This window comes from Centroberyx affinis, unplaced genomic scaffold (assembly GCF_046629955.1).
Source record: "Centroberyx affinis isolate AG114_WGS23_722 - 3 ecotype Tasmania unplaced genomic scaffold, CSIRO-AGI_Caff_v1 ptg003519l_1, whole genome shotgun sequence".
Lineage (NCBI taxonomy): Eukaryota > Metazoa > Chordata > Actinopteri > Beryciformes > Berycidae > Centroberyx > Centroberyx affinis.
Window position 1 is genome coordinate 133,955 of NW_027281464.1, and position 143,816 is coordinate 277,770.

General features: G+C 41.9%; 7 protein-coding genes and 1 long non-coding RNA gene across 14 annotated transcripts; 3 read left to right on the forward strand and 5 right to left on the reverse strand.

The window, feature by feature from the left end:
• Window positions 1-23,443: 23,443 nt before the first annotated feature.
• On the reverse strand, window positions 23,444-26,742 carry socs9 (suppressor of cytokine signaling 9). Its single transcript, XM_071539775.1, has 2 exons — window positions 26,666-26,742; window positions 23,444-25,565 (listed from the first exon to the last, which is right to left on the reverse strand). Exon 2 carries the CDS (start codon window positions 25,385-25,387, stop codon window positions 23,693-23,695), a length of 1,695 nt encoding a protein of 564 aa, XP_071395876.1. The 5' UTR covers window positions 25,388-25,565; window positions 26,666-26,742; the 3' UTR covers window positions 23,444-23,692.
• A 394-nt stretch (window positions 26,743-27,136) lies between these two features.
• On the reverse strand, window positions 27,137-42,560 carry LOC139661332 (protein Smaug homolog 2). Of its 2 annotated transcripts, none has more exons than XM_071539774.1 (13): window positions 41,952-42,560; window positions 40,183-40,705; window positions 39,565-40,041; window positions 39,071-39,313; window positions 38,797-38,906; window positions 38,387-38,473; window positions 37,695-37,968; window positions 37,043-37,128; window positions 36,616-36,725; window positions 36,127-36,325; window positions 35,134-35,260; window positions 31,211-31,294; window positions 27,137-30,138 (listed from the first exon to the last, which is right to left on the reverse strand). In XM_071539774.1, exons 2-13 carry the CDS (start codon window positions 40,376-40,378, stop codon window positions 30,110-30,112), a joined length of 2,022 nt encoding a protein of 673 aa, XP_071395875.1. In that variant the 5' UTR covers window positions 40,379-40,705; window positions 41,952-42,560; the 3' UTR covers window positions 27,137-30,109. The 2 variants fall into 2 exon arrangements, with proteins under 2 accessions (XP_071395875.1, XP_071395874.1); XM_071539773.1 differs by having other exon boundaries at window positions 37,043-37,134.
• Window positions 42,561-43,087: 527 nt separating this feature from the next.
• On the forward strand, window positions 43,088-45,527 carry gmfg (glia maturation factor, gamma). The gene is made up of 7 exons (XM_071539779.1): window positions 43,088-43,208; window positions 43,620-43,716; window positions 43,898-43,947; window positions 44,028-44,077; window positions 44,231-44,313; window positions 44,578-44,651; window positions 45,203-45,527. Exons 1-7 carry the CDS (start codon window positions 43,206-43,208, stop codon window positions 45,272-45,274), a joined length of 429 nt encoding a protein of 142 aa, XP_071395880.1. The 5' UTR covers window positions 43,088-43,205; the 3' UTR covers window positions 45,275-45,527.
• Window positions 45,528-45,668: 141 nt separating this feature from the next.
• paf1 (PAF1 homolog, Paf1/RNA polymerase II complex component) lies at window positions 45,669-53,145 on the reverse strand. Of its 3 annotated transcripts, XM_071539778.1 has the most exons (15): window positions 52,934-53,145; window positions 51,837-51,866; window positions 51,617-51,709; window positions 50,258-50,379; window positions 50,086-50,152; window positions 49,892-49,993; window positions 49,675-49,780; window positions 48,852-48,920; window positions 48,365-48,468; window positions 48,148-48,264; window positions 47,872-48,000; window positions 47,513-47,618; window positions 46,731-46,815; window positions 46,328-46,565; window positions 45,669-46,282 (listed from the first exon to the last, which is right to left on the reverse strand). In XM_071539778.1, exons 1-15 carry the CDS (start codon window positions 52,978-52,980, stop codon window positions 46,129-46,131), a joined length of 1,569 nt encoding a protein of 522 aa, XP_071395879.1. In that variant the 5' UTR covers window positions 52,981-53,145; the 3' UTR covers window positions 45,669-46,128. The 3 variants fall into 3 exon arrangements, with proteins under 3 accessions (XP_071395879.1, XP_071395878.1, XP_071395877.1); XM_071539777.1 differs by having other exon boundaries at window positions 45,669-46,565; XM_071539776.1 differs by having other exon boundaries at window positions 45,669-46,565; window positions 51,837-51,869.
• Window positions 53,146-53,290: 145 nt separating this feature from the next.
• Window positions 53,291-56,032, reverse strand: LOC139661342 (uncharacterized). The gene is made up of 4 exons (XR_011696589.1): window positions 55,951-56,032; window positions 55,267-55,403; window positions 54,541-54,585; window positions 53,291-54,394 (listed from the first exon to the last, which is right to left on the reverse strand). It is a non-coding gene; the product is annotated as an uncharacterized lncRNA (long non-coding RNA).
• A 194-nt stretch (window positions 56,033-56,226) lies between these two features.
• On the reverse strand, window positions 56,227-77,403 carry taok1a (TAO kinase 1a). The gene is made up of 20 exons (XM_071539771.1): window positions 76,942-77,403; window positions 73,827-74,071; window positions 72,176-72,247; window positions 71,958-72,059; window positions 71,788-71,833; window positions 71,554-71,650; window positions 71,341-71,454; window positions 71,137-71,228; window positions 70,808-70,901; window positions 70,635-70,716; window positions 70,321-70,488; window positions 69,974-70,174; window positions 69,617-69,745; window positions 68,236-68,472; window positions 68,011-68,139; window positions 67,578-67,781; window positions 63,554-63,793; window positions 62,071-62,283; window positions 61,728-61,910; window positions 56,227-60,457 (listed from the first exon to the last, which is right to left on the reverse strand). Exons 2-20 carry the CDS (start codon window positions 73,956-73,958, stop codon window positions 59,921-59,923), a joined length of 3,072 nt encoding a protein of 1,023 aa, XP_071395872.1. The 5' UTR covers window positions 73,959-74,071; window positions 76,942-77,403; the 3' UTR covers window positions 56,227-59,920.
• A 2,392-nt stretch (window positions 77,404-79,795) lies between these two features.
• On the forward strand, window positions 79,796-90,145 carry tsr1 (TSR1 ribosome maturation factor). Of its 3 annotated transcripts, XR_011696588.1 has the most exons (16): window positions 79,796-79,946; window positions 81,617-81,720; window positions 81,815-82,043; window positions 82,625-82,759; window positions 82,935-83,389; window positions 83,840-83,984; window positions 84,420-84,601; window positions 86,687-86,898; window positions 87,052-87,211; window positions 87,381-87,491; window positions 87,627-87,759; window positions 88,151-88,267; window positions 88,454-88,594; window positions 88,696-88,770; window positions 88,874-89,114; window positions 90,064-90,145. XR_011696588.1 is itself a non-coding variant. In XM_071539786.1 (15 exons), the coding sequence occupies exons 1-15, from the start codon at window positions 79,820-79,822 to the stop codon at window positions 89,050-89,052; spliced, it is 2,475 nt and encodes an 824-aa protein (XP_071395887.1). In that variant the 5' UTR covers window positions 79,796-79,819; the 3' UTR covers window positions 89,053-89,197. The 3 variants fall into 3 exon arrangements, 2 of the variants coding, with proteins under 2 accessions (XP_071395887.1, XP_071395884.1); XM_071539786.1 differs by lacking the exon at window positions 90,064-90,145 and having other exon boundaries at window positions 86,717-86,898; window positions 88,874-89,197; XM_071539783.1 differs by lacking the exon at window positions 90,064-90,145 and having other exon boundaries at window positions 88,874-89,196.
• Window positions 90,146-98,588: 8,443 nt separating this feature from the next.
• Window positions 98,589-108,862, forward strand: hic1 (hypermethylated in cancer 1). 2 transcript variants are annotated; one of them, XM_071539789.1, is made up of 2 exons: window positions 98,589-98,646; window positions 105,926-108,862. In XM_071539789.1, exon 2 carries the CDS (start codon window positions 105,943-105,945, stop codon window positions 108,160-108,162), a length of 2,220 nt encoding a protein of 739 aa, XP_071395890.1. In that variant the 5' UTR covers window positions 98,589-98,646; window positions 105,926-105,942; the 3' UTR covers window positions 108,163-108,862. The 2 variants fall into 2 exon arrangements, with proteins under 2 accessions (XP_071395890.1, XP_071395889.1); XM_071539788.1 differs by lacking the exon at window positions 98,589-98,646 and adding an exon at window positions 100,535-100,601.
• The last annotated feature ends 34,954 nt before the right edge of the window (window positions 108,863-143,816 follow it).

The window sequence follows — 143,816 nt, forward strand, 5'->3', positions numbered from 1 at the left end:
TATGTACATAGAAATAAATAAATAACAATAAAACAAACAAAAACAAAAACAAAAACAAAAAGTTCCAAACATTTCAAACACAATAATGATCATAACTCAGTTTTATATTTATTTACCACCTTATTTTTAAACTTTTTTTTTTATTTGCAAATTGAACTACACATTTTTAATTCAGTAATTCATTGTCACAACTATTCCACAAGTTTACCCCTTTGACAGATATACATCTATTTTTTTTTATATTTGTCCTTACCCTTGTTTTTTTTAAACAGACCTATTCCCCTAAGTTCATACTGGCTCTCTCTAATTTCAAACAACCTTTGAATACAGTTAGGAAGTAAATTAAATAAGTGCAATAAATAAGTGCATTTTGTCAACATATTGGTGCATCCAGAATTCACATCTTCTAACACAATAACAGCTGTCCACTGGCAGTAGTAGATAGACTGGTTTTTGGCTTGATATGAAAAATATGAGTCTCTATCTTGGTATTTTCTAAAATACCAAAAACAGTTCACCAACATGGCAATGTATTTTCAAATGTTATTATAGCAGTTGTAGTACTAGTTGTTTCCTTGTCCTGAATGCAGCCTATACGGACAAGGCAAAATTGTTATTCAAGGATGGATTTCAAAGGCATATGCAAAGCAAAGGCCTGCAGATACACAAATTATAACTCTGCATTAAAATTTCATCTTATCAGTCAAATTGAGTATTGGGGCGATGCTTCACAAAGTTTTTCAATTCATGTAATCAGTTTGTTGCTATCCTCTTAGAACTTTGACAATCATTCAACCACACTTGACCTCACATGGGGGAATTGGGGGACATTGCCCCGCCAACAGACCACACACACATGAAAAAATAAGATGTATAAAAAAAAAAATCATGTAAAAATGTAAAATGTATTTTTGTCACATTTGGGGGCCACAATGGGTAAAGTGTAGTCCTTGCATTTGGATGAGTAAGGGGATTGGTTTAAACAGTGTTGGGTCTGAGCATAGGTGGTGAATTCACCTGAATCCTGTATACTGTGGTGCCTCCCATGAAAATACTTACCTTTGAACTATTAATAAAATACAGTATTTATCTTGTCAAAGCTCCCTACCTAAAGAAAGCACGTGCCCATGTAGTGTACTGAGGTGGCTATTTATAACAAACATTACATATACCACATACTGTTTCACTGATTGACTTAATTACAAAGAAAATGTATTTGCACTTTCACCAAGGATAAATGCTTATCCTCTGAAAGGTGCACTATGCAAGATTTTTTTACTGGCCAACAGCACAAAATGAGTATAACATCTGTGGGTTATAGGGTTGTTGACAAAGTAGTATTAATTTTGCATCGTGATATATTACCTTCTCACTAGATGTTCCTCTCAGATCTCTGTGCGAATTAGCTCGCTTACTTGTTTTATTGTGAAAATGCCACTTTTATAGTTCTGTCCATTACAGCTTACCATAAGCTGTGCCTGACACCTGTTGATGTTCTTGTTGCAATTCTTTGATCGCTGATAGAGGTTGATAAAAGTCTTAAATGACTTATTGCCCCTTTAGCTCAAAGACCATAGCATCTTGGTTAATCCCACAGTGAGGGGTAATTTCTTATATGTACATTTACTTATTACATAGTGCTTTAGGTTATAGTATAGTTCTGTAGTGTTTTTCATGTAGGCTAGTGCACTCATATGGTGGGTTGTAAGTTCACCTGTTATCCTAACTAACTATTCACACTATAGTAGTTTACGTGTGTATCATATAATGAAATCAAAACATTTAGATAGGAGATAACATATCTGACTGGAGCAGGGTCATTATGATGAGCTCACCTTCATGGTGAGTGAATGCATTGAGAGCAAAGCACAAAACATACGTCTCACAATCCGTGTTGTTACAAAACCTCTCACTTGAGAAATATGCCTTCTTTGAAGGTGCTGCAGCATGATTGCCTTTGTACCCAGGCGTAATTGGTGCTCATTGTGAAAATAATTACGGCACCAAAGTGACAAAAAGTGCCAATTGATGGCGTTATGCAAACGCACTGTGGTTTGGAAGAGTTTTCGTGTGTGAAAGCAAACCTAAAAGGGTGGACAAACACCCCCAAAACGATCAAATAACCGACCAATCCACCTGACTACCGTGTCTTTGGACTGTGGGAGGAAATCCACACAAACATGGGGAGAACATGCAAATTCCACACAGAGAGGGCTGGGGCCAGGGATCAAACCAGAGTCCGTCTTGCTCTGAGGCAACAGTGCTACCACTGAGTCACCATGCTGCTATCCCACAAGTGTTACCTTTTTATCTGAAACAATGCATTCCCTAAGCGCTTGTAAATTGGAGCCTAACATTGGTGTACATAACCTGCATCGCATCCACTGTCAGCAAACAAAACTCAATTTAACAGGTAAGGATTCCATTGCTAGTGCTAGCCCAGTTAGCTAATAAGCTAACCAAATGCAGTTGTTTTACTCATGGGCACAAACCTGCCATCCACAGCGTCTGTGGTTCAGGACAGACATCATGGAAGAACTTAGCCTACTAATGATTCCAAGCTTCGATTACCAAACAAGAAAAACTCCCAAATGCCAGACAGATGCACTAACAAAAACTGCATAAACCCAGTCTCTGTTTTTTCTCTCTCACACATTCGCGCACTGGGCCTCTTTTCACTCTATTTGAATGAGCACAAAGTCTGAAACACAGACTATGCAGACATGTTGAGGTCACAAATTATTATGTTTCTACACCACGAATTGGATTATGTGAGAATAGCATTTCACCATTTTCACCTGTTCGTCACATGAAAATGTTATGTTTAGTCAAAACAACTTTGGAGATTTAATACTACTCACAAAAGAGGAATTTATAGCTTATATTACTGTAACACTAATTTAGAAACCTTTATTGCGGCACACCAAAATAGCTCAGGACGCCGGTTGATAACATGGGACACACTTAAGGCCTGTATTAGAGGGTGTGTAATAGCTTTTTCCTCATCTTTGAAAAAGAAAAGAATGAGCTGAAATGTATTGAACAAGACATAATTAGCCTGGAGAGACAACTATGTTTATCTAATGTAATGTAATGTATGCTAACTTGCACTGATAAAATCAAAACTATCTTACGTAGAACAAGGTGAAATGGCAAATTATTAGCCTGGCAGATTAAAAAGGATTCAGAAGACAGAACAATTCTTAAGGTTAAAAAGAAAGATGGATGCACCCTTTTCAGATTAATGATGCATTTAAATCTTATTACATTAAACTCTATACATTTATCTTACAATATGAGCTGGATAGGTGTAAATTTCTTTTAGAAAACATTTCATTACCAACTTTAACACAAAAGAATAAAGTACATTTAGAACAAGATATATCTTCAGAAGAACTCCTGTCTGCTATGGCTACACTTCAAAATGGTAAAGCTCGAGTCGAGTTCTATAGACACTCATTTATTTTTTAATTTTGGAACTCTGGAATAAATATGAAAACAGGTATATAGATCTTGCCTTTTGGCAGCTAGGAAGTCCATAGCTTTAACTTTGAAATTATCCAAACCCCCAGTAATATCCCATTGGTGGAATGAACTCTCAAACTACCTTACATTGGATAAAATGTATTACAAGAGTAAAGGCAGATCTTCAGACTTTTTAAAAATATCTCATACAAAATTTGACTTTAAGAACCACTTACAACAATGTCAGTGACAATGACGACAGCCGGATCTGAGTGCAGTAGTTTTTTGTTTGTTTGTTTGTTTGTTTGTTTATAACTTGCGGATGTGATATGTGGGAGTGGGCAGTGTGCGCTCGACCCCCATTACTCCATTGGCTAGCCCTTTACTGTTCCTCCCATGTTGTCACATGATTGTTGTATTTCATTATGTTATGCTTTCTTGTTTTGTTTGGTTTGTTTTTGTGAGGGGTGGATTGGAGATATGGGAAATGGGTTATACGTGTGTATACTCCTTGTTCTGTTTTCAAAAAGATGAAAAAAAAAAAGTTGCCGGAGACCTGTCTTCAGACCATGCTTCAGACTTTGGCCGCTTAGCCTTAAAATAAATAAATAAATAAAAGATATAATAAAATAAAAGCGCATAGGTAGAAATAGCCTACTGTTTACTTTGTATTTATTCATCAAATTCAATAAGTCAACACCCATATTAATGTTTGATGTCATAATAATAATGAAAAATCCCATAAAATGTGCTATTTTTAACTATAAACTCTGCATGTATTACACTGTGCAGAATACATACAGAACGGAGACTAAAGTGGACATCAAACATTAATATGGGTGCTGACTTACTGAATTTGACGATTAAATACAAAGTAATTGGTTTAAAACGGTTGGTTTAAAAGGTATTTCTACCTATTTTAAAATCTTGTCCTTTTATTTTGAAGGCTAAACAGCGAAACCAGAAGTCTTGTTTCTGCTAATTCGAGCTAGTCTTACGTATCGAGGCCTGGGTGCGCACACATGTGACGTATTTGGAAATAACAGCTAGAGTGGCGATTTCAGCTAAATAATGGTGTAAATGTGGTCTTTTCAAGTCAATTTGGGATCTGCTGGCTTCAAGAGACTTCTTCAAGAGACCCCACGCAGTGCTCTGTCAGTCCTAACGGGGCTAGTGTTTGCCCTGCAATCCAAGATTTCTAATGAGAACCCGCTCACTTGTTTTCAAGCTCCAGGCTCACACCTAATGATCTGTCCATGGCTCTTTCTCAATATGGATTCTTGTGTATTCTTGTGTGGTTTTACGTAATGTCTAACTGCCAAAGCAAAAGAACCCAAGGATGGAGGATGGATGAAGAGTTTACTTTCCAGCCGGGTTTGCATTGGCTGGTGAGTTGACCAAAGAGAACAAATGGGAAGCCCCAAGATTAATTGCAAGAATGAGGTCCACAGGTCTATAGTCTACAGTAAACAGCTGGGAAAATGAACACCTGTGCATCTTAATTGATCGCATGTGCAACATCAAGCACATAGTCCATCTCAAACCATAAGGAAACATCTCTGTATTGAGAGACGTATTAAGTATTGACTTGGCATGGTTTTTTATAATCATCCCTTGTTCCCTTGGGTTTTGGCAGTTGTGGTTCATATTTGTTGATAGGTAGTTTGTAACTCTTCCTTTGTGAGAGATACTTCAGATAAAAGGTGGTAGATATCCCATCCCCCAATATAGCGTTGATATCAAGTGGCCAAAACCACGGGTGAATTTTGAAGCCAATAAGGAAGTCGTGGCAGCCGGCAAATCCTCTAACGTCCGCTAGAGGCTGGCTCCAAAAAGACTCCAAACTGGCCCAACTTCATGCAAGTCAGTGGGATGACAACCCAACGTCTTGCTCAAAATATAAAGTCAATACATTTTTTAATCAAGAGGTTATGGTCTCAGTAGCTAATTTCACTTCTTCTAATGGGTGTCCTTATGGCGATTTTCAAAATAATTGTGTCATTAACAGGATATAACAGATATAAAACAGGGTTGTTTTCTTGGTGTTTGGCAGGTCGCCTGTTGAGTGATCAACAGGTTGCCAATTATGGACCAATTGTAAGCGGTGCTGCGGCTCTGCAGACCTGCGGCCTCGCTTTGGCTGTGCTGGCGCCAACAAATGTCAGCATGGCGGCAATTGTAAACCCAATCTTTAGGCTTCAAAACAGCCCTTCAGAAACCTATGGGTGACGTCACACTCACTATGTCCATCTTTTTTAACTAGTCTATGGTTGATATACCAAAATACAAGTCTACCAGGTAAGATATGTGTTGACTGACTCCACTTTTATTTCTGCCTGGTGTAGGGTACCCAACATGTACAGCAGTGTGCAATTAAATATTTCAGGTTGGGGGTCTCCCTGTGGTTGGATAGGGCGTTGTCCTGTTGTCCTCAGCAGGTAAAAGATTTCTCAGACCTGCTTGCTTTCAAAATCACATCCTTGGTCAGTATAAATTCTCAGAGGTAGACTGTAGACCCGTCTTCTCTCAACATGCCACAGAACTAGAGGACGCCAATTGCAATAGCTCCTGCACTCTTTTCCACTATTCTTCCATTTTTCTTAGCACCACAACTGTGCACTTTCTTATTCTCTCTTTTTTCAGTACTTTTAGTTGTTTTAATTACATTTTTTTTTTTTTACTTTTTTGACCCCAAAACAACACTGGTAAGCATAATGTCCTACATTAGGGCACAGCTGATCGCCTAAAGGAAAAAAACGTCTAACATTTCTGTGGCTTTTAGAAAGAAAGGCACATCAACATGCAAAATATAATGGCAATGATGAAGTCATACACTCCAAAATATAACTATTCACAAAACAATCAGTTTTCATAAAATATATATATCCCTCTGGTTTGCACATGCTGGTATGACAGGGCCCCACTTCATATTGTGCATCATCTCCTTTTTGTAATGTATTTAAAACAATTTGACTTTACCTATTTTATTTTTTGATAAAAGATGAAATCACATGCTACTAGTATAGTTCCACCCGCTAAAATGTTCATATAGAACAACAGAACATTGACAAAGCCTTTGAACCAGAGTTCAAAACATTTCTGCAGCCGTGCATTTGCCGGCTCTAGCTCAGGTTACGGCCGAAATACATGGGACACGGACGCGACGCGTCACGTAGGCGGGGCGGAGCGGGGTTTTTTACCTGCTACACAGACTCCGTCTTTGTAGCGTGTGGTTGCATGGTTTTCTGAGGAGATATCAAGTAGGATACTTTGGTTTGGTTTGGAAGTGTAGACTATATTAACTGGTATTGAATTAATTAACTAGATCGTTTTAACTACAGGATCATGGATACACATTGATTTGATTGATTTATTTTAATGTGCAATGTAAAAACACCCACAAGGTTGCTCTGCTGCGTCACATTGCCTCTGGTACAATGAGGTATTTATTTTAATCATTTTTAAACAGATTGCACTCGTTTTTTACACAGTTCTATGGAGTTTTTACCTGTTTGAGGGCCGCGTAGCCGCGCGTAGAGGGGAAAAAATAGACCAGGCGCGCAAAATTAGAGAAGAGCCGCACGATGCCCGCGCGGGGGCGCGCGGCTCCCGTGGTCCGTGTAGCAGCTTCAGTTGATTATAATGGACGCGCTCTGTTGCGGGCATTCTGCGGCAGACGTGTCGCGCCGCGTCCGTGTCCCATGTATTTCGGCCGTTAGTTTACGAATGTCATGAGGTGCAGGACCTAAATGCTAACAAGCATTGGCTGGAGTTTGCTCATCAACCAGATGCTGGGCTGCCACCACATTGTTGTTTTCTGCATGCTTTAGCAACTCTCGCTGTCTTGCCACTCAGTCTCGCCACCTGGAAAGATCTTGAACACATACAAAAACCAACAGCACTTTTGCCGTGGCTCCTGCTCCTACGCTAACAACTTGTCCATATGTTATCTACACCATCGTAGCTACAGCCAAAATTCCCTCTGCTAATACAGTAATAGCTAAATGGCTAATAGAATTTTTTTTTTACCTGGCCCTTAAAAATTAAGCCATCTGCTGTTCTGATGTCTTGCCACTCCGGTCTTTCCATTAAGTAAAGACCGTGCTGATATTTATTCTTGCAGACTTTCCAAAGATCCAATTCTTTTTTCTGGATGGCTGAAGGCAGAGGCACAGTGAGGCCAATCCTTGTGGAGCTGCATGTGCCATGCTACACTGCAGACAAAGAAGCCCATTGGAAACAGCACAATTCTCTTCTTTGATCACTTCCTGTGTGGCCGGAACATTTCCTGTCACTGGTAAAATGAATTAAAGAAAGAAGACGTGTAGCGTACGATGGGGACCAGGCGCAAACCAGACGTCATGTTCCCCAAGCATCGAAGTGGTATTCACAATATAGGCTGGTTCATTACTTAAAATGTAATTTCCCCTGATATGTTGGTTGTTCACAACACATTGATTTACTTTGACAGTATATACACTATAGGGACACGTTCAAGCCATAAGACCAAGATCAAGCGCAATGACCTTGCACCAGCGAAATGGCAATTTTGTTCGGTGTAATTGAATTTTTTCCCATCTGCGTCTGTTCAATAATTTTGTGACTGGCCATGACATTGCTTGTTCCGAAATGAGTGGGGAAGCACACTAGAGGGGAGTGTCAATATAAATTGGGTGGTACAGTGCACTTTTGGTATCAGAAATTATGCTTGCACCTCTGCCTACTTAAACTACGTCTTAGCGCATGTGCTGGCATTCTGTGCTATTTTTATGGCCTTAGTAGACAAAGACTTACTGAATGCAACATGCAACAAATTAATAGAATGTGGTTATTGTGTGAATCATTTTCTTCCGACATAAAACAGTTGACAGGGATTTCGATATCTCCAGGAATGTGATGTGAGACATCATCTACCCATGGCGGCATATTTGGTGTGTCATATATCCACACCTTGCGACTCTGCACCTGAAGGACAAGGACATAGTTGGCTTTTGGGAAGCCAAGGTGGGGATGCCAGCCCCGACCACATCCTCTAATAATTTATTCCTCCTAATCCAACCCCTTTTACCTCATGTGTCGCAGGTGCACCACCACTGCTCTAGCGCCTCTGGTCACAAAATTACCAAAAATATGTTGGTCACACTCAAGTGCACTCATACCATGAACTTGCACCTGCACCTGTGCCTGCACAGTGATTCATGAAAATAGAGCCTAGAGTGTGATTCACTTAAAATTTGATGGATGCTAGATCACTGTGCAAACGTGTGATATAGATTTTTATGATGATAACTTTAACGCATTGTATTTTGTCCTAACCATCACGCAAAATTATCTATTATTTTGATTTATTAACCTCTATGGAAAGACTTTGCTAGATTTTGCTTTGGGGCATTTGCTGTAGGGCATCTCTGCCCCACAACTGGGTCTGTGGCATGTGCTCATAAGCATCATAACCTTTAGTGCTGCCAGTGATGCCTTCTGATACTGTTAACCACCAGAATCTCCTGAATATATTTCAGGATAATGTTGGCCTCTCTGCCTCAGCATTTGCCCGTTTTAGATCATACCTATCCAATAGATTTTACATTTTAGGGTTAGGGTTAGCTGACAGTCGTAACCAGAATAACTTACAATGACTTCATTTTGTCCAACTAAATGACGGTTACTCAGAATACTCAAGTCAAGTACAGAGTCCCTCGGTTCACTGCTTGAGTTACTTTTATTCATACTGTAGATGCACCCTCTTGGCAAAATTTGTAATTACAATGTAGGTTTTCACTGTTATGCAGATGATACCCTGTTATCATACCTGTGAATCCCAAAGACACATCACAACTCTCCTGCCCTTTAAAGCATGTGCTTAAGACATAAAGTTTTACATAACAAATAATTTGTTTTTCTTGAATGCCAGTAAGAGTGAAGTCATGATTTTAGGACCCAAGCATAGAAACACCATGGCTTCATTACTGTCCTAAGTAGCTAAGGTAAAAGCCTTTCTGATTCTGACCTGTCTCTCAGTACAGGTTGAGCTAGTGTTCTGGCACAACTTCACCCAGTAGCAAGGTGCATGGAAAGGGCAGGAAAACTGAGAATCAAAGGATTCCAGTCACACTTTCAGCACTGAAAAGAACAATTTATTCATAAAACCGACACCCTGACGAAAGCCACGTGCTGAAACGTGTCAGTTTTAAGAATAAATTGTTTTCTCAGTACTGCAAGTGTGACTGGAATCCTTTGATTCTCAGTTTTCCCGTCTCAGTACACACATCAAAAGAATTTCCAAAACTGCCTCCTTTCACCTTAGAAATATAGCAAACTCAGGAACTTTCTCCCATTCCACAATTCTGAAAAGTCGATACATTCCATTACTACATTAATACTTTATTGCTGTACTCTACTTTTTGCTGTCAATGAATACTCAAAAATGTGCAATTAGTTGAAAATATGGCTGCCAGACTCCTGACTAGGACAAAGAAATGTAATCATATACTGTAAATTAAATCCTATCATCTCTCTACACTGGTTTCCTGTTAAATATCACACAGACTACAAAGTACATCCCCTAACCTATAAATCACAGCATGGCCTTGCATAGGCATAAAATGACATGCTACACTCCTACCAACCTGCTTGTACTCTAAGGTCACATAATACTGACCTATTAGTCATTCCAAGATAAAAAGAAAAAAAAAAGAAAAGAAAGAAAGCTGGTGCCAGGGCTTTTTCCCCACACAGCTCCACTTTAAACTCCCCTATTCAGCACAAAACCATCTCCTCTCCAAATATCCTGTTTCTCTTCTGTATGTTATGCTGCAGTCCTGATGTCCCCAAACTGTCTCAGTCTTTTTCTTGTTGGTCCCGGTCACGCACGCACGCACGCACGCACACACACACGCACACACACACACACACACACACACACACACACACACACACACACACACACACACACACACACTTCCACTACACTGTTGTCATTTGTTTTGTCTGGATGCTGTGTTGTGATTGTGATGCTGCCGGCATTGTGCCATATTTGTGTTAACTGCTTTTAACTTGTGTAAAATGCTCCCTCTGATAAGCTTCAGTTTGTATAGAGGCAAATGTACAGTAGTCTACTTAATGAGAAAGAAAAAAGAAACATAAGTGAAATTGTTCTGATCAGTTTTTGATAAGTGCTATTACTGCATGGTAACAACAAAATCCCATAAGTGTTTTTGTATCAAGTGACAAATCAGTAACATAATTGGGATCTAAGTTCCCAAGACAAAATTTGCAAACAGGTTAATGATATTGTGTGTTTGCCAAGTATTCTCATTTCAAAATGGAGGAACTGAACCATAACAGAATACTGTCAATACAAAACATGATTAGAGCTGGTTGAAGGCAAGACATGCCATTAAAAACTGTGTATAATGTCTTAGTGTATGTATGTGTGTATATATACAAAAATATCCCTATAAAGCCTACACAACACAAAAGCTAAAGCACTAATTAGTGAATGGGTGAGATCTGGGTTAAGATGGAGTGATTAGAATAGAGGCAGAGACAGGCAGTTCCAGTGCTGGAGGAAAGCCTGCCTTCCATGAAGTGCAGCTGAGATGATGATGAAAGGTTTGCAACCAAGTAGGGAAGTAACAGCAGAGAGAGGTCACATAGGCAAGGTGCCAGCACAAAGCACTGCCAGCTAACACAACATCGGCTACCTAACTGTTAACATGAGGAACACTCTGCAACAATTTCCCAGCCACAGTGCTGGGTGTTGGTTGACAAAGTAGAGCTGCAGCTACTGCTTATGCCATTTGCTGCAAATGCAAATGGAGTAGATTTAGGTCAATTGAATTTGTACGAGATTAAACCTGCAATAAGCAATATCAGACCTTATAACCAATCCTGAAACTAACGTGTGCTATGTGGACATTTCATTGCAACATAATGATATAAAACAATATTCACACACATGGGCCAGTTGTGTTTCTGTTTTAACCTCTTTTCTAAAGCTTGTTGTCAAATCTAGAATGAAGCTCCTCCCGGTCCATTCAGTAGCTTTCCAAGTTTTTTTTTAAACTATTGCCACCTCCCTCGCTGTCTAAAAGCAGCCCTCACCCCCTACCATTCCTGAAAAAATTCTCATAATGGCATAAATGATGAAGCGAGCTAGTAAACTTAGCAAACTTGCTACCTACCTCTTCACTTGTCATTGTGGGATATGTAACCTTCAGCAGGAGAAAGATCTGTCAAAGCACGACTGGTAACCACCAAGACTTCTACGCAGGTACCTTTAGCTTAGCTGTTAGCCTTTATGCACGGTGCTTTCCAATGTTTGTCCTTCATAGGCCACTGTAATGCAGCGGCTTTGCTGTGTGTTATTTACAAATGCATTGCGGTTTCTGTCATCCTTTAGTGGTCAGAAAATGTTACTTATTGCAGCTTTGTTGTCAAATTTACAGGTCAGAAATTTGCTCATCCAATTAGCCCAACATAATCTCATAAAATGTTGTGAAATGAGCACAAAGTCTGAAATGCAGATTACATGCTATGAACACAAATTATGTGAAGATTACGTTCGGTGTGAACCAGCCATTGTTTTTCTCTGCCATAATTTAAGTTAGCATTTCCGCCATTCAGTATGTAATCCAAAATTCCCATGGAAAATATGAATGGATTTGCAAGAAACGCCAAAAATAAAGTCTGTGCTACTTCTCATGGATATCCATTCAACACAGCCCTTATTTTTTGCATTTTTCAAAAACCAATTTATATTTTCCATAGGGATTTTGGACTACACATGGCAGAGAGGCTAATGGCATACAAAATGACTATAGGGAGGTTCATTTGGCACAGGGTGCCTTGGCCAGCTGGGCCACTCCTGGCTGTCTCCGCCTCCCGACTGGTGTTTGATCCCTGCCACGCTTGCCACAATGTTATGCCCTTTCCCAATTGGTTCCCTTCCGCCTACCACTTCATCACTTCAGTGTCACTCCAAATGAAGTCACACTTGCAGCTGTGAAGGGCTGTCTTTATTAAGGGGTAGGGTGTAAATGAACTGGTAACTGTGGGACCTCAGCGACACTATCCATTGAAACCAGTAAGCATCCATCACTATGGCTACTGATGGATGGATGCCTTCCTTGCCCAGCTGTTGTTATCAATTGCCTTGTCTTGTTAACTGTCCCTGCAAATGCATGATATCAACAAAATAACCAAAGGTTGTAAAATGAGAAGTGTTCTTTCAACTGATGCCTGCCGCTGTCCCATGAGAACCTTGTATCTCCAAAATGTTAACTCAGAACTAAGAAAAAGAAAAACAGCCTCGTTTTCAGCTTGACCACCAAGCATTTTTGAGTTTATCCAGTTAAAACACCAAAATCACTAAGATTGGCCTTACAAGACAATATATACATGTGCATAAGTCATTACTTAAGGGCCACATTGCTTCCTTTAGACACTTCTAACTTGAAAGTTGTGATGATGATGATGATGATGATGATGATGATGATGATGATGATGGTCAACCACACATACTGTGATTTTGTTTAAAGTCACTTTAAATATGAGAAAAAGGCTACAAAGTCTGGTTACCTATGTGAAATAAAAAGGTAATACTTGACAAAATCACAGTCAACAGCGAACTTACATATGAAGCTGTTTCCTCCATGTTTCTTCGGTGTTGCTCTTCTGTCGTCGTAGTGGTAGTGGCGTGTCACAAGTCAGCATCGATGCACACTGTTGGACGCTTATAGTCCACTTCTCCTCCCTGCTAATTGGTTTGGGATGCTCTTCAACATGGCACATGCTTCACAGGAACACACAAATGGAGGTGTAGTGGATAGGGTGAGGGCATAGGGAATGGATTAAGATGCTTTAGTGTGTGTCTGACCATAAGACCAATGTTTTTAATTTCCTTTTGCCCTACCCTTCTCCCAGTCCCCGTGCACCTGTCTGCTCTTGCATTTTTAACTCTGTTTCTGCCAGAAAATTCTCAGAGGCCTTTTGACAACGTCTTCCAACATTATTCCAGTGCCTCTGCTCAATACCAAGGAGCCTTTTGATCATTTTAACAGTACTTGAGTATGATTGATGCCACTGCTCCTTTTAAGAACTTAACATCAAGAACAAAATTTGTGCCATGGCTACACGAAATCACTTAGGCCATTATGAGAGAATGTAGAAAAGCCAAACACAAATACAAGGCTGATAAGCTGCAAGTTCTACAATATTATGAAGGACTTCATTCTGAAATGGCAGAAAGTGGTTAAAGATTCAAGAGTGGCTTATTTCTCTGACCTTATTTTCAAAGAACTGTCATAAATACAGTCATTTTTAGTGTTATTGATTGTTGGTAACCCCTGTTCTAGTTGTGTATTGCCCTGAAAAGTGTGAAGATTTTTTAATAAAGGTAAATATAAGACTCTAGATCTCTCCCTCTGATAGGGACCCTAGCTGTCACTGTTGATAATTCTGCTGTGATGAGCTGCTTTGAAGCCATTTCTCCTCTGGCCCTGGAGAAGACATAATGTCCTCTACATGTCTCACAAGAAGTCCTTTACCTGTTCCCTTAAGGATTCCCTAATAAGTTTCTTAAACTAAGCGTTTGATGCAGTCAGTGCGAACATTTTGCCTATAGCTCTCTGCCCACTGGTATTTTCCTTCTAGTATTAAACAGGCAATGATTGATCCTTTCCTTAAAGGGAAACTTCACCAATTTTCAACCAGCATTGTATCATTACAATATGGGTAGTATATGCAAATGAACAATGTTTAACTTGCCTCCATGTTGCCTGCACCCAGAGCTCCCCGCTCATTTGCCGGCACAAGTCTTTGGAGACTTTTGGAGATCGGCCTTAGACTACAAACTACGTTTCCGCATTTTCTGTAGTGGTGCCTTCAAGGACGGGAAAATGTGGGTCTCCCAAAACACTCCCGTCCCATGCTACGCTAGCGATAGGGAAAAGCAGACACTAAAATATCATACTACTAAATACTTTAAAATATCAGTATATTTGGAAGAAAACTAGTTTCAGAGACACAACAGAGTCTGGAAGAGGAAGCGACCACCGGACGAAGCGACGTGTCAGCCGCAGCTAAGCTAACCCTAAGATGCTAAGTTTCTCCGTGATTCATCCAGAAGAGCTGAATCTAACACAAAAAAAAAACAACTAGCTTTACAATATAATGTCAGAGCAGAGATGTGGCGCCTCTATTACAACTTATGAGGCCGAATATAGTGCTGTGGAATCAGACAAAACAGAGTGTGGAGGAGAGGGCGACCACGGGAGCTGTAACAGCATCAGCCGAACAGCTGAACACTTGTGAACGCCCAGTGATGATCGTCAGGGGGACAGACAGAAAACCCTGTGCTGCAACAAACTTCACGGTGCTTTGGTGAACCTGACTTTGTTTTCTGACAGAATATTTTATCAGACTTTGCCAACTCTGAATACAGAACAACAGCGAACAGTGACTGTGTTAACTTTACCTATAACTTGCGGCTACATCCAGCGACACCATTTAGCACTCGGTGAGTTGATCCACAGAACGTAACTGACTCCAACGCGCTGGTTTGCTTTATGATCCTTTGAAAATGGGTGAGGATGAGAAAAACATTTTGTAAATGAAAATAAGCCTCAGTAAAGAGATATAATGCTGCTTTGTCTCTGCTAACTTTGTCTTTGGTGCTACAGTGACGCGTGCAATGCATTCTGGTTGTTGTAGGATTCCCCCTTAAGTGCGATATGGGGAATCTACAGCCGTTTTCTCCGTTTTCTCTGGTCATAGGGCTCCAATTTCAAAAATAATTGCACATTTCTACTACATGGGTGACCTAGTTTTATAAATCATCATATTCACAGTAGTGAAATAGGCCTTTAATAAACACGGTTTTGACCCCTTGTCTCCTACAGACCCATCTACTGCCCTTTAAGGTTTTAAGCAGTTGTTTCAACCCAACTGGTATCTTTTATGACTCAAAATATATCTTTGAGAGATTCCAATCTGGTTTTAGAGGAATTTGTAGCACAGAGACCACTCTCCTCAGAGTTATCAATGACCCTCTTTGAGTGGGGAATGTTACATTTTTATTCTTTTAGATCTAAGTGCAGCCTTTCATACCATAGACCATCCTATTTTATTAGATCACTTGAGAAACTGGGATGATGGGCTCAGGAATGTTGATCCTCATTAGTTCCACTCCTACTTTTCCTGTAGAACATTTTCAGCCACCACAGGCAACTCATCCTCCTTCTAAACAGATCCTTCTTATGGGTTTCCACAGAATTCAGGTTTGGGTCCCATCTTATTTCTCATTTATATGCTCCCATTGGGTTTTTTTTTTAAGCGAGCGAGCATGACATTGGTATGCCAATGACACACAGCTGTATCTGCCAGTGTTGTAGGTGAGTCACCATATCTTTGTGAAATAAACTGTCATGGCCCAGTCTTCATTTAGGCATATATTGTTAACCAACCAGATAGTCAAGTACAAATTTAGGGTAACGCTGAAAAGGCATGTAGCTTATGTCTAAGGTGATCAAGTCCCAAGTTTATGTTCAAGCACAAGTCCGAGTCTGAGTTTGACTCATTAATATTCAAGTCCAAGTCGAGTCATGAGTCATCAAAATTGAGACTCAAGTTGGACTTCAGTCCGAGTCCGGGACTTGAGTACTACAACAGTGGTATTTTATGGCTGTTATATAGGCAACTACATTAATAGTCTAGCCACTGTTATGAATGCCAATAATGGTTTACTCTGGATTAATTTTCTACAACTTAATGAATCCAAATACGAAATAGACCTTTTTGGCTCACCCAACTCCATTAAATTGATTCATCATGAATTAGGTACTCTGTCTGCCAATGCAAAGCCAGTAGCACGGTTGCCACGCCAACGTGTGTTTTTCACTGCAAAGAAATTTCTCTATGGGGGCAATAAAGTCAGTCAGTAAGTAAGAAACATAATTGTAATTTTTGATTCAAATTTAAGATTTGATGAACGGGTTAAAAAAAAAGACTTCTTGCAACTAAGGAATAGTTCCAAAATTAAGCAATTTTTATCCTTCAGTGATCTGGAAAACGTCCTCAAGCTTTTATCTACTAGCAAAAAAGGCAAGATCGAATCACCCCAATTTTAGCATCTTGACAATGGTTACCTTTTAGTTTCAGAATTGATTTTCAGATAAGATGTTACTATATCACACATCTTTTAACCCCAGCCAGATTGCAGTCCGAGGTCCAATTGGGCTTTCCAGTGTCTAGATTAAAAGAAGAGGTGATTGGGTCTTTGTCATCAGGACTCCTAGTTGGAACGACCTGCCAGAAGAGACTGGCTAAATCAATATCATGTTTTGTATTACCCATTAACACTCACATTTATAGACTTGCTTTTATGTAATGATCTTTTCTTAATTGTCTTTGACCTCCATTTCATTGTTTAATTTTATGTTCTTGCCTTGCGTTTACATTTCTCTTGCTTTCCTTGTTTTAGCTTTCAATTTGATGTTTTTTTAATGCTATTTCTTTGTGGAGCGCATTGTAAGTGCTACATAAATAAAGATTATTATTATTACTATAATTATTATTGTTATTATTATTATATACTTAGTGTTTATTATGTGAACTATATAAGAAAATGCACAGGGTGCACTTTCTCCTGTCCAACTTCCCCATAGGCTTCCATGGTAAAAGTAGCAAAGTAAAATGCCACTAAAATGCACTACTAGGTTTATATGTGTTTTCACAGGGTGCTTTTCTCTTTGAAACCTCAACAAGTGGATTCCAGAGTCATAATGAAGTTGACCGCACATTACACACTATGCTCATGTTTTTTACAGTCCATCCATCCTAAAAATCGATGTATTAAAGGGACCAGCTATGTTCGCAAAAATAGCAGATTAAGAACAATTCAGTGGAAAATACTGTTCAGAACCCATCACTCCAAGCTAAGGTTGGAATAACAGGACAACGTCACAATGTTAGCTCAAATGAAACACAAGGTGTTTTTACACAATAGATTTTTCTTTAATTTGAATTTTATACACACATATCTCTAGAATTATTCATACTTACTGCAGATCTCACATGAAAATCCAAAAACTTCTTGCACATTACTGTACATTTAGCTCCAATATGCAACTTTTAACAACTGTATTACATTACCAGTATGCATGTGGATGTCTAAATCCCCCCAGTTGCTTTACAGTGATGTTCGGGGTGTTTTGGGGCATAAACCTTTTGCTGTGGATGTGGCCTGTGGTGATCTGCGTTGTGGCTATAACGGTAAGTGCAGCGAAGTCATAGCAAAAACAACAATGGTGGAAAGCAGTCAGAAACTATAGTACAGTGAAGCTAAATGCAGCAGACAAGACCGGTTCAAAAATACGGTTGAACATAAGCATTGCTTCTTTTATTACAGATTGCCTGTGTTCACCATCTCGTTCTTCAACGCCTGTGGCGGCTTTACAGATGCCAGTTATCTCAGCCTCAGCCTAGATTCCATTAGACAGCTCATCGAGATGAGTGGCAGGTGTTGGGGCGTGAACTTGACCAACTGAGGGGGAGGAGGGTGGGACTGACAACGCACTTCCTGCCTCAAGGCGAAAAGTTTCATATCGCGACTTTAACCACATTGCAGCCCAACCACTGACAAGTCTCGCATATGAAGTTGTTGTTTTTCTGTGATTGATTAATTTTTGCATCGCTCATGTCACACAGCTTTATGGATAGTTTTTTACTCCTCTATTTTCCAGTTCATGTAATTCAGAAGTCTACTCAATCAAACCCAGAAAACAGTATAACATCTGGCATGTTCAGTATACTGATGTTGGAGACAAATTTGCCAACCAAACTACTTTCAAATTCAGTAAACTGAAAAACTCTACTGATGTACAGGCACAATACGGTTCAGTAGACTTTTCAGATGGACAACAGATGGCTTCATCATCGCCCGGCTTAGAACTTTTTTTTTTTTCTTTTTTTTTTCTTGACTTCTTAAACCCTTTCTACACTGAAATTGCTCCAGTACGCTTACACAGCCAATAGAGATGTTCTCTATTTCAACAAACAATGAAACAACAAAAAATATAAACACAGCAAAATGGGTTAGCCTACCCAAACAGATTTCCTCTGTCAATACGATGACATGGATGTTTGGAGAAGATTTATTCCATTTAAAAGCCGATTTTGCAAATGTGTATACTAGATTTGAAGCCTCAGGCATCTTTGAGTTTATTTAAGGTTCCTCTTCCTTTTTAGTTTTATTTCATGGATAGCCAATAGACTTTGATGAGGACAGAGAAAAACGTTTGTAATGACTAGCTGGCTAGGTCTACACATTGTTTTTTCATTTCTATACCTTGGCTGTAACACATTTGAATGAATTGTTTTGCAACAGCATAATTAGTCACAGAGAGTCTGAGTTATGCAATTAAATTAATAATTTGTGCATTCATAAAAGTCCTTTTTGCTGACCTTTTTTTTTACCTAATGCATGCTATTTTAGCAGTAAATGATGTGAAAGTGCAGTCACTAATCATCCCTATCCAAACAAACAAAGCTAATCTAAAATCATATCTGTATTATCTGTAGCTCCATTACTGAGTCTGCCTGCCAAAATACATTATGATACAGTTTGCCACTACATTTTTAAGTCAAATAAATGCCATGTGAATTTGTAAAGCTCTGTATACAAACAGACAACATCATCCTTCCAAATCCCCTTGCTGATAAATACTGTATATTTCCAGGCCATTAGTTAATAACTGTATGGGTTATGCACATACAGTAGGCATATTGGGCTGTGTGTCACTTGCACAGCGGTTCCATCAATCTGTACACTATTCATTGGCTTGGTGGTTGCATGCCCAACACCCCATTATTCCATCAACAACCTGTCACTGCAGAGGAGAGTGAGAAGCATAGTGGCAGGAAACTCTAGCGTGAAGATATGGTGCAGAAAGAAACCGGGATAAAACAAGCAGCTGAGAATAAAGCACTGCCGCTTTTCTGTAGCAAAGGTCTTATGTGAGTTCCTACATGCCTGAGAGAATGGGATTGCATTTGGATTTTAAATAGGAGGCAAAGGAAATACTGTGTTGTCAAAAGCTTGCTTCCAGGGAAACAAACATCAAACGTAAATGTGTCACTGTGTGACAATGTAGCTCCTAGGGGGGAATTGCGGGACTTTTAAGAACTGAAACTTTAATAACTCGGGAATGACTTATTTGGTTTTGACAAGAACTACTTTGTTTGAAAAGGTATGACTCAAGATACACAAGAATGTTCCCATTCATGTTCAAGGTTGAAATTCAGCGGGATTCATTTACTGACCAAAAATAACTCAATCTCAGCTGCAGTGTCTCCTCCGCTGGAGAAATGTATTCCTCCTCTTTGGGTGGATAAGAAGAATCATGTCTAGCCATATGCATCCGGCAAGAATTTGAAATCAGTTTGATGCACCCTCCCCTGAATTAATGGCCTAGATACAGAGTGTATCTGATAGTACTTGAGCTCAGGAAGCTATATAGGTCTACATACAGAAGCAGATATCACAGCACCACAAAGAGACTCACTCGCTGTGCACCTTTTCACTCTCAAATGAGCAGAGTCTGTGCCAAAGACGAGTGCTTTCGGGCATTTGTTCGATTATGACCGACAGATTATTTGGGAAACTATTGTCCCCAGGTGTTATGAACATTTTCAAGCTTATTCTCCACCCCCATGATGTTCCATTCTAGAGATTAGGCTCAGAGGAAAATCTCTTCCCTCAATGGGAGGAAGGGAAAGAGGACCAAACAGGCACAAACACTCTAAGTATGTGTAGCCAATCAGCTTTCTGCTTTGCTTGAGCATGATGTCCCTCCGGGCCTGTTGATCCCGGCAAGGAAAAGTCCTCCTTTTTCCCCCAGCGCCTGTAATACCTGCATGATGAGTGCCACGGCGCAGCCAGCTGCAGCAGCCGCACTCAATCCAGCCACCTCAACCCACCACACACAGAGCACAGGCCTGCACAGGCAGCAGGCTGAAACACTGAAGCTCTTTACAGCCACCTACTGTGCTTCACGCAATATAGCATTCTGTGCTATGACTTGAGCACTCAGAGTACTGAGAAAATTACTTTATTATTGAAAACTTGTTCTGAAAAAGTACATTTTTATTGCATAACTATTATTGTTATACTTTTAAAAATGTATGGTTTTCTGAATATACACTACCAGTCAAAAGTGTGGACACACCTGATTGAATGTACTGTGTTTTTCATTATCTTAAAGCCATTTTGATCTAAAGGCTTAAGCTCAAATGTTTGAAATTTGTTTCTTAGATAAATATAAATAGTGAAGTTGATGCCTATGTGTGAATTTCTTTCCAAAGCCTTTGCTTTTCCATCAAGGCAAAGGTTGGCTACTTTAAAGAATCTAAAATAAAATATAGTTTTGATTTGTTTAACACTTTTTTCATCACTGCATAATTCCATTTATGTTATTTCATAGTTTTGATGTCTTTACTATTATTCTAAAATGTGGAAAATAGTAGAAAATTTTTTTGACTGCTAGTGTACCTCATAACTTAATTTTTACAGCCTACTTGTATCATCTTGACCATGGATGCCAGTTGGCTTTGGAGAGCATTGTATCACACTGTTCTGTTCTGCATTATATGGTATTTACAAGACAAAGGCAAGAGGCTAAAATCCTTTGTGTAAAGGGTTTAAAGTGTAAAGGGTTTAAACTTAACCCCACACTCAACTCCACAGTTGTGTATGAATGATTGGTCAAATGTCTTCCATCACAGAAAAATTGTTTTTATTTTATTTTTATTTTTATTTTTTTTACAGTGACTTAGTGAAGAACACGCAGGTCAAAGTACCTGCCACTGCATGTGGAATGCAGGCTTTACTGCCGTCATGGAAAGGCTCTTAAATAATATTGGCTTCATTAGTGAATGAGTGCTTGCCATGGATGATTTGCATACTGCATATCAAATCGCCCATCTCAAGGAGAAAACATACTGTAGCATCGCAATGATTCAAAAGATGATCACAGATCCATTCTCCATGCTCCCTCATTAAAACTGGGATGGTTGTCTTCTGCGATTATTACTTAGTGCACACAACAATTAGTACTGTGGTCTCTCTTTGTGTGTTTTCATTAATACAAAATGCTGTTCACACACAGCAGTAAATCACTTCACCGCATAGGTAAATTAAGCAATTAATCTTTGAATAAGTCCCAGATAACCAGTTAAATGGAGTCCTTCTAGCATGAAATGCTTTTTGCTCTCTTTGCCTTGTTTTGGAAAGTTTATGCCATATTCATTCATTTTATTTACTACGAGAGACAATTTCTATTTGAATATGCAAATGTATCTCATTTAAGAGGCTTACTTTTCAGACTTGCTCCAGATGCAGTGCCAAGACAAAATATATTATTCTACAAGTCTGTTGATTTTGGTTTAAATTTTTTAATCTGAATAAAAGGCACATTTGATCATTTCTACACAAAAGATAAAGAATGACTCAAGAAATGATGTGAAAAGTGAAACTGTTTCATTATCTACTGTCTATGAAAACTTTAAGCATTGGATACATTTTGAAGAGGAAGTGAACTCTACCTACAGACTTAACAAATGTAAGTATAATTTTTGGTAATTCTGGAAATCTACTATCTTTGAGTGTTGGTTCGTGTTGTACAATTCCCTGTCGGTATACTGGACTGAAAGCATTTCAACTATGACTTTAATTCATGTACAGTTCACATCAGTTCTCTACAATGCATCTCAATTTAGCTGAGGACCGATTTTTCTTTTCAGAACTTTTCAGAGCTTATAGATTTTTTGGCTCTGTGATTGACTTTATGTCAAGATCCTGAGAAAGCTCAAAATGATTTTCCTACTCCCACCATTCTTCATGTTAATTATGAGTGATTCATCAGTGCTAATTCGCTATGCTAATTTTGTCATTGAACTCTGCAGGAAGATTAGTGTGTAGACATCCCCCCACTGAAAGAAATGCACAGCAGGCAGCCAGGGGAAAGATGATAGCTAATTTCCTTGCTCAGGGTCTGGACATCAAATCAGTTGATGGGCAAAACAAAAAACGAAAAAGCCAGACAACACCTAACTTCTTCGCTAAAAAGCTCAAAGGTTTAGCTGTTTTACCTGTGATTGATTTAGGCTTTCATCTACTGTCTTCACAAAGGTTACATGTTTGACCATTTTCTAATTATGAATGCAATCTTTCCGTATTTTCATATCACATCATCCTTTATCCTTATTAGCACTCACATAATTAGTTGATATCCCTTTGATTAAAAAATAATAAAATACACCGATTACAGGCATTTTTTTCTTGCCATTATATTAAATTTTTACCTCATCAGAGAAACCAAGAGTGCATGGTGTGTCTTGGGATGAAACATCATCAAGAGGCCGATGTAAATATAATATTTACAAAGTATTACTGATGGCAGGAAATGGAAAGCAATGCAGATAATGAATGATACAGAATTTCAGCACAAAAGCCATCTGTTTGCTTGACAATTGTGCATCAGCTTTCCTTATCTGTTAATTGGTGTCTGTGCCTCACTTTATCTCAGAGCACTGAAAATTAATGCCAACATTCACCACTTTGTCACATGATGGAAATCTATTTTGGAGCCTGCTTTATTCTCCTTTTTTAATAAGAACAGGTAGCATATGCACCTAACTCTCTTTCCCTTTTATTCAACCCTAGGCTCAACGCTAGGATCTGATGATTAATACACCAAAAGAGCTACACTTCAACACCTCAGTAACAAACTGAAACCCTTGTCAGTGTGTGTTCCACCTTCTCAGCACCTGACTGATGAGCATCTCTATTATAATCATCTCAACTCGCACTAGGAAACCTTTCCCAATCGTCAGACAATTAAGCTGATTTTGTCACACTTGAAACACAGAGGATGTGATGACAAATCTCTGAACACCACAGGTCTATTGTTAAAATGAGTTTGTTTAATGTGTGCATAAAGAATTTTTGAGTGTGCAAGGTAACTGAATTAACATACTGTATTATCCATATAGTTTAATACAATTGTAAGACATATACAGCAGAAAAAAATAAATAAGTACAGTGCAGTGTAGATTAATATAGCCAAATGGAGTGAGGAACAAGCCAACTCATTGTTCAGTAGGGCGGGGATTTGCATCAAAAATGTGTTTTAGTAGTTTCTTTTAGTCAATACTTTTCATCAGTGATTGTTCATTCCCACCAGGTATCCATTCTCCGTACGCGCACTCTCTGTTTATAGTGGTATTCTTTCAGGTGCTTTTTCAAAGCATTTGGAATGGGAAGCATGTTGATACCGTCGTAGGTTGTGCGGCTGCTGATGACCGCTCGGCAGATGTGCTGCAGGCTGAAGGGCTGTGTGCGGTGGATGGGGTTCGACAGCAGGGGCTCGAAGAACATGCAGGAGTTGGGGTCCTTGTAATGTTCCAGCAAGCCCGTGACCGTGGGAGCGTGGAACACACTGGGGTCGTGCACGTCGAAGCTGAAATTGTGGTTCCACTGTTCAATGCGAGCATGTAGCGAGCGGCCGTAGCGCCGGAAGCTGACGGAGAAGAGGTAGTCTTCCTGGGCAGAGTCGCGGAGGAGGAAGGTTCCTTCGGGCTTTCCCTCCAACAGCGTCTCCGCCTCGTAGCGGTCCATTACGCCCCAGTAACAGGGGAGGTTAGTGATCTGCAGCAGGTCTGGAACTAAACAGTGAATGTAATCAATCTGAGTGTGAATGCGGTAGCCGTCGTGAGGTTTGTGATGCTCAGTCTGAGGGGCTATGGCTCTAGAGGGGGGCATGTTGGTCGCTGTAATCTCTGGGTCGACCACAGGGTCAGGGAGTGGATCACAGGTGGGGACAGAGGCGGCGGAGGTGGAGGAGGAGGAGGTGGAGGCTGAAGCTGAAGCTGAAGCTGAAGCCGAGGCAGAAGCCACCACCTCATCCAGAGTGTCCAGACAGCTCTGCAGCAGGAGCTGGTGCTGCTGCTGCCTTTGGAGAAGTAGCTGTTGTTGCTGATGAATAGTGGCTCTATCATCGCCTGCCAACTCATTCATACCATGAGCCAGTTTTGGGCCCAGCTTGTAGAGAGGGTTAATTTGGGCCGTCACCTCAAACGTGTGGATCTCTGCGTTAGGCGGTGGCTCAACACCTTGCTCGATGCTTATGCGCCTGCGTTCTCGCAACCGGTCGTCTACGTCCTCCACCACGGTAGCTATGGTTGAAGTCGAGGCGCTGCTCACTACCATGGTATCCAGCAGGGGAGGCTGGGTAATGGGGGCTGTGTGCTGCTTGATGAGGTACCACTTCTGAGCCAACTCCGAGCCTACAGGGAAAGGGCAGTCATCCAGCATCAGCTCACTCAGATGGATTTTGCGCCTTGAGGAGGCACAGGCAGTCGATGACTCCAGAGCCTGTGGAGTCGGTGGTGGAGCCGCACTGTGTGTCTTTATGGGGAAACACTGCCCCATGGCATCTTGGATTTTCTGTCGGAAAGTGCGGCTGCCACTTGATCCTCTGCCCTCAACATCACTGGTTGGAGGTAACTCTCCTGTGGCAGAGCTGCTAACTGTTCCCTGTCCTGGCCGAGCTGCCCGTTCTTGCCCTAATAACGAGGCAGCAACTTCCACACCCTGCCATCTCCTGTTTTCCTTTAGAGGAGAGGAGGAGGAGGAACACTGGTCCCTGGACTCTAAATCACTTAACAGCTCACCATACTCAAAGCCATCACTAACAGGCCGCTCAGCAGCTGCTTCATGGGAGGTAAGGCCTTTCTTCTTCCCCTTTCCACCTTTACGTCCGCCGCCTGTGTCTCTTCTCTCCTCCGACCGGCTCTGCCTCACCTTGGGACGGGCTCCCCGCTCTCTATCTTTCCCTCGATTCCCTGACTCCTTTGGTAATGACATGACAGTTTAATTATGTGGTGAAATAGTAACAGTTGCACGAGATGACTCCACTCCAGGGAGATGCCAACAGATGACTTGTGACTGCAGTTAGCTTTCAGCAGCAAGTCTCCCATCCAGATCCCTTGCTTGAGACGTCATTATCATGGTCCATGCATCGCTGTCACAGACTTCAGGCAATCTGCAAAACAAAATGACAGCTCCTGTTAAAGGCAGCAATTAGGGCGTTGGGATGATTCTGCCTAAAGTCATAACATGGTAAGATAGGTAAGATATTGTATTTTTTAAAGTGATAATGAGTGTCTGTAAGATGAAGTGTGATCATGCATAGGCATAGTTTAAATTCAAGGCATATTATACCAGTGACCGACAGAAAGCAGCCGGCACAGGCAGCCACAGGCCTACAGTTTGATGAAATCAAACATTAGTCTTGGTTCTGTGGCCTCTAGATCTGGGAGAAAGCTGTCCGTGTTGCCAACTTATCCTGGCTAGCATGTTAGCTTAGCTTGCAATAGCATCTTTGACGAGCTCTAGCCATCTACTTTGTTTGGTATGACTTATTTATTACAAACACAACTGACAACCGGCCAGCAGTAGCACAAGACTAATGAGCCAGCCACTTCCTAAGATGAGAAACAATAGCTGTGATGCGTTTCGCTGTGATTGCCCGAGTCCTGGATCTGAAGCGTCTAATGGACCGTCCGTGGCAAACTCGAAAAGACTTGACAGTACCTAACGTTAGCAGTAGTAGTTAGAATTGGGATCTAAAAAAGTACGGTATAACTTCAGGTCGCTATTAGCTTTCCTGTAATTCAGCTGTTCAAGTCTCAACCTTTCATCCTCCGTCTGACTTGGCAAAGTAACGTTACACACTAATCTTCGTTAACATTTAATATCAGTGATCAGACCCTGGCTCTCTGCTCTCTCCCATCAGACAAAACTCGAGAAATGGACAAACAGTGGATGGGTTACACTAGGCAGCAAGAACTTGAATGTGGTAACTTTTCCAGTGCAACTTGAACTTAATAGTTGCAAGAGTTCAGATGCTTCAAGGTAAATCCGTGCCACCTAACAGAAACACATCAAGTAGTACCAAGAGGCTAACGTCTTTAGCAAGGCAGCTGTTTTTGTTCAGTAGGCTAGCTGGCTAGCTAACTTGCTAGACACTTTTCACTCTGAAAGGCAAGGTCTAACGTTATATATATTTATATATCTGGATCGCTGGCTTTATCATATATGACACACATTCCCAACATACCTAAGCAGTTAATATCAAATTACCTGCTGAATGAGCTTCTTTTTACTCTCTTTAGCTAAACTAATAGCGTTAAGATAAAGGCGGCTAGCTAACGTTAGCTTGATAAATGAACTCCTGAAACCATGCAACCCGGAAGTGAAAAAATAATAAATAAATAAAAAATATTATTATTCAGGCAAAGTGGTCTAGAGGTCTACATGCAACTATATATTTATGTATATATATATATATTTATATCTACATGTGTAAATTTGACTTGGGCTTGTATAGATTGTATAAATGTTATGATTGTGTGTGTGTGTGTGGAGGGGGGACTTGATGAATCTATATTCTGCACTGTGAAATGGACTTTCTTTACAACTGTGAAAATGCATACCACTAACTTTTGTCTGCAAGTAAAAGGCGTGATTTATGCATAGACCGTAAAAAATGTGAGTAAGTAAACAGACAGAATGACAATCCATGAGTCAAGTAGCAAAAGAACTGAACTCCTTTATTTGGACTGTCAATCCGATGAATGCTGCAGTTTCAGACCATTCAAACATACGAGTGACAGTAAAAAAGTAGAGTGTGTAAGCATGGGATGCAAAATGTTCATTCATAAAATATTAGAAAATGTCTGGGGAGTCATTAGAATTAAATATAAATTGTACAAGACAAAGATGCAATATAGCCTACAACTGACTGCTTTATTCGTTAAGCCAGGCAGGGACATTGACAATATCTGACGGACCACTTGGTAGGAGTCTTCATATGACATAGGCTTTGTACCTCATAGTGGCTGCTTGGTGTGTGAAAATATACCCAAGGCTGAACTTATGAAGTGCATTTTCTAACCCATTTCGCGCATCACTGGAATGTAAACATGGAGTAAACATATTCCTTGGCCTGTTATTAGTGTTCAGTTATACACATAATCACATCAGTTATGGCTCAGATAAGCATTGTCATCCCCTGCTGCATCTCCATTACGCACAGGCACCTGCAGAAATCTGCTGCATCGTGCGCCATGTCACTTTCTATCTGCAATAGTATGTGTAGGAGGTCTCAAACTTCACAGAGAGGTTATGAAAAGGATAATCTGAGCCATATAACATAAGAGTATCAATATACAGTATAGTTAATAGTTTAAAATAAGATAACTGAATCTTAAAGTTGTCAACATCATTAACCCACTGAACTCTTTGCGGGCATGAATCTGATGCATTCACTAAGTCAGATCTATCCAAGAGCCTGCTCTGAAAAAATCCATGACTACAATACTATTCAGGACCATTATCCAAATCAACAGACAGAGGAAGCTGGAGCTGTGCGTTTCAGGCACCACATGAACAGTTTATCAGCACGTGACAACTAACAGTTTAATCACAAGGCCAGGAAAACTATTCTCTCTTGTCACTCCACAACCAGAAAGGCAGGCGGTACATGCCTCACACAAGTATCACTTGAGATATCTACCGAGACTCGCACAGATTCGATGGGTAAGGGGGTAGAAGGCATCTGTTGTCAAGCTCTACCCAGCCAGCTCATTTGCGAGAAGGCTTCAGTACTTTAATGTGTTACATAGTGAGACAATGGAATATTCATGACATCACATAACATGAAATGGGCATTATCCCAGAGAGATGTAAACAGTGACATTTAGGCGGTATCAACATAGAACATTAGTTGCAACATTTCTGCTCTCTAGCTTTTGGTGACACTGGGCACCATCAACCACCATGACTATTCTGTCCTCTATCTACAACAGTGCTGAATTAGTGTGGCAAAACATGCAATTATAGAAAAAAAAGCATAAGTTATCAATATCAAGGGAGAGTAAAAAATACACTTGGAAAAGATATCTGTAAATAACCATGTTTACTAGACAGACCTCCTATGGCTCTGCAGAAATAAAATGTGAATGGTTATCCCTGCCTTATGATGCAACCAAAGGTGATCCAAAAGTTAAGACCATATTACACATACATGCACCTCCGCTCTGCCACATTCAAAGACAGAGGTTGTATAAGACAGTTTTTGATTCAACACTGATACCACATGGTAATGTTAGGGTTTTTTTTGAGACTGAAACATGTTGAGACACAAATGGAAAAACTGGACATCTTCAAGCACCTTGAAAAGTATGATTCATCAAATCACCACACTGGCCATTTTGAGGAGAGGGCAGAGCGAGGGTGAGGAGGTGGGTACTGGAGCATTCATTACAAGATCGAGCTTCATTTTCCAGAGCCAATCATAAGGGGGCCAGAGGGTTGAGATGGGTTTCATTAAGTTTCCTCACCCAGCATTAAAGTGTAAATTGAAAACACTCTACCCTCCCCGCTTATATCAATTCGATATCAAATCAGCTCTTAGACAGTACAAACCTCACCAGCCCTTATTCAACCCTGTGGGGATTCCTCGGCGCAAAATGAGATTCATCATCATTTATGTACTGGGGCATAAAATATCAACAGAGACAAATTGCAGCTGGCATAAATTCTTCAAACTGCTATTGTTTAAAAAAAAAAAAAAATTATACCATTCTGTTGCATCTCTCTACAAATATCTTTCTCAAATTAACAATCACACAGCCCTTCTCTTTGGCTTTGTAGAAGTTTGAGAGTCGGACAGTCATTTCTAATGTGACTATGTGTTTGAGGGAAAATAACCAAGACAAAGGGTATGCCTGTGGTTGAATTACAAGCTGCTCCTCAATACTTTTGGTCCTCGTTTCCTGCCTCTGTCACAAAAAAAAGACATTCTCTTCTAATGCGTTTGGGAGTGTGGCAGAAAGAGAGGACATGAAGAACTAAGGAAAGACTTCTAAGCTTCAACCAACACAAGCCCTCACTAGCACTGGTTACAGAACAAGGGGTGTGGCTAGGGAAGTGTGGTTGTGTTTGTGGATCAAGCCCCGGCTACAAGCTGAGCCTCTGAGTGAGTGTATCGGTGTGTCAATTACAGCTTAGTGCCCAATTTCAAAGATTATGCATGTGTGTGGAGGGTAAAAGTGCCTTACTCCTGGTTGGGAAACTTTTGAATCTACACGTTATATGGGGCAGGAGCTGTGGCTGTCAGTGTGTTCTGGAAAGAAGCCTTGCTCCAAGGCAGGAGGAAAAGAAGAGAAACTCATAGGGCAGAACCCCTTTAAGACAGCACCAATCAACCAGTTTCCTCTCACACCGCGGCAAACTGAGCCTCTGCACATCATGTCACAGTCCTGCAGACGACATGGAGCAGTTTGCACAATTAACCTTTTCTCTCTCCTGCAATATAATAATCATCTGTATTCCATTTATAATAAACTTAGTTGTATATAATAAAGTACAAAAATATCAGAGAACATATACACAGTTTTTGTCATTTTGTAGTGACCGCTTTGCCTGGTTTTCTTAAGCATATATCTTTGTGCTGGGCGATGAGGAACTGAACAGGCCTCAACTGAAGTGAAGTGTGTTTGTCTTGCTTCTTTCCACTGCTTTTCATATTGTTGATGTTCGGTCTATTCCATCTGAGGGGGGAGATTGGAGAGAAATATGTTTCAGCGTATTTATAATCATCACAAGTACTGCACCATCCACATTTCACCCTCTGGTGCTCCGTTCATCAAAAATGCATGGAACAGCGACGCCATTCTAAGAGAATACTAGGAAAGGCCGGGCACACTAAGATGGCACAGAGCAACGGAGGCCCCAGATTCACTTGACACTTTGATGCAAATTTTGTCATCCAATTACACTAGGATACAAGTGACAAGTGTAGACGCACAGAAGTGGCTTCAATTGGTTATCTATGCCCTCACCTTGTAGAGAAGAAATTCTACATTGGATTGACTAACCAATTGTGTCTAATCCCTGTTCTCTCTCGGTCTCTCTCTTTCTGTCTGTAAGGGGAACCTGAGTGTGACCAGACTAATAATACTGTATTATTAATAGATGATATATTATTAATAACTATTACTAGTAGAATATGACTAATCAAATATGAATTAAAAATAAATCAATGGACTCTCTTGTCTTTATATCTCTCTGTTAGGATGGGGAACTTGTGTATGGGCAAATAATTTTGTATTGTTTTACTTGTCAGTGGTTGTGTTGCGCATTGTTCATTGAAAATGCAGTGACTTTCTCTTATTGTCTAGGTGCAATGCAGTCACAATAAGAACATAAACACTGTGGGGCAAAAGTAATGAAGACACAATTTTAAATAAATATAGCCTCAAGATACATAAAACAGACATTTTCAGGCCAAGTATGGACACAGAGCAATGTCTTTACATAACCTTAGATCAGTAAAGATCACCACAGCTCCAAATTTTTTTTCATTTAAATTAAAAAAAAATCACATTGAAATGAGAAGTGTTATTGAGGTCATCATCTCACATGCTCATTAGATACTTAGAGGTTTATAATTCTTTAACCAAGCTTATGTAGAAGTGTTATAGTGACTTAAAATCTATTTATTACACCAACACATTACACAGAGAATAAACCTGAACATGTGTTGTTGTGCAGTCTGTAGTTCTGTGAGGTTTGCCTGCGGGGCGTTAGCCTATTTAGTGTTGGGCTGCTGAGGACACTCACCCCCTAAGGCATGCTCTGTCATACTGAGGCACAGTGACTCCAGCGTGGGGTTGATCTCCAGGTCGGCACCTGGAACTTGGCATTCTAAGGGAAAGAGGAAAAAACAAAGTACTCAGTCCACAGAAGGAGGAAGGATTATATTACCATTGTGATTGCCCTGAAGTCATTTTTACTTGCACCACTAAAGGTTTCCAAAAGCAATTCAGTATTTTGTTTTTTACAATAGATTATGTATGAAAATTGAGGAACTCACCAATGTTCCTCTTAAATTAACAGTTTTGCTTATTAATTATACTTTATTTTAGGGAAAAATACCCAGCCTTATGCACCTTCAAGGATAACTCTTATTATTCTAATGTGAAGTTCAGATGGTTCTTTGCCCTAAGAGTAGTCTAAGAACCAGGTGATTGATACTGTGTGGATTGGTTCTGTTGTAGTAGCCACAAAAATTAACCACCCCCAACGTTAAATGAATAGGAGTCATAGGGGCAACGATGACATGTTACATTCTTGGTCAAATCACCATAAATCATCTTAAAGCGACATGTTATTTTATGTTAAATGATGATGATTTTGCCCAAAATTTGCTGATGTTTGTGTAGGTACTACCAGAGAACCAAACCATGCATACCGGTTTCAGTTGGTTTTTAGACTAATCTCAGGCCAAAGAACCATCTGAACATCACATGAAAATAACAGGAATTATCCTTTAAGTGCAAAGTAAATTAACTTGGAAACTAATCAAGATATAGAAATTATGTTCGGCATTACTCGGCATCACACTACTTTTCATCATGAAATCTTAGCCTACAAAATTTACCATCGCTGTTTACTAAGTCACTCAAAATAAATTAAGTGTCAGAAACACTTCAGTGGATTTGCATCTTTAGAGGCCTTGGCCCTAAACTAAACTACTGCTGAAATATTATGTCAGCTAATTAACCACCTGACAATCTATTTGACCAAACACAAGCGTAAGGAAACAAAATCAGATATAAATCTGTTTTTTCAAAGGTAATATTATTTACAAATTCCAAACCCATTAGGCCTATTTATTTATTAGGAATTGTAGGCCATAGAGAGGGTTTAACATTTTGCATGTGTGTGTCTCTCTCTCTCTCGCTCACAGAGAGAGAGAGAGAGAGAGAGGATATGACAGTGAGAGAGGGAGAGACAGAGTCACCTTTAGATTCACCTTTCAGCTCCAGGATTGGCTTCATGTACAGTGATAAGGCAGCCTAAACTGATTTTAATTGTGATCCTTTTTGAATATCCATGATGATGAATTCTAATCAATCAATCAATCAATCAATCAATCAATCGACACTTAATGCATCTTTGTTGAATAGAGAGGTTGCTGAAGCTCTTCCAAGTACATATGGTATGTTTGTTGGTGCCAAGCATGTTAGTTCTAGCCACTGAAACATGGTTTACTGAGAATGGTGCAATAAACAAAACAACATCCTAAGGTCTAAGGAGCACAGCAAGAATTGTACAAGCTAACAGGCAGACTGTCAGGGCAAGTAACAGTGCAGTGGCATGCAGCTCAGCTGTCCTTGTCACAGATGACATGTAGCAGCACACCGGCCACAGAGTGTAATCACCTGACGCATAATGATTTAGTGAACATTGTCCAAGGTCATAAGGCCGGTGTATTCTAATGCATTGCTTACCGTCAACAAATCCTACGAAAATAACAAAATCAGCAATGATTTTGTTTTGCCAACAAGTCTCGTCCATGTAGCCGGTGCCCAATGAAGCCATGTCCCAGCAGCCATAGAACTCCATTGTATTAAAAAAATGATTAAAAACACGTCAAAGAGCTATGCCGTTATGGGTGGAAGTGATTAAACGTTTCCAACTCCAAAGAGAGGATAAACTGTTTAGATGGCCGGCATATGACCCTGACTTTACGCCAGCACCGCAAGATCGCAGATATAGACAATGGGTCTATTCTGATATCACTTCCATATGAAAGATTGTTAAAAAATGGGAGCTTAATAGTTTTGATAATCTATGTCAGACATATGGGTTGGGTGGGCAGGACTTTCACAGGTATATACAGCTTCGTGATTATTTTTGTAAAAAGGTAAATTGTTATTTATATATTTATTGATGCTTATAACTCAGGAAGCAATAAAGGTCTTATAAGCAAGTTATACAATGGCATCACATCACTGAATAAGGACACTAAAGACTATGTGAAACAACGATGGGAAAAAGAGTTGGACATTGAAATAACTGAAGACATGTGGCTGAATGCCTGGGAAACACAGTCGGCCTCCACAAACTCCCGGACCTGGAGAGACTTCTGTTGGAAAAACTTGATTCGCTTTTTCATCACTCCTAAACAGAAGTCTAAACAAACTGGCACTCAGCTATGATGCTGGAGGGAATGTGGAGAAATTATGGTTGATCATGCTCATGTTTTCTGGTCCTGTCCGTCTATTCAGACTTTTTGGAAGGAAGTAGCAACAATCATCTCAAAAACCCTGGGTTTTAGTATCAGTACAACATTCACATCCCTCTATCTTGGACATATCCCTGACGGGTTAAGTAAAGATGATACCTACCTCCTAAAGATCTTGCTGGTAGCAAGTAAGAAGGCCATTACAAAATATTGGCTTCAGAAAAACTGCCCTACTGCTGGCCTCTTTGTCAATATTGTTAAACACCTACATCTTCTAGAACAGATGACCAACTCCATACGGCTCCAAAAAGAACTGGGAGAAAAACAGTGGGAAAAATTGTGTGTTTATTTAGCCAATGAGACAGATCTTTCATAACTATTGTATGTATCATGTGCGATATTTTATTTTAAATTAGGCAAATTTGCCTTGATTTATTGATCACCCCATGACCTCATATTTGTTTGCTTTTTTATTTTTTGTTTCTTGTTATGCTTTTTGTTTGCTGTCCTTATAATGTGAAAAATGTTCATAAATAAAAAGTAAAAAAAAAAAAAAAGAGCCATATTTCATCATCGCGATGCACTGGGCCAACCGACTTTTTCCTCAAACAACTTAATAAGCCGGCTGTAAACACGTTTGCGATCTCAGGAAAGAAGTTTCGTAGCACCGAAAATATTCCCCGGCGTAATGAAGAATTTGTTCCCATTTGAATTTGATTTGGTAATAACTACAACAGTCTGACTTTTCATGGTAACAGTTAGCAATTTTTAAAATTGAAACTATGTCTTTGTGAGCTGTATTTCAAGGTTTTTAGCTTACAATTGGAGCCAGTTACTTCCGGGTTGACACCTAAAAACGGTACATGGGAAGTCAGAAAGTAACTGGAGTAGAGCAAACGCATTGTTGATTTTTGATTTGTGAGATTTGATTTGTTGACGGTAAGCAATGCATTAAAAAACAACAGCCTTATCCTTTAAGGATTCATTTTGAGAATGAACAATTGCATTTACAGTATTTATGCTGCTTTTCCTACTGAAATGTTCATATCATATATATAGTCCTCTGTCATGGTGGTAGTCTATATAAAATCCCACATTTTGTACATCTTTGGAACCAAATTGATGCATGTTGTCCCAGCAGTATGAAGTAGCGAATACTCTGTTTATTGCAGGTTTCTTACACCATGTGCACTGATATCATCATATTTGTTTTTGCATCCTCAGGCTTCAGAATTTTCTGGCCTCCATCGCCATCAAAGTAAAATATCAAAATATCGACAGTAATTTTAGGCTCAAAATGAAAGGACTTCTAGATAAGGAACATGTAGATAACAATATGAAAACGTACACAGGAGGTCGAGGGAAATGTGAATGATGGTTGTAGCTACATGTGGGTAGAATATATATAAACATGTAAATGGGGATAGTGGTGGACAGTGGGTGTGATGTTTGAGGAGGGCTGTGTATATCCATGTTAATGAGGGATTAAAGAGGCTTTGACATCATACAGTACCTTGCTGCTGGAACAGGAGCATGGTTTGCGGGGAAGTGTGGACAGGGAGCGAGTGGGTCCGCTGCACAGAGCTGCGACTCTGACTTGGCATGCTGTTACTGCCCCCAGGGTTGGCAAACCATAGGTTCTACAAGGAAAACACAAGTTCTCATTACACAAATGCCACTCATCCTAGGGGGTTGATAATTTTTTGCTTATCTTTTCAGCTAAGTGATTAAATAGAAACTCTTCAAGCTATGATAATGAATCAATTCATATCAACGTGTGATACCTAACCCCTTGTATTGCCTTGTGTATATTGATTAAACTGCCACAACCTCCTGTTATTTTACTTGTTTTCCTTTCAGAACAAATGTTCACTAAGGAGGATCATCACTCCTTGGGCATATCATCATGTAGGTCAACACCTTAAGACACTGAATGGAGATAGCGAAGAGAAACTCTTTGCAGCACCAAAGCTAGAAATATGAACCCAGGTGCAATTATATTACTACTTCAAGCCGTCTAGTGAGTGTTTGGCAAAGAAAATGAATACCTTTGATATTTAAAAAAATTCATAAAAAATCACCACAAAGAAAAAAACAACAAGAATTTCCACATTTGACTGTAATTATCTCTCTGAACTCGTGATGTAAAATATTTTGTAAAAAACTGATCCATTTCGTCTAAGAGTCTCCCTCCACTTTTGATGCTGGATAACTGTATTACCGTATTACCATGCAATGTTTCAGAGAAAAAGTGGCCTTGCTGTGCTTGGTGTGACATTTTAATCATATGTGGTGATTCTTGTAGATTCTCAAGCTGTTTGAGTGACATTTTCAAGTACACTAGAAGCTTATGGTAGAGTTCAAACAGCACAAAATGGCCACCAAATATCTCAATAATGGAAAAACAGTAATCTGGGATTTTTAGCTGCTGTCAAGGCAAGATTAACATGCCACAACCTGGTGGTATTGTCCATTAAAATGTCTATCCAACAACAGGACTACTCACTTGTCTACCCTGGCCCGCCAGCGCAGGATTAGTGAGGGTGTGGCGTGGAGATGCTCCGCCGATCCCGCCTGGCCTCAGAAGACCCATGCGCCCGGCTGGGAGTCCCCGAGGAGCCATCTGGAACTGCCTTTGGCCCCGCCGCCCTAGTCCTCCACTCACAGAGCCTGCTGTGGGGAGGGAGTTGGACCCATACGCCCAGCTAGAGTAAGAATAGAAGGAAAAGAAAAGTACATCAGACTTATAAAGAGCAGTCAATGAGAAGGGCTAAAGAGAACTGGATGTTCAACTAGTACAGTTACTTCATATAAAATGAGGTTCATCTGAGTGAGGAAGAGAGAGTGAGAGAGAAAAGGCAAGGGAAAGAGAACAGAAGCAGGAAAAGTTAGACAGCAGGGATAAGTGGAGGGAGAGTGTTACATTCAGCCGGTGTGACATCTCCCCTGCTAAAAGAGGGAGATCAAAGGTAAGAGGGAGCCAACAGTGTCTCACCCTTTCTGTCGGTACACAGGCATGTCCAGCATAGCTTTCCGAGGGAACAGGCGGAGCAGGACCTGCTGCTTCCAGGAGACCAGCCTTTTCCTGTGAGTTTCTGAGAAAGCCTGACACAGAGGGAAAGACAGCGGCACAGAAAGGTATCAACGTTTCAAACAGCACTGCAGGCTTTCAACAGACGCTTCTGGAATTTGTGAATTTCTTTGACAAGCTTTATTTTTCATTCTAAGAAAAAACTTTAAATCCTATCCATCGGTACAATATTTTCCATGAATAAACATTCAATACATTTTCCCATAAGGTTTCTTATGTTATACTGTACTACTGACATTAGGTGCAGTTACAAGAATACACAAATGCACGCACACAAATCACTTAAATATGTTAAGTTATGTGAATGAAAAACCTGGACTCAGATTCTCACCTCATGTGTCAGACACTTCTCAATGAGCTGAAGGTAACAGCTGATATTCTCCTCATCTGGCCTTGACACCAGCAGCTGGGTGCATACTGAAACTCAGAGTGGGGTTTACATAATGGACATAGAGTAAATTACACTTTTTCCAAACCAAGTACAGTAGCCCATCCAATCAAGGTGTGGAATTATTACACTATACTGTATGTCAATATGTGGTTAGGTGGAGATGGATGTGTGAAATATCTTTCTGTGCTGCGTTTCTATGTGTTGCATATGCGGGAGGACCTAGAATCTCTATCGCTTGCTCTGCCAAATGTGGATTTGTATGGACAGAGCAGGGAAGAGGAGGGTAAATGTAGCGTGTTCTTGTGTTGTTTTTTTCCCATCAGCTTTGCTGTGTCGTGTTTGTAGTGTTTTGTTATGTTGTGTATTGTGTCTCAAGTGTGTGCCTCTGCAATTGACACAAGAGAATTTCCCACCGGGACAAATCAATTATCTATCCATGCATCTCTACCTGCCTTATAGGGACCCAAGGGGAAATCTCACGTGTAAATCTCACGTGTAAATCTCACAAGTAGAGTGCAGGATCTAAGTGTATTCAGTTTCAATCTAGAAAAAAAGAACAAAACAAAACAACAAAACACCTTCTCAGTCTCACCTTTACCCATGACACGGGTGAACTGTCCAGCAATGTCGCCGTCTGAAATGGGTGTGGCTGAAGACTCTCCATCACAGGGGGGCGGGTTGTGGGACTGGAAGCCCTCTGAGGCCAGCTCTTTATCTGCCCCTGCCTTGGGGGCTTCTGAAGGGGAGGCGGTGGGGTCCGAGGCTGTCTGCACTGCGCTGGGTGGGCTGTAGGCCTTGATGGGTGTGATGATGATCTGTTGCAGCTCCTGGAGGGCGTTACGCAGGTTCCCCCCTTCCAAAATGTCCTGCCAAAAGATGACTACATTAGTACCATATACAAGCTCTTCTCAGATAAGCCACTTTTGGGCAGCAGGGTGATGTTGTGAGCAGGGAGGCAGACGTTCAACCACAGGACCTGGATTCAAGCCACAGTGTCAGCAAGCATCTGCCCTGCTGAAATGTCCTAAAGCAAGACACTGAATCCCTGCCAGCTCCTAAGGCGCTGCTCTGTGGCTGACCCTGCTCCCTAACCTCCTTGTGGAGGAGGGAAAGCAAAATGAGAATTTCCCTATGGGGATCAATAAAGTGTCACATTGCTATTGTTATTCAGTAAATAAAAGCATGAATGAGTAAATATTCAAGGACATTTTGATCAGCATGACTAAAAATTCAACACAACACATTTTCAGTATGAGAAAAACATCTTGATTCCATCTGAATTACCTTCTCTAAAGACTTGAGCACACTCTGCCTCTCTCGCAGTTTCTGGATACTCAAGGCAATCTTATGCCGCGCCCCCTTAGTGACATTCTAAAAGGAGACAGATAGAAAATAACAAGAGGGCATGAAATGCAGGCAAGTCATTTCTCGTGGGAACACTGGCCAATTTGTACAGTTACTAAATAACAAACCTAATCACCATCTGTTTCATTAAAGCCAAGGGGCAAAGGCAAAATCGCACTATTTATATGTGTGAGTGGCTCTATATAACTGTAGGGTGCATTGCTTAATTTCATGCCTCATTGAGAGTTGATGTATCATCAGGTTTGAGGACAGTAATGTTCACAATTGATGGGGAGGGGTGGAATAATCAAAGCCCGGCCCCAGTGTATGTGAAGGGAAGGCATATAAACCTGTGACTCCAGGTGCTGCTCTGTGAGAATCATCATCTCCTCATAGGTCATCTGGGAGAAAAGTGATGCATATTTATGAAGACGGAGACTCTTCAACCATGTGGGGACATCTTGAGCAAACACACAAACACAAACACACCAAGGGACAAAAAAACAAAACATACAGTTACATTTCGGCTTATATCACCACAGCTGTTGGCAGTGCATGGCTTTTACCAAAGTAAAATACCATCTATGTGACCGCCTTTGGCTTGTGTAGGTGATGAACTCTGACCTTTCATTCCACTGCCATCCTCCTGGAAGGTGTTGCGTGTGGAACCTTGTTCTTCTGTCTGCTCACTGCCTGAGGAGGCCACACTGCTTTGGGGGGACAGGGGTGCGTGGTCTGTTGGAACGAAGGCCTGCCGGCCCCCCAGGTCGTCCTGGCTGACCCACTCAGAGCCACAAGCCTGGGGACTGTTAGGGATTAGGGACATGGACTTCTTCAGAGGGCTAGGCTGCATCTGCCCACCCAGACCTGGCAAGGGGAACAATTCAGGTAGGTAGATCGTTAGAAAATGTATAGAATACTTTGGAAAGGGAACATGGATAGTATTCTAGATTCTCAGATGAGAGATGAAGACAAATTATATTAGTACCAAAAACTACAATTAACACCTTAACAAAATGCTCATTCACATGTACAATGGTTTCACTTCTCCCAACACACTATATCCTTCCTACGTTTTCTCCACAGCTAAAAATGATAGGAAATGGGGAAATAGTTACCTGTGTTATTGCTGTTGATGGGAGAGGACATCCCGCCTGGGAACGGCATGTGTCCATTCTGGCCTGCTGGAGATGTGCTGGACGAGGGGGACTTGTCGTGCCAGGCGTGACCAGGGTCCAGGGCCTCAGCAGAGCTGGGCCATTCATCTGAGCCCTGGCGCGGGTGATACGGGCTGGATGGGGCCCGGGAGGAGGGTGCATAGCCACTGGACAGGTGCTCCTCTAGGTGGTTCAGCCACATGGCCAGAGAGGTGCGGTCGTCCAGGGTGGTGGCAGGGTGGATGAGAGCATAAGATAGCAGCTGTCTGCTCTCTTCCACAAACAGGCTGCTCTCAATAGTGTGACTCAACACCTTCTGCAGCAGCTTCATGTACTCACATTTGGCCTCGCTGTTGCGCGGCTGCAGCAGAGGCAGGTGGGACAGCAGCAGAGATACCACCTTCTCCTTTGGCTCCTGGTGCCACTGGCTGACAATAGCTGATGACAAGAGAGACAGAGATGACTTGGATCAATAATTTAACAAGTGACTGATTTTGGTAAAATACAAGGCTTTTTCAACATCAGAAAAAGACAGAACCAACAGTGTATCCAACAGATATTCAGATATCGCTCAGCTACCTGCATTGTTGGCTTCAGCTTCTAGGATGTGGATCTCTGTGCAGTCTGCCAGCCAGTGCTCAAGGCAGATGTGTAAGAAGCGAGCCTGGGTGCGGGACACCCTCTTCAGGAGGGACAACAGTGCCACCGTCTGTTCACACTCATTCCAGCCCTTGAACCAATCCGTCAAGATGCCCACCTGGTCTCGGAACATCATGGCGTGTCTCCTCGGGAAGGAGAACAGGAATGTGTGGGTGGGGAGGGGGGTACTGGAAACACTGCTTTCTCACACACAGGGTCACTCTAGCCCCGCACAGCGGGGTCGTATTTGGAACAGTCCTGGGATCCCCTCAGATTGGACCGAGGGGCCCTCACATGGTTCAGGTGCAGGAGTGACTGCAGATAGGGGTGGCGTGTGGATTACTTGGAAGAGGTCTTATGTAGTGAGGGTGGGAAAATGTGTCAATTCTAGTTGGTAGTAACACAGAAGGCAGAAAGAGGCGTTGTCTCACTCTGGCATGTCCAGGATCACATCATCCGTGTCCTATCAAATCAACAAACACGGAGGGAGAATAAGTCTTCCATTACTTTGTGTTTTGTACATTTGTTGTGTTTCTTCAATATTCAGCTGATGTCTAAATTTCAAAATCCTAGCCAACCCAATATCATGACTTAAGTACATTAAAAAATATCACACATATCTAGGCCTAGCTTTTTGAGCTTTTTCTAAATGCATCAGTCAGTGTGATACCAAGGGTAAATAAATATATCAAGTGAATATGAGTGATTTGACAGATAAGGTCCAATTCACAAAATGTGAAAGGGAATATCCATCCCTCAGAATTAACATATGTTATTCCTATGATCTTAGACAGTTTTGTTAGTATTTGTGAACATAAACTGTTCTCCCACAAAGCTGCAAACAAGAGACGCAAGAAGACTTTCTTGGATGATGGCATTGGTATTAAATGACAAATCTTTGAGCTGACAGTGAATGACAACTGTTGAAACTGACAATCAGTGGGAGACTGCCATTGTGGACATAGCAACAGTACAAGGGATAATATATTTATACAATATGAGTTTAGGGCCCAAAAAATACAGAACATTCAAACACACTGATCAGCTTTGGCAAACCTTTTGTTCAGAACAACAGTAACAAGGTAATATAACTGCATACTGGAGTCCTGGACCTTGTTGATTTCAGTTACAAATGAGCTGTCCATGTATTAGTCATTCTCGTCTCATCAAAACCTTACAGGTTTGACTTTAAACACCGTGAGATATCTCTAGGCAAATCTTGCGAAACATTTCCCGAAAATCTTAGTCACAATTGTGACTTTTAGGGTGTTGTTGTTTGTGGTAAGCATATAACATTATGCTGTATCTATTAGTTCAAAGAGATTCTTGCCAACGTTGCTCACGCTGCTTGAGTCATGTCATGGTAATAAAGGCGCAAGTCATTCACATAAAGGCAGGTGCGTAAAATACACCTTAACCAAGAGATAACAGTTGGTAAGTAACGCCAAGAGTAATGGCTAATGCATAACGCTAATGCAGAAGTTTGCATAAACATAAAAAAGGGCACTGCTGGCCAAAGCAAAAATGCTGTCATCCGTGCCCTGCATTTAGAACAGCTAATCATAATACAGAGATTATCTGCTACTGGGCAGAAGTAGAACACATATAGTCACTAACCAGCTAGCTACATGTCAAAAGCATCAATTGCCAACACCGCAAACAGTGATACACATATTAGTTATTGCTTGGAGTAACAGTAATGAACAAACCTGAGAGAGTGACGTTAAGTTCTGGTCACCAGACTGTTGTTTTTGTTATTCCTGCACGATTTAATGAATCGAATCTTGTTACACTCGGCTGCTTGCTTCAGTCTAGCATTAGGTAGCGGTTAGCTAGAGTTAGCTTGATCGGCCTAGTCAGTGATGAGGGATTCAGGATTTGTATTGTTTTTCGTTGACGATGTTGCTGCTGGTATGCCCCTTTACCCCGTTTCGTACTTCAATCTCCACGGTGCAAACAGGGTCGTCAAACCGCAAATTGTCCTCAACAACACGTTATAGGTAGTTTGATTAAGTTAAATGGCTAGCAATTTTCAATCAGCGGACTCAAAAGCTTGGTTGTTTACCTTTGTCAATTGTCACTTGTTAGCGAGCTAGGCTACAGTGCTAGTGGATAGCTAGCTCGACGGTAAGGATAGCTAAATGCTAGCGCTAGCTTCTTAGCTAGCAAGTTTGCTTATAAATGCAATAACGTTAGCTTAGCTGAGATAAGCGTCGATTTCGATCCCGTGCGTGGCATTCGATAAACATATTCCTTTACAGCGACGAGCTCCCGTGATTTCAAATATATAATGTAAAAGAATAAATGTACAAAATGTTTATTACAATACAGAAATAAAGAGAGTACGCCTGGAGAAATCTACTTCGATTTAGAGTTGACGTAAGACGTGAGCACAACGTCATACGTTGGGACGGTACGCAATGTTTTGTTCCACCCACAATTTAGAGCGTTCAGGCTATGGTTCCGCCACTGCAAAAAGAAAGGCTGGCCCACCCTGCCAAGTCAGCCAGGGAAACACTATACACTAATGCAGGCACGTGGTGGTTGAATTACTTTAATTTCAAATTATGGATCTATTCAAGGTGGACAATTAAATCTGTTGTGTCAGACTGGAATGTATAATTTTGGTCCAAATATTGTTTTATTTTTTTGTGGCTGACAATTATTGTAATTTGCAATAAAAGATATTCACACTGTTGACTACAACACATTATCTGAGTGCAGAGCAAACTTGTGAAACTAGCTGACATCAGAGGGAGTTTGCACACTAATGTCATCTTGTACTGGAGAAAAGGGGAGGCGGCACTGATGGCACTGTAGCTGTGTGTCTGCCCTCCCCTTTGCACTAAAGGAGGATCTTGACAGTCTGATAGTAGCTGTCAGCTTGTCACTAGCTGGTGTAAGGAACTTCAAGCAAGGCAGTGTCACTGAGGACAGGAAGGCAGACGCAGACCCCTTTGAGAATGGTATGAAAGTCTGTTGCAATTGCTTGAAAGATTATGCTTTTCTGTAGAAATGTACTGGATTTGATGATTTGACTCAGTTTTTTTTTATTTAGTTGGTTTCTGATTAATTTATTGAGACCCAAGTCTACCATCCCCCTCACTTTCGTCACACAGGAAACTACATTCTGCCATGCTGCAACAAAAACATTTCCTGCCCTCAATATGTCACTATATTATTTTGAATGTTTAATGCATCCATGCATGGTGGACGGAGAGCTGAACGTCTGAAATTATTTAAGCTGATGTCCCCAACCCTCTTTCTTTTTCTGTTTTGACTATTTGCAATGTAATCCACATAATTTTATTTAAATATTTTGATATTTCTTAGTCTGCCTTCTTAGTCTTTTACTGATTTTCTATTCCACGTTGCAGTCAAGCTCCCTGGTTGTGTGTGAAGTGGATGAGAGTCTGAAAGATAAACTGAGGAAGTTTAGATTTCGAAAAGAAACCAACAATGCTGCCATATTGAGTAAGTATCACATGCTGGTGGTGAATGTTAGTTACTTACATATCTCCACTCTAATTGTTCCATTTAATCCTTTTGAATAACACAGTTGTAATTTGTTCAACCAAATCCCACACTCATTCAACATGAGTGTGTCAACACAGGCAAAACCAGAAAGACCAATAATCATTCTTCTTTCTCACAGTGAAAATAGACATGGAGAGACAGCTTGTGATCCTTGAGGAGGAATATGAGGCAAGTAAACTGATTGAACTTTGTCTTTTGCAGATGTTACAGTCTGAGTTAAAAGTCACCAACAAAACTCTGTCTTTCAGGATATTTCCCTGGATGACTTGAGAGATGAACTTCCAGAGCGGCAGCCCAGATATCCTCACTGAATGTCACAAGTACATTCTTGCATAGTTTTCTTCTTAAAGTCTGCACATTTACACACAACAGTATTTAGGAATTCTGTTCTAATATGGCAACTGTGTTATCAGAACATCATTCAGTTTTATTTTCCTTGACAACAGCGCACATTCATTGTCTACAGCTACAAATACGTCCACGCTGATGGCAGAGTGTCTTATCCTCTGTGCTTCATATTCTCCAGTCCGATGGGTAAGTAATCATCCTGGCTGTCACAAGCCAAAAGCAATCTCTTTCCCCTTCATTGGACAGAAAGATTCTTGTTCGGTTTGTGGAGTAGAACGAAAAAACTTGGCTGCCAAATTAACAGGGATCTTCACTGCTCTGCTATACAGTTTATGAATATTTATAATGGTGAGAAGTGTGACATCTCTTGGATATGTCGATGTTCTTTAACCTAGTCAAATTAAGGAATCTCTGGGGGAAAAAATGAACTTTTATCACACAATTCAACAGGGTGCAAGCCTGAACAACAGATGATGTACGCAGGCAGCAAGAACCAACTGGTCCAAGCTGCAGAGCTCACAAAGGTGATTATCCCAAATACTGACCTACATTTTATAATAAGATGCAGTGGTGTGAAGTAACTAATAACAAGTATTTACTGTACTTTTTTTTTTTTTTTTTTTTGATAATATTAACACTATTTTCTAAACTTGATTACCAAATCCTTTCATTGATGCTTGACTATATTTTATTTTCTGTCTAGAGTGGTGACTACAATAGTAAATGTGCCATCTATAGTAAATCTGTCATTTAAGCAATTATGTTTGATGTGATGAAAATCTAACCATTTTTCAAATGCTGATAATTACTGAAAAATCTGTTTATGAACTACAAAATCGATATATTTCTGGGAGACTACAAAATGTTTTTTTTTATTTTTAACTGACTAGCATTAGTTCGGTAAGTTATTTATACTTTTAACTGGCTAATTTCCGATACATCTCCTACCTCCAAATTGTATTAAAAATCCACTCGAGTAATGATGGTCAAGTAAAATATTTCAGCGCACATTCCACACAAGATATCACAAGTATTCACATTTTGACTCTGATCTTCTCTGCCTTTACTTTGTGAGGTCTTTGAAACAAGAAACACTGATGACTTGTCAGAGCAGTGGCTGAAGGATCACCTGGCATTTTTCCGCTGAACATGCATCTTCCTACATCTTATAACTATCACGTTTAATTGTTTATAAAAACTAATATCTGTAATATTCCATTTCACTCGTTTTATTCATACTTATGCATCTCATTGCTATTAAATGATTTATTCACTCAAGTTTGAATGTTTTATTTTTTCAGTTTTGCCTTGGAATCTTATTAATTTTGGACAGCAAATACACAGATCACTTTCATATTGCATTACAACCAAATTCCTCTCAAATTTGGGTCTGAAGTAAACCTCATAAAATATTGACGTATTTACAGTAAAATGGCGCACAGACACTGCTGCAATGCGTGGACTGATGGTAAAATCAGCTGCTAAATTCACAGGATTATTTAGAGGTTCAGTGTGAGAAAAACATAACAAAAAAAACTTTGACCATTGACTTTTCTTACAAAACATTACCTGCATTTTATTATCAGTTTCAAAGCCATAATGCAATGACCTGTCAAAAGCTGAGAAAACAAAAACATTTTTACATGATCCTGCACTGAATATCTGACAGACAATAGTTTGCTCTTCTGATGCCGAGTAAAACAAATGTAGAGGAATGGTGTACAAATAACTACTGGTAAGTGTCAGCTAAATCTACAAACCAAAACTTTGAACAGAATTGAGTAACTGATGTCCCCAGGTGCCCAAAAACCACATGGATCTCCCTCACAAATTGCATTTATTATTTTCAACAATCAAGAGACTCCAGCCCCGGACTGAGTTAGTATTACGGACAGCAGAACATTTCCACGAGGCAGCCTGGGCTCTTTTGAAACCAGCTGACTGGAGCTAAACATACAGATAAGATAAGTGGCTTTCACCACACTGTCTGGACAGGGGACCTCATTCGCTGTCACTGGCGTCGCTGGAATCCGAGCCTTGTTCACTCCCGCTTCCGCTCTGAGCGCGGGCCTCTGAACGGTCGCTGCTGCGGTCGCTGTGTGCCGGAGAGCCGCTGCCGCTCCTCCTGCCTCCTCGGTCCCCTCCCTCGTCCTCGCTCCCGCTGCCCTCCTCCCCGCTGCTCCTGGCAGAGTTCTTGGGCTCGTTGTCGTCGTCGTCACTGTCGTCGTCGCTGCCGAAGATCTCTTCCTCGTCTCTCATCTCCCTGGTCCTCTCCTCGCCGCTCTCGCTCCCGCTGCCGCTGGGTTTCCTCCTTCGCTTTCCGACCTCCTCGTCCTCTTCTTCCTCTTCTGCCCGTTGCTCCTGGTCTTCGTCCTCCCTCTCAGATTCACTGTCGGAGTTCTCTGCCTCACTCCCGCTGCCCTTGTCTTTCTCGTCGCCTGGAAAAGACGGTAAAAACATCAGAGAAACAGCAGATGGTGAACGATTTAGTGGGCACAAGCTGACTGTTACTATGGTGCAGCAGGTAGCAAATTCAGTGCAAATTAAGTGAAGAGAAAATCCACTGGCTAGGTGCCACTGGATAAAAGAAACCGACAACTGACCAGAGTCCTGCAGGTCTTTATCCAGGTCCATGTCTTCCTCTTCATCTTCCGGCTCATGGTTCTCCAGCTGAGCCTTACGTGCTTCCTGCAGACAATAAAGGGGAATGACATCACTACACTACTACTGACTGAGGAATGAAGAAGAATCCAAGCTTACAGGTATCATTATAAAATGGATTGTTCCAGTCCTGTTCAGTTCTGATTAGCTGTCATGTTTGAAGTCATTGTAAAATACGCAAGTGCACACAGTGAGCACATAGCAATTCGTTTAAATATTAACATGCTAATCAAAAATCACCACTCATACTGGTACTTCTGTGTTGCTTTGTGATTACTTTGTTTAGCACCTGTTCAAGAATGATATTGTGTGGTGGAAGAATAACATTTAATCATTATATTTTAAATCTGATAAGATTTACTGAACCTTTGCCTTCTTTTTTAGTAAGTATGCTAAGTGTTGTGCTCAATAACATCTCTTAGCTGTCTAAACAAAAAAGAAACAAAAAACACAGCAACACTAAAACACTGTGTTGAGTGCTTTTCATAAGATGGTGGCAACACACTATTGTATTTAAAGACAAAGAATGTGAATGTTCAATAAAACTTTATTTTAATCAGTAATAAATAATAAATGAATGTTATTCTTCCACCAAACAAACCGTCTAATAATTGGTACAGAGTCCAAGCCTGATGACATGTTCAATGCAAAGACTTGAAAAATAATGTAAAAACCTTTTAAAATAATATAAAGAAAACCAGGCTCTGAGAGCAGCTAGACTCACCTGGGCTTCCAGCTCCTTCTCGTTCATGTCTCTGTGCTTACACACCAGCACAGCGTTTGTGGTGGACTGAGCTCCGGCCTTGGCTCTCCTCTTGCTCAGACGCACTCTGCAATGCACAGCACAGTGTCAGAAGCCAAGGCCAAACACAGTTTCTCATGAAAGCCCCCCATACCAGTGTGGGCGGCATTGATCTGCAGGTTTGTTTTGTACCTTAACTGGCATCAACGTTACTAAACCAAAACAAGATATATTTATGATCTAAACATATTTTCTAAGAATATTAATGTAAAAAATTGACTTTCCTCTTCTTCATAGTGAGGTGAAACAAAAAACAAGCCTCTTGTCTCCACATTAGTTACCTGGTCTCAAGCTCATTGTAGTAAACACCATCTCCATCTCTGAAGATGAAGAAGTAGTTCTCCTCATAACCCTTGCTGGCTTTGTTCTTCACATTCCAGTTGTACTCCCTGGCTATCTTGTAGTCATACCTGAAACACACAGACAACATAATGCATGTTAATAAATACTTATTGTAACTAAGGTTGACATGAACATGCAAAACAAAGTAACAGAGGTCATGATTATAATGTGCAGCAAAAAAAACATGTTTCTGCTGATGTCATAGCTTTACTTACAGCTCCTCTGGCATGTAATCCAACTCCTCCTCCACGTCTCTCTTGCGCTTGCGAAGTGTTTCCTCATTTGGCAGGAAGTAGGCCACAAACTGATTTCCTTCCTCATCCATCATACCTCTGTATTGTAGAGTAACAGACCATGTTAATCAGAGGTCATAGAAAAGATCTACTGTATATACGCACACATATCCACAAAACCGATGTTTTATCTACACACCGGATCATGGCCTGAGACATCATTTCCACTCCTGCAGGTCCCGACATGTCTTTAGGTGCAGGATCAGAGTCAAAGATGACCTGAGCACATGGGTTGATCCACATCTGGGGAAACAAGGTACAGATAAAATCAATATCCAAAACCACAATGTGCATGTAATAACTATGACTGCTCAAGAATGCTCACAAAACTAACAATACATATTTAAAAGAAAGAAATGGAGTTAACATGTAGTATGCCTTCTGTATAGTGTATTAAGACAATAAAATAAATGCTTGAATGTAAAGTAAGAGACAAATAAAAAAAAAGAGGGAAACAGAACAAAAAAACATGATGGGGGAGGGAGGGGAATAAATTAAAGAAAATGCCTGCCTTATTCATGTAGTTCTCCCACTACAGTGCTCATAGCATGCAATTTGAAATCATCACAGACTCTAAAAGCCACTAAGTGGAGTGAAATGTTATGCATGTTAAAAAGCTTGCTCACCTTGAAGTCAGGGAACACAGGCAGTACCTCCACAGGAGTAACTCTGGGTTTACTGTAGTGCTGCGCAATCTGGAGAGAAAAAAAAACATGTTTACAGCCCATAAAAGTCAAAAAGTTTTTTCCATTTATTAAACTAGGCAGGTTGAATGAATGAATGCATTCATGAATACATTCATATTTACAGCCTGGGGGAATAATTACAGAGGGAGCAGAGGGTTACAAGCATGCACACATTCACATCTGGTAGCTGCCTGTTACAAACACAGTCCTCTACAGCTGGCCACAGAGCAGCTACACAGGGGCTGGAGGTTAAGTGCCTTGTTCAAGGGCTCCTCAGCAGGAGGGGAGAGTGTGTCTCATTCTGTTCAGCAGCCCACTTCTCTAACTATTAGACTACTGCCACCTAAGCCAATTTAGTAAGGCATTAGTGTGAAAATCATAACCTTTATTTAAAAGAGAAATGATATTAAGAGCAAGTTTCTCCTGTAGGGCAGACAAAGGGAACAAAGAAGCACAGTACACAAGGAAGGCAATAGGATCTCAGGGGGAGAAACAATTCTTTACAATTGTAAAAAAAAAAAAAAAAAAATGCAATGTGCAGAAATATGTACGCATGTGCAACATACATGCAGTGACCTTTGTGACTAAAGGATTTTGCCTTTTCAGGCTGTTTTCCTTAATTAATTATTGGAGGATATATTCTATGAAGCTGTACTGAAACTGCAGGGCAAGGCTGGTAGCCTATATGGTGCATTTTAGTTTCTTGTAATAGGCAGGTTGTAAACAACAAGGATTTGGTCAGCCTGGTAATGTGCTCCCTCACCGATTTATGTGCATCCTCAAATGTCTTCTCAATGGCAGCAATCTGGCTGTCTCTGTCCTTGTAAATCTCCTCCTCTGTGAACTGCTGTTTGACAGACACACCAATTCTAACAAAAGAAGAAAGTTTGATTACTGAAAGTCACATACTTTAACGTTTAAATAACAGCAGGTAATGTAAAAGGTAGGGGCATCAAGCCTGCTAGGTCTTAGTGACTTACTTGACTTCCACTTTCTCATTGGAGACGCCATATCTGTTAAACTCTGTAGAAATATATTCTGTTTTCCTCATCCATGGGACCACCTTGGCATGCTGCTGTGATCTTCAGAAAGAGGAACAAAAGGTTCAAACTGAACGCTCCACACAATTCTTAAACAGTGGTTCAACATGATGCCGCACATTTGGTGACCTTACCTCTTAGAGCTGGATGGAGCCTGGATGTCTTCTTCCAATAGCTTTTCATCAGCCGGATCCAAGAGAACTGAAAAAATGAAAAGAGTTAAATCAACCAGCATAATCTCTGACATTGGTGGACATTTGGTCATGAAAGGATGTGGCAAGTGACTGTCCACAATTGAAGACTTACTGCTGGGATCTATGCGGTAGGTGTCTGGGTTGATGAGATCAATGGTGACCCCGAGGTCTGGCTCGGTCAGGAGCTCATGCTTGTGCTGCTTCTCTAGAGAGGTGGCTTTGTACTGTACAAACCTGTCACAACACAATAAGACATGTAGGGTTGTCAAAAGTATCAATACTTCAATAAGTATCGATACAAAAAATTTGAAACGGATACAATACTCATTTGCAACAGTATCGATACCAGCAGTGCTTTCTCTTAATGAAAAATCAAACATATTATTTCTCCGCCTCCACTAGCCATACACACACACACACATACACACACCCGGTACCGCTGCCCACAGCCCCTCCTCTCACTAGTAGCAGTCAGCTGGGTTGTTGCCTCAGTCAGCAAACAATGCTACAGAGTGGTGCCGACGAAGGGGGGTAACACGTCAAACTTAGCGAAGCACCTTAAGGACCGACAGGCCAGTCTATATAAAGAATTTCGAGAGGTTACCGAAAGCTCCCGTTTCAACATCACTGAAGCATTAAACATTTATCATAAACGTTAACGGACCCTGGACTAGCAAACCAAGCAAAGTTATCAAGTACGTTTGCCAGATGCCCGGTTTTCGACCGGACTGTCCGGTTTTCAGATGCATTGCCCGGGCCCGGTCAGAAGGCTCGACCGGACACTGAAATGTCCGATTAAAATTATTCTGTCAATAATAATCCACTAACTCTAGCCCTGCTGATTTTTCCCTATCATTGGTGGGTATCTGTTGCTTCAACAAGCTAAAAGTGTTCTGATAAGCTGATGAGCAGGGGTAATCTGCTGTGTAAGTGCAAAGTTTTGAATGAGTTTTATCGGGCTTACGTTATGGAGAACCGTGAGTCTCTGTCTGTCTGTCTATCTGTCTCGTTTGCACCGGGATTTCCCCCTGCGTTGTCGGATATTAAGGGACTAGTTTGGGTCTCTGTGTCTGTGTTTTTTTCTTAGCTGCTTACAGTCTATGCTGCAGAGGCCAGGAGGCAATATGATGTTTCACATGCTTGTGCAGTATAAGCTCACTCCCCTCATAAAAAAAGAGCAAATCATGACGGCGATCGACACCTGTCAATCAAAAATGTGTTGTTTGATCTCAGACAACTTTAAAATATTGTTTTCATGTAAAAATTATTTACAATTTTTTTGAAAATTCTCCCCCCCCCCCCTGTGGTATTGAAAATGGTATCGCATATTGATATTTTCCTGGGTGTTGTATCGAAGTTAGAAATTCTAGTATCGTGCCAACCCTAAAGAGATGTCAGGCCTTGTCCGTGTTTGCCGATGTCAATTCTAGTGACAGTGAATGGGGAGGAAAAAAGCAATGAGGGCATTCACCTGTGCTGGTCAAATGGATATGTGATGAATTTGGGGTCAAAGGGGATGTCAGGCAGGCTGTTGCAGTATTTCACTCGACAGACCACTCCTGACCTGTCACAGGAACAAACACAGCCCGAGTTAGATGGACACATTTTTACACAACTACTACTACTACTACTGCTTTTAAAGACAGTCCAAAATACATGATAACAAACTTCACATTGTTAAATTCTCTTACCTCTCTGGGACCGTCCTGTGAGAGGAGTTCCTACTGTAAAAGAAAACAGATGTATGTCATACTTCTCACCATCTCTCTTAACTTACTGCTAGAGACATATCAAAGCTACATATGTTGTTTAGGTATTGAGTCAATACTGTACTACTGTGTTTTTTCACTGTCCTCTCTGTGCAACATAAGTGAGATCCTTTTTGCAGACAATCTCTTGTACCATACTTGTCCAAGGTAAAGTCACAGGGGAGAACCACTGCTTTTTACAATTTTTAGGCTCCTAAAAACTACACCTTGCCTCTGCCCTGCAAAAATGTCTATCTTAACAAGTCATTTAGTCTCATAATAAATCTTATGATCTTATTCTTGTCTAAAAAAAAAAAAGTGGAAATTATGGATGAGATAATGGCACTACTTTCCAATGCAGTTTCACTTGTTTCAGGAATTTACTAGGTCATATCTTTGAACAGTACAGAATAAGGCAATCCACTGGTGTCAAAACAATGAACCTTGGAAAAATATTTAAAGAAGCTGATATGCATTGCAAAGATGAAAGGATCTCACCCCACTGGAAATGAGGTTTTCAGATTAAATACTAAAATAATCCAGACGTCCAAATTCTTTGAGTGACTAGCTGTAAAAATGTGACTAGAAATAATAACTCTCTCCTGTGACTCCTGTCGGTACCAACAACAGTTACCTGTGCAGTCAGTGTCACTCGTATTTCAGTGTCACTAACGTAAAGTTGCACCAACCAAATACATGTGATGAACAAATTAAAAGAGGTTATTTGATTTTCCTCGGCTTTACTTAACTAACACGATCGCCTGATAAGACCTAACGTTAACTATCTAACGTTACGAGCTGTAATGTTAGGTTAGGTTAGCACTTCAGTTTAACCATTAGCATTAGGTAGCTAACTTAGCCTTGAGCTTGCTTGTTGTCGTTAGGTTTCCTCGTAGATACAGTTAGCTAGGCACCGACAATGAACAATCGTATAAATTAATGACCTGTGGGTGCGTTAACATTAGCTAACAAACCTTAGTACAATCTGTTTTATGTAGAAAGCTAACTAACTTGTGGAAAGCTTAATTTTTTTTTTTTACCTGTGGCCGTCTTCTCGCTGAGCTTGTGTCTGAATAGTTGGAGCCATGTTCAACACAAATCGCTCACAACTCGCAGCACAGTTTCTTATTTGTACAGTTGATCAACAAAATCACCCCTGATGAAAACGATCGCCTAAATAAAACCACAACATATAAAGTACACTCTCCGCCACACTGTGCACTTTTGTTTTTCCGTCCGACTAGCTGGTGACCCCGGTCTTGATTTGCAGTTCAGTCTCCCGATGAGGTTTAACTTTATAGTGAGCGCCCCCTGCTGCCCCGGTATGGGAGGTGGAGACACTGGACGCCATTCCCTTCAGTGCAGCTTCTAGTTTATTTAAGCAAAAACGTGCACTTTCAAAAATACTTGCATTTATTCAGCATGACAATGAATACAAAAAAACAGCATACACATAGTTCCTCTCAGATACAAAAGCAGCCCGATACTATCCGTTTGTTTTGTTTAAAAGCAGTTTAACTCGTGGGGAGCAAGCACAAACACACCTAAGTCTGGGCAGGCCACCATTCCCACTGCTTCCCAAGGTGTTACATCTTTTTAGTATAGGTTAACTATTATTTCTGGCTAGAACAGTGCCATATTGCATTGACAGAGTAGTTTTATCATAGGGTACACTCTCCTCAGTATTATTCGCTGATCTCTAGACAGTATTATTCTATGCTGTGATCAACAAAATAATAAATTATATTTTTTCAGATGGCCATCCCTGGCCACAGTGTATCTATGTCAGGGTTTTGTGTGTGAAAAAGGTTGTAAACTCCTGACCAATCCCATACACTTCCATGTAAACCCAAGAACATGACTCCCCCAAACCCCAACATTCAAAATTGGCTCCTTGTTAAAGCAAACATTCACCAAAAAAAAATCTGTTTGATAATTGGTTAGAACATTCATAAGCCTAACTAATAACAAATTTACTGCAATTCGATTTCAAAACAAAACAAAACACAAATGTAGCTGCAAGCTGCAACAATTGCGGTTGCACAGAATGACAAAACGATGAAAATGCCGTCTATGTGCAAATCTTACAACTGAGTTCAAAAAAATAAAACGATGCATTGAACCCATCCTTTGCTACCCAAGCATTTTCTGTCAAACTCATCTTGCTTCACCAGTATCTGAGTGAAAGATAAGTGTTTAATGTTACATGGTTGGGTGTGATACACTTATCATTCATTAAGAACCTCCTCCTAAGTTGCTCCTTCACTGGTACTGCAAATCTCCACCCACCTATCATTAAACGTGGGCCTACAGTTAGTTATGTTGAGAAGGACCATGCACTACAGTGTGCTAGGCAGTCAGTGCAAAGGAAAAATAGCTACTGCTTTTCATCATCATTAGACACATAACTCCAATAACCATCTATGGAGAGTCCTTTCTGTGGAGTCCAGAGTCTTCTTCTGTCTCAGGTCTGCATCTGTCTTTGTATGCTGGTGTCGACTCTGTTGGGAGAGACAAGAGATTAGGCCCTACACATACACACGCATCTTATATTTTGACACAGAATTATATAATCTCAATTTGCTTTTTAGTATTATGCTCAGGAAAACTACCCAAACGTACACCAGGGTCAAGACAAAGCTCTCACCTGCTCAACATGTATAGCATCTGACCAGGATCATCTGCAAATACCCTGCAACATCAAAAGATTGGTTACAATGGTTACAAAACAAAAACACACACGTTGACCCATGGACCATGTTCACAAAGCATTTCAGCTCAGAGTGCAATAAGCCCACAAAGTATCAAATTAAGTCTTGTTTGTCCATTTGTAATTTGTAAATCTGACAATCTATTTTAAAACAGAGAATACACAGATTCAATTATGGACATTTCCCATTAGGCCTTGTGTGTATTTCCCCAAATCCTTCCTCCCATCAGTTCAGGACACAGGGCCTAAGGACACTGAAGGCCCCAAGTTTGAGCCTTAAATGAATAAAATGGCATCTAGAATGATACAGTTTCACAGTAATATTTACCTTCAAGATTCAACAACTTAAATGTAGACAATTTCTATTTCAATACATATTGAAGCAATTCAACATTTAATCTTATTGAAAACACTTAACAGGATGTTAAACAGCACGAGTCAACATCAAGTGATGTCTCATGTTAAGATGCTAAGATGGAGATGATGTCCTAATTTCCACCTCATCTCATCCTGCCTTCCCTTCTCCCACTACTTCCAGGTTACCTCCTGGTGAGAGAGGAGTGTTTGTGAGGGAGCAGAGGAACAGACCAGATGAGGGAAGTTTGGGGTATGCACCCCAGCCACTGCATGGATTATTTGGAGAACCCAGAGAACGTCTCTTACCCATCTCCCCAGTGGTAGAACGCCCGGTCCTGGTAGAATATACACAGAAACAGCCACACACTTATTGTCTCGACCCAGAAGATGACAAACAGGAACCATAGTGATGAGAGTAGGACTTCACACAACATGCTGGAGTTCTGTGGACAGTATAGCAGAATGGAAAGGAGAATAAATCACATCTGACCACTGTGCGACATCAGTAGCTACAGAGATCATATTACTTCTACGTCAAACGTTTAAAACGACAGTATTTTAGGACGTACCGATTCAGTGGCTGTTAGAAGTTAGAAAACGGGCTAACGTTAGCTGGTGCTACAATAATAGTTAGTAGCTAGCAAATGAAGGTCCAAACAGTTCTATCATATTAGCTAACGTTAACTGTGCTAAACTATATAGCTAGCTAGTTAACTTCACCAACTCCGACGTTACGCTTGATCAGACACAGTGGTGTTGGTCAATGATTTGGTCAAAATATTTATTGTTCTAACGTTAGCTAAGTTAGCTAGCTTGGCAAAACTAACGTGAAGTCAGCTAAGCTCGAGCTGGAAATCGCTGTTGTAGCTAATCGTTTTCTACAGTCTGATGTTACCTTGACATATTGGTCTATAGCACTTTATCATGCACCGTTAATGCAGCCTTTATGCCGCACATCTTTAAATTCATGTTGTAAAGCCATTTACTCACTCAAGTCAAAGACTTCTGAGACGGCATTCCTCTTATCAAGCTAGCCAAACATTCACTTTTGTTTACAACGGTCTCACGTTTCACGTTGCATGTGTTTCCGGTTTGGGACCAGTTTGAGCAGCGGTTCCCAAACTGGGGTCCAGGGACCTCCAGGAGGTGTTAAGACGGGTTTCAGGGGTCCCCGGCAAAATCAGGAAGTTAACTTATTTCGACCTTAATACATCCATGATTTCGGAAAAAAAAACGACAGGGCAAGTTATACTAAAATTACTTTATTACAGCTGATTTCTGTTCAATATCCCTCTGCCAACACAATAGTAATTATAATACAAACAAAATAGTACATTTGATCCTAGTTGTTTTTTTTTATTCTTCTGTTTTATGAATCTTTTTACACAATTTAAATCCACTTTTAGTACTTTTCCATCTCTTATGTAGTATCTTCATAATCTCTCAGACATTCAATAACATGTTTCACCATCTATACATTTTAATACAGGTTATATGAGTTGTAGTGGTAATGTTGTGCCAAAGAAGAATACTGACATCTTCAAAGAAATGCAATCTCTCTTTTCATAATTTGCCTGTCACCGCTTCATCTTTTCAAGCCTCTTTATATTGGCCACTAGACCAGAACCAACTGGTTTATATGTTTCATACATTTCGTGCCATTGGCCCAACGATAGGTATAATCATGGAGATGAAACAATGCAGTGGTGTCTGGGCTTGGCAACTCAGGTATGGCACAGTGTTTGACCAGAGGAAAGATCTCCATTTTCTGTTGCCGTCTCTCATTCAGTATCCCATATGCTTTCAGTCAGTAGGACAAAATTTGACATCAATGTTTAAGTAAAAAATAAAATAAAATCCAGGTTGGTGGAGAGGTCTTATGAATGACAATTATCAACAACAATATCAGACTCCCTCACACAGAACATTGACATAAAAGTGAACAAAAAGTGTGCATAAAACTTAAGGTTGGCATTATATAAGTGAGGTTTGATTGGCCTGACATTCAAACTATTGGCCTTGGCTTTGACTTAAGGTAAGATCCCAATAATCTTAAATACATTCCCACTTTTCTTTTTTCTTTTTTTTTTACTGAATATTAATAAATCAGAAAAGACTTGAATACAACCTGCTGTGTTACAGTAGCTGGAGCTTTTCACTTGGTGTTAAAAAGAAAACAAAGAAGGAAAGTGTTTGAGAGTTTTGGGACAAAACCTACGGTATGTAACATGATATAATGCATGCTTTCTAAAGTAGGGCAGGGTATATACAAGTGGAAAATAAAAATCCCACCTATTGAAGAAAGGATCCCAGCATTTGTGTGCCCTTAAATCTGATAAGAATTTATCACAGCATGACATTCAAAAAGAGCCAACATTTAAATGGTTATAAATCTAGTGGCTGTGAATGAGATTGGAATGGGGAGAAATGATCAACAAATAAGCAGAGGAACAATCGAGTCTGTAATGATAATTCTCACAAATGGCCAGTTGACAAAATGAGTGGCATTTAAAGAAAATGACAGCAAATGCATGCACATGAAGCATTTTGAGTCTGTGTACACAAACCATAAGCTTTTTTTTTTTTCCAGACAACTCAACACCATTTCTGCTTTGAGAGCGCAAGGTTTTCTAATATCAGTGTAGTCCGTCAGTTAAATAATGTTAGTTTTAGAAATTCTTTTCTTGTAATGCAAGTTTAGTTTTTAAATGTTTTATCTCATAAAAATATGCACAATATGAACATTGAACTCCAGCTTAGTGATTCGTGGGAGGATATATCGTAATCATCTCTGGATCGTTTTCCTTATAGGCCTATTAAATGTTTAAGTGTTTCAAATTCTCTTGAAAGCCCACTTGAAAGAAAGAAAAAAAAAGAACAGGAGAAAGAAATGGTTCAGGGAAGTTTTCTGGTCTGTAACAGGAGGAGAAACTGCTAGGGGTATCAAAGGACTACTTAAGTGCTTTTGCCACATTTATTCATTTTGAAATCTGCTGTTCTTACCGTGTCCGCCTTTTCCATGTTATATTTACATGCTACAAAGCCATAATGAGAACATGTGCTTGATTCACTCACCATTGTTCTTAGGTACTGATGAGATGGTTTAACATTGATTACTTAGCACCTTTTGTGTTCATAGTGTTGCTCAACTGGGCCCCAACATATTTTTAAACAGTGTTGTAGCTTTCTGTTCTCATATTCTTAGTATTGCCAAGCCTGCTGTCATGGTCAAGACAATTACCTTAAACAAACAGCCTGCACATTATGGTCTCTCTTCAGTTTAGTCAATTTCTTTGATGGAAATTATGGTCAAAACAGGGAAGAAAAAAAAGCTAAAAAAGCTTTATATACCCATCATAAAATGCCTGCAGCATCCTCACATCCTGTAATCTACTGATTCACAATTATGCATAAAAGACATATAAGAGATACCAACTACAGCTATGTTTCCAGGACACAGTAAAAGCTGCAAGAAAGTAAAAGCTGCAAGGAAGCAAAAGCAAACAAAAAATAATCAAATGGAGATTCTCTGTTTGGATACATATCGGTTGCCTCATATTAGGCCTTGTCTGCGCTTGGGAAATTGTTCCTAAAAATCACAACACACGTTAGCTAGACTATTTCTTGACCATTTCCTCCACTCAACTACATACCAACAAAACACTCATCCTCCAGGTGCTTTGCTCAAAAAAAAAAAAAAAAGTAAAATATTCATTTTAACATTATACATATTTAGCTGTATAAAGTGCTTTGAAAAGGCAGCAGTTTTAAAAGGCACTAATAAAATCAACAGATTAATTCTAGGGTCCTTTTTAAAGGCAAAGGAGTCTACTCTTTCCTCACAATTCATGTGGCGTTACACATTGACATTCTCCTTAAAGCAGCTGTTCCCAAGTTCACCTCCAGAGTACCACCACTCTAAATCTGTTTGTCAGACCTATAAATATAGTTACTGATATGAGCAAATAACGTTCTATTTTTCACAATTTATAAGACTTCATAACACCAACATTACTGCATACATACATACAGTGAATATAACAAATTTGAGAAAAGACTTTGGGACCTTTTATGTCAACTAAAAATACCAGTGTATAACATTAAAATTTAAAGTTAAGAAAACAATAAACTAAAAATACACTGGCATTTATCTCAAATGCTGATTTGAGATTTAAAACATTAAAATATAAACATCTGACTGAGACTTAATTCTATTATCAAAGGTTAAAAAGGCACAATATTAGAGTTGTAGCATAACTATTAAGCCTGAAACAGTTAAGATTAGTTTATTTGGCTCTGGATTTGTAAAGTCTCATTTTGGCTGATGACCAGGAAACCAAGTGAAATATAACTACTGAAAAAAGAAGGCATCTAATTTATCACGATGACCATTACAGCAGGCTGGCATCAGAACAGCAAAGCATCTTCCGTTAGAACTGCTGGGTTTTTAACCACCATGTGAGACTAGGCCAGTGTATAAATGAATATGAATCGGGGGGTTTCCTAAACAAAATTAGCTTACTGTGATTGCTTGACACTACATAAGGACATAGTTAACACATGTCAAAGGCTTTTTAACAGTGTTTCATGTGCAAAATGAGAGCAATGGCTGTGAAATAGCACAAAATATATATTTATAAAAATGATTTCCATAGGAGAGCTGTAAATAAAAAAAGGTGGGAGTATTACGTGTTGATACTCAAATTATTTATGTAACAACAAATTAAAGGATCTGTATGTGTGCTGATAAACTGCTGTGAGGAGGGGCCGTGCCTCTTCCAGCCCTTTTGACCTGAGCAACATTTATTTCATCACACATCCACATCTGTACATGGGAGAAACGGAGGGGAAATGTAGCAGAGAGAGAGAGTTGTAGAGCTCAGCTAATACTCTGTCCCGCTGTGTGTACTGGATTCTACATCCCCATGCTCAGACTCTGACTCCAGGGCTGATAGGGGATCTATGTGTAGGAAAGGTGCGACCCGTTTGATATTTGAGAGGTGACACTGGTACTCCTGCTCATGCTCTGCTCACTGCGCCCTCCTGAGGGTGTCCTCCTCATTGCCTGGGGGCTGTTCTGCACACCTCCGCTGCTTCGGGAGAGGTTTCCTGCTGATGGATGACCCCATGGCTGGGGACCTCCACCTCCCTGCATGCCTTGCCCCCAGCCTTGCTGCATAGGTGCCCCGCCCTGACTGGAGTGATAGTGGTGATGGCCGCCTTGGTGGCTCGCCCCTGCACCTGAACCACCGCTGCCCCAGTGTGGCCCTTGAGAGCCCCCAGACTGGTGCTGTTGTTGATGGTGACTCCAACTTCCTGGAGCCCCTGGAAAGCTATTGCTGAGGGCTTCTGGGGAGAGGTTAGACAGCACCATGTTGCTGAAGCCCAGGCGCATGCTCTCCGAGTCAAAAGCCTCAATCTCTCGGGCTTGACGCTCCAGCAGGCTCCGGATTCGCTCCAAGCGTTCGTTCTGCAGGGACAACATCTCCTCCTCAATCTAGAAACAGAAATAAACAGAGTAAATGTCAGGGTTCATGTACATTTTCAAAATCTATACAATACTTTTAAAAAGGCGGAGGGGGGCACACAAAGCAACTAAATAATTTACGATGAACTACAGTTTTTCAATAATCTACAGGTTTGACAACTGCTAGCAAATAATGTGGTTGGTGAGCAAGTTTAGTTGTTGGCTATAGAAACATTTTTCCTAAAATCTGTATGCGGAATGCATTTAAAATTTCATGTTAACAAGGGGCTGCCATCCACTCTTCTCTGACGAAAATTGTTCCCTGTATATTCCATGCCAAAGAAGAATGAATGATGTAGACCTTTAATGTCAGTGTTAGATGTAATAAATGACTGTAGGACAAAGAGGACAGGTGAAGGCTTATGAGACATAATTGGCTATTTATAATTAATGATTTCTTATGTTATATTTATTCCAAGCCTATGGCGATAAGTTTTTCAAAGGAGACCAAGAACCACAAAAGCCACAATATTAGGGACAGAGCAGAAAATGGTTCATGCTTGCAGTCAACAATGAATTCAGCTCTGCTGCATCCTTTTAAGGTATATCTGAGCAAGACCCAAAGGATATCAAAGCCTTTCACTTAGACCCAAAATGAGCTGGGGAATTAGGGGATATTCAGTACACTTAGGATCAATGCTTTCACACATATCAACAGAGGCTGGGGCATTACTTATTTACACAAACTGTTATCAGGGCCACCACCATCCAAACACTCTCAAATAATGGACTGTAGGCAAGAGAGATAATGGCAGTGAGCTGCCACAACGTACATTTCAGGGCAGAGCTACTGAACATCGCCTCTCAAAAAGCACAAGCACCGTCTCCTGTCTAACGTGAATCTCCAATATCAGGCAGTCCTGCTAGTCCCATGAATTTGTTAATATTTGGATACATCTTGTAACTGACAGTAACTGACAGGATCATTTCTAGAGACGATGATTTTCTAGATTTACATGAACAACATTTGACATTTGTCAAATTTAACTGTATATCTCATAAAACAGGTAAACTTCAAGGTGCCCCCTTCATTCTCTTTAAATGGATCAGAGAAAATATAGCAAGACTGAATGTTTGCTCAATCTTCTTGCCAATATTCAAACAACTCTTAAGAACATTTTGCCCTACCTCAATAGGCCACTGTGCAGGTTCAGAATTTGAAATTACAATGAAAGCATGTTATACTATGCTGAGCAGAGCGATGTAAATCTCTACATGTAAATAATTTATAGAGGAGAACCTTCTGTTCCAGTAGGGCCCTCCTGAGAGACACCCTCTGCTCCAGGTCCTTCCTCTCACGGTCATGCTGGGCATCTGTCTGCATCTTGATCTTGCTCTGGTAGGCGTTGAGAAGCTCCAGCTCCTGCTGTAGCTGCATGCGTAGAACCTGGCACTGGGCCTCCTGAGCCTCATCCAGACGCAGCTGAGGACAGAGGAGCAGGGGCCAAGAGGTCAACACCATACGCAATCATAACTGGGTAGGACACATCCTCTTAAGTTAGCTAATTTTAATGTAGTCTGGCACCTTCATGTCTGTACGTCACAACTCTGAGTTTCTGCATTCCTGAGATTCCCAGACTTACCGCCTGAGTGGAGAGCATCTCATTGATGGAGTGATCATACTGCTCTGCCAAGATGGCGAGTTTGCGGTGCTGCTCCTGCTTCAGACGCTTCAGGACAGCCTTGTGGTCTGACTTTGGTGTGCTCTCCAGCAGATGGTTCCTCAGGGCCTTGTACTGCCGGGTCTGGATCTTACAGGTGTCCTGGAACTGCTTCTTGATCTGTAGCTCTTTGGACTGCCATATGGTGGGGTGTGGGGGAGAAAATGTAGCATGACAAATTTCTTCACATTTAAAAGCAAACATAATTTTCTGATAACCAGTATAACTGCCTATATATCCAGTGCAGATCCAAACACTCTCAAATAATGGACTGTAGGCATGAGAGATAATAGCAGCAAGCTCTCAAAAAGCACAAGCACCGTCTCCTGTCTAATGTGAATCTCCAATATCAGGCAGTCCTGCTAGTCCCATGAATTTGTTAATATTTGGATACATATTGTAACTGACAGTAACTGACAGGATCATTTCTAGAGATGATGATTTTCTAGATTTACATGAACATTTGACATTTGTCAAATTGAACTGTATATCTCATAAAACAGGTCAACTTGCCCCCTTCATTCTCTTTAAATGGATCAGAGAAAATATAGCCTATGAATGTTTGCTCAATCTTCTTGCCAATATTCAAACAACTCTTAAAATGTAGCATGACAAATTTCTTCACATTTAAAAGCAAACATAATTTTCTGATAACCAGTATAACTGCCTATATATCCAGTGCAGCTCCAAAAGTATTCAGACAGCAACAGATTGTTTTAATGTTTTGGCTCAAAACTCTTGAATGTGCAAAAACACAACTTGTAAACATAATACTATTCAAGTCAACAATTACATTTTAACTTAACTGGAATTTGAAGTATTTTTTAACTGGAATTTGAAGTCTTTTTGTCTGACTTTTTTATCATTACATTTGTCAACATGTCCATTTTATCTTTACCACTGAGCAATCTTGCTTCTGAATGGCTACCCAATATTAGCTTGCTAGTTGCTAGTCTACCATACTGGCATGCTAATAAGCCATGCTAGTCATTTTTGGCTTGATGTTACAAAAAAACAGTAAAACTCATTTAAAAGAAAGAAAAAAGGTCAGTCACACATACTTTCCAGTCTTGTATTGCACAAACTGGCAAACTACTAACTGCATTGTACTGCACATGGAATTGAAAGTGTTTTTATCTATTGGCCTAGAGACTATAGTAGGTATGTTAATAGGTCTGCTACACAAATTCTGAATTTGCTAATTGCACAAATGCCATAGCTGCCCAAGGCTGCATTTCACTATTATAAAAAAAAATTATATCAGGAAAATGTCATTGTCGGCTGAGAGTTACGACTCCTGACTACTAGCCTACATCTTAAAATGTATGTACATGCACACACATGCCCACAAGTATTCAGTTGCGCATTCAGTGCTAGTCATCAGAAAGTTAAGATGGGTTCTCACCTTGAGGCTCTTGGGCTGCTGGCGAACCTCCATGACGTGTTTGCGTCTGAGTTCCCTCTCCCTCCTCTTGTTGTACTCCTGCTGGTTGGTGAGCTCGGTCTGGTGCTGCAGGCGGATCAGCTCGGCCCTCATCTTTTGGATGGTGTTGAGCTGGCGGAACTCCAGCTCCTGCATGGACTCATGGTGTCGCAAAAGCATGGCATGTTCCAAGTCCTTCTGGGTCTGACGCTTGTTTAGCTCCTAATTAAGCACACACACACACAGGGACAAAGACGAGATTGTAATAAACCAAAAATAATACAGGATCTTAATCTTAAGGGAGGAATGCCAGTTTGGGAATTAAATGAGAACTATGAATATAATTTTTGGACAAAGAGCAGAACATAACATACTCCTATTACAGTCAGTAAATTATTAAGGAAATGGTGTGAAATTGGTTCTTTTTTGCAGATTCTAGTCACAAAATAAATGTTCAGCAAAAGTAGATACGGTCTACCTCAGCTATGAATATACATTTTTAATAGATGTTAAATAGCGGTTGTTGTGGTCAGTCCCTTTAGGTTATTCAGTATTGAGACAAAGTAATTTCAAGCTGAATATAGTCACGTTTGGTCACATACCTTATACTTATTAGAGGTCACCTGAATAAGGATTTCAACGTCTGATACCAATTTTTAGGATTAAAAACAAGCCGATTAACTGGCCATTTAAAAAGAAAAATAAAGGTAAGACGCACTCCAATTACAGGAAATCCAGTTACGATGCCTGGCTTGCTCCAATATTAAACAGGTTGCTGTGACATGTAAACATCTTCATCAACCCGCCATCTGCATAGTGCTTTTGTTTGTGACATTCTATCTGACAGAGTGTATGATAGTTGCATGGTCGCTCTGGGTTCATTAGTGGCATGGTTGCTGGTACATTGACTCTTTAGAATGTTATGGAAATCAATGATTATCCATTTTATGATTAAAACAGAAGTTATACATCATATGATAGTATACAAATAGTAGCCGGAGGGAGTACTGACACACTGTTCTCTGCTCTTGGTATAATTGTTTGCTGATACAAATCGGTTTCTGATCTGCTGAGCGGGCCGTTCCAAGCCAGCAGTGTCAGCAGTCCCATTAGCTTATTGCTGTTGAAATCAATAGCGAGTTTAGAAATTATTGAGCAATGTTGGGATTTAGGGATAAGCCCAAGCGTAGGTACAGGGTAGTGTTGCAGACTTTAGCTGTATTTGGCATGGAGAGCGGGTGTGGAGGGGGGTTCTGGGACGCCGCTGTTGAGACTGAAATCACTGTTGAGCCTTCTGGAGGGTCATGGGCCGAATTCAACGAAACATCTGTGATGGGAGGTGTCTAATTGATAACCCCAGTGACCCACACTCACACACTCAACCCTGTAACATTTAGATTAGCTGGCTGGTGAATGGGCTGCCTGTCTGATGGTCTGTAAATTTATGACAACACAGCCTGATGTCCTCTATAGCTACCTTTTGTGGGTTAGTACATCATTCTTTTGACTTATGAATTGGGCTTCTGTATGAATGCTCATCCTCGATTATGGCACAAAGGATTGCAACATCAAGTCCTGTGTATTGGTCAATGCTAACAGTCAGCATTGCAAGATGAAATTCTTCCAAAATATTCTCTAGGCCCCCAAAGTGACACGTCAGACCATCTTGGTGAATAGCCATTCCAAGAGCATGCTGTGTCCTCTCTGTGATCTTGGTTGTCATGACAGCTGGAGACACTCACTAAAAGGTCGAGGCTTTTACGCAGAAGGTCCGGGGATTTTATACATACCAATTGTTGATTAAAATAAACTTCTAGTCATAGTTTTGGACCAGCAAAACTGCGCCAGGAGGACCCAACAGTCTGTATATATACATACATATATATATCAAACCATGACTTCAAGTGGAGTAGTACCAGAGGGAATACTATTTTAAAAAGATGATTTAAGTAAATACAGAAATATGCCCAAAATAATATAATTATGACTGAGAAGCTATAATTAGTAATACATTTACTAGAATGTCGACAGAATAATTGCAATTTGGTCTGACTTCTTAATAAATGTCATGTCACCAAAATAAATACAGAGCATCTTAGTGTTTGTACAGTAGCCAGCTTGACTTCTTCAAGGTATCCTTTCCATGCAGAACCGACACTGTAAACGCATCCCAAGCAAATACTGGGAAAAAGCTCCAATGAACAGCAACAGTAAACACTATTTCTTATTAATCACCAAACAGCGTAACTGGCCATAATCTGTGTCAACATCCTGCAGTTTCTGAATGTTTGTGGAAGCCTTTATTGGCCAAATCGATAAATTGGCCAACACCTATGTCTGCCTTTGTAAAATTTAAGACCATCAAGAAGACCAGACTTTGTTGATATCTTCCTTTGAGATACTCTGCAGAGTCTTAACTGCAGCCTGTTACATCCAACTGGAATTTCAGAGGTATAATGAATTCAGCCCTATAGAGGGTAATACATATATCCAATCCAATCCAAATTTATTTATAAAGCACATTTAAAAACAACAACAGTTGACCAAAGTGCTGTACAATCAAAATAGCAAAAACCATAAACCAAAGACCAGTTTAAAAGACAAAAGGACAATAAAATAATAAAAGTAATAAGACCATAAGAAAAAGAAAGGCAACTCTCATACTGAGTTAAAAGCCAAGGAATAAAAATGTGTTTTGAGACGGGATTTAAAAACGGGCAGTGTAGGGGCCAGCCTAACATGCAGAGGCAACTTGTTCCATAGTTTGGGGGCTACAATTGCAAAGGCGCAATCTCCCCTGTGCTTCAACCTAGACCTTGGGACAACCAGAAGCAACTGGTCAGCGGACCTGAGTGACCTTAATGGGACGTGTGGTTGTAAAAGGTCAGAGAGATAGGTTGGAGCTAGCCCATTTAATGATTTGTAGGCAAACAATAAAATCTTAAAATCAATCCTAAAATGTACAGGGAGCCAGTGGAGGGAGGCCAGTACGGGGGGAAATGTGCTCTCGCTTGCGTGTTCCTGTTAAAAGACGAGCTGCAGCATTCTGGACCAACTGCAAGCGTGAGAGGGAGGCCTGGCTAACATAAAGGGCATTAAGTCGGGAGACTCGGGACGAGATGAAAGCATGTATAACCCTTTCAAAATCACTAAACGATAAAAAAGACTTGACCTTATATAAGAGCCTCAGCTGGAAAAAGCTAGATTTTATCATTGAGTTTATCTGTTTGTCCAATTTAAAATCACTGTCCATTATCACACCCAGATTTTTTACAGTGGGTTTTACATATGGTTCCAGGGAGCACAGGTCCATATGAGAGGTGTCACAGGCACCACTGGGTCCAAATATCAGGACTTCAGTTTTACTCTCATTGAAGTTTAAAAAGTTTAAGGCCATCCAAGCTTTGATGTCCTTGAGACAGTCCAACAATGGTTTTAAAGAGTTTGCATCTTTCCGTTTCAAAGGCAGGTACATTTGTGTGTCATCTGTATAACAGTGGAACGAGATGCCATATTTTATAAGAATGGATCCTAAGGGGAGCATATAAAGGGAAAAAAGGATTGGCCTGAGAATAGAACCCTGAGGGACTCTGCAAGGAGAGGCACTGAGGAGGATACAGAGTCACCAAGGCTGACAGAAAATATATGACGATATATGTCTAACTCTAGCCTCCAGGCCTTGAGCTCATGTACACACCAAAACACATTGCCCTCTAATCACCATTCCTGAAGTCATGCAGGGACAGGTTAATTTGTTCCAATACTTATGCCCTACAGAAACTGAGGGGACTTGATAGAAAACCAAGCATCAATTTTCAAACATGTTTTAACATGTAGCCAAAGAAATGGTAAGAATCAATAACTGACAGTCTATGCTGTGGCCTGAGATACAGTTCTGATCAGAAATATAAGATTTCACGAGTTTCCAGTAAAAAGAAAACAAAAACTACTGGCAAAATACTTTGCCACAAACAGCATAGCAGACTGTGGAGGAGAGAGAGCTTACCTCGCGCACTAAGTCTTGTTCAATGTTGTGGCGAGCAATCAGGATCCTCCTTTTGAACCTGCGGCACTCCAGTTCTAGGTACTGCCTCTGTCTGCGCATCAGGTTGGCCTCCTCCTCTGCCTGGAAGTGCTGGAAGTTCTCCTTCTGCTTGGACAGCCACTCCTGCTTCTCCTTCTTAGGTGTTGACTGATTTTCATTCAACTCCTAAAGGGAGGACAAAAAGGGGGGGGGGGGGGGGGCATTAGAAGAATTTACTTCTTAATACTGATAGATGCCTATTTGCTAATAGGGAGTAAAATGACAAGCATAGTTATAACATTGTGATATCAACTGATGTTATAAGACAATGAAACCACAAAATCCAAAATATGTCACTGTCAAAATACTTTTGGAGCTTGCTGTATGGAGCAAGAATGAAACTGAATCCTCCTACCTCTTTGAGTTGTTCCTTACGAAGTTTGTACTCCCGTTTCTGTGATTCTAAGAAGCTGTTGAGCTCTTTCTTCTGCTGGCTCTGGATGTGCTGTTGAAACTTCTTTTCATCATTGGTAAACGTTTTTGCCTGATGGAGAAAAGCACATTGTAAATCAGCGTGCTCTAGGCGAAATAGTAGCCTCTAAGTCTTAAGTGAACATAAATAAGTAAGGTGAAAACATACATCTTTGTCCATGGATGCCAGGTGCTTCTTGATGAGTTTCTCCATCTCCTGGGCAAAGCTATTCCTCTGGTTCTCCAGCTCCTTGTCCAGGCGGAGTCTGTGCTCATCCATCTCAGCCTTCAACTTGTTTTCCAGAGCCATCAGCTGTTTCTGGTGCTGCCGCCGCATGCGCTTGTAGCCTGACATCTGCTCCCGTAACTCAGAATCCTGCTCATGCTCCTTCATCTGGCGGGTGACCTGGCAAATGCAACACACAGATTCTCATTATACTGCTGCTGGGTGAGTGTGGGGGGGGGGGCTAATAGACGAGTCTCGTTGAGCATGTTTACATGGACTGCAATATTCCGATATTAACCCGATTAAGACAATACTCTGAATAAGACACTGCCATGTAAACAGCATTTTCTGATTACCTTAACCTGAATAAGGTCATAGTCGAAGTAAGCAATAGTCGAATTAAGACGTGGAGTATTCTGATCTTAGTCGCATTATTGAAGTGCATTGTAGACATGTATACACCTTAATTGCACTATGACGTCCTATCGGAGTTTTTGCAGCATTTTGCGACACGTACGGCAATCCAACTACTTGACAACACATGCTCTAGCTTCCAGCGAGTGTTGCGCAACTTGTTTACAGAAGAAAAGATGACTGCCACTGGTAAAAAGAAGTCCCAACATTTTGTCCCTACCACGGTAGAAACATGACAGAAAGGGTTTCAGGTTAAATTACGGAGGGAAACTCCGTAATTTAACGTAGGACGTAGGGACGTAATGTGGGCGTGCGTCTTCAGTCATTAATCAAACTATTTTCTGTAGCATGTAAACGGGAATATGAATGGAATATTCTATAAACAAGTCATGTAAACACCTTAATCGAAATATTGTCTTATTTAGAATAAGGTCAATAGTCGGATTATTGCAGTCCATGTAAACGTAGTCAGTGTATGCCAAAAGACAGGAGAGAAGTTTTTGGTTACATTTTAGGCATTTCACTGGCTTATCCAGAGCAATTTCCAGAGCTTACAATGACTGCAACAGTAGAATAAGCTTCAATTCCTAGCTCACCAACTATAAGCAACAAATTGTAAGGATCAGAGCCATTGTGCCCAGACAACATTTCTGTGACCATAGTATGCATCTTTTGGGAGAGAGGTAGAAAGGATTTTTTAGATAATTATCTCCACCTGTATAAATGCTTCAAGCTGGACCTTGTCATGGCATCAGCGCCACATTTTGATTCACTGATCTTAAGGGCAATATGTCAATAGAAAATAGTGCCTACTGACTTTTACAAAAATACTGATGTGGAAGATTTCCAGGAGAAGCACAAGCAGGTCCCTTATTCAAATGATCTGTTTGTACAATAACTGTGGTCTTACCAGAGAGGCTGTGCGTATAGTGGCAAAGTGTTCGCGGTTGCGCTTTGGCCGTGGAGTGTGTGCAGGGGGAGACTGTGGCTCAGTTGGCCGGGTGTGAGGTTCAGAGTCTTCAGGGTATGTCTCTTCCTCCTGAGGGTATGCAAAAAATGCATAGCAAAACATGTTAACAGCAGAACAAAATACTGCACAGGAATCAGACAAACCAGTGGCTTATATTGTATAATGAATTAATCTAATGCATCATATTTTAAAAACAGAGAATAATGTATTTCAAATACCCTATAATAATAAAATATAATCTTATAAGTCATGGCTGCAGAGCAGACTGGAACCTCAACTCCTTCCAACGTAACTCACCGGTTTGAGGTGTATGACAGAGCTGTTGGACATGACCGTGTGGTCTCCCTCCATGTCCAGCTCACTCTTGTCGTCGCCAGCATCCGTTAGACTGTTGACAGAGCTGCTCTGGGAGCTGGCGCTGATTGACATACTAGGGATGGACTGGTTGCTTCCCACGCTGTTCACTGTGCCTGTCCTGCCCACACTGTGCTCGGGCTCCTGGGGACAACACACGGCAGGAACAAGGTGAAAACAATGCCATACTTTTGCACAGAACTAATGCACAACCTCAACAAACAGGAGAAGACATGGAGATGGAGAAAGAGAGGGGAGCAAGATAGCAGCAGCTGAAACAAATGACAGACCTCCTCCTCATCTTGTGCCTCGGTTGTGGGGCCATTGTGGGCCTCCTGAAACAGGATCTTCTTCATTTTGCGATACTGCAGATTGTCCAGCTCCCGCACTGCATCCTTAGTTCGCAAGATCAGGTCCATTAGAACAGATTCTGGTCGCTCACGCTGTACAAATGCATGCTGGAAGAGGGAGACAGAAAAGATCACAACCAATCACAAACAATCCAAAATTCTGATAAATCCTTGACTAAAAGTATTAATATCTGTTCTTTGGTTAGATCCAAAAGTAATATATGTTTGCCACCGTCAACCTTTTTAATTCTTACCTTTAACAGCTCCTCTGAGTTGGGTCTGTCTTGGGGAAATTTCTGAAGGCAAGAATCTACAAAGTTTCGGAAATAATCCGTCCTAAAATGTGGAAATAGGGTAGAAATTTTTAGGTATTTTAAGGAAACCATTTTATTTACAATACACAACCCCTTTAAAATTTACAACTCACCATTCACTAGACTGTAGTGTTGGGCTCTCATTCTGCGCTATATGGTATAAGGCACTCATCGCATTCATGTTGAACAGTGGAGGCTTCCTCTCAGCTGTAAACCAAGTGGCAAGTCACATGGGAGTCAGATTTACTTGCAATGTTCAAAAGAACAGTGAAATTGAAGAGGAAGGAAGAGCATCAATAAATGTCACTGACTAAATTAGTGAACACAAATCAAATTCTTGGATCCTGGCCATGAGACATTGTCAAACAAGATGTCTGAATATAAGCAGTGAAACAACAGACAGGCTAGATCTGAGACAGGCCATATGGAACAGTGAACTTACCTAATTCGATGCAGGTTATTCCCAAAGACCAAATGTCCACTTTTCCATCATACTGACCCTCGTCCATAGCCAATATCACTTCTGGGGCCATCCTAAGAAAACAAACATATTTAGCACAATAACACAGATGCAAGGCGCTATTAAAATAAATATTTGTAAAAATGCAACAAGAGGGAACATTAATATACAAATTTTGCAACATACCAATATGGCGTCCCCACAAAGGAGTTGGCAGGAGAGGCAATGGAGGCAGAACCAAAATCTGCCAGTTTCACCTGCCCTGGCTCTGTCAGCAAGACATTGCCCGCCTTGATATCTCTGTTGAACACATAGCGGAAGAGATTCACTTAGTGGTCACATTGCCTGAGGGTGTAAGTACTTGATGCCCAGCATGCTCCCAAACACTAACACACTCACCGGTGAATCATGTTGTGGGAGTGAAGATAAGCTAACCCTTGAAGAGCACCGTGGGTAATTGCAGCAATTTCCACTTCTTGTAGAGGTTTTTTGTGAACTGGAAGGGACACATTCACCAAGCAGATTGCAAAAGCATTGCAAATCATGAGGATGTCACAAGGACAAACTTCAAAAGAGACTACTTGCTTTGAATTAGTCACAATGATCATAAGTTCAAAAAGAATTTCAACTCACCTTCCAACAAATCTGAGGCGGAGCCTAGACAATACTCCATCACCAGCTACAACGGAAAAGGACATTGTTTGTGAATTTGTTTTATCTCCTCTTTATCAATCAATCAATGGCACTACATTGTTGTCATACAGTATCACCATCACCATTGACGCTCTCATGTATAATCTTACCCAGGCAGTGTGCTCTCGCAGATAACATCCTTTGTACTCTATGCTGTTTGGGTGTTGTATTCTCTGCAGGAATTTAACCTCCTTGATTATGTCTTGCCATTTCTAAGAACATGTCAAAAAGAAGACAAATTAAACCATCGACAAACGACAAACAAAACAAAAAAAAAGGTACAGACCTGAGCCACAAACTATATCAACAAGAATATTAACTATCATACCTCGGTGGATTGCTTTCCACTATAGGACATCTTCTTGATGGCCACCACCTCATTTGTCCGCACATCCCGTGCCTGAATGATAAGGACACCAAACATTAGTGTGATTTCTCATGCCTCTGTTCACAGTTTTACTATCACCACAAGTTATTTTTGGTCAGTGACTTTTTGGTCAGTTAGCAGTCAGTGACTGCTAACTGGGCTACACAGTAGTTGTAGCAGCACCAGTTTTTAGTAATTCATATTTTGTAAGATTTCTGGACAACAGTGATAACTATTTGTTTACCCCACCTACTGTTTACTTTGTCCATCCACTTAAACCCTATTTGGACAGGATTAGTTTCTCTATGAGAGGTCAGGTAATTTCATTTTTTACAGCGCTACTCAGTAATGTTAATCCCATCCGGATCGGCCATGTCTGTGTTTTTCACCTTTTACCCATGAGAAAATTCCAGGCCAGAACCCCTACTGTGTTTCGACGAATTCGGAGTGATCTGATCATTTAAGTCCCATCCGGATAGACATCTTGGTGATATTACAGATTCTTAAAACAATATTTTGGCTCTTGCATGTTGGAAAACATTTCTGACCACTGCTACATACCGTGTTTTGCGATGACAAGGCTATCTAGCGCGCATATCTCAAACTATTTCCAGGGTCTGTAGACCATCTTTCATTGATCAGTGGTCTAGACTAACGTATTTAACACAGAAGCAGTTGAGGAGCCGTTCGTTAACTTTACTGGTATGTGTCGCATCACATGATGATCATCTTCCCTTGTCCAATGCCTCATTTTCTTTCCCTTTATCAATGCTATGTTTGCTACAGGCTCCACTGTTTTCCATCAATGAATAGGGCCTTAGCCTGTAAATCAGGGGTAGGCCATGGAGTGTCGAGAGTATGCAGGTTTTCAGTTCAACCAAAGGTTGAAGGTGTGCCAATCGGTGAAATCACCTGGTGTAGTCTTTTGGCTGGAATGAAAACCTGCATACTACATGGCACACCTATGCCTACCCCTGCTGTAAATCTGTAGGCTAAATCATTCAGGAGGAAAATAATTGCCTAAACCCATGTTACACCCATTTTACACATGGAAAAAATTGTCACTGCCAGATTCCAAAACAGTAACAGGAGATTTTGGCTAATAAAAAAAGCAGCATGTCACAACATTTTACCTTTTAGATTCTTGAATAAAAGTTTAGAAACATCACCATTAAATATTGAATTTACCAAGTGTGAAAATATATATTATATGCCATTATATATTATATATATTATATATATATTTCAGCCTTGGAAAGTTTGTGCTTGCTCAATTATTTATTTGAAGTTGTTTTTACAAAGTTTTAGGCTGACAGACCAAAGATTTTCAGGCAGGCGAAAAAGCCAATAATCATTCTGAAAAGTTCAAATTATTCTAAAGGCCTCCAGAAAAATGCTCTCTGACTGACTACATCCTAAACAAAGAATGACTCATCGAGATCCTCTGGATGACCTTCAAATGTCTAAAAAGCCTACTCATCATGATGTGAAATCTAGTCACCAGTGTCAAATGGGCAAGTTCGACTTCTATCCATGATTATGTATGCAAAAAAAAAAGATATTTCTTGCAACCTTGGGATTAGGCCACAGCCTGATATTGTGAAATACTCACGAAATAGACAGCACCAAAGCTGCCATGTCCGATCTCACGCAGATCTGAGAAGAGCTTTTCTGGATCCTCCTTGAAGAAGAGCTCAGCAACGTCGGGGTCCTTCAGGCTCCCCGCCCGACTGGTGTTGGGCATAATGAGGGGGGGCAATGCCGCTGCCGCCAGGAACTATCTGGATCTGCGACAGCGACTTGATAGCCCCCACCGATGGCTCATCTGCAGGACAGTGGCCTCATACGTGTCCAAAGCTGAGGGTACAAGGAAAGAGAAGATTGAGTACAAAAAAAAAAACAACAACAGCGGGGTGATGAGACAAAACATATGAAAAATAGCCTAATGTATCTGTGTGCCTCAAGTGTAAATTAGATGGGGCTTATATATTAATGCAGAATATTGTTAAACCCCTTTCAACATTGACAGCAGAAACAACCTTTCTCCACAAAAATATACTCTTGATGTCATTAGTATTTTTCTGGTTTTGTCGCTCTCAGCCAGCTGCCATGCCAAGTATGATAGAGAAAATAGAGAGGCATTTAAGTGCACCTCAAAACATCAACATGCAATAGGATTTTACAATGTCACATGAAATACTGTATATTACATTATAGTAAAGAGTTGTCCTCTGCTTTATTAACAAGTTATATTATACTTTTTTATACATTTGACAATTTGAGGCAGTGTGAAACAATGGGTAATTGAACGCTCATTCTCTAAAATCACAGCCCTCTGACAGTCCCTTATAACAGGAGTGAGAGAAGGCTGAGCAAGACATTAACTGAGCAGTGATGTCAGGTGGAGATGTGGAGAATGGCCAGTTGGAAATCCTGAGGTAGGAAGAGATAAGTCTCCTGTTTCCATAGTAACAGCAACTACAGTAAGAAAATCAGTGGGCTGTGTCCTGACAGTCTCCCCTCCCTCACACCCTCGGTGACTGGTATGTAGACACACAGATGTAAGGAGGATACAAAGAATTGTCTTGCAGTTGACAACCTCCTGCTCGAACAAAGAAACCGACATAACACACTGAGTGACGATGAGATGACACGAGTTATGCCTAGAAACAAAGCATTCCAGTGATAGGACTACTTGTTTAACCTGTAAGGACTTGGTAAACAGACACTCGAACCTACCAAATACAACATCCTTATAGCCTCACTACAAGTGATTAAAATTACCAAGAAAAACAGACAGAAAATAACACAGGCCTATCGCTGTCAAGATCAAAGGTTCAACTATTTGCTACCTCTTAAATATTAAATGAATATTATGTCATATTGGACCTTATTAGTGTAATGGAGAGATCACTGAGGGAAGTTTACTGAGCCCATGCAGCTCAGATGATCAGCTGCAAACAGACGCAGAGCTGACGCCAGAGTCACAAGACTTCTCCTCTCCCAGGCTGGGAGGAACAGCCCCCAGTCCCAGCAGACATCTTTTGTCCCACAACAACACTGGACAACTCACTACTCCACACAGATGCAGCCACAGCCCTGAAATAAAGCCTCATTACCATGTGGCACTGTGCCTCTTTATTGCCATTGTTCTTTACTACATTGTTGGCCATGAATGAGCTTTGTTGTCATATCTCATGATGGCATTTTCAACTGCAAGCACGTGAGCGTAAAAGTGAGTGATGATGATAACTTCACCTTCATAAAACACTCTTGCATGCCAACCAGCGCACACACACACACACGCACAAGAATGCAGCCGGACAGGACAACAAAGCTGGAGGGCTGGAATTCCCAATGTATGCTCTCACTGCACTGCATTTCTCAGCATTTCCTGTTCGCACAGCTATAGGGAGGTAGGAATGGGGCCTGATGAGCAATTAGAGTACTGATCATCTGTCTTCTTGACATGACAGCCATGGCACAACATTTGAATATACTCCCAGACAGGCATATCTAACCCACAGTTAAAGAAAACACATTTCAAAGCCTGTTCAAAGCCTGACAAAATTTAACTTTGGGACTACAAACAAGCATAACAATCAAGTGTATTAAAATAACAAATTTAGGGCTGGTTTCACGGACAGAGATTAAGCCTAGTCCTAGACTAAAGTTCAAATTCAATAGAGATATCTATTGAAAACGTCCTTAGTCTAGGACTAGGCTTACTCCCTGTCCTCAAAACCAGCCCATAATGTATATGTAGGGCTACATTATTTTTACAAAAATGCAACATCCAGCTATCACTTTATGATGATTTAGTAATTAGTATGTAATATGAACCCATAAAAAAGTTAAGTTCAGGTGGTAAGTAATTTCCTTTGACACTCCAATCCATACCAGATAAAATAGAATCACCAACAGTGTCAACCAACAGTGAGTCTATTGATCTCTCTTTGCCAACCATGTAAAAGGACAAAAAACAATGATTCAAAATTCTTTGCCAAGGTATGTTGAACTAGTTCTTGGCTATATGACACAAATAAAGTAAACTGACAGTTAGGCCTAGTCAGTCATGGATTGTCTGTAGTGATAGGCAGACTCTCATAAAAATGTATCACTGGTAAACGGTAAAAGCATGATATTATGACGAAGATTTGTCTAAAATAGAAGGTAAATATCCTATATGGAGTAAAGCATTGTGATACAGTGTGTACAATGTGATACATTATTAGGCTTTCAGCATTCCTCTAACGTTAACTAGCTAATGTTAGTACCTGTGGCTAGGCATCACCTCACTAGAGTCGCTACTCAACTAGAGAGAGCACTTGGTACAATTGGCTCAAAGTTACCAATTTCCAACAGCTGTTGCAGCTGTCTCGCAAGAAAGTCAAACTAGCCAAGTCTGAAGTGTAATTCCACCACAATCTAACACACACGCGCTTGCACGCACACACACACAAACAAGTCAAAGGTTCTGGCAGCTCCTAACTAGCTAACACTGACTGTATGGGTTAGCTACATAGCAAACTTAACGTTAGCTAGGCTATATGTCATACGGGAATGTAGCAAAATTCAAGTATATACGTCATGTTTACTTCGTCAGTAGTAAAGTATCGAAATTAATAAGACGTGATTTTACCAGTATTACTAGCCACCCTGCGAAAGACTGCTCGCAAGCTAACCTATCTGATGTTAGCTAGCTAAGCTAGTTAGCTGAAACTCACCCTTCTCTGACAGGCCAGGTTTCAGCGGAGCAGAGAATGTCGTGTAATTCAAACAATTTGGGATAAGAAAAGTATTCGTCCTGTATCTTGCCCGGTGTAATACTTAACTATACTAAATCCTCATGATTCTCGATGTTGTCAATCGATTATATGGTACAGATTTCCAAATTATTACAGGTTAAAATCCCCACCCTTGAAGTAACGGTGGTGCCAGAATTGTCGAATCCCACTCCCAGGCAGGTCCAAAGATGGCTGCCGAGCGTTCCACCGCCTCCCTTCGTGAAAACACGTCGGGGAGAATGTGAGGGAAGTTCAAACACCCTCAAAACACCCATAAACAAACTACGCCACTATCCGTGATGTCGTTAGAAAAAACGGAGGTACCTCTACTTTAGCCTCGCACACTACCGTTTTAATACTTCACTATATGTTTATGTTGTAGCTCTGATTTGCTGTCCGTCTTCCTTCGGTAGACTGCAAACGCCAGTTCCGCCCTAGCCTGTCGCAGTAAACTCCCTCTGACCCAAAAACTTCCAGAGGCGGAGACACTGTAGCCTCCCCAACGAAAAATGACTACAATATTACTATTATCAGGGATGTAGTGGAGGATAAGAAGACATGGACTCACTTTACTCACCTTTTCATTTGCCGTATAGAGTTTACTCATAGTTTTAGGCTACCATAAATCCTTATCACTTAAATTCATAGCATAGGCCTATGTCATAGTATCAAACTGATGTAACATTAGGTTATATGAAGAGAGCATTTAAAGTGGAAAAAAAACATTTTCCCCTTTTTCTGAAACATTGTATTGATGTCTGTTTATGTTGTTTACCTTGAACACAGACTCGTTTAACTCCGTATTTTATTTACCACCACATCACTGCCTATAATATTCCTATAGGGACTTAATAGTGGGTCGTAGGCATATATTTTTGAAGGACAATAGTAACATATTCATGGAAAATATTCATGGATAAAATAGGTGGGCTACCCAAAGGTCACTTTGGCCCCTGAGCAATGAAACAGATTGTATTTTTTGTTGTCCGAGCAGTACACAGATTGGGTCCAGCCAGTGTCTGAGCACCTCCCCAGTTAAAAAAAAAAAAAGCAACAGTTTATTGCCAATTAGCCCACGTTTCAACTGGTCACTATCGCACCAGCTTAATTTCTACACTACTTTCATTACCAGCTTGGACATGACTGGATGTCTTTTTCCATTGGACATGATGTCTTTTTCCATTGCAATCACTTATTTTTTACACTATTGCAGAACACATATAAATGAAAACACGTGAGCGCACATGCCCAGGCCTAACTTAATAGAAACTGTCCAGAATTTGAAAAAAAATCTCACTCATTTTGTGATTCCTATTAAACTGTGTCTTAAAACACCCTTGCTTCCTGATTGAGCTATTTAGAAAATATGATTGCATAAAGATGCCATGTTGAAGGCATAGGGATTTTTACACATTCACATTCACATCTGGAAGCTTCCCAGTAGACCAGTCTTCTGCTGTTGGCCACTGAGCAGCTCACTGGAGCAATCCGGGGTTACGTGCCTTGCTCAAGGGCACATCGGCGGTAGTTTCTGAGGGTGTGGTGCTATTTTAAGTAGTGAAATCTTGAAAGTTTAAAAATGTTCACATCTTAAATTTTGTGTTTTTCTCCTCGCTGATGGTCAGTTATCTCACATCAAGAAGCAAGGAATATGAATTTGGGCAAGATTTCTTACTTGAGGAAGCTATGCTGGATGTGTGCTAGATCTGATTAGATAGATTAGGGAAAATTGGGTTGTTGCAGCAGCAAATAATGGGATAGCCTATAGGCTAATTAGGAGGAGAACAAGTAGTCTAGAATGTAGGTAATGAAGGTAATTCAGCAAATAATTACACCAAAAAGAACGCACTGAAGGTATAAAGCAAACATATAAAGTCTTCATCATGTTGAAACATAACTATTGGCTTGAGAGAATTCTCTCTTTGTTGACTATTGACAGATTTACTGGCTAGCAGATGTTTACAGTTTACAGATCTATTAAATTACATCATAGGTCTGTAGATAGTTACCTATAAGAAGCCTCCAGGGTCAACGGGTATCAATCGATATTCAATTTTGGGGGTGGGTCGATAGGCCAGGTGGGGTGTCCTCAGTTTGTCTGTCAGTAGTCCGACCAAAACATGGACTGACAATTTTTGCAATGTCAGAAAATGTTGACTTTAAAAAACAAAAGGTGTTCCTAAAATTGAATTAGGTGAGTTGCCATAGTTCATGTAACTATGTAACTTATGTAACACTGCCAAATTCTCTTTATGTATGAAATGATATATGAAAATATTGCATTTGCAGCACAACTTGCAGGATCTTTATGTCAATCGAGCAAAGGTTCCAAAAATATCATTTCTGGTATAGCATTTTATTACATAATATCAGGAAAACTTTAACCTTTGCGTTTAAAAATATTAAGAGTATTTTTTAAAAGAGAAGTCCTTAATCAAAACGTAAAAAAAAAAAAAAAATGGTGCAATATTATTTTTTTTTCTGTCAGACTTTGGTCGTGAATTTGACTTGTCCTTCTAATTACAATGTTTGTATAATTTATGTAGTTAAATAGAACTCAAAGGTTTGAGCATGGCACAAACACATGTTTAGGTTAGGGTTTCGTTTCCCACTTAGCCCACCCAAGCTAACCAAATATATATACACCACTCAAGGTAATGTAAAGTGCTTTGGATAAGATATTCAAATATTGTTACAGGGACTTTTATTTTGAAGAGAAACATCCAGGAACGTCTGAAGACCCGCCTCTCACGCCGTGACACCGGTGCGAATGCGGAAGTAGATTCAGAGTGGGTAATGTTGCAGGTTGGCTTTCCACATGGTGAAAATGGCTGCGGGTGAGGAGAAACAACAGGGCCATAGAGCCGGTATTTATAAACAGAAAAACAAAGGCCACAAACATGGCAAGCATCGGACGAAAGGCGAAGTCGAGAGAGAGAATAAAGGTAAACCTTGTTAAGTTATGAAGTGGTCAGACTCCCCAACAGCTGGTGGTGTCTGGCATGACTTTCATGGCAGTGGCACGGCTCTGCCAAAACACGTGTTCAGTTTGTCCAGTCTGAAGGAGCAGAATGATAGTGGTACTGTTCGTGCAAATCAAGTCTTTCCGTTATTTCGGTCAGTTCTGAAGATTGTTGTGTTGGAAACGGAGTCGCGTCAAATCAGCTGATGACGAGTAGCTTGGCGTTTTCCTTGAACGCTACTTATTTATAAGGAGTGGGTTGAAGAGCAATCACACCAGGACATAAAGTTAAAGGGCGGAGTGTTCATCAGACACCTAAAAGAAATAAACAACCTAAGTTCTCAAAAAGCTAAAATGGGCTAAAATAGCCTTTTAGCTAGTCCAGAACAATGTATCTTGCGCTGTATTCAATGGGGCGTATCCAACCCATATACTTATGTGACATTGCAGGTTTATAACCCCCAGGTTTTTCATATTTTACTTAAAAATATTCAGCTCTGTTGACCTTAAGATTCTCCTTACAGTCACAATATGAATGTAATATGTCATCCATTTATTAGCCAATGTTCAAGCATAACCCAGTTAAAAAAAAAAGAGCTGCTAAGGAGATTGCAGACCGTGGTCATAACTTAATAATAGCCAATAGACTACTGTGAATATCCTGTTCACATATCTATAGAATATTTATTGAGTTGTTTACTTTCTGTTTATGCCTTATGGACATGCAACCAAACCAAACACCCATTAATGCACACAACTATAAAAACTGTTTACGTGCAAAATTAGAAGTTATTGCAGGTATTCATACAAGCAGAATGCATGCAAACAAGAGCTGTGTGTATTTGTATGCACCAAGAAATTGGGTCAGGGTGCATGAAGCATGACTGTAGCAGGCAGGTACCAATATAATCATCTTTCTAAAAAATGAATGTGTTTATGATCGGCAGATAGAGCAACTAGATTCGCTTCAGTGATCCACTAGATGTGGCTATTGTGCCTGTTTTTGCAACCTATCTAATGGCTATAATGTCTATTATTGATAGTTTGGTGCTATCTGTTTTTTGGTGTGTTTGTTATAGCCTATCCTGTCAAGCTGGATTGACACCTCCCCCTCTATTGCAGATAGGCTATACAAAACATTTGAATAAAGACCCATAGACATGCATACTCACTGAACTAGATGGCCTTTTTCGAAGCTGTAAGGTAGTCTCGCTGGCCAGACTGTCATTCCTTCCAGGTGTTATTACAAACTAAATGGGGCATGCAAATGGTAGGCACACAGGAAAAGGTGAGGTTTATATTGGCACCATACCAAATGGCACCATACCATCAATAATAGACTGGAAAGCATCGCACAACAGAAACATGTAGCAGCTACTATGGTCCATGGGCAGGTGAAGTGAGGTATTTGGTGCAATTTTACGCCCACCATGTGTACTTTAAAGGGTTCAGGCTTTCGGCTGCATTCTAGGCTGCCTACAATGCAGTGATGCGTCTTAATATTTTGAGGTGTAACTAATGAAGCAGCTGAATGCACCCTTCAAAGTGTGGACCCACACCTGGATTTACCATGGAGAGGCACTTGCCTTTGGACTCAATCTTGCATGGTGTAGTAATATTTGTAATATTTCCCTGTGCTGGTCTGTCTCACAGGTAGAGTGTCGGTGACGGCCCTCACCAAAAAACAGAGGAAAGAGCACAAGAAGATGGACAGAAGACACAAAGCCAACCAACTGCGCAGGAATAAGAAGGATATGGTAACTTTTAATTTGACTGAAAGAATAACCCTCCTTTTATTAATTTGTGCCGTTGACTGATGCTGAGGAGTTTCCATGTCTCCTGCCCATTCAGGTGCTGACAGAGAAGCGTCGTCTTGGTAGCAGGGAAGGCCCCCCTCACTTGGTGGCTGTGGTGGCCCTTCATGCTGGAGTTGATGCCGGGGCGGTCACCAAGCTGCTGCGGGGCGAGGGAGCTGGGGGTCTGGTTCATCAGGAGCAGTGCATCAGTGGTGTCAGTGACAGTTTTGGGCTGATTCTGCCTCGTTTTAAACAAAGGTTCACCTTTCTACGCCCCAGTATGGGTAAGTAGTGAGTGATGGCAGCAGTTCCTGCATCATGAAAATGAACATATACTGTACAACTGTTAAGTCAAAGTGTTTTTTTGTTTGTTTTTATGATTTTTATAGAATTTGTCGATTTATTTTAAGTTGTTGATGAAGAATTTCTGTACTAAGATAGTGCTATAACATAACTTCCTGCATTTTTTGCATGAATAGTGTTGCAGGCCTCAGTGATGTGGCTGTCAACTTGGATGTCAGTAATGAGGAAAATTATTTTGTTTTTGATTTGAGCAACAAATCTCCAAACAAGAAGACTGGGCACCAGCTGCCACTGATCAATTCAAACTGTCAGCTAATAGTTATACTACTCTGGCTTGGATTAGAGTATGACTGGTGCAACCAAAGATCAAAAATCTCCTTTTTTAATGAAACCCTACCATTGGCTGTAAGAAAGGTGTTAAACGTTTCTTTTGTTATTTTTCAATTCAATGAAAAAAGTCCTATATCAAAATGTATCACATGCATGGCTTTGTTGTACAATTTTGACAGCAACACTGGTTGTCATGAGCATTATGTTTATGTTTTCTTGTCACTTTGTACAGCTGACTTGCACTCCCTGCTGGATGTGACAAAGATTGCAGACAGCCTTGTATTTGTGCTGGACTCCACTGAAGGCTGGGACAGCTATGGAGACTACTGCCTCTCCTGTCTCTTTGCCCAGGGTCTCCCCAGCCATGGTGAGTACGAACCTGAACACACTGCAGGAGCTTCATCATTCAGACTGGGATAGACTGCTATTAGATTTTCTATTTGATACATTTCAAGTGATTTCTGATTTTATTGATTTCTGTTTTTGCCTGCTTCTTTTTCTAACCCCTTGTTTTTTTCATCCTTCAATCCATCCCCCTGTAGCACTGGTGTGTCAGGGTGTGTCTGACCTAGCCGTGAAGAAGAGGGTTGAGTCCAGGCGAGCTCTGTCCAAGATCACCGAGGCCCGTTTCCCCGACGTTCGTCTCTTCCCTCTGGACTCAGAGCAGGACGCAACCCTTCTTCTCAGACACCTGGGCGCTCAGAGACAGAGGAAGCTGGGTTTTCGCTCCAGACGCTCTCACGTCTTGGCTCAGCATGTCACTTACATCCCCAACCCCTCTGGTGAGGGGATGGGTGGTGCACCCACCGGCTTAGGGACCCTCTGTGTGTCTGGGTATGTGCGTGGCTGCCCTCTGCAGGTTGACAGACTGGTGCACATCAGTGGACACGGAGACTTTCAGCTCAGTCAGATCGATGCTCCGGCAGACCCTCTTCCCCTCAACATAACAAAGCCCAAAGCGGAAAAACCTGGCAAAGGAGGAGACATTGACATGCTGGTGGGTGTTTCAGGATGGAAAGCAATTGCTTAGTTTTTATTTATCACATCTCTGAAAATTCAAAAGGTTTTTGGATTTTTAGGATGGAAAACGGTTTCCTCACATCTGTCTTATTCTAGAGATATTGTAAGGCCGTGATGCTCTCATGGCTGACTTTGTTTTTATATTTGTATATGAAATGTTAGCACTACTATAAAGGCTCATGTATATTTCATAATCTACAAGGACAAATATGTGTTACATATTTGTGATAAGTACATGCCAACACAGATAATAGATGGTTAAAGAAAAACGTAATGAATGTTGGTCTATATATCAGGCACTGATTTGATCTGCTGGTCCTTAATGCTTAGTGCTGTCCACTGAGAGCAACAGTTCCTCTTGGATTTTGTATGCACTGAGTTATAGGAATGCATTTCCCATTCTTACAGTCTTCTGTGTTTTTCACAGGATGGTGTTGAGGCGGAGGCTCCAGTGCGGGTGCTGATGAAGGCAGACCCGTCCCTCAGGGAGAGCCTGCAGGCAGAGGCTGAGGTGGACCCCATGGACGGAGAGCAGACCTGGCCCACAGACACAGAGCTGCTGGAGGCTGAAGGTGCAGAAACCTATAAATAAATAAACTTCTGTAATATGAAGTAGTGAAAATTAAATTATAATATTAATATAACTTATAATATAAAATATAAATTAATAAACATATAAATAACTGCAATTTGAAATGTTACAATGAGTGAGATGGAGATACCTGGCAACCTACCTAAGACAGATATTGTTCAGCTTAGTGGCTGTTGTCTCACTTGTATTAGGGAACTGTCACACCTGCTTTGTTGTGATAGCTTGATCAAACCTTGAAGCCTTTTTGATTTGATCAATATAAATCAATATAAAATTTGGTTTGTTTTTTTCAGTTGGCTATATGAAGTCAAAAACAACAACTGCAACAATTTCTTCTTATTCTGATCAAGCTACACAAATTATAGGCAAGAAAGTAACCTCAAATGTCTCTCTGATGTTCCTTCCTGCTGTTCAGAGGCCAGAAAGAACAGACGTGTGATGAAGGTCCCCAAAGGAACATCAGACTACCAGGCCACATGGATTGTGGATGACGATGAGGAGGAGAATGACGAGGAGGATGAAGAAAGCTGTGATGATGACGACGATGGGATGATGGACGAGGCCATGGATGGAGAGGATGAGGAGAATGGCTCACAGGTGCGTGATTAGCAAAGGAAACTATATTTTCCCTTGACATTTATCTGTGAAATAGAACAAATGACAACTTTTATGCTTGCTGTAGGGCAACAGCTGCATAGGAATGTTAGGGTTACTTTGTTTACCGCCTGCTTGTTGTCATGGCAACAGTGGGACGAGAAAGTATGGAGTTTGAGTGTCTGTGGTTGCGGGGCCGGAACAGTGCATACGTGACCCACGGTTAGTGCACCTCGCAACTGAGAGGCACTGTTTGTTTTCTCAGTGTCTGTCTCTGGTCTGTAGTGCCAGGCTACTCACCACAACAATAGTGTTTGGAGCAGGGGTCCCGAGAGAAGCCTCCTGTCTTCCTGTTCTGTGAACAGAACTTCCTGTCTCGACAAGGGGAGGGGACGAACATTTATTTATTTCCAGCTCTGCTTGAAAGAAGGGGGGGAAACTCTTCATGTGCAAAGGGTTCATTACGATCTGTAATTGTTATTAGCATGTGTTTGATGTCAAGGTTAGCACACAGGAATATTTAGGAGATGTTAACAATGGGGGAAATGGTACTTCAAATGATAATGATTATTATTATTATTGCAGCTGGGATTGTTGCAAAGGTTGTGAATGAACCTCATGCTGAGCGGATTCCCCCCATGTCTGACTCGTACTGTAATTTGCCAGTCTAGGGAATACCGTTCTGCGCGGTTTATTTGATGATTCACTTCCTTATACAAATATATAGCCTGTGGAAGTTAGATTTAAAAATAAGACTGGATGCCTAGAGGTGCTGGAAAGAGTAGTTTCTAGACTACACTGGGAATCGCGCTAAATTGAAGTATATGCAAATCGGGGTTACCCCAATGTTTTTTTTCATATCCCCCCCAAGCTTCTCATAGCACGGTTCTTATTGTGGCTGGGCTTGTCTTCTTTATGTTTGGGTATACAGTACCAATTTCTATATATTTCTAATTTTATGTATGCAGGTATGTGCACAGTAAAAAATAAAATAAAATAAAATTGTCATTCTGCTAAATTTCAGTGAATCGCTTTCTTTATGTTATTAAACCTTTCAGTATGAACAAATGTAACACCAAAATCTGGTCGGAAAAAAAAAAACGATGTTACACTTACACTTACATTCAAACTGAAAGGTTTAAAGTGTAACAGAGAATCACTGATTTTGGGGTTATATCATGGCCAGGAAGCGTCACAACCCAAGGTACTGCCAACGTTCAACATCACTTTAAGATAGTTTTACTGCTCACACAACATCCGGCCTCACCTCACCTATCCAGGAACTGTCATGTTATGTTTTATCCTAACGCATTCTATCTGCACAGAAACTTTATGCATAGTAGCTAAAGGTGTCAACAGGGGAAACCACAAATGTCACCACAGCGATCTTACAGGTTGTAGGTGTAAAAGGGGCTTACGTGAGCACTAATTAAAAGGACGTCCTTCACAAAAGAATGACACTGAGTTTAGTAAACTCATTGTCATTCTTTTGTGGCTTGTGACCGTGCTCCACAGTTGACCTACATGTAACAGATTGCTTAATTTAACGCATCAAAATAAACAAAATAGAATCAATGGATAGAATAGATTTTTTTTTATTTTATTTTAAATGTATACTCAGTATCATGGCCCCGTCCTGGCTAGAGAATAGTAAGGGAAACTGGTTCATATATTGGTATTAAGGCTGAGGACAAATCGATCAGCCTGGTGCTGTTCCACTGTTTCTATTGTGAACAATACAAGCATCTTTATTTGCTAGTGATATCACTTTAAAACCAGAAACTATAGCCAGAAAATCATTCTGGACACTGTCAAAGTCACCGCCTTTTCAACTGTATTCTCCATGGATTTATAAATTTGGGGGATAGTCACAGACAAGGGGCAGGACAAACTCAAACTGCTTTTATGTAGGACTCTTGTATCCGGACAACAACAGTGAATGTTCACTAATACACATCAAACTGTACAAGGGCATATTTTCATGCTGAAAGTCAGTGGCATTCCCTTTAAGACTGATTTTCAAGCTTGTTTTATTAAAAGGGTTCAGTGCTATACTGAAGCAGACTGTACTGTATCCTCTCTGCCCAGGACCCTGGTTCAGGCTGTGCCTCAGAAGAGGAGGAGGAGGAGGAGGAGGAAGAGCTGTGCTCCACAGAGCGAACTGGAGCAGACCAGCGCTATGATGAGCACATGGATGAGGCTGAGGAGGGAGAGGGTCTAAAACGCTATCGTGAGGCTCGGGCCAATGAAATGTTCCCTGATGAGGTGGACACACCCCTCGACGCACCAGCTAAAGTCAGGTATGGTAGGACTATAAATAGATGTAAAATGTAACAAATTGCATTTTCCTTATACAACTTGTTACATTTTATAGGTGTTTTCACCTTCAAATTTGTTTTACTGCTGTTGAAATGATCATAGTGATCCTTCACTGGCACACTCTCTGCTCCCAGGTTCCAGCGCTACAGGGGTCTAAAGAGTTTCCGCTCCTCCCCCTGGGACCCCATGGAGAACCTGCCTCTCAACTACTCACGCATCTTCCAGTTCCAGAGCTTCGAACGCACCCGCCGCCGCATACTGGCCGAGGCTGCGCAGGAGGAAGAGGGAGCCATGGTAAAAAAAGACTGTGGTTGTGTTTCTATGTATCAAGCCCTTTGAGACTTAACTGTGTAAAGGGTTATATGAATAAACAAGATTAGATGAGACCAGACTATGTAATTGTGTTCTTGTTAGATCTTACTGATTTGTGGCTTCACTGACCCTGCTGTCCCTCCCGTTGCAGGTGGGCTGGTATGTTACCCTGCACATCACTGATGTGCCCTTCTCTGTGATGGAGAGCGTCCAGTCACGCAGACCTCTGGTGTTGGTGTCCCTCTTGCCCCATGAACAGAAGGTATGTCCCGTGGTTTTGACATCCTAAAGCTGTTGTGTCTGAATTTACAATGACCGATTTTTAAAGAGTAGTCACACTGACTGTACGGTATTATTACTGACATTCCTGCCCTGATCATTTGTCTTCTGCGCACAGATGTCAGTGATGCACCTCTTGGTGAGGAGGCACCCCAGCAATACAGAGCCTATCAAGTCTAAAGAGGAGCTGGTGTTCCACTGTGGATTTCGGAGGTTCAGGGCCTCTCCTATCTTTTCACAGCACACCTCAGGTAGGACCCCAAATCCCAGAGTATCCCGGCATGATAAACATAATATTTACATCGTAGGCATTTAGCTGATGCTCTTATCCAGAGTAATTCACAATGAATAAGCAGGTTAGGGGTTCAGTGTGTTGCTCAAGGACACTTGAGACAGGGAATGTGTCTGTTGTGAGGACTGAACCTGTGACTTTCTGTTTATTGGGACAGTCTCTCTACCCGCTAGGTCACCCTGCTGTGTAATCATACGATAACACTGTGAATCTGCTTTTAGTTATAGTCAAGTATATATTGGTGGATTGTCGCATCAAGTGGTCTGAACCAGGTTTAGCTGCTGGACTGCTGGATACTGTAGGTCAAACTGGACTTTTTCAGTGTTGAACTCCGATCTGCTCCTCTCTAGCTGACAAGCACAAGATGGAGCGCTTCCTTCGGCCAGATGCCCCCACTGTGGTGTCAGTGTATGCTCCTATCACCTTCCCCACTGCGGGAGTGCTACTCTTCAAAGAAAGGGGAGATGGTAAGACAAAAGAGTCCTGTATTATACTTGAAAAGAAGTAGATTTAATTTGTGGTCTGGCTCCCTTGATTGTAAACTTTTGACCGGCTATTCAGTTGTCTATTTAATTGTTTTATTCGGTTATCCAGTTAAGTTGATGCTATACTGGTATTTGAGCCTGTGTTCTTGTTATGTCCTCACCTCCTAGGCATGCAGGACCTGGTGGCCACAGGTAGTCTGCTGAGTTGTGACCCCCAGCGTGTTGTGCTGAAGAGGATTGTGCTGAGCGGACACCCCTTCAAAATTAACCGCCGCTCTGCTGTTGTCCGTTATATGTTCTTCAACAGGGGTGAGAGCACCACAGCTGTTGACATGTTCTTTATTACTCTGACTGTTTTCATAGTTCATAGAGTATATAGCTTTAATTCTACTCCTTTCTCTCTGTGACAGATGATATCATGTGGTTCAAGCCAGTCGAGCTGCGAACCAAGTGGGGTCGGAGAGGTCACATCAAGGAGGCTTTAGGTGAGGATTTTGTCTCAGCGACTTCTTGAAACTGTATGTTTTTATTTATGGCATTACTCCTGCGATATCTGACATGGCAGATCTTGTATTTTGTATTTTTCAGGAACTCATGGTCACATGAAGTGTGTATTTGATAACCAGCTGCGCTCCCAAGATACTGTCCTGATGAATCTGTACAAGAGAGTGTTTCCTCGCTGGACGTATGACCCTTATGTGCCCTTGCCCTTACCCTGGATCAAGAGAGAGGGCGCTGAGGAGATGGACGACTTGGACATGGAGTAGCAGAGGGACAGCGTAGCAGTGCAAGCAAGACACAGCACACGTATGAACAGAAGTGTTTCCGTGTATGTGCGCACATGACATTTTCACAAACTGTAATGTGTATTAAATAAAACTATTTTGATCCAAAGTACCTACTTTCTAACTGTTCATCTTGCGCCATTATTACAGCCATTAATACATTTTGCTTTACACCTTCTTAATTGTCATGCTGCTAGATCAATTTCAAGCCACTAGATGGCAGTGATGAATAAGGGTTAATAGCCAAAGCTTCTCTAAAACTGCTGTGTTGAGCAACTGTGACATTTGTTTGAACTGGGTCAAAAAATTATGTGAGTGACTACCATTAAACAAATAGCTGTATGTGGAGGGGACTTGGCTGATTAAACAAATAATGAGGCTTGTGACCGTAACAGTTGCCAGGTCACTGATACTTTTTGCAAGCTTAGAGCAGGATAGATTATTGAAGCGTCAAGCCCATGGAACAAACTTTCTGAATGCATACAGATGGGGTGTATTGCCTGCAGCAAAATTAAATCTAGTAACTGGGACAGATTATGTTGATCTTTGAGGAACATATTAATCAAGAAAAAATACTCCATGTAATTGTGCTTTAAGCATTATTTCCCCCATTACCCGCTGATTTAATTTATTAGTTGTGTGTATCTAATCATAGATGCATTGATCTGAATTAAGAAATACTGATAGTAATTTGTGCATGTAATTACTACAAGCCAGTTTCTTAGTACATACCCCCCCCATCCACACACACACACACACACACACTGCTCTCTCTCTCCCTGGTGGTCTTGCCCTGACCTGAAGCCTCCTTTTCATCACCAGTCAGACACACACACAGATCACGACCTCGCTCTTGTTTTCAACTGGATCTGAAATGCTCAACAGTTTTATGTCCTTCCCTGTCCCATGCTCCTTTTTTTTCTTTTGCTTAGGAAAACAATGATTTATGAATTGTAATATTTATCATAAAACTGAGCTCTTGCATGCTTGCAGCAACATGATTCATCCCCGGGCTCTGTTGGGACTGCACCACAGAGGCATGCCAATATGTCTGGGAAACCAGAAGGTGAAGACTTGGGGATGGAGAGGAGAACACGATCCAAGAAATGAAGGGGAGCAAAAGTTCACTCTGTGCATTTTTTCATACTGTGAATTTGATTACAGTGGAAAAAGTTGAAAAATAAAGATAATACAATCGAGAAAGACTAATGTCTCTATTGCCCTTGGGGGGCAAGCTGGGGGCCCTGGACAGTTTTGCGGTAACACTCCATTTATTTCCTACTTCATTTTTTTTTACATGTATCAAGGCAAGGGCACTGTAACAGTGATGTGTTGAACACATCTTGTTAAAGCCGAAGGGAGGGGTGTTGTGTGCTTTGCTGGCTAGCAGTTCATGGTAAGGGGAGGGGGAATTCAATACCCCCGCTATGGATGAACGTTCTTAAAGTAACATGTTGAAAAATGGTACTGAATTTAGACGCGTACACAACATTTTTCCCTGACACTATCAATTTGAAACAGATAAACATTTAGCTGTTTGGGGACCAACTGCGACGTGGTAAGGCAGAATCCAGCCCATAAGTGAAGTGTGTGTTTGGCACAGGCCACCGTCAGAAGAAGTGAACGCTGGTGGCTTAGTGCTGTTTGGATCAGGAATGTCTTGTGGTTCCCAGTTCACTGCCACCACACTTAGTTGGCTCCCACTGAAGATATAATGGGTGAGAGATTTTTCCGTTGGATGAGGATAAAGAAACGGAAGGAGAGAAAGGGGCAGTGAGGGAGTGAGAGATAAGGGAAGAGCCAGTTGATGTTCAGAATGAATAAAACCAGAAGTGGAGGGGAGGAAGCTGCCAAAGGAATGCAAAGGGGTTAGAATAGAATCTGGAAATTAAAATAAAAAGTTAGATAGTGTGTGAGAGAGAGAGTAAGAGAGTGAGTGAGTGAAATGGAGGAGTGTGAGAGTCTGAGGCGGTGTGGGCGAGGGAGAAGGAGAGAGAGAGTGGCTGGCGTTTATGGATTGCAGATGTGGCGCTATGGGGTTTTGGCAGGGGCCATGCGCGCCTGAATCCTGCACCGGCTGGGTGGCACCGGGGTGAGAGGGAGGTCACTGCACCGCAGCACACAGCCCATAAAACACTGAGAGTGGGGGAGAGCAGCGAGAGTATAGGCCTCAAACACACACTAGCTTGGGACTGCAGGGCAGTGGGGGTGAGCAAATCACACCCTGAGGTTCATGCTCAGGCACACACACACATGCACACACACGCATACACAAACATTCTGTATAGTTAGGCTGAGACAGAGGCTACCAATACAGCCAAGTTAGCCTGAGAAAAAGTTGATAGCTGATAAGCTTATCTCAAATTTAATAAGGAAGAACCCTCACTGGAAACGTCTCCATACGATGAAAAATCCCTCCATCTTCTCTGTTGAAAGGAAATTTTCCAACTCCATAAGGTGGAAACCATTAATGCATATGCAATAATGCTGAATCTATTACAAGTCTTTGTGACATGAATGCAAAAGAGAAGCGAACCAGCCACATGTGGCGTAAGGGTGTTCATCCACTGTCTCTTTTCTTACCAAGTTCATCCACCCACCCATCTATACGTTCTGCAAGTTCTCTTTTCATCCTCATCATTCCATATCAATCCACTTTACATCTTTCTCATGAAATAAGAGTGGATTGAATAAAAAGAGTAGTCAAAGCTGGTCTTGGCCACCTTGCCAGAATAAGAGTAAGGGATCTCAACTTCTTTTAATTTTTCTTCTTCCTAAGATTTCCATTTCCTTCCCAGTTTATTCTTCCTGGTAACCACAGTGTTATGCTTTTGGTGGGTGAGCACTCTGCTGCAGCGATGCAGGGTCAAGTGCTTTGCTCAAGGGCAACTATAGTGGTTGTTGAGAGAGGTGAGATTGTTGCTCATTCCCCTTCCACTCACACAGAGATTCAAATTGCCAAACTTCTGGTTACAAGTCAGTTGTCTTACCTTTAAGCTACTGCTGACCCTACTTAGCATCTTGAAATAACCTACATTCACTTTCACAAATTCACATTATGTATGCTCTGAAAATGACAATCCTTAAGAATACCAAGTAGTGGTTCTTTTGCACATAATCATTAGAGAACGGATTTTGATGCAATATAAAACCATGTGAGAACACACAGCATAATTTAAAACGGTCCTACTATTTTTAGCATACAGACTCCACACTGGATTGAAGGAGGTTTTGAAGAAGTCATCAGTGTTAAAGGCAGATGCCTACACCTTCTCTAACATACCGGGCAACTTTGATTGGTCTTTGCTTTGGTCAGTTTTAAGACCTTTTAAAGAACTACTTAGCAACCATGAAAAGTGAAGGAGTGTTTTATGAGACCACTGGTGAACCTCTTGGTGTGATGGAGCAGCCTGGTGCTACATGAAACCACTGATGTTTTTGCCTCTGCCAGCGGAGTTGGATGGGGCTTATGTTTTTGCCCCAATCCATCTGTTTGTCTGTGCGACTGTTAGCAGGATATCTCAAAACGTTAGAAGGAATTGATTTGCACAAAACTTTGTGGAGAAGTTGGTCATAACGAAAGGAAGAACTGATTAACTTTTCATACTGATTAGCCAAAGGGGGCGTGGCTTCTCACAAAAAGGCATATAGGACTTCCGAATGGAATCACGTAACACCATCAAACTTTGTGTGCCTATCAGCAGACAGAAGAAGAGGCAAACCCTCCATTATCAATCAATCAAAAAATAGGAGAGCTCATTTCTGGTTTCGACATAGCAATTTTTTCCAAGACTTGGTCCAGTGGTAGAAGGGTAGCCCTAATGGCCGCTGAACAAACATAGTGAGTGACAGACTGATTGTACATGTGGCGCTCAGCTAAAATGCTTAAAAGTGGCTTGAATCAGAACAGGCAGATCTCATGTCCCATTTCAGGTCCAGTCATGAAAATGTGAGCATCTCCTGATGTGAAACAAGTTGGTAATGTGGCATGGAAGAAATTAACTTTTGGAGAAAATCCGACATGTGGAACTGGCACGTCATGACAATTGCATGGCGTTGGCGGAGGTATGCGCTCTACTGAGTGCCATCTAGTTTTTTTTTTTCAAATCAAATAGCAGTGAAAAAAACATTTACAGGCTCAAGTGTTTTTAAATATGATGGTTTGTAGTTTTAAGTACCATTTTGCCCATAAAAACACACACACATCTTGCACTCTCCTATTTATGTAGGTGCTGCTTGACAGTACATTGCTATTGGGTCAGCTTTATTTTTCTCTTTCTTTTGTGATATCCTTCCTTCCCTCTCTTGTTCCCCTTTTTCTCCCCCTTAGCCTGGTCCTGACTCCCTGGTTCCTGGGGCCTGGCCAAGGCGTGTGTCCCTGGAGGAGCCAGAGAGGAGATGGAGAGAGGGGGCAGCAAGGGGGTGCAGAGACAGGCTCCAAAACCACAGCTGCAGCAGCCTTTCCTTCTCCTCTCCTCTCCTCTCCTCTCCTCTCCTCTCCTCTCCTCTCCTCTCTCCTCCCCTTCTCTCCTCTCCCCTCGTCCTTTGCCTTCACTCTGTTAGGAACTCGCCTGGCACACTCCCCAGCTCTGCCATTAATCAGAGGGAAGGGTATTTTAGTGCATGTGTGTGTGTGTTTATGTGTGTGTGTGTGTGTGTGTGTGTGTGACATAGAAGCTGACTGTGTGAGTGACTAACTGAGTGCGTGCATGAGTGTTTATGTGTATCTTTGTGTGTGCTGATAGAGAGCTGGATGGAATGGGGGTGATGGTATGGAGACCAGGACCTCACAACAAAGCCGAAGAGTTCACCCAGAGAGCGAAAGGAGGAGGGAGGGAGGTTGACAGACGAAAAGCCTGGTGAGCAGATTGGGACTGCCAGTGACTAAAAGGAAGAGATAGATAGATGATCTGCAGAAGGTTTTAGTATCACAGGAAGAGATCAAGATATGTAAAGATGGCCCAGACCTTGCTTACGTCTAACTGACTGAAATTCCTCTGACGGAGTTTCCTAGCACTCGCCGTAGAGCCACATTATCAGCAAGACCGTTTTCGGAGAAATGTTTCGCAGCAACACCTGCCCGCAAATGTAAATCAGGCACAATATGCGGACATGTCGTGGTGTCACCAGCCAGAAAGTGGAAACGTTATTTTAAAGGGACAGCTGCCTGAAGAAAAGGCCACACAAACTCCTTAAAACCCCCCTTTGTCCCTTCATGCTGTACTCCACCGCTCTTCTCTCTCCCCCTTATCCCCTGATTATCCAGGTGGGAGTGAAATCTGAAAGAAAAGAAAAAAAAAAAGAAAATTTCCAACCTGCTCCCCTCTCACCCCCCAACGGGCCTCCCAGAGTGCTTTTCTGCTGACATCACTGCACAGAGACCTGGCAAGCCAATCTCTCCCCTGCTCTCCCCTTCCCTCTCCCTGCTTCCTGCCCTCATGATGTCACACACCATATGGTTTTCAGCAGTATCAAGCCGGAAAAGAGATTTAGTCAGCCGAGAGGAGAGGAGAGAAAAGGAGGAGGGCTGGAATGGGGTGCAAGTCGGACACAGAAAACAAAAGGTTTTGCTCTTCCCCCCATGTGTACTGTGAGTGGAAGGTAGGAGGGGAGGAGGGGAGGAGGTGGGGGGAGGTGAGGGGGCGAGAGGGGAAGGGCTGCACTGTGTGAGGCTAATGAGGAGAGACCAGGGAGCAGAGACCATGCATCGGACAGCCATGTGCACCACAGACGCCTATTGGACTGGCCTACACACTCACACACGCTTACACACACACACACACACACACACACGCACACACGCATACACAAACAAACAGAGGGGTCGATACCCACACTAGCTGCCTCTGTCAGGAGTGCAGGGGATGGCAGGGAGAAAGCTGACAAGGCAGCGCTTGTGAATGAGGTTGCCATGTACATTGCATGAGCTGCTCTCATTCAAAAGCAACTATGTCATCAAACAAGTTATTTTGTTGTGAAAATTGTTTTGGGTACTCGGATTTCATGTAAATGTATTTATTTCAGCTGTGAATTTAGATGCCATAAACTTAGATTTAATAAGTGATTCAAGTCTTTTTTCATTTATACTGCAGCCTGAAGTGTGAATAAATTTTTCAAACCCGTCTCCCTCTATTATGAAAATTCTGCCTTTTTCATTTATACTTTAGCCTAAAATATGACCCTATGCTGCATCCACACACATTTGCCTCTATTATGAAAACTCAACCAGAAGTATTTCTGATCTGGCTCTAATCATGGCCAGATAATTGCTCATCACCAGCGGAGGGGTGAACTAGAATAGCGACCGAATGCACACAACAGCTCGGCTCATTCAAATGACATGCCTTGCACGCCTAGCCCCTAAAGCTGTCGCAAAACTGCTCATTACAATGAATTAAGAGAGTCCTGTGTGTAAATGTTGAGCCTACCATTCAATTTTTGGTGGTGAAGGGATGCCTCTGAAGGGGGTGTGCCTGGTGCGGTGGGGCGGTGACAGTAAGCATCTGGAGATGTCTGTGGCCCTGTCCGCTGAAATGGGGGAAAGGGGAAAGGGATGAAGATGAGAAAGAAACGAGAGAGAGAGAGAGAGACAGAAAGAGAGAGAGAGAGATACACTGCAAAAAACGTCCATCTTAACGAGTAATTTAGTCTCATATTCAGCCTTCAAATCTTATTTTTCTTAAACCAAGAGAAAAATTCTGTCAATGAGGTGAGATAACTCCACTTGTTTCCAATGCAGTTTCACTTCTTTCAGGGATTTTCTAGAGATTAGTGTCAATATCTTGAAACCGAATCAGAATAAGACAGATCACTGCACTACTATCAAGAAAATGACACTTGACTCTACAAAATTCATGCAACAAATTGATTTGCATTAGAAACAAGTGAAATGATCTAACCCCACTGGCAGATTTTTTCACTTATTATTAAGAAAATTAGGATTTTAGGACTCAATAGTAGACTAAATGACTAGAGATGGAGTAGTTTTGTAGTGTAGAGAGAGAGAGAGCAAAAGACCGTCTGTGAGTATAGGAAAGGTGTGGGACATTGGGCTCAGATGGTTGTGGTGTCTGCTCCAAGGTGTTAAGATCACTTTTAGACTTTTCCTCATATTGTACGGTGCTGCTCTGTGCTGGCTTTACTGCTGCAGCCCACCTGGCAGACAGTGACAGAGCAATAATAACACAATTGGAATATTAGTCACTCTGAACGCAAATTGAAACGAGGTGCTTTGAGCCTCACAGAGCTGGCGACCCTACATTATATCTACTCACAAATGTCTGAAATAAAAAAGAGTGGGTTACACTCAGTCAGAGAATTCACTCCCTCACTATGCTTCCATATCCAACCCACCAAGCCTCTGCAAGACATGTGTCACATGTAAAACCTGCAGCGCTTAAGCTTGGAGAAATGGTGGAGAAGGTGTGTGATTTAGAGGGTGACAGCAGACTGTTAAGGGATTTAGCTGTTCAGCTGCACCCAGCCTGCCTTATCTCCAGGTCTGGTTCCTCAGTGTGCTGGTCCTGGAGGAAGCAGACATGCACAGCTCAGCTCTGCAGCTCTGCAGCTCTGCAGCTCTGTGATGTGTTCTAGCTCTGCTCTCACAGCTTTAATTGAATCATTGCTTACAACCAGCAATTTGGAGGCTTTTTCAGTTCATTAAAAGTTCAGCGTTTCAGGTTTGTTGCACTCCAGATTATGTTAAATTGTGTTTTGACAAGCTGAAGTTTAATGTCCAGCGCAGGCCTCTGGAGGCAGATTGATTAGTGAGATAAAGTCTGTCTGGGAAGACAACAGCTGTACCCAGAGACACACGGCAAAAGGTTTACTAACTAGCATTAGTTCCTATCTACAGTATCGTTGCTCTTTCCTCCGGTATCACAGGCTCTAAGATAACTTTACACTCCTTGATGTCAATTTGTTAATATAATTGATAAATTGTACCATATCAAATGCTTTTCTTTTTTTTGCCTTTTTCTCTAATCAACATTTGCCACAAACCAGCATTATGTTTTTAAAAGTAGGTAACTTAAAAGAGAAAAAAAGTCAAGGTATCTATAGGCTAATGTGTGAGCCTCCTTTCAAGCGTCACATGACATCGCTATGTATTTCCCTGGTTGCAGTTTTTGGAACATGAATTGAAACACGCTGCCACATCCTAGATACACATATCTATTCTCCTGCACAGCTTTGCCTGCCCCTGTCAGTGAGGTTATCAGCAGTTCATCATGGGAAACTGGAAGTGAGAGACAATACCTTCCTCCCCTCCACCAGGGTCTGGAGATGGCTTGAAACACTTTAATGAAACACCAGCATCTTGAACTTGGATAATTTCAAGAGGAAGACCCTGCTTCATGAGATTGTCAGCTGCTGCTGTGATCAAAAGACTATATAGCAACAGATATGAATAGGCCTCAGTCTGGTAAGTGCGGCACTAGATCACATCTTTTGTCTCTTAACGACCACAATGATGGTAAAATAATTACTTACATCAATTTCATTTTGCAGTCTAACACCTCTGGGATTGCTAGACAATGGGAGGACTTGATGTTGGAAAGAGAAATAACAACAGTCATCAGACTGACAGCTACAATTAGGGATTATTGAGAGTTAAAAAATTCTGATAAGTGTACAGAAGTAATCAAAGTAATACTGAGGCCAATTAGCAGCAAGATAGACCCAACATTTTTTGGAAATATTTCTGCAATTTTCTTTTTTTGTGAAAATAACATATGCAATGCTTGTAATTTGTTTTGTAAGCATAGCCAGTAGGTCTACCTATTGAAATGATCAAGCAGACCTCAATCTAAAGTGCTGGTGGTGACATATAGCCTAGTTAACAGACTGTAGGCCTGAAACGGCTGATTGCTGTGAAAATTGGTATATCAAATTGAATAAAATTTAGCATAGTAGGTTACAGTTTTATATGCATTTTATTAGGCTACAATATTGTTTGACGTGTTTTTGTAAACATAAAGCACATTCTATGTTTATTTAGGTTACCTATCACCTTCTTATGTACTCAGGGATGCACTTGAAGGTAAACCCATCTAAAGTCAGTTTACTCACCTTTTATTTACAAAATAGAATTTACCCACCTTTTCAGACTGACATAAACCTTTATAAGGCAGTTTGTGTAGGCCTATAAATGGTACAGGCATTATTTATTTTTATTTATATTGATGTATGTTTGTAGGCTATGTTAGATGGCCACAAACTGGAGGTCATAGTTTACCCACCTTTTTATTTGCCACCAATCACTGTCCTCTGTAACGACTAGGTCTGGTTGCCGCTGAGTGCGCCATTGGGTGTCGCTGTGTGCGTATCGTCTCCGCAGGCAAGTTTGGTCCGACCGGACCCCAACACAGTCTGAAGTGTCAGATAGTCCTGTTAACACGTGAGAAATTGAGTGTATGGAAGAGAGGGAAAGAGGGAAAAACCGGGATAGAAGGTTGCAAAATTACGCGGAAGAGTGTTTTGATAGAAGGGGATTTTGGTGAGAGCGCAGAGGTTTTAATGAGGGAATCCCGAAAAGGAGACCAGACATACGGCCAGAGCACCAGACATGAGTCCGAGGTAAGTTTCTGATACTGGAGAAGGAGTGAGATGCCATCCACGCAGGCATGTGAATACACACCGTCCGGCCGGAGCAGCGGCTTTTCGTAGGCTATGGTGCCGAGATTATCCAGCCTAATCATTAATGTGTATAGCTTTCGTTTTGAAAACTGCCATGTGGCTACAGTATACGGTTTGAGCGTCCTGGTCTGATATACTATTAGATCTATCTTATATCACTTAGGTTATATTCTTATTTTCATTTGTGAACGCATTTCTAATGTCGATGTAGGCATATGCAAATCACACAAGACAACTCGACAACTTCGCGAAAATGTTTTTTTCAGCGTAAAATAATAGGGAATAAACCTGCCATGACAGCAGTCATCTAAAATACATGATTTAATCTTTTATTTTAATACAGAATAGGATGTGGACCTGTTGCATCCTGAATATATTAAAGGAAAATATTAGGGCACAATCCCATCCATAAAATAAACCGTTAGACATGACAGTGTTTATAGGGGGGGTTATTTTGTGGTAGGCTATAATTTAACATATGCGTTAACTTCTATTATTTCTTACTTATAAGAATGTTTTGTCTTCAACATTCACTCATGAAAATATATAAATAACTTTCAGCAGTTTCAGATGAACATGTAGGCAGACATGTTACTCAATGTGAATAGGCCCTGTTGGCCTTGCATTTCCAGACTATTATCTGCCCATCTGCAGTGTAATGCTAACAACAATCTCCATCTGCAGGTGATGGGTGACGGCCTTTTACTTCATAACAGGTGTTTTTACCTGAGGGAGGGAGGGAGAGAGAGAAAGAGAGAGGGAGAGAGAGAGAGAGAGAGAGAGGGTACAGTTGTTTTCTCAATTTGTGATTTTTTTCGCAATTTGAGAGAGGATAAGAGGGTGTGACATATTGTAAAGTGAAGTTTATCTTACCTTCTTTTAGTTGTCCCCCTTATCTAATTCGATGGTTCCCAAAGTGGGGTCCGGGGCCCCCCTTAGGCTCCAAATGTCCCGGGTGGGTCGGTGGGAGTTTCTTTTCACTATTACTTTTATTTCACTCAATAAAAATGAGTACAATTACACAATGTAGGCCTACAATAATGGCTGTTTTGATCACAGGGTTTCACCGTTATCCTCACAGCTATAATATCAACAGTTGTGCAATTCTCTACGAAATCATAGCCTATCTAACAACAAAAAAACTTCTGTGATACACGGGGTTCCTCGGGGACAAAATCAGATCAAAAGAGAGTCAGTGGGGGTCTAACTCGTATCTGTTTAAAGGTCCTGGACATTAAATGGTTTGGGAACCCTTGATGTAACCCGTCATTAAACCCGTTATTAAACTTTTCTCAAAAGGCTAAGTGGGCTTTGTGGTTACATATATACAACAACTATACAATATATAAATACAATAACTGCCTGTCTCTTTAAGACGATGTGTTGTGAAGTTCAAGTCGGGGTCACTTGAAGTTCCTGCCCTCGATTTTACCTTTTAGTTTTATTATAGACTGACATCACACGGGGCGCTAAAACACTTAAGGCGCATAGAGGCTCCATTATCATCCCGGTGCGCGTTATTGCTCCGACTCAAAAATAGCCAAGGAAATTACTAGAATAAAAAAAAAATAGGAGGAAACTGATGCTGGTCTAAGCACGTATTTTTTTTTATAGGAGGGGATGAGAAAGAGGGGAGAGGAGGGGCAGAGAGAGAGAGAGAGAGAGAGAGAGAGAGAGAGAGAGAAGTGGGTGGGAGGACGGACGTAAGGAGCGACAAGAAATTCATATCAATTAATAATAATAAAAAAAGAGTTGGCAGACGTGCTTGGAAAACTGGCATGGTTTTTTGGAGGCTGGCAGTTCAAAGTTGAGACGTCAGATATGACTCCTAGAGACTGCTGAGATGATCATTAAGGGAGACTTAGATCGGATGGCAGAAGACATCGGGCATGCAGGTAAGCTCAAATGCTCCACACACCCAGACAAGAACAGGGAAAGAAGGATATAATTTTTTTTTTTAGTCAGTAACTTGTTCAATGTAGGCAATGCCTTTCCTTTTTGTCAGGTTTTTCTTGAAACATTGAAATAAATAACGGTAGAGCGTGTTTTATAGCCTGCAATGTTTTGCCTCCCTAAATATCAGAGTAAAGTCTGGTTTTCATACCGACAAGGAAGGATGTGCTTATTTATTTTTGAAAGCTACTTTTTCAATTCAAGTCAATTGTGAACGGCACTTTTTTTTTATATATATTTTATCATACATGAATCACTGAGCTATTCTGTAAAACTCCTGTGCCAATGATTAGTCGTGTTGTGTATAGGCGACCTAAATGTTGGATAATTGACATCACATATGATGTTGCCCAAAACCAGTATAATGATCTCTACTAAATAAGGTCATGGTACAAAACAAGACAGCTTGTTTCACTTTACAAAATGTGATGCAGCTTATGCAGCGCCTTTTTTTTGCTCTCAGGTCACACCTTGAACTTTTAGGAAATGTTTAGGCTATGTTTCTTAAACTCAGTTTTATGTTAAAGGGAAAGGGAGCAACGACCTCTAACGAAAAAGAATTATACCCAGGAGTCCTATAATAAATTTTAGAAATATACTATACATTTATAACAGAAAAACCCTGAAGTCCCTATGAGATTAAAATAAATTACCATTATGTACGATAAGGTCACGATAAACTCACTATTTAGTACCACAGACGCACTAAAAGCCCCTACAGGAATATTATAGGAATATTTTAGTGTTTTTTTCTTTTTTAATTGCTGGTTTCCTTTTACCTTACCACGCAAGCGAAGATTTTATATGGTGCATGAAAGAGATGCTTCTCAGTATTGTTGACAGGTCTATAGACGGCAGAGCTGGTACTGTTTAAAAGAAACAGCTGTGTGATACACCTTGCTTTAAGCACAGTGAGCTCTGAGGGCCTGTTTCTGGAGATGATTTAGGGGGCTTTGTCCGAGATAAAGAGAGGTAAAAAGGATGAGGCGCTGCAGGTCAGAGAGATGGCTTCACTCGTGATTTGCTTTATGTGAAGACAAGAGTAAAATAGATTAGGGACAGAGAGGACGAGTCCCTTCAGCAACAGGCAGGGTTTATGATTTGTTTGGAAAAAGCGGCGTCTGAACATGTAAAGACAACTAGGTATGACAATAACACGATTCTTAAATAGCCTATCAAAATATCACTAACATCTTAAATCTTGTTTCTCACAAAAAAGTGACTCTTGCAGGTAAAATTCGTTTAATTTTGGAAAAAAAAAAAGTGTCATCACTCGACTACGTTGGAGTAGACGCAGGGTTATAAAATGTATTGAAAATAAGTGATACATAGGCTATCTGTATAAATAAAATATAAAATGTGTAGAATTATATAACAATTATATAAAACTCGGTGCTTTGGAATAATTTGCCTTAAAAACTACACTAGATTAATTGACTTTACCCCTATTAGGTAGACCGATAGGAAATACTTCAATATTTGGCAACGGGATAAATGCTGGCTGATCATAATATTATGTTAATATGATAGCTGATAGGCGACGGTTTAAAATGAGCTCAGCCAACTTGATTCCCAGCGAGATTTCTGAATGAAAAAGCTGTCTATTCCACATGCTGAAGTGAACAGAAAGTCCAACAGTATTTTATAAAAGTATGACGATATTCCAGAGGAAAGTGACTCACTCTGATGTGCTGATCTGACTAAACTCTGCTATCTTGTTTGGATTTACTCGGTCTCCGCTCCAGGCTACAGTTTAAGTAAAATATACAGTGTGTTTTTTCATGCATGTGGAACTTTTTTATTTTTATTTTTTTTAAACAAGCTTCTCAAACCTGTGTATACCCCCCCTGCTAGAGCCCTCCCCAAAAATGCCACTGGATAAATTAGGCAGAATATAAAACATTAATGGTAAACATATTTTTGTTATAAATCTCATTTTGGCTCACTTTGTACCACAGTGTTGGCTCATAAATTGAACATGGTCTATGGTCATGGTCAAATGGGTTCTTAAAATAAACAAGGCTACATGAACATGGGCAACAAATTGAAATCAAGCAAAATAAAATGTCAGCAGAACGTTTTAAGCAGATGTCAGTGTTTATGTGAGTGAAGCAGAAGGCAGAGAGATAGGAAGTCTGGTCCCTTGCCTCACCTAAACCACAAAAAGTGACAACGCAGACAAAACAGGAATTATGAATTTTAATCTAATGCAACGTGACTGACTGTCATTGCCATAAACTATGTCACCGCCATCATACCATAGCAGTCATCTAAGTATCCTCAGCTTATTGATGGGCTGTTAAGAAGAGAAGGCTATCAGATGAAAACAACCACCCAGCCCAGTGGGACCAGAGCAGCTTTCTTCAGGCGGCTGTATACTGTAGAGGCAGTGTAGACAAATTATTACATTTTGCATGTTCAACATAACAGACCATCCTCTCTCAGCAAACAAGCCTACTGTAAAGTCAAAAGCATAATGTAGTCCAGGCTATGTAAGTGTGTACAGGAACATTATGTATAGGTAACAGGCTGACAGAAGAGATGCGTGCTCAGACTAAATGTCACTGCAAGCGTAGATGGCTTCCTGGCTTCCTCCTATGCATGATTTTTAGATTAAGGGCTTTATAAATATGGATTACCATGGTCTGTGACTGTATTCAGTAGCTTACATCAACAAGTGAGCTCAGATATTTTAAAAAGGTTAGTTTGCTTTAGAAGTTTTTTTTTTTTTTTTATTGTCAGTAGCCCAAGAAATCCCCAAGATAGGCTAAATCATTCTGATAGCAACGAGATAAAAGTGATTCTTTCTGTTATGATGAGTAACACACAGCAGCCGGGCTATACTGCTTTTTTAACTCAAGATAATTCAGTCAAACAGGTGCTTTGTACGCTGAATTTTTCTCGTGTATCACAAAGGCTTTCATAAAATTTAGTAGCGTGTGTCTTAAACATGTGGAGTCAGATGTCTTGGATGTGAGCAGGGTTGAAAAAATGCTGCCTTTATGAATAAGGAATATAGCCTTAATTTGTTGTCATGCTTTGTCACGTAATTGAACTGTGTGTGTCACATAATACAGCGCTGTAGACCGTCTGCAGGGAGGAATGTGCACTGTGTGTGTGTGTGAGTGTGTGTTTATGTGTGTGTGTGTGTGCCCAGCGTGTTACCATGCACACTACAGTAACCTGCACGCCCCTCAATGCAAAAGTTTAGTATGCTATGGGACGTACTTGGCCTACGTATTATGTTAATTTCCAAACACTTTTGATCAGACCCATAGTGAAATTCACAGCAAAAATATGACGATTGTGTAATCAAAGTCAGCAGACACCAGAAGAGATAAACTTTAAATGACAACCATCGATGTAATGAGGGGAAAACCCACCTCAGTTTACCTGCCTTTTTGTTTGTACAATTGTATTTAACCACCTTTTTAGTGCTTTATGACATAATTTCATAGTATATATTACAGTGAGTAGACAAACTGTTGTAAAGTAAGTTTGGATGTTAAGAAGAAAAAATAAATCAATGCTTTTTTTTTTCATATTGATGATCACCGACTGAATGTCATAGTTTACCCAGTTTTTTAGTCACCCATCACTGATGACAACTCTTTTGCCGTTGAGCCTAATGCTGAACATACATAAAAATAAAAGTGCACCACTGAATCTGATGTGTTAAGGCGTGACCTTGAGTTTTAGGAAAACACAGTTTGAGCAGCGCTGAGTTATACAACAAGAGACACATTCATAGCTGTTCGGGATTCTCCAGAACTCCTTTGTAATGCCTCCTATGCATTGGGTGGTTTGCAGTCTTACTTCCCTATTCTTTTTGCTGAGGGCATACACTAGCTGAAATAAACAAGAAGTGGATGAACTTGTGTCAGGAAGACCACGATCAGATATATTTATTTAGTTGCTTGTTTCCCATCAGTGAGACGAAGCCCTTAGGGACAGTTTGAAACCTTTCATCTCATAAGTGAAGTATCCTCAGATACGACTGCTGGAACAATACATCATGCAAAATTTGAGTTGATATAGTTTATGTTAGACTTGTTGCACAATACACACATTAGTGTTTATACTTAAGTGTGTATAAGTGTGTCTGAGTGTGTGTGTGTGTGTGTGTGTGTGTGTGTGTGTGTGCGTGTTGTGTGTACATTAGAATCCTAGAGCTCATCTCAAGTTAAACTATTGAACCGCCTAATTTTGCAATGATTTACATCCTGTGCGCTCAGTGTTCCTTATATGACTGGGCAGAATGGGAGCTGAAAGACCTATCTTTTTTTGGATGTGTCTTTTCCCCCACAGGTTTATACCTGCTGTTCATCATACTTGCAAAACATTCACCCTCGCTTTGTTTAAAACTCTGCACACCACTGCTGGAATACTTTATCAGGAAGCCAGCAGTTAGAAAACATATATCTGTGCTTCACTAGAATTTGTTCTTTCTCTGTGAGAATTGCTGCAGAGGAAGTGAACGTGTAGACTTGAATTTCTGATAATGACAAAACCATTGCAACCACTCACCCTTAGCAAAAGTTCACTTTTATTGAGTGGCCTCAGTGTGCACTTCCCTCACATAAATTCTGTGCTCTGTACACTTTCCCTCTGGTGGAATCTACAGATTAAACATGATTACTTAAATGTTAGCTTAAAGCATCTATTACAAATTACTTAGAACGCAAGAAAGCAAAATGAAATAAGAATCATGTGATCATAGCAAGAATAATTCAAACATGTAATTGTGAATGAAAAATGAAATGAAATCTTGAAAGGTCATTGTACATAATCCTTTCTTGGAAAATGTATTCCACTGAAAATTAATGGTTTCATTCCATAAAGCTATGTATTCTCATCCTTATATTTCAGAGGAAAATTGTTAGTTGAGGTTTTATTACTCAATATTTCAAAAGCAGAGATCCTCATAAATCTAACTATTTTGTGTGCAAAGGCCTTTTGTTACCTAATAACTCCTATAATATTCTGTACTGAGTTTTACTTTTGTGTCAGCAATTATACAGTAGGAGCAGGTGTGATTTTTTTTTCAAATGATAGATATCTTCTTTTGCAATCAAACCCCTCAAATATATGCTAAAGACATTTTCTTCAGGATACAAATGTAGGTATAAATTACAGCTTCTGATGCATTCCTTTGATCACTGCATAGGTAATCATTCTTGCAGTCAGAGAAAAATGAGAGTGATTATGCTTTTGTGGCTTGAAATGCTGACTGCTCCATGACGTTTACAGATATCTGTTGTTGCAGGTGGCGGACTAAAGACGATGCTGGATGCCATGGAAGTTCCAAGTCATGCTAGGCATCTCCTCCTGCAGCTCAACAGCCAGCGCACCAAAGGCTTCCTGTGTGATGTTATTATTGTGGTGCAGAACGCCCTCTTCAGAGCTCACAAGAACATTCTGGCTGCCAGCAGCCTCTACTTGAAATCTCTGGTGGTCCATGACAATCTCATTAACCTTGACCACGAGATGGTGAGTCCAGGGGTCTTCCGGGTCATTCTGGACTACATCTACACGGGCCGCCTGAGTGAAGGCGACCCCACCTCTCCCACTGAACCCAATCTAGGCGCTGTCTTGGCGGCAGCCAGCTACCTTCAGCTGCTCGACTTAGTGGCTCTGTGCAAGAAGAAGCTGAAGAGAAATGGCAAGTACCCTCCCCGCTCAGCTCCTGCATTTCTGCCCTATGCAAAGATGGGGCCCAATAATATGGGTTTAGGGAGTGGTGGCAGGTATAGGGTTTCTACTCCTGTTATTCAGTCCTGCCCTCCAGGAGGAATTGTGAATAGCCACACGGCCCGTGCACCACCACTAGAGGAGCTAGTTCCCCATCCACTAGCCATTCACGCCGGGGAGCTGTATGCTCCCACCTCCAACCCGGGCTCTCAGGTGTTCCCGTCAGCTCTGCCTGCCCAGCTCGGCCTGCGCTCAGCCCACTCTGACAGGAACTGCTCCCCCATCTATGGCCTCGACCTCTCCAAGAAAAGCCCCAACTCCCAGTCTCAGCACACGCCCTCCCAGTCCCATCTGGCACACACTCTGCCACACAACGATGAGGAGCGAGAGGGGGCTCTGAGCAGCCGCACCAGTCCCATGACAGGGACTAACGGAAGGGCCTACCCCGGAGACAAGATGGAGACAGCTGACCAGGCAAGCTCTCTCCCTCCTCCCCCCTTCCCCCATCTCAACCAATCCCTTGGTCCTCACCTGCCCCACCTCCATCGCTCAAGCTCCCAGGGCACCGACCACTACCCATGCCCCCCCAGCCCCGACACCCCCACGGAGGCTGGAGAGGCAGGCAGAGAGATAGGCAACATCTACCGCTGGGTGAAACACGAGCCACTGTCATACACAGCTGAAGATGAAGAGGAGGATGAAGATGACGAGGAGGGGGGTGGAAATGGAGACCAGGAGGGCCACCACCAGCATCACAACCACCACAAGGCCGGGGAGGAGAGTGAAGGGGCGGACGACAAGAGCGGGTCAGGCAGTGAGGAGACAGGCAGCAGTGAAGGCCGCCCGTCCCCTCCTGGAGCCATGGGGAGATTCCACATGCCCTACGAGCCTGAGAGCTTTGGGGACAATCTGTATGTCTGCATCCCCTGTGACAAGGGTTTCCCCAGCTCTGAGCAGCTCAACGCACATGTGGAGACACACACAGAGGAGGAGCTGTACGGCAACTCTGGTGGGGAGATGGGAAACAGCAATAACAGCAACACCAAAACCATCAGCAGCAATGCTAACGGTTATGGGAGCCTGAACAGCAGCAGCAGTTTGAACAATCTGTCCCACCTGGAGAATAAGTCCAACCAGGGCCTGAGTGCAGGGGGCATAGGGGAGATGATCCGGCCTTACCGCTGCTCTAGCTGCGAAAAGTCCTACAAAGACCCGGCCACACTGCGCCAGCATGAGAAGACCCACTGGCTGACACGGCCTTACCCCTGCAGCATCTGTGGCAAGAAGTTCACGCAGCGCGGCACCATGACACGCCACATGCGCAGCCACTTGGGCCTGAAGCCTTTTGCCTGTGACGCCTGTGGCATGCGCTTCACCCGCCAGTACCGTCTCACCGAGCACATGCGCATCCACTCCGGGGAGAAGCCCTACGAGTGCCAGGTGTGTGGGGGAAAGTTTGCCCAGCAGCGCAACCTCATTAGCCACATGAAGATGCACAGCAGCGGCGGGGCTGCAGGGGGCCTGACTACAGACGGGAAGCTGAAGCTGGACTTTGCAGAGGGCATCTATCCTCTGAGTAAATACACAGCAGAGCACCTGGGGCTGAAGCAGGAAAAGGCCAACGAGCTTCTAATCCAAGCCCAGCAGCAATTGGTGGCCGATGCCAAGGCCATGGAGAGCCTCTACCCGCTGTCCAAACTGGCCGCAGAGCACCTGGGCCTCACCCATGACAAGATGGATGTCCTGGGCCAGGCCCTGCCCCCGCAGCCCCTCTCTGAAGGCCGCACCATTGACCGCTACTCACCCAGCTAAGACCACATGACCTGTATACATGGCAACCAGCGATAGGTCTGTGCACACACAACTTGCAGTATTCTAATACCATTCACCTCAACTCAATATCTCTTCTGCACCTCAGACTCAGGCCAAAAGGTATTGGTCTTCTAATGCACAACAACAAATGTGTAGACTTTAAGTGCCTTCCTTTGCATCCAATGTATTTTAAAGTCCTCCTTTAAAAGGGAGCACTGTGCTATTCCGTGACCAAGGAACACTCACTCAAAGCAGTGCAGTATTTATGTACAGTGTATGCAAACAAACATTTTTTTTTATTCCAGCCATTGAGCCAAAGCAACAAATTGAAAACCCAAATGAAATTGTTTTTATTTATTTTTGTATGTGGTGAAATCCAAAGAGAAACTGTTGCAAGGAAATGTTGCAATCTGACCCTAAACCTGTGTACTATTAAGTATCGTCTGTGTACAAAAATGAAAAAGCACATAAGGACAAGATTCAGGGTTTGTGTCCAGACCTGAGCGGAACTTTTACCAAAAGAATAAGCCAACTCTTCTGGACTTTAAAGTAATGGGAGGACTTTTTGTGTTCTGTTTTTGGGGTACTGGACAATTTGTGTATCTCATTCTCCAGCTTTTCCCCATCCTGCTCCTGCTTCCCTAGTCACAAGGAAACGACTAAACGACGAGAGCAATTGCTTCAGCATCTCGGTAAAGTTTTCTCTGCTTTATTTTCTCCCCAGTTGTTAGTAAGTTATCCACTCCCCCATATAGTTGTGCAGATCAAGGCTCATATTATGTGACAGTAATGGTAGCTTAATCAGTCTTACACTCTGTGCGTAACCCTTTTTTAACCTAAAACTTCCTTTGCATTTTGACTAACATCCCATTGCTTTCAATTTGTTATTGAAAAGCAGCAAGCACAGCCCTGTGATCTCATAACTGGGACATGATTGCACATACCCAACTGATGACACACTAATCCCTGTTCACGAGTGTAGCTTCATGCCGCGGTGTAGACGAAGCATGGGTGTTGCCTCTGACATTGTGTAATATTTACAATCGCGGATGCAGCTGAAGAGCGCAGAGAGGCTATCCAAGGCAGGGTCCGGGTCAGAATTAATTATGCAGAAATCTGTCATTCACTATCGATAGTAATTACTCCATTCACAGCAGGCTTATGATTTGTCATGACCGGCAGTAGTCACGCGCCGTGTTGGACGCCGAGCCGTACCGCTGTCCGACCTCGCGTTTGACCTGCCCTCCCATGCAGTCTCTTGTCTGAGAGCCCCGCTACTGTTGACAGGCCAAAGTGAGTGCTATACACAGCCACTGCCTTAACAGCTCTCCTCTACAGCCCCCCCTCTCCCCCCTTCACACACACACACACACACACACACACACACACACTCACACACACTGTTAGTGAGCCGCTAATCTGTCAGTGATATGAACACAAGAATGGGTTTCTGGGTCCTCCTTGGAAGCCAGCGGGTGAACAGCACACCCCAGCTGCTGCGCTTCAGTAATCCCTGTGAAATCTCACTTTCTCCCGGACAATTCACACTGCTTGCCGGCCTGATGCCCCATTTCATGCCTGCCATCTTACCCCTCTGATCCACTTATTAACATCATACCCGAGCCTAGCAAATGTCTCCCAGCCTGGCCTCCTCCCTCCCCTGCTGGTATCAAACAAGGAAACAAGAATGACATATTTCTGTGTTGGCTGACCAGCAGTTCCTCCAGCTTGAAAACAAAAGAGCACTTAAGGCTTGTGGGTTGAAGGCACATTTTTGTCTTTAAATGTTTATTCCAAAGAGCGTGCTGGCCTTTTCTTTTTCCACTTTTATCGGTCCTTGTTTCAGATTAGAAGTTGCTGACCACTATAGTGCCAACGCCAACCTCAGTGGGTGAATGTGAAGACTAAAGCCATAAATGCACTGTGATAGACGTAGTGAATCTTAAAGGCTTAGACATAGCTTAAAAACAGAGACAATTTGCCTGACTTTTGGGATTGTTTTTAAATGTAACAATAATTTAAGGGCTTCATTTCTGTAGCATTTGATCATATCAAACATGTTGTTTTCTATCACATAATTTTCTTTACTTCATTTTGATTTTAACTGAAAGCAGCGCACGTGAAACTGGTGCTTACCTCAGGACTGAACCCAGCATGGGGACGCTAAGCTTTAGTAAACCAACGAACAACAGTGACAACGATAACACACACACACACACACACACACACACACACACACACACACACACACACACGCCCACACAAACACTTAATGTTTTTTGTTTGTTTTCTTTTTAACGGGGCAGTTGTCCTGTGTTAAACCTGTGGTTATTTCTGTGTTTATACAATTTTTTTCTTGTTACAGTTTTATGGTGGAGAGATGATAACATGTGATATTAACATTTTGTTTTGTCTTTATTTTACTATGTGGTATACATTTTCATTTGTATTGTCCTCAAAGAGGCTTGTGTGGGTCTGACCAATTCCATTGTTAAAATAAGGCAAAGTCATTTTGGTAATATCTTAACTGGCTGTTTGTGAATTTCTGAACCACACTTCAGTAAGCATGATGGTGTTCGTCTTTTGTTCCAACCACACATAAAGTCTAGGTAATAAGCAAACTGTTTAGTGATGTCTTTGTTTGCCCACGAGACATGGTATATTATCAATAATTCCCTAAACAGACAGACAGTGGCTTTGCTGGGCGAGGATTAAATTCAGCCTCAAGTTGTTTGACCCATTCCTCTCGGGGTTAGTGAACTTTTGACGATGAGATTCAGACTGAGGCTGTACATACACACAAACACAGAGGAAGCCAGCTTGTTTTGGACTGCAGATGCTTCAGCTTTTCCCAGTAGCGTACGCAGAAGACTGAAATCCAGAATAGGCCCAAAGGTTTTTGGGGTGTATTGTTAAGCTCTCTCACATAAAATAGCTGAAATGAAATCTGAATTTTCAGCAGCAATACTGCAGCAGTTGTAGAAGCTCGGACCACAGGCATGTTAATGCTAATTGAAATGTAGTAACAGGCGGATGTCAATCGTGGGAATTTAAATCACTTTCCTCCCTCTCATTCTCTAAATGAAAATCTGTCTCCCTCTTTCCTTGCCTCACGCTGTTAAAACAACAGAAAACGTTTCCACTGCCACTCCAAATCTGCAGAGGAAGAAAGAGAAAGATAGTGCCTTAACATTTCTTTAGGATGTGAATGGTTTTGAAATTCACCCAAGCCCCTCAATGTGTGTGTGTGTGTGAGAGAGAGAGATAGAGAGAGAGAGAGGGAGAGAGAGAGAGAGGGACAGGAGAGGGATTGTGTATCTATAGAGGGGGAAGCGTTTGGTTGTCTGTTTGTGTGTCCCTATGCTATTTGAGTGTATGAATGGCTGTTAATGCATGTCCTGGGAATAGCGCTGGTGTGAAGGAGAAGAGCCGAGGAGCAGGAAGTGAACTTTTGGCGAGTGTGTCGTGTCGGGCAGGATGTGCCGTGTGTTTCTGCTCAGAGGCAGATAGAGAGACGGAGAATGGGAAGGGAGAGGAGCAGGGAGAGCGCAGCAGGGTGGACATGAACCATTGTCTTAGTATGAAAGCCTGTTCTTACTTCTGAAACTCTCCATTCAGAAAAAAACACAAGTAGACTGTATCTTCTCTTTTCCTTCCCCTTCTTCTCTTTGGGAATTAACCTCTGGTCAGTGTCATGGCGATACCGCGCCGTCGGCCTTCAGTGCTGTGTGGTGAGAAAGCCGTTCAGACAGCGAGCCATCATTTTATTTCATGGTTAGGAGTTTTTTTTATATATTCAATTAATTTATTTTTTGGCTTCCTTTTGGTCACTGGAATTCATTGGCAATATTTCCATGTCCATATTGTGAACATTTGGAAAATTGTGGCGTGGGACGAAACAGGGCCGAGAAACTCCAATGGGAATCATAATCAAAAACTAAAAAAAAAGAATATTTCTATTTTTAGTTTTGCTGCTATGGTTGGTTAATTTAGCAAAATTAGAAGAGAGTCTTGTTTCAAAGAGTGTCTTTTTTAATTCACAGGATCAGCCACTCACCCTTGTGCCATAAGCCACTGTTAATGTTATTTATAAGACCTATTTGACTATTTTATCGTCCCTCACAGCCACTAAAGTGATTAGAATGAGGAAGTCTTCAAAGTAATAAAATGTGCTATTACTTATTAAATAGCATGTATTAATTGCACTAATTAATATAGTGTAAAAAATTAACACATATATGAAACACCAATAAATGAGGATAATATTGTATGACAAATAATCAACTATCAGATGTAGATGGATCTTTTTTATTTTTATTATGCTTAATTTTTCAGACCATTTCATTCCATTCTAATGTTTGCATGGCAAACCTCCCAGGCCCGTAACTTTCATAATACAAACAATATGGAAGTAAAAACTGGATAAGTTCCCATGACTCGATGTAAGCCAAAAAAGGGGTTTAGGTTTAATGTCAAAAAATCCAAACTATGCCTTTAAAGCTTTTAACCAGCCGCACCAGGCCGCTGTGACCTATGTGACTCTGACAGGTTGAATAGTTTGTTCTAATCTGCAGTGGTTTCCATCGTGCCTCTATTACATTTGTCATTTACTGTTTTCACGTTGTGTGCCAAAACGACTTAAGCACTGAGCGGACATTGCAGATGCTCAAAAATAGGAAAGAAACAAAACTCAGTGACAATCTTTATAGTTTCAACAAGCTGCCTTATCGAAGTAAGCTTCTTACCAACTTTGACTTTGCCTTATTGGAAAAAACATTATCTAAGTGGCTAATCATAAGAGCACAGTGCAGACGTGCCACTAGTTTGTCCAGTGTACATATGATGTGTTATTTGTTATTATGAAGAATCATGTTTTGATGTAAGCTAGAGCCAAATATTATAATCTAGACTTCTTGGTGTTGAAACCAAAGTTTGACTATTAAGTCAACCATTACAAAGTGCCTGCAGTACATCAAGCATTGTCAGTGATTCTGCAATAGTATGTATATGTGTGTGTGTGTGTGTGTGTGTGTGTGTGTGTGTGCGTAGGTGGTCCGATGTGTCACCATAGTGCACCTGTCCATCTATGCGTCTGAATGCCTTTCCCACAGTGCAGCAGGGTGAAGTGGAAGGGAGAGATTTGACACTTTCAAGAGTCTTTATTACAAGCAGCTGCTTTAGATTTATTTCCCCAAACTGCACTTTTCTGGAGAAATCGTTGAATTATGATTTTTATTACCCATGTGACCCCCTAAAAGTCCCCCAAATCGTCTTTCCTCTGGCACTTTGCTTCCTCGTTCTCCTCCTTTTCCTCCCTCCAATCCAACATTTGGCCACATTCATTCGCCTCCCTTGTTACCTCAGAGCGCAGCTCCCTCCTCACCTCTGCCTGTCCCGTCTCTCTTCTTGACACTCAACACAAACCACTGACCCACAGCGCCCACCGCCTCCCCCTCTCCCATGATCCACTTACTTCCAGCTGTTTTTCATGCAGAAGAAGACAGTTGTCTAAATGTTTATGTGAACAACTACTTTCTTTTTCTTAAAGCCCTGATCAATTTCCAAAATGAACTTTGTGGCATGTGTTAAAATACAGCAGATGATGGGCCAAATAAAAAGTCTGACAACGTTATTGTATTCTGTTCTTCAAGCCAAGAAAGGGCTTACAAACGGAGATTAAAGACAGCATATCGTTGTAGAGGAAATGCAGAATAATGTGAGGGGAAATGTTCAGGGGAAAATATGCTCAGAAAGATGCCAGTAAAGTAAACATGTATGAAATTGCACAATTGAGCCGGGCCTCGGCTCCACCGGCCAAGTCATGCGCTGAGATGGAGGGAACAAGTAAGGGAGAAAGAGTGGAGAGGAAAAGAAACAGAAACAGAGAGAGAAAAATAGCTTGTCTTCGATCGTCATAAACTAAAAAAAAGAAACGGTAACTTTTCAGATCTGTTTTTCCACCTTGCTCTGTACCACATTTTCATAATACTATATTGTGTTTCACTCTTTTGAGGAAATGAAGCTTTTGTTTTTTTTCATAGTTGATTGCTGCAGGTCAATGTCAGGTTTTCATGTTGATGTTCATGTCAGCCTGTCCTCAGAAATGGCGTCCTTTTTCAAGACCTAACAATTATCACCCAATCAGCACATGACCCACAGAAGGCTCTTTGTAGTTGAATGGGAAGGAGGTTGTGGCTGCCCATGTCCTCCCCCATCTGTTTAGCTTGGAGCTTGCACTCTTTTTCTTTCTCTACCACAGACCTGATGAACACAAAAGACAGACGAAGTGGACTTTGTGTAACCTTGAAATATCATGTTGCTAATTCACACAGGCTTGAATCTAGTGATTTTTCGTTTACAGTATACAACTTCTGCTCCCGAAGTTCAAATTTAAAGAGAAACAAAGAACAAGGAAAAAAACAAACAGCATTCGGAACAGTGAAAGTTGGTAGGGAGAGGATCTGATTGTATCCCGTACACACTCACACACACACACACACACACATACACACACACACACACACACACACACACACACACACATACACACACAGCTGGATGGCAGACTGCTGTTCCAGATTAGGTCAGATTTAATTAGGCTGCCCTGCTCCTTTTGGAGTGTCGCTTCTCATAGAAAAAGTCATTATTAAAGAAAAGGCAATGTTACTGACGGCTTCCACCCAACACACACTGAAACCTGTGCCAGAATGTTATAGAGCCTCAGGGTCCTTACACACACACACACACACACACACACACACATAAAAGCAATTATATTGGTTTTGGAAAAAGGTTATGTGTAGAAATGATGGATTATGATCTAATGAAGATCACTGTGATGTTCTGAGGTGGTCGTACCCTATTGGCTGTGGCTGAGGGGAAAGAAAGTTCAGCAGTAACATAGACTGCCACGCAGACAGTAGTAATTGTGGATGAATGGAAAAAACGTAAGACAGAAGAAATACATTTACAATGGAAATCAGATTTATCAATGGAAAACAGAATCGTATTTCAGCAGGCATGAAGCACAAGAACATCAAACATCAGTAATCTCCAGTCAGTGTTTCATTTTGTGGTTTTACAAGTGCTGTCTTGAAACACAAACAAGGGTTGAGTAAAGCAATTAAAAGCAATACATTAAACCAAACAGTATTTTTGCATTTCTGCATTTCAATGTCAATATTGATCTTACTTTGCTTTAGTGAAATGAATGTATTTATTGCATGTCAAAATGTTTTATAGGTAATTTTTGTGTAAATTTCAATTGTGGGTTTTTATAATTATTTTCTCTAATTCTGGTGTCTTAATAAATCATGTCGATAAGGCTTTTATTTTTTTAAAAGCCAATGTGAAAAATGTCATGTTTTTGTTTGTTACTATACTCAAAATCAACTTGGCAATAAAATGAATTGCATAATGGATTCACAAGGCATGTGTCAAATTATTTTTGGAGTTTTAGTGTTGATGGTTTTTCAGCACTATGTGAAAAAAATCTGAAATCTGAAATACACTTTATTGCAAACAAGTTGAATAGAATAGAAATAGAAATACATCCCAGAAATATTGATTCCTATTACATATCATCAATACAATTAGATTAAATTAAATTTATATTTTATTAAATATGGCAAAATCTTGCATACCAAAATTATAAGTATTAAACTGTTAAGCTAATCTTTTTTTTTCTTTTTTTCTGCTAACACATTTATTTTACACATTCACATGAAAATACCATGAGACAAAAGAACACAATAAACCATTTAAATACCATTACCATTACCATTTAAAGCAATTACAATGGCAAAAATGAGCAACTTCTGTTCATTTTGCTAATACATTCGCTTCTCACTATATATTCTCCCATATGGAGACATGTGAGTGCCTCATTTAAGACAGAGAATTTCAAATGAATCTCATACATCACACAAAGTCCACATGCAACAATGAACAGATCCATTACTCTGTCAGCAGGAGCAAAAGCAGCCAGGCACACACACACACACACACACACACACACACACACACACACACACACACACGCACACCTTTTTTCCAGTGTGTGAAAATCGCCTTATTATCACCAGCACATAAGAAATCACAGTGCCGTCCAGATGTTTGATATGAATCAAGCAACTTGCCACAAATTACCTCTCGACATTAAACAAATTAGCATTTCTTCTCTCAGGTGGTGTAAATCATCAGCATGCACGAACCAGAGGGGCTTCCTGAGAGATCATCATATGCACCACGCTGCCAGGTGTAATGAAAGACTTTGTCCGCTTTACGGTGTTTAAACAGCAGGTGAAAACAAAAGGAGCAGCGTGACATTCTTCATGTGACTCATTCCGTTCCGTTCCTGTAGCTCGGGCTCATTCCTCTCTGATTTGATTGCAGCAGGTCATATCTTCCACTCAGTGTGTTTGCAGGGGCAGTTGTTAGAGACATCAGTGCCCTGCTGGCGGCATGCCCCCCCAACCCCCCCAACCCCCCCACCCCCCTGCCCCCTTGCCACTCGGCGGCACCCGAAATTAAATGGCAAAGGTCTCGGGTGTCTGGTGTCGGGCAGCGGTGCCCTGATCCAGCCTGGTAATGTCAGGAGGGGACAGAGGGCAGGTGCTAGATCTTAGCTCACCCCCAACCCCCACAGCCATCGTTCCCCTCTCTGCTGCAGATGTACACATGCACACACACCCACATATACATGCATGACCTCATGGGCGACCACATTCACATCCACAGGCACACTCGTATGAGCATAAACATGTGTAAAGATTATGTATATTAGGTATCAGCAGTATGGTGACTCACGGTGACTCGGTGGTTAGCACAGTCGCATGTTCCCATGGAATTCGCATGTTGTCTACATGTGCGTGGGTTTCCTCTCACATTTTAAAGACATGCATGTCAGGTGGATTGAAACAATAAATTGTGTATGAGTTTGAGTGTGTGTGATTGTCTATCTGTGTTAGGACTGTGATGTACTGGATGTCTCCCTGCCTTCTGACCAATGCATGCTGGGATAGGCTCCAGCCTCCTTAAATAGGAATAAGCGGATAAAACTGAGTGAAATTCAAGATTTATCTATGGCATCAAGTGGGATGCATAGTGATATGATAGGTCTAAGTTCTCTCAAAGTCTGCAAGGACAGAGTCCATAGTTCATTGATCAGACATTAGGTTTTAGCTCGTGTGAGAGAGACACAGAGAGAGGGAAGAGAGAAAGAGTTTGATATGCCCACCCTCATGTCCTTTACACGCCATGTTTTAGTGTCTCTCTCCCCTCCTCCTCTTCCCCATCTCTCCCTCTGCCTCTCCATCCCACCCTCCTGCTAGATTTCACTGCTTGGACTCCCACTGAATGGAAAACAGCTGGGTCGGGGACTGCCCAGAGCACATTATGCCCAGTTCTTCAATGAATTCCCATCTACCTCTCCCCTCTCCTCCTCTCCACCCTGTCCAGTGCGCTCCCTTGCTCCCTGTCCTCATTTAAGGTGGGGCCGTGCAGCTGAAACAAAAGAAAAACAGCTTGTATGAGAACATGTTTCTCACCCACATATGGTACGCTCTCTCTCTCTTTCTTTCTCTCTGTTCCTTTCTGTGAATTCGTTTCCCAACCCTACTCCCTGGTGATACTCTGGTGTTATGACTGGTTCTGCTTCTGACAAGTTGAAAAACGCTGAGATATAATGCAGCTGAGCTGTACGGCCAAGTATGCATATAGTTAAGCCGGGTAGGTAATGTGTCAGAGTTATTACTGTGCCCTGATACCCAGCCTAGTTCACCTGCTGTGGTGGACAGGGGCTGTTGGCCTGTGTGAGGACAAAAACAGACATAAGTGCTTGGGTTTCTTAAGAACAATGGGATCTTATTAGGAACATTCACAAAGTACTGTAGAATATGGTATTTTGAGCGCCGGATACATGTGGTTTTAACACATATGGGAAGGAGTGGTGCAAAGTGTGCTGCAGCATGCCTCTCCCTGCCAGCCCCATTTCAACAAGTGCCATAATAGAAAACATTGATTCCTGCTTTTGTCCATGCATTAAAATAATTTCTATACTCTTTTTGCAACCTGTCTTCAATGTTAGTGATGAATATTTACCTATATTTTCGCCCCATTCTGTCTGTCCATCTGTCTGTCTGTTAGCAGGATATCTCAAAAAGTTACAAATGGATTTGCACAAAACTTTGTGGAGGGGTTGGGCATGGAGCAAGGAAGAACTGATTAACTTTTCATACTGATTGGCCACTGTGGGGCGTGGCAGTGGGCGTGGCTTCTCACTAAAAGGCATATAACTTCCGAACGGATTGACATAATTCCATCAAACTTTGTGTGCATACCAGCGGACATAAGAAGAGGCAAACCCTCCGTTATTGGCCCAATCAAACAACATGGGGGCACTGGAGAGCTCATTTCCAGTTTAAACATAACTATGATGGGCGTCCCTAATGGCCACTGAACAGATACGTGGTGTTGCAATAATCAGTCAAAATGTTTAAAAGTGGCTTGAATCAGAACAGGCATATCTCATGTCCCATTTCAGGTCCAGTCATGAAAATGTGAGCATCTCCTGATGTGAAACAAGTTGGTAATGTGGCATGAATTAACTTTTGGAGAAAATCCAACATGTGGAACTGGCATATCTTGACAGTTGCATAGTGTTGGCAGAGGTTTGCGCTCTACTGAGTGCCATGTAGTTGCTTCTTTTTTACCACAGCATACTGTATGTTATATGTCATTCTTCTAACGTTTAGGCAGATAGGTCGTTCAGTGCTATCAGTGAACTCCCTCTAGTCAGCCCCCTCTCACAAGAACACTTCTTATGTTCATGTGACCTTCATTCTACACTCACCGAGCACTTTATTAGGAACACCATACTAATACTGGGTAGGTATCAGCTTTCAGCTCAGTGTCAACCGGCTACCAAAGTGCCATCCGCCTCAAGGTTCGGCGTGTTGCCTTCTGAGAGGCTTTTCTGCTCACCACAGTTGCAAAGAGGTTATCTGAGTTACTGAAGCCTTTCTGTCAGCTCCAACCAGTCTGGCCATTTTCCTCTGACCTCTCTCACCAACAAGGCGTTTCCGTCTGCAGAACCGCCGCTCACTGGATGTTTTTTGTTTTTTGCACCATTCTGTGTAAACTCTAGAGACTGTTGTGCGTGAAAATCCCAGGAGATCAGCAGTTTCAGAAATACTCAAAGCAGCCCATCTGGCACCAACAACCATGCCACGGTCAAAGTCACTGAGATCACATTTTTTCCCCATTCTGATGTTTGATGTGAACATTAACTGAAGCTGCTGACCTGTATCCGCATGATCTTATGCATTGCTCTGCTGCCACATGATTGTCTGAATGGATAATTGCATGAATAAGCAGGTGTACAGGTGTTCGGTGAGTGTATATCAAACATGTTGATAAAGATATTGAAATTCTAACCTTATATCACCATACACCATACGTCTGTAATTTTCTATTTTATGAAATAACAGTTTAAGATAGATTGAGTCAAGTGCAACACTTTAACGTGGCGACAAAATGCGCCATTGTGAGTGTGTGTGTATGTGTGTGTGAGGGTGGGGGAGGGGTGGTTTGGCTGTGACAGAGAGATGAAAGCAGGTGTCCAGAGAGCTGAGGAGAGTGTGAGAAATACATGAGGGTCAAGAGAAGTACAAGGAGGAAGTATTGCCTCTGCTGCTAAAGGGACCAGGGTGACAAATTGGGTGTATATTGTGTGTGTGTGTCTGTGCCAGTGCAATTTCCTGCCTGCAGATTGACTAACATGTGGGCACCTGCCCTGACAGATCCGCCCATCCTGTTTCTCTCAGCTCACACAATGCATATACACTTTCTGCAACGCTACACTTAGACGCAGGAACATACATATAAGATACTTAGCAAACATAGAGATGTGAAAACGGAGAATGTGCATCAATATCAAAATGCCTATGCTGACGTAGAGTATGAACAAAAATTTCCACCAACTTAGTGTGCATACACACGGTTCATACCACCCCACATGGCATTACTAGGCATTGGTACAAAAAGTTTATGAATTAGTCATTCACAGACGCTGGAAGTAACAGGGAGAAGCACACATGGCAAACCAAGCAGGGACTTTACAGTATAAATTTGCACATCGAGCAGAGGGGAGCGCAGCGGCCAGACAAGCCTGGACGGAGTTCCCTGGCCTGGGGGGAGAGGGGCCGAGGGCCAGGCTGGCTGGGTGACACACACACACACACACACACACACACGCACACAAATACACATATCCAAACATAGAGGTAATAATGAGGGAAGAAGTAGAGAGAGCCTTTTTGTTTTATGCCTGGAAGGGGAAAAGATTGACAAACTAATGAGCTGGCATGCAAACAATTACAGCACAGAAAATGAGGTGTGTGTGTGTGTGTGTGTGTGACAGAGCGAGCGAGAGAGCGAGAGGCAGAGCACACACAGGAATTTGTGGGTTATACAGCGTATTTTGTGAGTGTGAGAATTAAGTCGTGTCTTATTTGTATTGCAGATACGTGTGAAGGTGAGGCTGCCGGATCTGTTGCTGGAACTTTGATGATGTTGTGGTGCTGCTGCCCTGTCAGGCAAAGATTGAGTCTGGGCAAGACAGACTGTATATGTGTGTGTGTGTGTGTGTGTGTGTGTGTGTCCTTGTGTTACTGAACAGAGAAAGTCAATGAGCTGTTGAGAACGGGGTGTCCATTACCTTCTCAGCATGGAGTTACATCCTTAAAAGCAGTCCATTAGTATTCTGTTCAGTTTGACAAGGGTCATAAATTACCAAGTGCTTTATCACTTTCACTTTGTGTGTTTGTGTGTGTGTGTGTGTGTGTGTGTGTATGTGTGTGTGTGCATGTACAGTAGTGTGTGTAGGTGCTAGAGTTCTCCATGTGAGAAGAAAGCAAGGGTGCTGTTCATGTGTGTGTGTGTGTGCATGTGTATGTGTGTGTATTTGCTCAGTTTATATGATGCAATTCACAAGCACTCGAATTACATTACATAGAGTATAAAATACAGTGCCTATATGTGTGACAGATACTTTTATGGAAGAGTGCGATTGTGTTGTAAATGTACATGTGGTACTGAGAAGTTATTTTTCTGCATGGGAAGTTGAGAAGACTAAATGTGTGTGTCATCCCACTGTAGATTAGTGCCCCCATTAGCCTCAGTGGCTGGTCTGCTGTTTAGACTGCCTGTAAACACAGAGAGAGGGATGGTCCGACGTCAACTCTGTCTCCATCCTCAACCGCCCGATAACACTTGCAAACACACACGCACACACACAAACACACACACCCACGCTTGTACGCACATACACACACACACACATGCAAAAACACTCTGGACAACAAAGCAGGCTTCAATATGCTGTGTGTGTGTGTGAGTGTGTGTGTGGGTGTGCTGAGCTATGGCGTCTCCTGTGAGAATGTTGATTGCTCTCATGCCCTCCACTGGCATCCTCACTTCCTGTACCAGCTGTGGCTTGTCTCCCTCTCACCGCCTTTCCTTCTTTCTTTCTTTCTTTCTTTCTTTCTTTCTTTCTTTCTTTCCATCTCCTCCTTCAGGCGAAACGGAGTCGTCTTTCATGCCCGAGATCACGTATCAACTCAACTGAGTCATGAACATAATGCTCCTAGCAGCTATAGATTTTGAAGTGTGATTTTTATCTTACCGATCAGTTGGCACTATGTGTTCAGGGAGATATTAGTAAGTGGAGCAGTGAGTAAGACTGACGAGAACTGGATTCTTAGTGTGAAAAATGATGAAATGATGAAAGGATGTTGCTGCGTGGTGAGGCTAGGTGACAAAATGGATATTACTGTAATAGCATTATTACTGTAATGCTAGTTATAACCATACTGAAGTGAAATCAAACATTGAGTTTGTATCAAGTCCCAGATGAAACAAAGGAAATTCATGATGATAAGACGTACACGGGCCTCATCTCTTTGTGTGTCGAGGTGTGCGCCTGTGTATGTTACAGTAAGACATCTGCATCCACATCGCAGCGAGTGAGTGCACATCTTCAGCCAGTTCTGCCCCAGTTTACTGGCAGCGGCCCCACTGTCTGTGCTAAAAGTCACGTCGCGAGGAGAGAGAGAGAGAGGGAGAGAGAGAGAGAGAGAGAGAGAGAGAGAGAGAGAGAGAGAGAGAGAGAGAGAGAGACCCAGAGAACCGGGGGAGGAAGGAGGAGGGGGTTGTAGGGGGCACAAGGAGCAGGACACAGGAAGTGGAGAAAGATGAAGAGCCGGGAGACAATGAGATGCACAGGGGCGCTGAACCGGAGGGGAAAAAGAGAAGGAAAAGCAAGCAGAGAGGAGAGGAGGCATGTGGGAAGAGGAGGAGAAAGCGAGAGGGAGAGCAGAGGGTGTGTGCATCTGGCACTAGGAGGCAGGGAAAGATAGCGTGGGCCAGGCTGGCCGGACGTGTGTGTTTGTGTTTGACTGAAGAGGGATGTGAGACAGAGACCCCTCACTGGCTCAGCTTTACTGGAATGCTGCCATGGAGAGATGGACATGGACACACACATGCGCTGGACACACATACACACACACACATGCACATACACAGATTTGTATAGTGAGTGCAGAACATGGGGGGAGAGGAAGTGAATCATGTGGGAGAGAGTAGTGAGGAGGCAGATGGAGAGAAGAGGAGGGCATCATCCTTGAAATGTTTGGCTGGAGGAGAGAGGAGAGGAGATGAGAGGAGAGGAGAGGAGAGGAGAGGAGAAAAGAGGAGAGAAGAGAAGAGAAGAAGAAGAGAGAGGAGAAGAGAAGAGAGGAGAGGAGATGAAACAAGAGGAGAAGAGAAGAGAAGAGGAGAGGAAACAAGAGAGGAGAGAAGAAGAAAAGAGAAGAGAGAAGAGGAGAGGAGAGGAGAAGAGAAGATGAGAGAGAAGAGGAGAGAGGAGAAGAGAAGAGAAGAGAAGAGGAGAGGAAACAAGAACAGAGGAAACAAGAGAAGAAAAGAGGAGAGGAGAGGAAAGAAGAGGAGAGGAGATGAGAACAGAAGAGAAAAGAGGAGAGGAGAACAGAGCAGAACAGAACATAGAAGAGGAGAAGAGATGAGAGGAGAGGAGAAGGGAGGAGAGGAGAACAGAAGAGGGGAGGAGAGGAGAAGAGAGAAAAGAGAGGAGAGGAGAAGAGCTGAGCTGAGCTGAGCAGAGAAGAGAAGAGGAGAAAAGAGAAGAAAAGAGAGGGGAGGAAAGGAGAGGAGAGGAGAGGAGAGGAGAGGCGAAGTAGAGAGAAAAAAGAGGAGAAGAGAAGAGAAGAGAAGAGAAGAGAAGAGAAGAGAAGAGAAGAGAAGAGAAGAGAAGAGAAGGGAGGAGAAGAGGAGAGGAGAGAACAGAAGAGGGAAGAGAGGATGAACTAATGAGCTGCCACTGAGGCTTCCTCACAGACTCTGGGATGATAACAGCCGTCTGTTTTTACCAAGACACTCCAGGAAAATGACATGTTTCAAGGTTGCAGTCGCATACCAAAACAGGATGAACCTAGATCACCCCATCAACTCCTGTTTGTGTGCTACTGTACACAGCCGTGCCCTCAGAGTGTGGCAGCGCGGGACAAAGGCACACGGTTAGGCATGCATAGCTGATGAGTGCCTTTGGGTATTTAGTCACTACTTACATAACCCCAGGCCACTGACTTGAGTAAATAGGTCAATCAGACTTGGACGAGACTGATGTAAACGTGTCTGTTGACAGGCGGCGATATCCTGTCCAAAAATGGTGCATGCTTGGCTTTAATGGCATATTTTTGCCCGCATAACGTCAGACGCCCCACAACCCCCGCTGTCTGAGAATTCCTCCGTTCCAAGAGTCACTTCCCGTCCACAGAGGCAGAGTGTCCCTATCGCCACGGAAACTACATCGCAGAGTGTGTACAGGAGCCGCTTAATATCGTGTCTCTTCCTTACGGGACTCCAGAGGACAGATGGACTCCAACCACACGCGCACACACCACACACACACCACACACACACACACACACACACACACACACACACACACACACACATACACACACACACACACACACACATGCCTAAATGGGGAGAGGCAGCACATCCAATAATGGCACAGGGAGTGTGTGTGGAGGGTGGGGGAGGATGGGGGTGGGACATAGGGGGTCCATTGTTTCAGGCTGGAAGGCAGAAGTGTTGGGAGGGGGTGAGGGAAAGTCAAGGGGAAGCTAAATTTAGAGCACCTCCGCTCAAGTATTCCAAATATTCTTACGTCTATTTGGATGCTCACGTATACAGTGCGTTACTTCATCCAAGAAAGAAAGTCCAAGAATGATGTCACTATGCAGCGATGATTTGATAATTGATGATTTCAATAATTTCATTTTGAGAAATTCCTACCATCAGGTTCCTTGCAGTTTGATACAGCCACCGACCATCTAAAATCCATTATTTAACTAAAATAACGCATATACTGACTTTTGATAGTTTTACAGACAATTGTCAAATGCAACTACTTAAAACTCAAAGTCTGCTGACAGTAGAGGTGATGATGGTTATTGTCCAAGAGCAGATGAGGCGGGAATAAGGAGACACGGCATTTACGGGGTTAAACCTGCATGTGCAGAGCATGCATGTTTTGGGTCATTTCCTGCTGGCCGCCCAGCCCTGACCTGCTGTCGTGGACTTGGCCACACAGACAGACCCACATGCATGCGCGCACACACACACAGACACACACACACACACACACACACACACACGTAGACAGCTGACCTACACTTCCTGTCAGACAGCGACACCCCCTTGGCGAGAGAGAGCGATCTGTCTCGACTGCGTCCCCTGCAGAGTCCTCTAATCCTCTCCTGTCCGCCACATTGTTCCTTACACGCTTGCACATGCTCTGTAGGGAATCTGGCAGAAAGGACATCAGTGTCCTCAACAGGTGCTTTGTTATGTAAAAGACAGATTCTTTATCATACAAGCTCTGACACTTCCAACAGAAACTATACATCAAACAGACCTGACTCTTGCATTACTGCGGTATTTACTTATACTAAGAGGAAGGCCAACAAAATCAGGCCGAAATGCGTCAGCATGGCTTCTATGAAAAGAAACCTGGCCAGAATACAAAAAAAAGAAACCAACTAAATAAAGAATTAAGCTGAAGTCCTTTTTTCATTGTTGGTGTGTCACCCCTACCCTAGTTTTCCCTTAGCGTAGTTTTTTACATCATTTACTGGTGCATTGGCCTCCATATAACGCTGTTTGTTTGTCTTTGCCCATGTATGTAACATCCTAACCGGATGGTGTCAGGAAGCAGGTCCAGAGTCAGCCACAACAATAAAGGTGAATCAGTCACTTCTCCTGTGTTCACTTTCATTATTGTATTTTATTCTCCTTCAACTCATGTTCGGTAGGGCTATAATCATGTTGTATCATCTTATTAGTGCATACATCTAGTTGTGTATGTGCATATACTGCATGTGTTTGTGTGGCATGTGTGTACGTATGTGTGTGTTTGTGTAGGCGTGCATCTGGTTTGCCCATCAGCGCTCCAGCGTCATGTCCCTGCGCTGGCCTGGGGCATTGCGTGGTGCAGCTACGTGTGTAACGTGTGGCTGAGCCAGGCACGTTTCCGCCCATTGCTGGGGTCTGATGTCAGACTCCGGGTGAGATGTCGGGGTGGGAGCGAAGACCGGAAGAGTCTGGGGGACTCAGAGACGCTGGCAGCAAGGTGAGAGTGCAACCACAAGCCCAGCTGGAGGGAGAGAGAGAGAGAGAGAACAAGATAAGAAGACTGTGCAGCATCTTGAAAAGTAAATTACATTAATACAATGGCTCCCAAAGTGGGGTTCCCTAAGGCTCCAAATGTTCTCAGGAGGATTGTCAGGAAAATGAGAGACAGTTTCATTTCACTATTACTTTTATTTCACTCAATAAAAATGAGTACAAATGATTGATTTGGCCGTAGGTTTCACTGTTGTGCCCACAACTATATAAACAGATGAGCAATTCTTTCAATTTCTTCAAATCATATCTAACAACAAGAATCTTGTCTGAGAAAATGAAATCAAAATGAAATCAAAATCAAATGGTCTGTGGGGTCTAATGTGCATCTGTTTGGTGGTCTTAGACATGAAAACGCTTGGGAAACCTTGATCTAATAAGATCTAATGGGCCTGTTCTGTCATTAAATTTGTCCCACAACTTAAAGTGGGCTGTGTAGAGATATATATATATATATATATATAAACGCGGTGGGGTTGAGGGCTGGAAGAATTTGAGGGACTCAGAGACACTGGCACCAAGGTGAATAACCTGAATCCGTCCTAAGCGCAACCATAGGCCAAGGATGGAAAGAGAGAGAGAGTGTGTGTATGTGTGTGTATAAGGGGATGGCGTGCTGGGCGAACACATTGTTAACAAGGTTTTAACGACATCTTGCAAATGGCCCGTGATCCAGGAGACAACAGAGACTGGAGTGGATCGCACACGCTGCCTGGGGTTTGGCTGTAAAAATCAACATTCAGAGTTCAGCGTAATGTAATTAGCCTCGTGGCCCTGAGGCTCCCTCATTTCTACCTCTAATGCATGCATCCCCTCATCTTATTGCGGTTAGAGTTACCACATGCTGCGGCCTGTGATTACAGTGGAGTGTTTACAATCCTCTCGTATTAACGCTCGTGTTAAACAGCATGGGGTGCCACTCCTCTTTGAAAACACACAAGCGGGTTCTGGGTTAACGCCGCCAGCTTGGTGGCACCTTTCTAAAACATATAACACATAGGCCCTACACCCATCTGAGCCAGAGGAGGCAGCAAATAAATCTGAACTTTTTCATAAGCAGAGTGACCAGTTCACCCTGCTTTACGCTTTATTGCTTTTATTGGACAGAATACAGTGCTGTAAAGAGAGAGGAAGGAAACAGTGGAGAGGGAGAAGTGTGACACAAAGTGGATTTGAACATGTAGAACCAACATAACCAGGACTTTAAACATCATTAAAAAAATGAACACTCTTTATGCCCTTCTAACAGGAATCTAGTGAGATGTGCTTCATAAACTACTGTTTAAGAAGCTTGTTGCACTGATTTTCTAATAATATTATCTTGCCTCTTCCATCCATAATTCGTTTACATATTTTTACCGTTCTTCATGATAAATCCATTATTCAGAAGTACAATCACTAATGCCCAATTTTCATGAAAATACTATTCATAATACTGCCGTCTGCAGCAATACAGGTAAATTAGGAATGAGGCTACATGTTTGAGATTACACAAGCGTCTCATCTGTAAGTTTGTGTGTGCGTGCATGCAACTATGTGCGTGTGTGTATGTGTGTCTGTGTGTGTGTTTTGGGTGTGCATGTACATGTGTGTAATGAGAACCAAATGGCGGGGTGTGTGAGTGCATGGTTTCTCTCCCCCATCTCTAATCAGACAGCCCCCAGGAGTACGGTGTGAGCGTGGACTCTCGGCTCGGAGCGCTGAGCTGCTACATAAATCAGCTCTGCCCTTGGAAAAGCCTGGATACATACAGACTCCGCTAACCTGCTGATGGAGCTGCAGAATGTTCTAGACTGTTCTGTTCTGTTCTGCACGGTCCACTTTAACAGTGTATTACTTATTTTAGCTTTAAGTCTCAACCGGTGGCTAATGACCAGGGTGGCAGAAGCTGGCAGATGGGGAAAACGGTGGATTCAGTCATATTCGGTAAGACTGGCCACCACCAGGCTGGACCGGCCTGGTGTGGTCTGGGCTGGGTGGTCCGTAATGACAAGGCCAGGTACCGTCTATAAAGAGGAATAATGTATGGCTATATGCTTGCTCCTACATTTGATGACCGTCCAGATCATTCTCTCTTGCCCATTCTCTCTATCTTTCCCTCTTGCTCCATCCCTCCTTTTCCTCCATCCCTTCGTTCTCCATTCCAGACCCCCTCTCTGTTTCAGCATTCAGTCCCCCGCAGGAGGTGGCCTCTCCCTCTCCTCCATCTCTCCCTCTACTCCCTTTTCTTTCTTTCTCGCTCACATACACATCTGGTCAGGCAGCTGTGGCTGGCCAGGGTTCAGTGGGGTGGGGGGTGCGGGGTGCGGAGGGGGTGGAAGGGTGGTTAGGATTTGAGGAGGCTATCCATTGCAAAGCCCAGGGCACAGTAAAAAAAAACGTTGAAAAAAAGACCATTTGACACAAAAAGTGAGCTGCAAAAAAAAAGTCAGAACCAAATCTCCTCAGTCTCTCTCAGCCTATCTATCAAAGTGTCTCCCTGTGCACTATTAAACTCTATTAAAGAGAGGAGCGGTGCAGGGAGAAGGGGGGTGAGGGAGACTGGGGATTGGGGGTTTGGGGAGAAGCAGGGGAAGGAGGGGGAGAATAGTGAGGGCAAGGATTTCAATATCTGATTTCCACATCTTAAATACATTAATTTATCTTGCCCTGGGGCTCTTTTAAAGTCGGGAGAAAAGAGAGGAAGGGGTGGGAGGAGGGAGAGGAAAAGGGGCGAGGGCACGTATGACATTTTCATTGTGGAATCTCATTTCTATTGTTTTTGTGGTCAACATACTGCCCAGAGATTCCACATGCCATCATGGCCACACAGGCTCCACGTTACTAAACAGTCACAGATGATATTACACACTTTGTGCACAGATGACTTGATTCCTGTCAGGCTTCGTTTTTTTTTTTTTTTTTTGTCTTTAGTGTGCCAGGGTCAGCAAATGATTTACCGCTCGGAGTGCGTCATTGTGTTCCACATTCCAGGATGTCATCTGCGTTACCTTTATGCCAACTAGCCAGTCTTTGTCTACCTCCACCCTCGAGTGCCAGTTCCTCTGCACTCCAGCTGAAGTTCATGACCCTACAGAGTTCATGTTGGGACGAGAGCCTTTCTGAGGGAGAGTGCACTTTATGCCACGGTCTCACGTGACTCTGAGCATATGGTAAGTCACCCTGAGTATGATGGAAAAAGCTCCCCTTTCAGTTGCTAGCGATTCCTTCCAAGTGATTTTATGGCCGGTTTCACCGTACGAGGAGCCAAACAAACACAGAGGGATAAGGATACATAAGATACAAAGTGAGGGATAAAGAGAGAGGGAGAGAGAGTGAGAGAGAGAGAGAGAGAGAGAGAGAGAGAGAGAGAGAGAGATGGACTTAAACGGCAAGAGTGTGTAGGAAGTGAGAGATGGGAGAGAGCCAGTAGGGGAGTGTGCAGGTGTGTGTGTGTGTATGTGTGTGCTGCATTGGTGTGTATTATGTTTTTTGAGAGTGTGTGTGTGTGTGTGTGTGTGTGTGTGTGTGTGTGTGTGTGCATGTATGGGCCTCGGTGTGTATATGTGTGCATGGTGCTTGGGAAGGTGAACTCATGCTCCTCTCAGTACAGGAAGCCCCTGATTAGTGCTAACGAGAATTGCAGGCCGTATTAATGCAACCACACACCTCTCCCTCCCTCCCTCGCTCCCTCCCTCCCTCCTTCCTTTTGCTCTCACTCCTGCCATCTGCAGCCCCTACACTCTCTGCCAGACATCATAAACCCACTGCAGAGCCCTGAGACACACACCAGAGCACTGAGGGGGGCAGGCAGGGGGCTGCCACGCACTCACTGCTCCTACATTCAACCCCACAAAAACACGTATCTCACACACACACACACACACACACACACACACACACACACGCGGAGGAACATGCATAGCACAGATACTACTGAAATCCTATACCACATAATGCAAACATTTACAGATCTAGACAAACACAGAATGTACGATGTAAAGAGAAACATTACGCAGGCACAAACCTTCACACTGCACTGACACACTTTTTTTTTTTTTTTTAGATTTCTATAGGAAGCCAGCATACTTCATTTGCATATGGAAGAATCTGAGAGTTGAGATCAAAGATGGAGAGAGCATGAGGCTGGAGAGATGGAGAGAGGGAGGATGGAAAAAAGGTCTGCTGGTGTGCAAGTCTTATTAAATGTTCTTGCAGATGGACAGACAGGGCGTTTTCATATTGAGACATGGATACCCTCTCCTCTATTCTCTTGACTCCCACCCACACATTAACATGTGTTTCACATTCAAAGCGGAGATGTGCAAACCAACGGCCAACCACTCTCTGTGACTGGCAGCCCTCTCTCTCTCTCTGCAGTCATGGAAATGAACTTACAGAACAGCATTCTGTCTTCGTCTTTGTGCGTGTGTGTGTGCTTGTATGAGTGTGAAATGTCCAAACTGAGGGTTATTGACATTATTTACAAATGTGTGCCAGTGCAAAAAAGTACAAAAAAAGAGGACATGTTTCGGTATCACTTTTTTTTTCGCAAATTTTTTACATGTGTTTTGCACTTTTTTACACTCTAAATAATGTTGTGAGTAAGTCTCACTTTGGACATTTTCCTTATTTTCCCTTACAAACAACCAGAAAGCACATGTGCTTACTGGACACATATTAGTTTTCATATATGAACAGTTTTTTTTGACATTGTATTCTGACATCACATGTGACAGTTTTTACATCAGATGTGAAAATTCCAACTCATAAGTGAAAAGTGCTTTTCTTTTTCCCACATGTGAATTTTTTTTTCACCTTTTCACCTGCCAACACATATGATAATATTTGTTTCACATGTGAAAGTTTAATTTCACATGCAAAGAGACAATTCACAGGTGAAAATGCCTGGAAAATGGGAAATTTCACATGTCTGAATATGAAAACTAACGTGTCCAAAAAGCACATGTGCTTTGAATTCACAGGTGGGTTTTCACATGTGACTTTTGTTAGGGTTGGAACAGAGTGTGGATTGCTCTCATTTTGTCCTGTTACCACATTGTGGCACCTACACACCTGTATTATATCTCCTAAGGACTATGTCAAACTACTCCAACTATTGTGTATATGTGTGTGTATGTTTGCATGTCTATGTGCAAGCCACCGGGGGTCAATAGTGTTTGATCACACTCAGCGGAGATGCTAGGTCAGAGTGGACGGATGAGGAGTAGACACACACACACAAACATAAATACACACACACACTTTAAAGAGAGGGTTAGATAAAGGGGAGACAGGGACGGAGCTGCACGAGGAAACACATGGCATTATAAGTCGGTGAGTCAGAGAAGGCGGGTAATACCTAGGAATATAAAGTCATGGACAGAGGGGGTGTGAGAAAGGGTGGCGGGCTGGAGACAAAGCGGAGACGGAGGGGTCGAGGAAGGGGTGGAGTGGGGTGGGGTGGGGGATTCTCTCTCTAGTTTACCCAGCTGGAGGGCCAAGAGACCCAGACAGAACCCTGATGTCACCCCCTCTCCCTTACCCACCCAACTCCCTTACTTCCCGTCCCCAGTGGCGTGATGTCACAGGCCAGCTGGGGATGTCACGTCCACACCCCCTAACCGCCCCCCCGCCCTCTTCCCCCCCCTCTGCCCCCTCCCTCTCCACCCCGCGCCCCCATGTCCCCTCTCTCCCCTCTCTCTCAGCTCGGCTTCAATCGCTGACGTCCCACTGTGACTTGGGACAGTGAATGGAGCACGTACCACACACAGGCAGACAGGCAAGCATGCAGACGCTCGACACACATCACATGGGCAAGCACATTCACAAAATGTGCACATAAACACACAGATACACAAACACATACAGTATACACACATGTAAGTGCATTACGCTGTAAACATAAATCTATTATGTAATAAATATAACAACATTACCGATGGCGTGATACCGTAACACAATTTAATTGCTTTATTGCTTTATGTAATTCAGTAGTGTCCGCACAGTTTACAAGAAAAAAAAAAGAAGGAAATATTACAATTCCTAGGAGAACAGCCAACACTGTAACATGACTCGGGGCATTACGATGGATTCTCAAAACACTACATCTCAAAATGCACAATTATCTCAACCAGCCACAATCACAGTCAAAATTAATTTCAGGTGTACAGCAGGGAAATCATGGTGGGGATGTGAAGCTGTGTCTGCTTGGATCAAGTATCATCAGTTGTTACTCTATTTTCCCTTGTAAACCAATGATTTACTTACAAGCCTTTGGTTTTTGTTAAAAATTCAGATTGTTGGCCAGATCGCTGGAGGTGAATTATAAACAGCATTCAATACTGTCTTTAAAACAGCATCACTATTGGGAGGAAATCAGTGACAGATTTATGAGCAAACTGACCATAAAGAGCTTCCAAGCATGTTAAACTCCTTGGGCCACCTCTAATGAAATATTTGTGAGGTCTTATTAGGCAGACAGAAACACAGAGAGGACAGTCAAGAATCTATTACTGTAGTCTTTGTTGTACATACCTGACATACTGTATATTATGGGTCATTTTCACAGTGTGTATTCTGCCCAGCGTCGACACTCAGAGTGGAGAGTTATTAGAGCTGACAGGTTTTTTAAACTCATTAGAGTTGAGTGGCAGTGAACTCCCCACAGCATTGACACTGTTAGTCCCTCAGGGCCGGTGTTTGACCTGTAGACATTCACTTAGCACACCCTCTAAACAAAAAAAGGGCTGCTTACACCCTGGAAGCGGTCTTTGGCTTGTCCTTGTAGTGGAAGCCTTGATGTCGATGTTGGGAGAAACAATAGTAGTAAACTTAACACCAATATATTCTAATATAGGTATTCTAACTAAGGTTTTTGGACAATATCCTGGACAATATCCTAGTTTCTGAGACTAAATATTCAGACACATTATTCTGACACATCTGAATAATTTTGAATCATTTCAAAGCCCAATCTTGAAAGACACATTCTGTCAGAATTAGTCAAAACAAGAACTGTGACATAAGGACAGACATTGCGCTGTAAAACCGTATGTTTAAACTTAAGTAAAGTGTATTTGGGCCACTTTGTAGTAAGTGTCTTGAGCAAGGTACTTCATCTCCAAGTGCTCAAGTGAAGCTGCCCACAATAACAGACTGTTGTTTTACTGGGCAGCAACCAGGTGTGAATGTCTGCACTTGAAATGTGAAGTGGACTGTTGCTGAAAAAGAGCACTGAGTCATCCTGTCCTATGTGAATAAGGGTTGAAAATATTTTTAAAATGCTTATCTATCAATAATCAATAATAACAGAATTAGATAATTTGACTTGGTTTTTTTTTGTCTGTTTTGAGACTATCTTGACAATATCCGATTTGCATTGAAAGCGAGCTAAATAATCTGATCACAAATAAGCAAAAATAAGATTTTAAAACTCAATATGAGACTAAATTACTGTTAAAAAAATTCCCTGATTGGGGCTTGACCTGAAATTGAAAGTGAATCTAGATCAAATGAAGAGGTTATGACATTTTTTCCTTTGACGTTGTATCTGACAACAACAAATGAAAAACTGTATGAATGCATTTACATTGTTTCATTCCTGGAATATTGTTTTGAATCTGCTTCATCAGATGTAAAAAAAAATCACCTATAATATAAAATAATTATACCCATTTGGATGCCTTATTTTTTTCATGTGTATAGACACACACACTTTATACATCAGTTAGATTTTTCAGTCTTGTCTGCTCCCTCTGTCATTCACTTCAAAAGCCATTCAAAAAGACCATTAGAGGGAAATTTCCCTCATTCATCCCTCCACTCATTTACAAGACTCTGTGAAATGCTGCATAGCACCGCTTCATTCACTAAGAGAGAGAGTGAGAGAGAGAGAGAGAGAGAGAGAGAGAGAGAGAGAGAGAGGGGTCTGTGCCCCCCACCCACACACTGTGTTACGTGCAGGATGACAGGACCCCCCTTGTGGAAACTGAACACCATGATCTCCCTCCCTTTAGGCATCCCCTCTCCCCTGCCCTGAACCCACCCTGTCCCCTGCTGGCCACTGTCCTTAACCAAACACACAACACATGCACTCTCCTACTGACACACACACACACACACACACACACACACACACACACTCAGACACACACAATAACAGACTTTCTCACACACCCACACCCACCCACACACTCACACACTATACAAACACTCTCTGAACTTTTATATTGGATTATGTTTCACCGATGCACATGCGCGTGCAACACGCAGACACGCACGCATGCTCCGTGCGCTAGTCCTTCTGAAAACACACACATCCTTTCACTTTCTTTGATGGATGAGGAAATGCTCACACAAAACACATAAACAAAACCTCCATCCCAAAACCCCATTACATCTGTATGCTTTTCCTAGAGCTTCAGTTGAGTCTTTCAGGACCTGACGTATCTGGCAGCTCCGCCTCCCATCCCATTCTCTCTCTTCTCTCTCTCTCTCTTCTCTCTCTCTCTCTCGGCTCAGGCCCTACCTGATTGTCTGCTTGTTTTCCCTGGCGGCTCCCAGCTTCCGTTCCCAGGCTGGGAGGTGGGAGGTGGGAGCACAGCCCACGACACATACTTTCCACCCCTGAAGGCCGAGGGCCAGCGGCGGTTCCTCCTGTCTGCAGGCCCTGCAGGAAGCACTTCAGCCCTGCTGCTGCCCACCCGCTCACACACACTACTCTCTTGGCCCGGGCCTAGGGGGGCAGGGAAGAGATGGGATAAAGGGAGAGTGGTTGAAAGGAAAAAAAACGAATAAGGAGGATGCGGTACTGTGGGGGGGACTGATGAAGAGAGAAAGACAAAAGGGAGAAAAAGAGGAGGAGTAAAGGGGCAAAGGTAGCAGGTAGATGGAGCCAGGGGAGAGAGGAGCATCAAAGGGGCGGGGAACAATTTTGTCGGAGGTGTGATTCAGTAATTATGTTTCCCTGTTGGAGGTTTCACACTTTAATTGTGCACCTGCAGTACTCCGCGCACTGTACTGCACCGAATGCCTCCACCTCCTCCCAGCGGGACTTGCTCCTTCTATAAAAGCACTTCTCAGAGTAAACACGGCCTCTGTGATTAGTACAAATGACTCTCATTATGTGGTAATGCTGTAATTACATGACCTAAAGTGCTGCCCCGGTGTAGCGCGCTGCAACTTCTATCACCGTAAGTGACAGCGCTCGCACACCCACCCGTCTGTGAAACTTGTTACTCATTTGTAAAAAGATTACTTTTTTTTTTTTTTTCCTCCCCTGGTTGTTTGCCTCTGGGCTGTTTCACGCAGCGGTTTGTTTTTTTCCACGCTTTGGGCTGGGCCGTCCTGTCACTGCTGAGCGTTTGATGTAGCGTCAGACATGGAGGTGAACCCAAACAATGGCAGCGAGGCTCTCATGTTAGATTAGTTCTGTTTTATATGAACTGAGTGCTATAGTAATCCACCCAGATCACATAATGGTAATGCGGTACCCATTTCCTCGTTCAACAACCTTTTATGTAGGCCCAGTAATCATCTGCAGAGAGCTTGAACTGTACGCTATACCGCTAAAGCTCAAAACCAGCTGCACAGGCCAATAAAAAGACAAGGAAGGATGTGTTATTAGACATTGGGAGTTCTCTGCCATGCACTGGGTACAAGCAGCATTGAAAAAGCAGATTTCTTTAAAATCGGACTGCCGGTTTGCCTCAGTGCTTGGATCTGTGTTTAGTGGTGAGTTTGGAGGAAACGCAGACACTTACTGTATCTTGCAGACATGGCTAAAAAGCAAGAGTGGCTTGTGTAAAACATGGGTCAGTAACAACACACATCACCACTGGGTGATATCATTTTTTGGCACAGAACCCAAAGTTCTAAGTAGCAATATCAACAAAAAACCTCCCAGAAACTACCACTTTATTTTCCTCGCAATTGAGTGAAAAGATTAGCTGCAGATAAATGTAAACTGCATATGAATTTGATGGGGAGAGGAAAATTATTGTCACAAGAGTATGACTATCTGATCCGATTCGTTACGGTTAGCCTGATAAAACTAAGATACCACTAAGCACATGACATACATCTCAACCATGCTGATAGAGGCATGACAGAGGTGTGACAACCCGAAAGCTGAGATACTTCCGCTCTAAATAACAAAAAAAAGAAAGAAAAAAAAGTCCCACACTGGTAGCAAGGCTGTGCCCACAGAACATTGCAAAATCAAGCATGTCTATTTCAGGCTTTCTATTTCCTGTGATGACATTATCTGGAAAGTCGTGATGCAGCGTTCAACATTAGCTGTCCACTTGTCCGGGACAAGTGGAAAAAATATTTGTCAAGTATTTGTCACTTGCCCGAATGGACAAGTAAATCACAACTGCCTCAGTCAAAGAAACAAGTAGATAAATAGTAATAATGTGTATTTAGGCTCTCTGTGTGACTGTATGCATACGTCACCAGTATCACACTATAAGACGTGATTGGTTGAGAAGTTTTGAGTCAAGCTTTGACAAGCCACACAACTTTGAGGAGACAAGTGAGAGAAAAAGTGAGAGAAAACAAAGAGGTTTTAGGAGTACCAAGGAGCCAAGTGGAATAGATGAATTATGCGCTAAGGTGTTTGGGGGGTTTGCATTATTGGAGTAGCATAAAACAACAGTCAGTAGGCTACACACATGCTTGCATGTCCAATCTTAACGCTGTCTAGCATCTCACTGAGGCTAATCCTGTGCAAGTGTCGTAAAAAAATGAATTTCTAGGAGCTAACCAAGTAGAAAGATTCCACATTATATTTAAGATCAATCCGCTATTGCCTCGACTGACAGGTGAGCTGATATGGTGCTAACACAACACAGTCAGACAGCTATTGGAAATTAGCTATCAAGCTAGATGCTAAACTTTGAGTCAAACCATTATGTGTACTGGCTACCTGCTGCTGTAAAGGTCGCTGACAGTGGAACAGGCTTCTAGCAAGCTATGAATTGCCATTTACAAAGGACTTTTTTGGTACCATTCACAACATTTAAGCAATTTGTTTTATATTTTGTTGCCAACATAAATAATTTAATATGGATTACAGTTTTGAATGAACAATTTTAGAGTTTTCATATTGAGCTGAATGATTGATCAGTCCGATCTATCTATGCTGTTCTGTCAGCCTGTGTTTCTATGTCTGACTTTCAGTCTGTTGAAAAGTGAGAGAAACACATTTTCCCAACATGAAAGGGTTACGTAAAGGAAGGCAGTCGTCTGACATAGAAATAGTGCGGTGGAAAGTAAGGGTGTTGTGGTCGGCGTGGTGGGTAAACATCACCTTCATTTATGGTGACCTGGGTTCAATTCCACAGTTTTCTACTGTGAGTGAGGTTTTCTTTTTTTCTAGGTAGTCAATGTTTTTTTTTTTTTCATTTATTTGGTTGTGTAACCCTAACCCTAACCCTAACACAACCAACCTAACCATGACCAAAACCTAACCTTAACCCTTTACATACCTAACTAAACCCTAACCCTAACCATTTAACAAAACTCACAGTTGTTTTACTTGCCTAAACGTAAATGTTAAGTAACCTTTTCATGTGACAGACAGGTGAAAATTGAGCATCCAATTCATGTTACTGTCGCAAAATCCAGTTTGTGGTGGAGGAACGTAATCTTCACATAATTTGTATCCACAACACATCAGAGTTTGTGCTCATTTTACAAACTAAAAAAATATGATAAAGATGACAGATAAAATTCTATAATTTTATTTTATTCAGTTTTAGTTATCTTTACCTTACATGTTTTGTTGACCTATTCAATTACAAAAATGGTCAAAATGGATATACAAATAGTGGAAATCATCTCCCATTTTGAACAAGTGAAAATGTGGATTGAAAAAAAATAGATGACCCATGATGATGTATACAGGAACTACATGGGAAGAATCCTCTGACAACAAATGGCGAAGCTAAAAGAGAAACGTTTTTCAATGATAATTCATGTTGAGGAGAGACTGATTTGAAGCGGTCTGGTCTCCTCCCTTTCACTATTATTAGAGGGAGTGAGTGAGAGGTCTAATCCTGATTGAATTACATAGTAAACTCACTAGCTGGGTATCCAGGGCGAAGACAGTGTCCTCTCTGTACCCTCCACTCAGAACAGGAAGCTGCCAGCCTTTCTGAGATTAGGCCTGTTTCCTCTCTCCACTGTGCACTCCCAGCGACCCCCGGCCCTGTGACCCCGTGACCTTCCTCCCACTACGCATGGCACACACACCACCGGCCGAGGAGCGTGCCGGCTGGCGTGTGACACAAATGAACACGCACACACACACACACACACACACACACACACACACACACACATACGCCTGCGTCCACACACGCACACAAACACAGCACTAAATCAATATACGTTTTCCTTTCTCAGAAAAATGACACGTCAAGTTCAATTCAAAAACAATATGGCCTTTCCTGGCACAGGGTTGGAATGCTGAAGCATTCAGCAGACACAACACAGTCACGAATTCGTATGTCAATACTGTGTCCATATACAGGGCTACTCCAAACCCCCTCATGCTTTCTCCCTCCCTCTCAAACAAATTGTGGCAGTAATTTTTCCCTCTCGCTGAGTTTTACGAGCAGTAATGTGAAGCACCTGTAGCCACAGAGGGGCCAGACGAGGGCTGCAGGAGTCTGTCTGTGACCCAACTCCAGCCTGCCAGGACACACACACACACACACACATAAATACGTGCCACTTGTCCAAGCTGGTACTTTCATTAATTTGGAGATCAACAGCTAAAAAATGTAATTAATTCAGCACATTAGGTTGGAAAAATTTGTTTGTAAAAGACAATAGTTCTGCACCAGACCAAAGATTACCAGAATTTGGTAAACAAAGCTCGGTTTGCCTGATATATCAGGCACAGCAGAAAGAAATTCACTGTGGGAAAAAAAACAAGCTCAGCATCAGCAACCATCCACTGGAATATGAGAGATAAAGACAGAGAGAGAGGAAGTGATGAAATGATAGTCTACAGCACTTTGTCTGAAGCGGCATACACAGAATTGGCCAACTGAAGATTACATAGAAATGACTGCCTCATCGTTAGCCACATGTCACAATCCCAACGTCTGAAAGGGGCGTATGGCTGCTTCCTAAAATCCCCACTGACTGTACACAACGCATCATCTCACAATGACTGTGAACAAATGAGGTCACATTTATCGCTCCTCAAAGTTCACAGCACTTGCTGTTAAATGGAGGGTAAGATTCCTTTCATCTGACCGTGTGTGTGTGTACAAACGTGTTCTATTGAGGCCACATGTAACACCCAGGCACTCAGCTTGCTATGAAAACAAGGGGTTATTAAGTCAGAGCACAAGGCTGTAACCTGCAGTTCGCTTAGGTTTCAGGTCAGCTGCTTTCCATTAGCTGAGGGGTTGACTTGGTGTTGGGTAAGGACTGAAAGCCTGTTAACCGAGTCACAAAGTATGGACACAAACACTGATGCTATTGATGGCCTTTTGCTCTGAGTCACTCGAGAGAAAACTTGCTGATGAGAGGTTGTGTGTGTGTGTGTGTGTGTGCGTGTGCGTGTGTGTGTGTGTGTGTGTGCCAGACGAGGACTGCAGGAGTCTGTCTGTGACCCAGCTCCAGCCTGCCAGAACGGACATGCACACACACACACACACACACACACACACACATGACCCGGTTACCGCCGTGGTGCTTCATATTCATCTGCAACCAAATTTTCTTAATAAAAAAGTACTTAAATCTCTCACTATGAAATAATGACAAGTATTGCTATTATTTTGAGTCAACCATGCAGTAAGCTTATGCATGTGGTTTCTGGACACATCGCCTTTAATTATCAGTAACGAGTCGTGAGCAAAGTGAGCAATTAAAGTGGCTAATTAGAGCAAGGCTGTCAGTTGACTCAAGATTGCAGCAAGGGTATAATTGTCATAAGAAGCCTCTCACCGCAGTTATGCTGCAAACGTTACAAAAAACAGGCACTCGCATTACCACAGTATATGACGCTGCTGCAAACTACAGCATACTGAGATGTGTGTGTGTGTGTGTGTGTGTGTGTGTGTGTGCACTGTATCTGTGTGTGCATGCCTATATGTGTGTGTTCCTATGCTACTCTTGTTTTTCACTCTGCTTGCTCAGAATTCGTTTTTATTTAAATAACCAACACAGTGCTTATAGGGGAAGATCCCGCATGCCACCCATCTTCCTGCGTGAGTAAAAATCACCCGTCTAAATATATCAAACTCTGTACCAGCCTGAAACCACTAATGCCATAGAGAAGGAAGAAACAGGGAAGGAGGGAATAGGAAAGGAAGAAAATGGGCAGGAACAATGAGAAAGCCGAGAGAGAGTAAAAAAGAAAAGAAAGGGGAAAAAGATAAATAGAGATAGCGCACAAAAATGTATTTGCAAGGAAATCCGCCGGAGCAACCAGAGTAAAACCTTCACCGTGGATTATAAGTACATTTACAAGTGATAATACAGCAAATTATCCATTCAGTGGAGGGCTTAGAGAAATCTTTAAAAATGCCATACACACACATTGATGATCTTTCCACTCATTTATACCTCTCGATCACGTATAGACACCACTCTCCCCTGCCTTTCATCTCTCCTCACTACAGGAACCTGCACAAACACTATTGTGCATTTGAACAAACACACACACATACACACACACACACCCCTCCTCTCACACCTGGCCCACCCTTGGTCTGTGGTGTGTTTGGCCCTAAGTAGTTGAGCTCCTGGGCTTTGGATGGGTTAATCAAAGGCTTCTTTTGATCCAGGTCCAGTTTACTGAGTGATGAACAAGTTCAGTCAATGAAGATACGGCTGCAGGGCAACACAGGCTGTTTGAAATGGAAATGAGTGATGCTCTTTCCTCTACTAGCTACCACCGGCTCTCACAATGGTAAGTCCCCTCCTAATTCAATGGTGTGAAATCTATTCCAAATGAATAGATGATTAATTTTTTGCACAGAAGGATGCCATCTGTAATGGATCACAGGCTACTGCAGAACTGAACTCCAAGTGTGCTAGAGTTAGGTTTGTGCATAACCAAGGCTCAGTAAAAACACTTAAAGCCTTTGATAAACATTCTTATCTAGAGGTGAGATGTTGAAATATGATCTGCTCAGACAGAACAGAGCGCCAAAGCCTCAGGCATGCATGTTGTGTGTGTGTGTGTGTGTGTGTGTGTGTGCGTGCATGTGTGTGTGCATGTCTGAGCAAGGGCTCCATGTGTGTGCATATGTGTGCATGTCTCTGTATATGTGTCTGCATTTGTGTGCATGTGTGTGTCCAGATGTGTGTGAAAATGTGTGCACGTGCATGTGTGTGTGTGTGTGTGTGTGTGTGTGTGTGTGTGTGTGTGTGTGTGTGTGTGGTATGTGTGCATGCATATGCGTTAGCTTAAAAGGGGGATGTCCCCACATTGCCTCTCTCTCTCCCTTCATCTGCAGTGTTGCGGGCCTGTTTTATCAGCTCCACTGCTGGAGCTGACAGCAATGTGTGCCCACCCATGTAGACAGGCTGTATGTGTGTGCATGTGTGTGTGCATGTGTGTGTGCATCAGTGTGTGTGTCTGTGCATCCATGTGTGTGTGCCAGCCTCCCAGCGGGCCGGGACGATGCTCAAAATAGCCCGGCTGATTTATACAGCCTCCTCAGGCTTTGGAGAGATCCCCTTCATGACTAAACACAGGGAGGGGTCTGGGCAGGGAGAGCCAGGCTTAATGACATAGATGGTGCCAACTCAAGCACACACACGTGATCAGGCATGTATGCTATGCAGACACACAAACACACACACACACACACACACGCCAACACACACATCAAAAAATCAAACATATCTACATGGCCTTCATATAAGCGCACACATAAAGAAACAAGGAAACGAAAGGCACATCAAGGCTATGCACACACAATGAATAGATAAGTAGAAATTGACTTATTTCACTGAAGAACATTTTATCCTTTTGGCACACAAAACCACACGTATAGTCAACCACAAACTCTGGCTGCCTTAGGTATCTGTGGTTATGCCACTCACTTTTCATTTTGCAACCCTTGTGCAAAAACATTCGTAATTGCAAATAATATTTTTTTTGTTTTCTGTGCCATACTTTTCAAGATGTTAATCCTGAACGTAGTCAGTTTCCCCAGGCAGCTAAAAGATTCTTGTGGCCTGTATGAAATTTTCATCTATCAGCGAATCCTTATCAGGGTTGAAAATTATTCCTATTAGCTCTTGTTTCCTACGTGGCTTCTAATTTACGCAGACGTTTTAGTGATTTATGACCGCGCGCCAGCATGATTCACAAACAGGAGGGCTCACTATTGAAATGTGTCCATGGAGATAATCTGTCTCCCAAGCCCACCAGCTCCCCTTATGTGGTGTTTTACTGGAGCCACGTCGGTTCCAGCAGGGCCTTGAGGAGGGAAGTCTACCCAGCCAGATATGAGAGCACCATGACCAGGACACAGGGGTGACGAGAGGGCGGGACAGGGCTGGAGGGATGGAGGGAGGTAAGGGGGGGGGAGATGTTTGGAGTGGAAAGAGATCCTAGCTCCATTTTATAGCTTTTTCTTATGCCCTTCTGCAGGCGGAGAAAGCAAAGGGGTGTCTTTTTTTTCAAACTCACATAAAGTTTGAGATATTTGATGATTTATAGAGAGAGGAAGAGAGGAAGAGAGAGAGAGAGGGAGAGCGAGAGGGGGCGAGAGGGAGGGGTGGTGGCAGGGGGGTTTAAACATGATGCAAACCATTTGGAGAGGGGAGCGGAGGCTGCCAGCACAGCCTGCTCTGTTTAAACTGGAGAGGAAGTGACCGTATATACAGCATGCCAGCAAACTCACTCTCCCCTCGCTGTCTTTCTCTATCTCTTCTTTCTCTCTCGCTCTCTCTCTCATACACACACACACACACACACACACACACACAGTCTTACTTTCGGATGCTCAAGAGGGAGTGTACACACACACACATGCACAGAGGTCAGTTGATGGCCATTGGTTAGAGAGTGTGTTTGTTATTCTAATATTATGTTTCTTTACATCACCGTCACCAGGCCCATCACCATTATTATCATTATTACTATTATTACAATCTGGAAGGCTGGGGGGTACACGGGAGAGCGAGAATAAAGGAGCGCCGAGGGGAGAAAAGAGCCAAGAAAGAGAGACTGAAAAATGAAAGACGGAGCGAAAGGGAGGATAAGAGGTCAGCGTTTTCCCTCAACACCCGTCCATGACTTAATCTTATTCCGCTGTATTGAGACCTTCCCAGGGACCGGGATTTGTTTGCAAGAAGTGAGAGACGGACACACAAAGAGAGAGGGAGAAAGATGCAGAGGGACAGACAGTGAGAGGGAGATGAGGAGGAGGAGAAGAAGAAGAAGAAGAAGAAGAGGTGGAAGGAGAAGAAGAAAGAAGAAGAAGAAGAAAAGATAGAATTAGAGTAGGATTTATGGGTATCTGTTAGTAGGTTTGACCCTGTGTTTACCTGGAGATTAAAGGTTAACCAACCTGAGTTTAAGGAGTAGTGCCTCCCCATGGTGTGCCTATGCCACTGCACTGTGACAACCATCTCTACTGTACTGGTAGCCAATCAGTGGGGGTTGAAACAGAGTAAAACACAAAATATTATTTTATTCCTATTCCCGCTTCTCTGTATAATAGAGTAGACACAGAGGTCACCTGTTTCTGTGGCGTCTGCTTCAGCTGTGGTGAGCCAGTGCATTGTGGTCGAGTGATGTCATGCTGAAGAAACACTGTACAGCTAATTGGCTTAAGATCACCTCCAATTCGGCTCCCAGTGGACTTTATCAAATTGATAGGCTAACGTGATCGAGGTTACTTGCAGTTCACAGATTTAAC

Bases quoted from the DNA above. Each gene is read 5' to 3' on its own strand.
- tsr1 (XM_071539783.1), top strand. From the start codon at position 79,820: ATGGTGAAAATGGCTGCGGGTGAGGAGAAACAACAGGGCCATAGAGCC. The intron at 88,268-88,453 runs GTAAGACAAAAG...CTCACCTCCTAG, and splicing joins CTTCAAAGAAAGGGGAGATG to GCATGCAGGACCTGGTGGCC. The intron at 88,771-88,873 runs GTGAGGATTTTG...TGTATTTTTCAG, and splicing joins TCACATCAAGGAGGCTTTAG to GAACTCATGGTCACATGAAG.
- socs9 (XM_071539775.1), bottom strand. From the start codon at position 25,387: ATGTCATTACCAAAGGAGTCAGGGAATCGAGGGAAAGATAGAGAGCGG.
- LOC139661332 (XM_071539773.1), bottom strand. From the start codon at position 40,378: ATGATGTTCCGAGACCAGGTGGGCATCTTGACGGATTGGTTCAAGGGC. The intron at 35,261-36,126 runs GTGAGTAGTCCT...TTTTCCTTGTAG, and splicing joins TGGCGGGCCAGGGTAGACAA to AACCTATGGTTTGCCAACCC. The intron at 30,139-31,210 runs GTGAGTGTCCTC...CTCCCCCCTCAG, and splicing joins GACAGAGCATGCCTTAGGGG to ATGGAATAGACCGAACATCA.
- hic1 (XM_071539788.1), top strand. From the start codon at position 100,550: ATGATCATTAAGGGAGACTTAGATCGGATGGCAGAAGACATCGGGCAT. The intron at 100,602-105,925 runs GTAAGCTCAAAT...CTGTTGTTGCAG, and splicing joins AGAAGACATCGGGCATGCAG to GTGGCGGACTAAAGACGATG.
- gmfg (XM_071539779.1), top strand. The intron at 43,948-44,027 runs GCAAGTAAACTG...TCTGTCTTTCAG, and splicing joins TCCTTGAGGAGGAATATGAG to GATATTTCCCTGGATGACTT. The intron at 44,314-44,577 runs GTAAGTAATCAT...ACAATTCAACAG, and splicing joins CATATTCTCCAGTCCGATGG to GGTGCAAGCCTGAACAACAG.
- taok1a (XM_071539771.1), bottom strand. From the start codon at position 73,958: ATGCCCAACACCAGTCGGGCGGGGAGCCTGAAGGACCCCGACGTTGCT. The intron at 72,248-73,826 runs GTGAGTATTTCA...CTTATCATTCAG, and splicing joins GCTTTGGTGCTGTCTATTTC to GCACGGGATGTGCGGACAAA. The intron at 68,473-69,616 runs GTAAGACCACAG...TGCATTTGCCAG, and splicing joins CTATACGCACAGCCTCTCTG to GTCACCCGCCAGATGAAGGA.
- paf1 (XM_071539776.1), bottom strand. From the start codon at position 52,980: ATGGCTCCAACTATTCAGACACAAGCTCAGCGAGAAGACGGCCACAG. The intron at 49,994-50,085 runs GTAAGGTCACCA...CTCTTTCTGAAG, and splicing joins GCTCCATCCAGCTCTAAGAG to ATCACAGCAGCATGCCAAGG. The intron at 48,921-49,674 runs GTGAGGGAGCAC...TTTTCTCTCCAG, and splicing joins TTGAGGATGCACATAAATCG to ATTGCGCAGCACTACAGTAA.